Source organism: Melanerpes formicivorus, unplaced genomic scaffold, assembly GCF_026170545.1.
Source record: "Melanerpes formicivorus ecotype bairdi unplaced genomic scaffold, bMelFor1.0.p_v2 SCAF_126, whole genome shotgun sequence".
NCBI classification, from domain to species: Eukaryota; Metazoa; Chordata; class Aves; order Piciformes; family Picidae; genus Melanerpes; species Melanerpes formicivorus.
Genome location: NW_027142478.1, coordinates 44,355 through 166,250, shown reverse-complemented (window position 1 = coordinate 166,250; position 121,896 = coordinate 44,355). Strand labels below are relative to the sequence as shown.

The window sequence follows — 121,896 nt, the reverse complement described above, 5'->3', positions numbered from 1 at the left end:
GAGCTCCAGCTGAGCCAACTGAGCACTGTAATTGTTCTCATTAGCAACAATTGGTGTTAAGAAGGGCAGGAGGTGTTGGTTGCTGCTGGTGTCCCCAGTCCCTGAGAACTGCAAAGGAAAAAGAGATGATTTTGATGCTGGAAAGGCCCTCAAAGATGGGTCACGATTACCCAACAGATTTTAGGTGGATTTATGCCTCCCCTCCAGTGCAGGCTGCTCTCAGTTGTGGGTGCAGCAGTGATTGCTGAGGGATCGCTTCTGGGTGAAGCTCTTACCGCAGTCGCAACAAGTGACGGGCATCTCACCAGTGTGGGTGCGGCGGTGCCGAGTGAGACTTTGGCTCCGTCTGAAGCTCTTCCCACAGGCAGCACAGGTGAAAGGTTTCACTCCGGTGTGGGTGCGGTGGTGCTCAGTGAGAGTGCTCCTGTGTCTGAAGGCCTGGCCACACAGCACAGCTGAAAGACTTATCGCCAATGTGCACGCGACGGTGATCTATGAGGCCTGCAGCCTGGGTGAAGCTCTTGCCACAATCAACACAGCTGTACGGCTTCTCACCGCTGTGGATGAGTTGGTGCTGGATGTATAGAGTACTCCTGGTGAACGTCTTGCCGCACTCAGCACAGGGGAACAGATGCTCTCCAGTGTGGATGCGGCGATGGATGGTAAGAGTGGACCTGTGTTTGAAGCTCTTGCCGCAGTCCCTGCAGGTGAAGGCCTTCTCACTGGTGTGGGTGAGGCGGTGTTGCCTAAGATGAGAGATCACCCTGAACCGCTTGCCACAGCTGTCACAGGAGAAGGGTCTCTCTCCCGTGTGGGAGCGGCGGTGCTGGGTGAGATTGCCGCGCTGGGTGAAGCTCTGCCCACAGTCAGCACAGATGAACGGTTTCTCTACAGTGTGGGTGCGGCGGTGCCGGGTGAGATTGCCGCGCTGGGTGAAGCTCTGCCCACAGTCAGCACAGGTGAAAGGTTTCTCTCCAGTGTGGGTACGGCGGTGCTGGGTGAGATGCTCGCGCTGGGTGAAGCTCTGACCACAGTCGACACAGATGAACGGTTTCTCTCCAGTGTGGGTGCGGCGGTGCCGGGTGAGATTGCCGCGCTGGGTGAAGCTCTGGCCGCAGTCAGCATAGGTGAAAGGTTTCTCTCCAGTGTGGGTGCGGCGGTGCTTGATGTGCTCAGAGTTCCAGCGGAACCGCTTGCCACAGTCACCACAAACGAAGGGCCGGGAGCCAAGCTGCGGGCAGTGGTGCTTCACTAGCTCTGAGCTACCTGGGAAGCTCTGCCCACACTCAAGGCACTGATTCAGCTCTTTGGGTGACACTGAGGGACCTGCTCTGGCTTCATCCTCCTCCATACATTCCTCCCCCTCATCTTGGTCACTTTCATCATCATCATCATCCTCCTCCTCTTCACAGTTGTCATTCTCAGCATCATCCTCCATCTTCTCCTCTTTTTCCTCCTCATCCTCCTCTCCCTTGGGACTGCACATTGGCTTCTCCAACTTGATCTCTGGGTGCTGCTTCTCCTCCCAACTCTTGTCTGGATCCTTCTGTGAGGCCATACTGTGGGAGGGAGGAGTCACAGCTCTGCAATATGGAAGATGGAAGCACCTGAGCCCAGGACCTCAAACCCTCAGATCTTACCTGGATCATGACAGTCCCTGACTCCCAACACCTCCCAACACCCAGCTGGAGGAGAGAACGCAGAGGGGACCTCAAACCTTCAGTTTCTGCCACAGTGTGGGCACAGACTTCTAATACCTGTGCTGAGACCCCAGGTTCCTGTGATCAGTGCCCTGAAGTACCCTGGGGCTTACAAGTGGTCTTGTCCTGCTCTCCTCAAGCCTGGTGGCATTGGCGGCATGGTTCCTGGCCCAGGCCCCGTCCTTTGATCTCTCCTGGCTCAGGCAATGGAGACAGCAGCACTGACCCACAAAGACCAAACCACCTCCAACCTTCTCCCACCACCCTCCAAATCCCAACCCCAAACATCATCTCCTGCACACAACTGACCCCCACAAGCCTGGGGAGTTTCCACATTCCAACACCTGATGTGCCTCAGCCCCTGGAGTGGTGAAATGTAGTGGGCAGGAGGAGGCGGAAGAGGCTGGGAGGTGCCCTGGGACTCTGGGATGCTGGGCGCTGGGGTCCTGCTGTTGCCCCACTCTGGGTTTCTTACCTGCTGGGCTGCTCCAAGGGACAGATCTGCAAACTCTGCTTTTCCACAGCACACAGGGACAGGGATGATGGAGAGAGAGGGACACAACTCCTGCCACAGAGACGCAAAGGTCTCAGAGAGCACTGACCTGCAAGGGATGGCTCAGCACTGCCCAGGACCAGGCAGCACAGCTCAGCCTTGCTGGGGGCAGCTCCCAAGCCCAGCAGCACAGCCACAGCACACAGCCAGGGCTGATCAAGATGGGAGGTCTCAACAAGTGCAGACTCAGCTCCTTGCCCAGCACACAGTCCCCAGCACACAGCTGCAGGCCAGCACCACAACACAGCTGCCTCCACACAGCCTCTCCCAGGCCTTGCCTAAAGCTTCCTCCCACTGCCTGCCCAGTCCTCTGCTGCCTGCAGCTGCCTTTGACAGCAGATCTTGCTCTGGACCCAGCTCTCCTCCCTGGCTCTGCCCCCACCCCACACACTCTGTGCTCAGCTCTGCCCTGCACACACCTCTCTGCTGGCCACTCCCTAATTGAAGATCACAGCAGCCCTCAGGACACACACACTGGTACGGTGGCTCAGTTGGTAGCACATAAGACTCTTAATGGGAAGGTCGTGAGTTCAAGCCTGCAGTGGGCAGTAGTGTCCTCCCTACTCTAGTCGTGAGGTCTGTGGTAACAGGTTGGACTTGATGATCTTTGAGGTCCCTGCCAACCTTAGGAATACTGAAAAGGGAGCTTCATGATCTCTGCAGATGCAGCAAAGGGGGAAGGGACTTGGGCAGCTTCTCGCTAAACCTCTTCAGCCCTCACTGGGATGCTGCAGGAATCTCTGGCTCCTGCCCAAACCTCACACCTCCAGCACCCTTCACACACCTGCAGCCCAAAGAGACTCACTGGAAAGAGTTTGGCTTCCTTCTCTCCCTGACCATTTCTCTCACCTTGCTCTTTGCAGTTCTCCTGGAGCTGCCACTCCACATCTCCAAGAGAAAATGAGGTTTGATGGGAGGGCACAGTGCCCATGGGCTGCTGTTCATCTCCCAGCTGACACAGGCAGAGCTGCAGCACAATTCACTCCTTTCACCTCCTCAAATGCTGCCAGATTCTGCCATTCCCTGCACACACATTTGCCACCTGGGCCCTGCATCCTCTCCCCTTCTTGGGGGGACAAGGCCTAATTCCTGCCTGACCATTCTCAGGCCCTTCCCTCATTCCCAGCCCATCCATGGCCCTGCTGCCTTGGCTGTCCCATAGCCCTGTGTCCCTCACCTCCACTGCCACTGCAGCTGGAAGGGTGGAGTGGGAAATGCTGTGGCTGAGGAAGCTTCTAAGGAACTGGGCTGGAAGCAGCAGCACAAGAATGGAAGGGGCCTGAGACTAAAGGCTGGGATCAGCTGGAGGGCTGAAAGAACAGCACCAAGCCAAGGGGGGGTTACACATGAGGGCTGGGGAGGGACCTTGCAGCCACCTCAGGCAGCAACTGATGAGAGGAAGGGGGACAGAGAGGGAGTGAGACCTCAGGTGACTCCTGCCATGGGGGATGGCTGGGCTGTGTGGCTAGGAGCCCTGAGTGCCTGCTTGGGCTGTGCTGCATGTCGGGAGGGGACAGGGGACTGTCCTGAGCCAGGCAGGGTTTGCAGCTTTGAGCTTCAGGGGTCAGCTGTTGCCAGCACCATTGGAGGCCAGAGCCAGGCAGAGCCACACATCTGCTGAACTAAGCCCTCCCACCCCCTGCAGCCTTCACCCTCCATCTCTCCATCCATTGCTCCATCTCCACTCACTTGCTGCCCTCTAAGAGTCCCCAGGGTCCCACAGCATCACCAGGGCTGATCTACACAGCTAATAGGGTCCAACAGAAGCCCCTGGATGAAAACATGGAGGAGAATCCCTGTGGTGGGTGGAAGGCACTGGGATGTCTTACACCAGAGAGTAGAGACCTCCAGAAGGGACAGCAGAGTCCAGAGGGACACCACAAAGTGTCATCTATCTTACTTCATTCCCACAAGGCCTGCACCCATGCTCTACAAAGGAACAGCACAGGATCTCCAACCTCCTTTGCCCTTCCTCTCTGCTCCCAGGAACAGCTTCTGGGATCTCTCTCTGCAGAGGAGCTTTGAGGCCTTGGCAGTGCTGCCAACTGCGGCCTGCAGCAGCCTGGCTCACCTGGGAGCTGCCTACCAGAATCTGTAACTGCAGCTCTTGGGTATGGGGGGAGGAGGGGTAGAGAGGCATGGGGGAGGGGGAAGGCATTTGGGGCCTGGGGTTCTGGCCTGCTTTGGTGGAGCTCTGGAGGAAGCTTTGGCCTAGGGAGGTTGCTTGGCTCCCGTGGCCCAGGCACACTATGGATTGTTGTGGATTGGATGCTTTGCACTGTAGGATGCAGCTCTGAACAGCACAGCCATGGAAACTGCCCAATTCTATCCAACCCTCTGGCCACAGCTTGGCATCAACTCCTTTCACAAGGCTCAAAGAGAGCCTCTCTGCATCCTGAAACCTAAGGCAATATCCTGCAGAACAAGTTGGAGGAGCTCAAGGGGACAAGCTGCAGAGGGGGCCCAGGGCAACCTCCTGAGCTTCAACAAGAGCAAGGGCAGGGTCCTGCCCCTGGCCTGGCACAATCCTCACAATCAGGACAGCCTGGGGGAGGAGGGGATAGGAAGCAGCCCTGCAGAAAAGCACTGGGGGCTGCTGCTGGACAAGAAGCTGCACAGGAACAGACAGGGGGAGCCTGCAGCCCACAAGGCCAAGAGCAGCCTGGGCTGCACCAAAAGCAGCATGGCCACAGATGGACAGAGGCCATCCTGGCACTTGGCTCTGCTGAGACTTCACCTGCAGCACTGCAGCCAGCTCTGGAGCCCTCAGCACAGGAAGGACATGGATCTGATGGAGAGGGCCCAGAGGAGGGACACAAAAATGATCAGGGGCTTGGAGCAGCTCTGCTACCAGGACAGGCTGAGGGAGCTGGGGGTGATCAGCCTGGAGAGGAGAAGAGAAGACTCTGGGGAGCCCTAAGAGTGACCTTCTGGTACCTGAAGGGGGCTGCAAGAAGGCTGCAGAGGGACTCTTTGCAAAGCCTGCAGGGACAGCACCAGAGGCAATGGCTTCAAACTAGAGCAGAGCAGATTGAGATTGGAGGTGAGGAACAAGTTCTGCACCAGGAGGCTGCTGGAACACTGCAACAGGCTGCCCAGGGAAGGGGTTGAGGTCCCAGCCCTGCAGATGTTCAAGGTCAGGCTGGACAGGGCTCTGGGCAACCTGAGCTAGTGCAGGATGTCCCTGCTGACTGCAGAGGGGCTTGGACTGCAGCACCTTTGCAGCTCCCTGACAACCCAAACCACTCCAGGATTCTAGGAGTCCAAGGGCAGCCTCCAGGGAGAGCAGGAAGAAGATGAGGCAGAGGAGGACAAGGAAGAGGACAAGGAGGAGGAGAACCAAAATCCCTTCCTAACTCCTCCAAACCTCTGCCAAATTCCTGGAAAGCTCTTCCAGCTCTGCAGAGTTCATTCTGAAGAGAGCTGAGGGAGTTGCTAGGCTCAGGGATGTCTTGCACACTCTGCACAAATGCTCCAGAAGCTTTCCAAGTGCCCTCAAAACCAGCAGCACAGCTCTGCTGCCACACAATGCCAGGCTGCAAGGGACCCCAAGGCTCAGCTGCTCCAACCTTGCCAGCTGACACTGGCCTGGAAAGGAGCTGGCCCAGCCCCCTGCCAAGCTGAGCCTTCCAACTCTGCCCTGCAGGGCAATCCACCACTGCCCTGGGGAGAGGATTCCAATGGCTGACTGCGAGGGAAAAGCTTTTGCCTCTGCAGGGCACTGTGCCACTTCAGCTCAACTCTTGCAGCAGCTCTTTGAGATCTGCCTTTGGAGCACCACAAACTCTGAAGCACTGCAGTGCAAAGCAGCTCAGCTTCAACTTCCAACTGCCTGAACTCTCTCATTTTAAATTCAAGACAGGGGCCAAGCTCACACCCAGCCCCCAAGCTCAGGAACCAGCAACTAAGGTCAGAGTCAGCTCCCAAGCACAAGAATCCAGATCAGAAATGCAGAACCAGACCCCAGGCTCAGAGCCAGCTCCTAAGTTCACATCCAGGCCCCAAGCTCAAGAACCAGCAGCTAAGATCAGAACCATTTCCCAAGCTCAGAGCCAGCCCCTGAGCTCAAGAACCAGCAATTAAGGTCAGAACACTTCCCAAGCTGAGAGCCCCCTCCAGAGCTCACACCCAGGCCCCAAGCTCACAAGCCAGCAAATAAGGTCAGAACCACATTCCAAGCTCAAGAGCCAGCCACTAAGGTCCAGGACCTAGATCAAAAGTGCAGACTCAGCTCCCAAGCCAGCAACTAAGGTCAGAATCACTTCCCAAGCTCAAGAACCAGCCCCTGACCTCACAGACAGGCCCTGAGGTCAAGAACCAGACCCCAAGCCCACAGCCAGCAACTAAGCTCAAAACCCCTTTCCAAGCTCACACCCAGAAAATAAAATCAGAACCACTTCCCAAGCTCAAGAGCCTGCCCCTGAGCTCAGAGCCAGCAACTAAGGTCAGAATACTTCCCAAGCTCACAGCCAGCCCCTAAGCTCCAGAACCAGCCCCCCCAGCTCCAGAACCAGCGCCCAAGCAACCTAAACCAAAAGTGCAGACTCAGCTCCCAAGCTCAGAGCCAGCAACTAAGGTCAGAACCACTTCCCAACCTCAGGAACCACCCCCACGCTCCAGTACCAGAACAAAGGTCAGAACCAAGCTTCAGAGCCAGCCCCCACAAGCTCAAGAGCCAGCAAGTAAGATCAGAACCACTTCCCAAGCTCAAGAAGCAGCAACTAAGGTCAGAACAATTCCCAAGCTCACAGCCAGCCCCCAAGTTCAAGAGCCAGCCCCTAAGCTCCAGTACCAGCAACAAAGGCCAGAACCAAGCTCCAGAGCCAGCAACCAAGGTCAGAGCCATTTACAAGCTCAGGAACCAGGCCCTGACCTCAGAGACAGACCCTGAGGTCAAGAACCACACCCCAAGTCCAGAGCCAGCAACTAAGGTCAGAACCCTTTCCAAGCTCACACCCAGACCCCAAGCTCAAGAGCCAGAAAATAAAATCAGAACCACTTCCCAAGCTCAAGAACCAGCAGCTAAGATCAGAACCACTTCCAAGCTCACAGCCAGCCCCCAGGCTCAGAGCCAGTTTCACAACTTTGCTTATTTCAAGTTCCCTTCATTGCACTTCTGCTAAGTGTCCAAATTGAAACACTCAGAGAATGCTTTGGGCTGGAAGGGACCCCAAAGAGCAGACAGCTCCAACCCCCTGCCATGCCCACAGACACCTTCCACCACACCAGGCTGCTCAAGCCCTCATCCAACCTCACCCTCAGCACCTCCAGGGAGGGGGCAGCCAGCACCTCCCTGCCCAACCTGCTCCAGGCTCTCACCACCCCCACTCCAAACTATTGCCTCCCAAGCTCCACTCCAAATCTGCCCTCCTCAACCTTCAATCCACTCCCCCTCAGCCCATCACTCCCAGCCCCTCACCGAAGTCTCTCCCCAGCTCTCCGGCAGCCCCCAGCAGCTACCACAAGGCTGCTCCAACCTCTCCCCACAGCCTTCTCCTCTCCAGCCTCAACAGACACAACACTCACAGGCCACCCCCACAGGGGAACTGCCACAGCCCTCCCACCACCCCCAGGGCCTCCTACACACCCCCTCCAACAGCTCAACCTCCTGCCCCTCTTGGGGGCACCACAGCTGCACACAGCACTCCAGCTGGCAGCACACAATGCTGCCAGCACAAAAACCATTGCAGCAAAAGCCTCAAGCTGTGCTCAGCTGCCAAAACCAAAGGGACCTCAACTTGGCCACAAGAGAAAGGACCAAACTCAGCCAAGACACTGATCCAACACCCAAGGCTGCACAAAACAACCATCTGCAGAAGCTCCTCCTGCCCTGAGCCTTTCTGTGCTCAGGAGGCCTGCAGAGAAACTGAGAATCACTCTGCAACCCCCCAGGGAATCTTTGTGCCTCAAGAGCTTGCAGAGCACAGAGGCCTTGGATGCCACCACCCCCAGCACAGCCAAACCGCCCCACAGCTGACACCAGCCCCAGGCGCTCCCAAGCTCAGGCTCAGCACAGCACCCACGCCTGACACCCCCACGGCACCCAGCACACAGCCTGCCCACAGCTCCCCCCCGCGCCTGGCCCTCAGCCCAGCCGCTGCCCTTCAGCACAGCAGCCGCCCGGCACCTGCCAGCTACCACACTGCCCACAGACACACACAGCAGGTGCAGCTCCAGCACCATCCACACACACATGCAGCATAAAGAGCCTCAGCTGAAAGGGTTTTTTGTTGCCTTCTCTCCCTGCCCCTTTCTCTCTGCAGTTCTCCTGGAGCTGCCACCCCACATCCCCAAAGTGAAGATGAGGTTGGATGGGAGGGCACAGTGCCCAGGGGCTGCTGCTCATCTCCCAGCTGCCACATGCAGAGCTGCAGCACAATTCACTCCTTTGGTCCCCTGCAGTGCTGCCAGGTTCTGGCACTTCCTGCACACACAGCTTCCAGCTGGGCACTGGAGCCCTTCCCCTTTGGTGGGGGACAAGGCCTAAGTCCTGCCTGAACACCCCCAGGCCCTTCCCTCATTCCCAGCCCATCCCTGGCCCTGGAGTCTTTGCTGTCCTGTGGCCCTGGGAGGGGAAAAAATTGTGGGGGCTGAGGAAGCCTCTAAGGGACCTGGGCTGGAAGCAGGAGCACAAGAATGGAAGGGCCCCGAGGCTAAAGGCTGGGATCAGCTGGAGGGCTCAAGCCAAGGGAGAAGCTTACAGAGGAGGGGTGGGGAGGGACCCTGCAGCCCCCTCACACAGCAGCTGATGAAGGGGAGGACAGGGAGGGAGTGAGAGCTCAGGTGACTCCTGCCCTGGGGTGTGGGGTGAGGTGTAAGGAGTGGTCTGAAGAGCATCATCTGCCTCATCACTGACATCAGGAACCAGGACACAGCCAGGGAATAGCCTGGGCACAGCCAAAGCATAACCTGGGCACAGCCTGGGCACAGCCAAAGCATAACCTGGGCACTGCCTGGGCACAGCCTGGGTACAGCCAGGGCATAGCCTGGGCTCCCCCCTGAGCCTAGTGCACAGCCCAGGCACTGCCCTTTAGCACAGCAGCTGCCAGCACAAAGTCTCCAACCCCCCAGGGCTCCACTAGAGCCCCCCCCCAGAGAAGCCTCTGCTGCACCCCAGCCCCCCACGCTGCCCACGAACACTGCAGGGCACTAATGGCTCCTGCTGCAACCAGAGGGAGTCTGCAGCTGCCCCGAGCAGCGGGATGCAGCAGCACAAGGAACCCCACCGAGCCCCCACCCCAACCCCACCCGCGGCCCCGCAACCGCACAGACCCCTCCCAGAACAGCACAGACGACGCTCACCGACCCTGCACACCTCTGCCCTACCCCACAGCCCTCCCCGACCACCCCAAACCCACACAGCCGCACAGAGCTCCCCATAATCACAGCGACCCCCCCCCCTAAACCGCACAGACCCCAAGCGCCAAGCTTGCAGAGCTCCCCCGGACCTCACAGACCCACCCCCACCCCGTACCCCACCGATCTCCCCCGTATCCCACGGACCTCCAACCACATATCCGCAGAAGCCTCCCAACCACACCCCACCGATTCCCCCTAGATCCCCGCAGAGGCTCCCCCCCGCCCCAGCCCCACCGACCCCTGCCCCACAAACCCTTCCCCAACCCAAGCGACCCTCCCGACCCCTCGCAGCCCCCCAGAGAGCATTCCCTGATCCCCACCCCACCACCCCCAACTCAGCCCCAGAGACTCCCTCACCCCACCTGGACCCCGGGACAAGGGGGAAGCAGAGCAGCAGAAAGAGGAGAAGGAGGAAGAGCTCAGCGCACAGGGAGCCGCCGGCCCCGGCAGGCTGCTGGCGAGCAGAGAGCGCTGCGAGGGAGACCCCGGCCCGGCCCCTCCGGCTGCTGCGGCCACGTGGGACGGGGAGCGGAAGCAGGGAGTAGTCTGGAACGGAAGCCCCGCCCACGGCCGGGCAGCCGCAGCCAATGAGAGGCGGCGGGAGCGCGGCAGCTCCTCCCCCTGGGCGCTGCCGAGGCACAGCCAGGAGCTGCCCCTGCCGGCCGCGGCCGCCATTGTTGCTGCCCCGTGGGGAGCGGCAGCGGGGCCGGAGCGCGGGAGAAGTGCCGGAGGTGCTGGCGGGCGAGCGGCAGCTGCCGGCTGGTGAGCTGCGGCGGGGCGGGAGGGGCTGAGGGGGCCGGGGAGCGCTGAGGGCGGCGGCAGCGCAGCGGGGAAGGCTCTGGCTGCGTGGGGCTGCCGGGGGCGTGTGTGGAGTTGGGGGTCGGGAGGGGCGCGGGGGGCAGGGGGCTCCGTGGGGCTGGGGCAGGCTCGGGGAGGGTGAGGAATTGTTCTGTTTGGCTTTGGCCAGGGGCAGGGGGGGTGCCGGCGGGGCTGGGGGCCGCGGGGTTGGCTCCTGAAGCTCTTGGCTGTTTGCAGTCTGTGCTGTGCAGGATGTGCATTGGGACAGCAATGGGGGGGGGGCGGTGAGGTGTCAGAGAGCGGCCGGGAGGGACGGGGTCCAGAGTGCAACTCTCATCCCAGCCCTGCTGCCCGCACTCAGCACCAGGCGGGGCTGGCACTGGCACTGGGGGTGGAGCACAGCCCTGGGAGGAGAGGCTGAGGGAGCTCTGGGGTTGCTGAGCCTGGAGAAGAGGAGGCTCAGGGCAGACCTCATTGCTGTCTGCAACTCCCTGAAGGGAGGCTGGAGCCAGGTGGGGGTTGGTCTCTTCTCCCAGGCAAGCAGCACCAGAACAAGAGGACACAGTCTCAAGCTGTGCCAGGGGAGGTATAGGCTGGATGTTAGGAAGAAGTTCTTCATAGAGAGAGAGGTTGGCCATGGGAATGTGCTGCCCAGGGAGGTGGTGGAGTCTCCATCCCTGGAGGTGCTTAGGAAGAGCCTGGATGAGGCACTTGGTGCCATGGTTTAGTTGATCAGATGGTGCTGGGTGAGAGGTTGGACTTGATGATCTCAAAGGGCTCTTCCAACCTGGTTTATCCCCTCCTCTCCCCCCTCCTCTCCCCCCTCCTCTCCCCCCTCCTCTCCCCCCTCCTCTCCCCCCTCCTCTCCCCCCTCCTCTCCCCCCTCCTCTCCCCCCTCCTCTCCCCCCTCCTCTCCCCCCTCCTCTCCCCCCTCCTCTCCCCCCTCCTCTCCCCCCTCCTCTCCCCCCTCCTCTCCCCCCTCCTCTCCCCCCTCCTCTCCCCCCTCCTCTCCCCCCTCCTCTCCCCCCTCCTCTCCCCCCCTCCTCTCCCCCCTCCTCTCCCCCCTCCTCTCCCCCCTCCTCTCCCCCCTCCTCTCCCCCCTCCTCTCCCCCCCTCCTCTCCCCCCTCCTCTCCCCCCTCCTCTCCCCCCTCCTCTCCCCCCTCCTCTCCCCCCTCCTCTCCCCCCTCCTCTCCCCCCTCCTCTCCCCCCTCCTCTCCCCCCTCCTCTCCCCCCTCCTCTCCCCCCTCCTCTCCCCCCTCCTCTCCCCCCTCCTCTCCCCCCTCCTCTCCCCCCTCCTCTCCCCCCTCCTCTCCCCCCTCCTCTCCCCCCTCCTCTCCCCCCTCCTCTCCCCCCTCCTCTCCCCCCTCCTCTCCCCCCTCCTCTCCCCCCTCCAACCAGGAGAGCCAACAGCTGCCACCTGCCCCAGGGAGAGGTGAGGGAGCAGAGGGGAGGAGCTGGCTCTGCATTCTGCTTCCAGGGCAGCTGCAGGGATTATGGGATGGCAGAACAATTCACCATGGCCTCTGCCCACCCTCTGGCCACTGCCCAGCCCCTTGCTGCTCTCTGCCACTGCTGGAGGAATCTTCTCTCTGATCCTCAGCCCACAGCAAAATACTATTGACCAAAGGACCTCCTCAGCTCTGGCACAGTGCCAGGGTCAGGGCATGGCTGACCTGCACCTGAAAGGTCTTCTCCAGCCACAGGCACTCTCTGATTCTTACTCCTTTAGGCTGGGAAGGGCCAGGCCTGGAAAAACATCCAGCTGGCTGTCAAGAAGGTGGTGCCAGGCTCTCTGGAATGGTGTCCTGGGACAGGACAAGGGGCAATGGATCCAGGCTGGGACACAGCAAGCTCCACCTCACCATGAGGAGAAACTTCTTGGCTGGAAGGGTGCTGGAGCCCTGCAGCAGGCTGCCCAGAGAGGCCCTGCAGTGCCCCTTGCCGGAGAGCTTCCAGAGCCAGCCGGATGCGTTCCTGTGGGACCTGCCCCAGGGGATCCTGCTCTGGCAGGGGGATTGAACCTCCTCTCCAGAGCTCCTTTCCAGCCCCTACCATCCCAGCAGTCTATGATGCAATGGCCCCAAGCTGTCTGACACCAAGCTGTGTGGTGCAGCAGACAGGCTGGAGGGAAGGGATCCATCCAGAGGGACCTGGACAGGCTGGAGAGGTGGGCACAAGCCAACCTCAGGAGGTTCAACAAGAGCAAGGGCAGGGTCCTGCATCTGGGTCGAGGCAATCCCAGGCACAAATCCAGGCTGGGCAGGGACTGGCTGGAAAGCAGCCCTGAGGAGAGAGACTTGGGGGTGCTGGGGGAGGAGAAGCTCAGCAGGAGCTCTCAGTGTGCACTTGCAGCCTGCAAAGCCAATCAGCTCCTGGGCTGCAGCAGGAGAAGTGTGGCCAGCAGGGCAAGGGAGGTGATCCTCCCCCTCTGCTCAGCTCTGGGGAGACCCCACCTGGAGTCCTGCCTCCAGTTCTGGAGACCCTATTACAAGAGGGATCTGGAGGTGCTGGAAGGTGTCCAGAGAAGGGCCAGGAGGATGAGCAGAGGGCTGGAGCACCTCTCCTGTGAGAACAGACTGAAGGAGTTGGGGCTGTTCAGTCTGCAGAAGAGAAGGCTCCGAGGTGACCTCATTGTGGCCTTCCAGTATCTGAAGGGGGCTACAGGAAGGCTGGGGAGGGACTGCTCAGGATCTCAGGGAGTGATAGGACTAGGGGGAATGGAATGAAGCTGGAGGTGGGGAGATTCAGGCTGGAGGTGAGGAGGAAGTTCTTCCCCATGAGAGTGGTGAAGCCCTGGAATGGGTTGTCCAGGGAGGTGGTTGGGGCCCTGTCCCTGGAGGTGTTTAAGCCCAGGCTGGATGAGGCTCTGGCCAGGCTGATCTAGTGTGGGGTGTCCCTGCCCATGGCAGGGGGGTTGGAACTAGATGATCCTTGTGGTCCCTTCCAACCCTGACTGATTCTATGATGCTCTGACCACAGCCATGGGCTGGACCTAGTCAGTGCTGAGCAGCAGATATTTGTCTCCCTCACCTCCCTGCCAAGGCAAAGCACAGAGCTCCCAGAACCGATTCTATGGTTGCTCATGGAAACATTTGAAACCCAGGGTGGCTATAACTCAGCTGGAGTTTTAATGCTCACCTTAGTGTTTGTTAGGTGTGCTCTTGTTGGTTTGGGGTTTTTTTTCCCCTGGTCTGTATTTTCTAAGCCTTTCAATGTTCACCAGACAAACCCTGATGGTGGTGGCACTTCAGGTGATTTCTGACTGCATCTTCTGCCACATCAACAGCAAGCAATTAAAGAGTGAGCAAGGTGCAGACAACATGAAGTGGGAGTGTTGATGTGCTGCAGGGTAGGAAGCCTCTGCAGAGAGGTCTGGAGAGGTTGGGCTGCTGGGCTAAGGTCAGTTCCAGAAGGTTTCATAAGGCCAAGCACTGGCTCTTGTGCCAGCATCACAACCACCCCGTGAAGGCTGCAGGCTTGGGGCAGCGTGGCTGGAAACTGCCCAGCAGAAAAGGGCCTGGGGGTGTTGGTAGACAGCCAGCTGAGCATGAGCCAGGGTGTACCCAGGTGGTTAGGAAGACCTCCACCACCCTGGCCTGGATCAGAAGGGCTGTGAGCAGCAGGAAGTGATTGTCTCTCTGGCCCCAGCACTGGTGAGACTGCATCTCAAGTGCTGTGTTTGGTTTTGGGCATCACAGTATGAGAAAGTCACTGAGGTGCTGGAGCAGGGAGAGAGAAGGGCAGCAAAGCTGGTGAGGAGATTGGAGAGCAGGTCTGGTGAGGAGAGGCTGAGGGAGCTGGGATTGCTTATTGTGAAGAAGAGAAGGATGAGAGGAGACCTCATTGATCTCTACATGGACCTGACAGGAGATCAGAGTGAGGCCAATATTGGCCTCTTCTCCCAAGTAACCAATGACAGGACAAGAGGAAATGCCCTGAAATTGTACCAGGGGAGATTTAGGTTGGAGAGGAGGGAAAATCTCTTTGCTTCAAGAGTGCTCAGGCATTGGAGCAGGCTGCCCAGGGGGGTGGGAGAGTCACTGTCCCTGGATGTATTCAAGACATGAGTAGAGGTGGCACTCTGGGACATGGTCTGGTGGTCATGGAGATGTGGGTAGAAGGTTGGACTTGATGATCTTGGAGGTCTTTTCCAACCTTAGTGAGTCTGTCTGTGAAACCCTGTGGCAAACCAGCAGCACTCAGGGGCTGAGAACACAACTCCCATTGGGATACATCCCCAGGGCTCAAGTCTCCTCCTAAGGCAGCTCTGAACCCTCAGCTGCAGTTCAAAGGCTCTGCTTCAAGCAGGGCAATGTTCCTCCTGCCCACAGCTGCCAGCTGAATTTGGGGTTTCCCAACCCAAACTCTTCTCTGATTGGATCAACTCTGCCAGGAGCAGCAGGTTCCACAGTCCTGATGCTTCACATCTCAAACCCCCCAAACTCTATAGCTGCAGCTCAAGGGAGCTGACAGCTTTGTGCCTCTGGATTCCTGTTTCAGCACTTGGAGAACATTTTACCACTTTCCAAACTATTAGAACCTCCTAAACCTCCCTAAAGATGCTTCAAAAGCTCTGTTTGAAGACTTGAGGATTTTAAGGAGGTTTTCTTGGGCACTCAAAATGCTTTGTAAAAAATGGCTTAAAAATGATCCAAATCTCTCTGAAGATCATTCAAAGGGCCTGAAAAGAATCAAAATCTTGTAGGAAAACATCAAATATGCACAAAAATAATCAAAATGTCTTCAAAACTCACTAAAAGGGCCTGGAATGAGTAAAGATACTTCAAAAATCATTGAAAGGGCCTGGGGATAATGAAAATACCTCCAAAATCATTAGAAAATCCTAAAAATGGTCTAAATATCTCCCAAAAAAATCATTAAAAAGGCCTGAAAAGGATCAAAATGTCTTCAGTAATCATGAAAAAGGAGATTAAAATACTCAAACTATCTTCAAAAGTCATTCAAAATGCCTGAGGCTAAGCAAAGTCTCCCCAAACCCCATTAAAATCAGCCCAAAATGAGGAAAATAGCTTCAAAAGGAAGGAAAAGGGGCTGGAAATAATCCACAGAGCTTCGGGAAATGATTAAAAGTGCCAAAACGAATCCAAACCAATTCCAGAACCTCATCCCCATGGCTGCCAAGCTGCTGCAAACTGATTCTGCAGAGCTCTCAGCCAGGCTCTGGCTTCTTGCAGTCTCCAACATCCTTCAGAAATGCTGCAAAAGGCTGAAAGCTGCCGGAAAAGTCCTCAGCACCTGCTGGAAACTCTGGAAGGCGACAGAAAAACTCTTCCCGAGCCGTTCAGATCCCCTGGAGCTGCCCCAAGCCCCCTCGGGAGGCATCGAAATCTCTTTGCAAGAGTTTGGGAGAGGCTGAGAGGAGGTTTTGGGTTCCCAACCCTGCAGAGAATCCTCAGCGAAAAAAATCCTCCGCAGCTCTGCAGAGCTCCTGGAGACCTCTGCGCAACCTTTCCGAGCTGAGCCAAAGCTGCTGGGAGCTGTGCGCAGCTGCTGGGTCAGAGCTGTTGCGGAGCTGCTGTGCCCCAGCCCTGCCCCCGCAGCGCAGCTCAGCCCAGACGGCGCCGCCCTGGCTGAGAGCTGCACCTCCCGGCATGCCCCGCGCGAAGCCAGGGCCGCAGCTCCCCGCTGGGACTTGGAGGCGTGGTTGGGGTAATCCGGCGTCTGTGATTGGCTGCGGCTGCCCGGCCGTGGGCGGGGCTTCCCCTGCGGCCCCAGCCCCCGGCTGGGCTGTGCTGCAACGTGGGCGGTTCGGGGCCTCCATTGCATCGCTCTCTGCTCGCCCAGGCTGCCAGGAGGCTGCAGGGGACGGCAGTCGGCAGCTGCCTCTGCTCCGAGCTCTTCCTCCTTCCTCTTCCTGCTGCTGTGCGCCCCTTTGGCCTGGGCTGTGGGGTAGGTGTGGGCAGGCGCGGGGCAGAGTGGGGGCTGCTGGGGTGGGGATCCCTTGGGGCTTAGGGGAGCGGCTGGTGGGGTTGGCATTGGGCTGCGGTGGGGCTGAGGGCTGTGTCCTGGAGCTGGGCTTGAGGAGGGCTCGGTGAGGTGTGGGGCTGGTGTGGGTGGGGCTGTGGGGGGTGGTTGTTGGGGGCTGTGGAGTTGTGGGGGCGTGTGTGAGGTTGGGTGGGGGCTTGGGGTCGGAGGGGGGCGTGTGAGGGGCTGGTGAGGAGCCCGTGGGGCTGTGTGGGTTTGGGGGTAGGAGCTGTTGGTGGTGGGGGAGGCTGTGTGTGGGTGTGGTGGTGGGTCGGGGTGGTGAGGCTTGGAGTGGGGAGTGGTGGGGTGGTGCGAGGGGGTGGGTGCGGTTGTGGGGAGCTGTGTGTGGGGCTGGGTCGGGGTGGGTGTGTTTGGGGGTTCGTTGTGGTGCTGTGGTGCTGCCTCCCCCTGGTGGGGGCAGCTGCAGGCCCCCTTTGGCTGCTGCTGTGTTGCAGGCGGAGCCATTGGTGGGCTGCAGGGGCTGTCCCTGGCCCTGTGTGCCCAGTGTGCCCAGCTTGCCCCTTTGGCTACTTGCAGCTGGCAGTGGTGCCCTGCCCCCAGCCAAGCCCGGTGGGTGCCCAGCAGAGCCTTGGCAGCCTGGATGGGAACCTGGGGTGGTGCTGAGCTCTCTGCTGGTCATTCTCTGCCCTCTCTTTGCCTTCTCCCCTCTCTCCTCAGCTGCTCTCATCCCTGCACAAGCTGCAGGACACCTCCTTGAGCGCTGCCCTTGCTGGGGGGGTCCAAGGAAGAGTCCAGGGGGGTCCAGCAAGCTCTTGAGGCACAAAGATTCCCTTCCCTGGGGGGTTGCAGAGTGGTTCTCAGTTTCTCTGCAGGCCTCCTGAGCACAGAAAGGCTCAGGGCAGGAGGAGCTTTTGCTGTGTGGCTGCAGGCTGAGAGCTGTGCAGAGCTTTTGTCAGCTGTGCTGGCAGGAAGCATGGTCAGAAGCAGACTGCTGTGCTGCAGCTGCTCTGCCCCTAGGGAAATGCTTGCTGGCAGGCAGCCAAATAAGGCTGAGCTGTTGAGTGTCTGCTTGTGGCTGAGGAAGTGCATTGACTTGGACTGAAAGGTTTGGCTTGGGCTGGGGGCAGCCTGTTGTTGATGGTTTTGGTGGTGAGAAGTCCTGCAGCTTCCTTGGAGGAGCTTCAGCAGAAGCCAAAGCAATTCCCTTGCTGCTGTTTGCTGTGCAATGAGCTGGGGAGGGAAGGAAATGATTGCTGCAAGTGAGCAAAGCAATTGCAGTGCTCTGCAAGTCTCAGCACTGCTGTGTCCAGCAGGGCCAGGGCAGGGATTGTCCTCCTGTCCTGGGCCCTGGGGAGGCCACCCCTGGAATGCTGGGGTGAGTTTTGGGCCCCAGACTCCAAGAAGGACTTTGAGGGTCTGGAGCAGGTGCAGAGAAGGGCAAGAAAGGTGTGGAAGGGTCTGGAGAGCAGGGCTGAGAGGAGCAGGTGAGGGAGCTGTGGGTGTTTAGTGTGGAGAAGAGGAGGCTGAGGGGAGACCTCTTGGTCTCTGGAGCTGCCTGCAAGGAGGCTGCAGTGAGGTGGGGGTTGGGCTCTTGTGCCTTGTCTCAGGTGGCAGAAGGAGAGGAAGTGTCCTGAAATTGTGTCAGGGGAGGCTTAGGTTGGAGAGGAGGAGGAATGAGTTTGGTGCCAGAGTGGTCAGGGCCTGGCAGAGGCTGCCCAGGGAGGCAGTGGAGTGGCCATGGCTGGAGGTGTTGCAGCAAGGTGTGGCCATGGGGCCATGGTTTGGTGTCCCTGGTGGTGTTGGGGCTGGCAGTTGGCCTCAGTGCTGAGAGAGGTCTTTTGCAGGCCAGGCAATTGTGTGGCTGTGTGAGGAAGCTGCCCCAGAGCAAATGCATCTTAGGTGCTGGAGGTGCTGGGAAGAATGGGAAATGGGAGAGAGTCCTGTGGAGAGGGGAAAGGTTTGGGTTTTGCCTCTGGGCTCCTAGTCTGCCCTTGGAAGTGCCTGGGATTCTTGCAAGCAGTGCTGCCAGCTGGAGCCTTCTGGGGTCAGTTGGTGGTGTGCTGAGAGGGCCAAAGGGAGGAGAGGCTTGGGAAGAGAAGTGGTGAGCAGGAAGCTTGTTGGGTTGTGGGTGGCCAAGGGGTGTGGGTGTGGCTGAGAGGTGTGGAGTGCAGGAGAGCCTTCAAGGCCTTGTGGTGTTGCTGGAGCTGTGGGCTGAGGAAGTGCTGCTGCCAGGCAAGGGCTTGAAGGAGGTTGAAAGTCAAGTGGTGTGGATGGCTTGGTGTGGGGAAGTGTTTGGCTTCTTGTGGGCAAGTGAAGCTTTCCTTGTGCAGGAGGAGAGTGAGAGCCTGGGCTTTGCAATCCCTGGGGCCCTGGAGCCCTTCTGGAGTGGTTTTCTTCTGCAGAGCTTTGCAGCCCAGCTGCAGGTCTGCTGTTGCTGGAAGCTGTTGCTGGTTGTTTTGTGCAGCCTTGGGTGTTGGATCAGTGTCTTGGCTGAGTTTAGTCCTTTCTTTTGTTGCCAAGTTGAGGTCCCTTTGGTTTTGGCAGCTGAGCACAGCTTGAGGCTTCTGCTGCAATGGTTTTTGTGCTGGCAGCATTGTGTGCTGCCAGCTGGAGTGCTGTGTGCAGCTGTGGTGCCCCCAAGAGGGGCAGGAGGTTGAGCTGTTGGAGGGGGTGTTGTAGGAGGCCCTGGGGGTGGTGGGAGGGCTGTGGCAGCTCATCTGTGTGGATGATCTGTGAGAGTAGTGTCTGAGGTTGGAGAGGAGAAGGCTGTGGGGAGAGGTTGGAGCAGCCTTGTGGTAGCTGCTGGGGGCTGCAGGAGAGCTGGGGAGGGACTTTGGTGAGGGGCTGGGAGTGATGGGCTGAGGGGGACTGGATTGAAGGTTGAGGAGGGCAGATTTGGAGTGGAGCTTGGGAGGAAATAGTTTGGAGTGGGGGTGGTGAGAGCCTGGAGCAGGTTGTCCAGGGAGGTGCTGGCTGCCCCCTCCCTGGAGGTGCTGAGGGTGAGGTTGGATGAGGGCTTGAGCAGCCTGGTGTGGTGGAAGGTGTCTGTGGGCATGGCAGGGGGTTGGAGCTGTCTGATGTTTGGGGTCCCTTCCAGCCCAAAGCATTCTCTGGCTGCTTGAATTTGGACACTTAGCAGAAGTGCAATGAAGGGAACTTGAAATAAGCAAAGTTGTGAAACTGGCTCTGAGCCTGGGGGCTGGGTGTGGGCTTGGAAAGGGTTCTGACCTTAGCTGCTGGCTCTTGAGCTTGTGGGGGCTAGCTCTGGAGCTTGGTTCTGGCCTTTGTTGCTGGTTCTGGAGCATAGGGGCTGGCTCTTGAACTTGGGGGCTGGCTGTGAGCTTGGGAATTGTTCTGACCTTAGTTGCTGCTTCTTGAGCTTGGGAAGCAGTTCTGATCTTACTTGCTGGTTCTTGAGCTTGTGGGGGCTGGCTCTGGAGCTTAGTTCTGACCTTTGTTCTGGTAGTGGAGCTTGGAGGCTGGTTCCTGAGCTTGGGAAGTGGTTCTGACCTTAGTTGCTGGCTCTGAGCTTGGGAGCTGAGTCTGCACTTTTGGTTTAGGTTGCTTGGGGGCTGGTTCTGGAGCTTGGGGGCTGGCTGTGAGCTTGGGAAGTGTTCTGACCTTAGTTGCTGGCTCTGGGCTTGGGGTGTGGTTCTTGACCTCAGGGCCTGTCTCTGAGGTCAGGGGTTGGTTCTTGAGCTTGGGAAGTGGTTCTGACCTTGATTGCTGGCTCTGGAGCTTGGTTCTGGCCTTTGTTGCTGGCTCTTGAGCTTAGGGGCTGGCTCTTGAGCTTGGGGGCTGGTTGTGAGCTTAGGGGCTGGCTCTGAGCTTGTAAAGTGGTTCTGACTTTACTGGCTGGCTCTTGAGCTTGTGGGGGCTGGCTCTGGAGCTTGGCTCTGACCTTTGTTGCTGGTACTGGAGCTTGGGGGCTGGTTCCTGAGATTGGAAAGGGGTTCTGACCTTAATTGCTGGCTTGGGAGCTGTTTCTTGAGCTTGGGGTCTGGGTGTGAGCTTGGAAAGGGGTTTTGAGCTTAGTTGCTGGCTCTGGGCTTGGGGTGTGGTTCCTGACCTCAGGGTCTGTCTCTGAGGTCAGGGGCTGGTTCTTGAGCTTGGTAAGTGATTCTGACCTTAGTTGCTGGCTTGGGAGCTGAGTCTGCACTTTTGATCTAGGTCCTGACCTTAGTGGTTGGCTCTTGAGCTTGGGGGCTGGCTCTTGAGCTTGGAATGTGGTTCTGTCCTTATTTGCTTATTATTGTGGTTATTATTGTGGTTCTGACCTTATTTGGAGACTTGATGGGGTACTTGGTGCCATGGGTTACCTGTTTGGGTGGGTTGGATTGGTTGATGGGTTGGACGTGATGATCTTGAAGGTCTCTTCCAACCTGGTTTGGTTTGGTTTGCTGGCTTGTGAGCTTGGGGCCTGGGTGTGAGCTCTGGAGGTGGCTCTCAGCTTGGGAAGTGGTTCTGATCTTAGCTGCTGGTTATTGAGCTTGGGGCCTGGATGTGAACTTAGGAGCTGGCTCTGAGCCTGGGGGCTAGCTGTGCATTTCTGATCTGGATTCTTGTGCTTGGGAGCTGACTCTGACCTTAGTGGCTGGTTCTTGAGCTTGGGGGCTGGGTGTGAGCTTGGCCCCTGCCTTGAATTTAAAATGTGAGAGTTCAGGCAGTTGGAAGTTGAAGCTGAGCTGCTTTGCACTGCAGTGCTTCAGAGTTTGTGGTGCTCCAAAGGCAGATCTCAAAGAGCTGCTGCAAGAGTTGAGCTGAAGTGGCACAGTGCCCTGCAGAGGCAAAAGCTTTTCCCTGCCAGTCAGCCATTGGAATCCTCTCCCCAGGGCAGTGGTGGATTGCCCTGCAGGGCAGAGTTGGAAGGCTCAGCTTGGCAGGGGGCTGGGCCAGCTCCTTTCCAGGCCAGTGTCAGCTGGCAAGGTTGGAGCAGCTGAGCCTTGGGGTCCCTTGCAGCCTGGCATTGTGTGGCAGCAGAGCTGTGCTGCTGGTTTTGAGGGCACTTGGAAAGCTTCTGGAGCATTTGTGCAGAGTGTGCAAGACATCCCTGAGCATAGCAACTCCCTCAGCTCTCTTCAGAATGAACTCTGCAGAGCTGGAAGAGCTTTCCAGGAATTTGGCAGAGGTTTGGAGGAGTTGGGAAGGGATTTTGGTTCTCCTCCTCCTTGTCCTCTTCCTTGTCCTCCTCTGCCTCCTCTTTTTCCTGCTCTCCCTGGAGGCTGCACTTAGACTCCTAGAATCCTAGAGTGGTTTGGGTTGGCAGGGAGCTGCAAAGGTGCTGCAGTCCAAGCCCCTCTGCAGTCAGCAGGGACATCCTGCACTAGCTCAGGTTGCCCAGAGCCCTGTCCAGCCTCACCTTGCACCTCTGCAGGGCTGGGACCTCAAGCCCCTCCCTGGGCAACCTGTTGCAGAGTTCCAGCAGCCTCCTGGTGCAGAACTTGTTCCTCACCTCCAATCTCAATCTGCTCTGGTCTAGTTTGAAGCCATTGCCTCTGGTGCTGTCCCTGCAGGCTTTGCAAAGAGTCCCTCTGCAGCCTTCTTGTAGTCCCCTTCAGGCACCAGGAGGTCACTCTTAGGTCTCCCCAGAGCCTTCTCTTCTCCTTTGCAGGCTGATCACCCCCAGCTCCCTCAGCCTGTCCTGGTAGCAGAGCTGCTCCAAGCCCCTGATCATTTTTGTGTCCCTCCTCTGGACCCTCTCCATCAGGTCCATGTCCTTCCTGTGTTGAGGGCTCCAGAGCTGGCTGCAGTGCTGCAGGTGAAGTCTCAGCAGAGCAGAGCCAAGTGCCAGGATGGCCTCTGTCCATGTCTGGCCATGCTGCTTTTGGTGCAGCCCAGGCTGCCCTTGGCCTTGTGGGCTGCAGGCTCCCCCTGTCTGTTGCTGTCCAGCTTCTTGTCCAGCAGCACCCCCCAGTGCTTTTCTGCAGGGCTGCTTCCTATCCCCTCCTCCCCCAGCCTGTCCTGATTGTGAGGGCTGTCCCAGGCCAGGGGCAGGACCCTGCCCTTGCTCTTGTTGAAGCTCAGGAGGTTGCCCTGGGCCCCCTCTGCAGCTTGTCCCCTTGAGCTCCTCCACCTTGTTCTGCAGGGTATTGTTTTAAGTTTAAGGAGTTAGAGAGGCTCTCTTTGAGCCCTCTCAAAGGAGTTGATGCAAAGGTTGAAGATGGTTTGGTTTTCCTTGGTCAGTGCTGCTGCCTCTATTGTCTGAGCCAGGGGAGATCAAAGGACAGAATCTGAGCTAGGAACCTCCCTGCCAATGCCGCCAGGCTCTATGAGAGTGGGACAAGACCACTTGTAAGTCCCAAGGTACCTCAGGGCACTGATCACAGGAACCTGGGGTCTCAGTACAGGTATTAGAGGTGAGCCTACACTGTGGCAGAAACTGAATGTTTGAGGCTCCCTCTGCATTCTCTCCAGCTGGCTGCTGGGAGGTGCTGGGAGTCAGGGACTGTTATGACCCAGGGAGGATCTGAGGGTTTGAGGTCCTGGGCTCAGGTGCTTCCATCTTCCCTATTGCAGAGCTGTGGGGGCTGCTGTGTGCAGGAGAGGTGGTGGTGAGCGTGGGGTGTGGCTTGCAGCAGAGGCTGCTGTGGGGGTGTGTGGGGGAGCCCTGGGGGTTTGGAGGCTTTGTGGTGGCAGGTGCCGGGCGGCTGCTGTGCTGAAGGGCAGCGGCTGGGCTGAGGGCCAGGCGCGGGGGGGAGCTGTGGGCAGGCTGTGTGCTGGGTGCCGTGGGGGTGTCAGGCGTGGGTGCTGTGCTGAGCCTGAGCTTGGGAGCGCCTGGGGCTGGTGTCAGCTGTGGGGCGGTTTGGCTGTGCTGGGGGTGGTGGCATCCAAGGCCTCTGTGCCCCCCAGCCCCTTCCTGTGGGGCTCTGCTGTGCCCTTGTGCCAGGGGTGCCTCTGCCTGCCCTCAGGCACAGGGCTGTGTCCATCTCTCTGCAGGCCTCTCTGTGTCCCCCAGCTGGGCTCTCCTGGATGTTTGGATCCAGCTCTGCATTTCTCTTCCAATTCCAGCAGAGCCTTTTCATTTTACTTCCTTTGGGAGTCAAATTATTTCTCTTTAAGCTGAGACCCATTTACATTTGGCTCCTCCTGCCCACCCCTGGCAGTGGCTTTGGCAGTGAGCTTGGGAGGCTCTTCCTTAGTTGCATTTTTCCTATCCACCTCTGCTCTTTTGGTTGTTTTTGTCCTGTTCCTCTGCTCACTCCTGCAGGAGGAAGCTGAGCTGTCCCTGGCCTGTTTCCTGTTATTTGTCCATGGTCTTAGATAAGCACTGCCTGCCTCTGGGCACTGCCTGCCCCTGAGCAGTGCATTGGTGCTTGACAGCTTCCTTCCTGCAGGGCAAGCAGCCCTGGAGCCTCTAAACACACTGTGCAAGGTTCCTGTCTTGTCTTCTTTCAGCTCTCAGATGAGAAGCACATCAGGATCCAAGTCCTGTCCCTCAGACCTCTGGGCTTCCATACGTTCATTGAGTTCCTGTTATTGAGGCTCCTGGCCCTTGCTCCAGCCCCCGCAGCGCTGCTCCCGGCCCTCGCTCCAGCTCCTGCTTTCTGCTTTAATCCCTTGTTTTACTGGAGGTAAATCTCCAATTACTCTGAGGTCCCTGCCCATGGCACGGGTTTGGAACCAGATGATCCTTGAGGTCTCTTCCAACCCCAACAGTTCTATTATTCTAAACAGATTAACACAAACAGATCAATATCAAAACTCTTCTGAGTTGCTAAGAGTCTGTCAGAGATTTCATGAAATTTCCAGAGGTGCTGAACAATCCTGGAGGCATTTATTGACTTCTGAAGATATTTGGGGGAGTTTTGAAGACATTTGGATGATTTCTTCAGGCACATTTGAAGAGTTTTGAGACCACAAAACTCATTTAAATCTCTCCATTGATCTTGAAAGAGAGAGTCCCAAGCTTCTCTGGGTGGCTTTGGGAACTTCTAGGAGGTAGGAAGAGTTTTTAATGATTTTTAGCTGCCTTTAAGAAGCTCAGAGAGATGTTGATGATTTTTAATGCAGTTTGAAGCCTGTTGAAGCCTTTTTCTAGAGTCTTGAAGGCTAAAGCAGGGCAGGAACTCATGAAAATCTCCACCCAAGGAGTTTTCTGAGCTCTGAAGAGATTTTCTTCACTCCTGCAGAGTTTTTTTTGAGCAATGAAGAGATTCTGGAGAGGTTTCAGGCAGTTTTAAACATTTCCCAGTGTTTTTGAAGCATGAAAGGAGCTGGGAGACTCCCCAAAATCTCTTTGAAATGAGTTGGAAGAGTTCTGAACAGATTTGAATGACTCCTGAAGAGCTTTGAACAGTTTGTGAAGAGATTTGGATGATCTTGCAGGTGGTTGTGAGCATTGTGAAGCATTTTTGAAGGATGTTGAATGCTTCAAGTGATTCTTCTCTCTCCATCATATCTCCACTTCGGGGCTGAGCAACTGCAGAGTTTGCAGATCTGCTCCTTGGGACAGCCCAGCAAGTGAAGAACACAGACTGGGTCAACAGTTGGGACCACAGCCCCACAGTGACTCCTTTGGTGCCTCCCAACCTCCTCCAGAGTGTCCTACCCAGCACATTTCAGCCTTCTGGGGGCTCTGAGTGACATCAGCTGTGGTGGGAGTCTGGGGCCCCACAGGCAGGTGAGGGTTGGTTGTGTGGGTCAGTGCTGCTGCCTCTGCTGTCTGAGCCATGAGGGACTGAAGGAAAGGGCCTGGGCTGGGAACCACCCTGCCAGTGTTGCAGAGCTTGGGAACAGGGTGAGTGAGAGAGCTCCATAAGTCCCAGGGTGTCTCAGCACCCCCAGCACAGGAAGCCAGGGTCTCAGCACAGGTATTACAGATCTGACTCCCCCAGCATGGCAATAACTGGGAGTTTTTGAGAGCCTTTCTCCATTGCTTGCCCCATCCAGGTGTTGAGTATTGGGAGGTGTCAGAGGCTATCATGACCCAGGCAGGATCTCAGGGTTTGAACTCCTAGGCTCAAGTGCTTTCATGGTCCTTATATCACAGCTGTGACCTCTTCCCCCACCAGCATGGCCTCCCAGAAGGACCCAGACAAGAGTTGGGAGAAGAAGTTCTCAAAGAACAAGTTGGAGCAGAAAAATTGCAGCTCCAAGGGACAGGAGGAGAAGGGCAACATGGATGATGATGATGAGGAGGGCATCATGGAGGATGATGATGAGGAGGAGAATGATGACTATGAGGACAAGGATAATGATGAGGAGGAGGAGAATGATGACTATGAGGATGAGGATAATGATGAGGAGGAAGGTGACCAGGATGAGGAGGAGAAGGAATCTGCAGAGGAGGATGAAGCCAGAGCAGGTCCCTCTGTGCCACTCAAGCAACTGAATCAGTGCCCTGAGTGTGGGCAGAGCTTCCCACCTGGCTCAGAGCCACTGAAGCACCACTGCCCCCACCCTGGCACCCGGCCCTTTGTCCGTGGCGACTGTGGCAAGAAGTTCAGACAGAGCTCCAGCCTCATCCGACACTGCCTGACCCACACTGGCAAGAAACCTTTCACCTGTGCTGACTGCGGCCACAGCGTTAGACGACGCTCTGATCTCACAATCCACCGCCGCATCCACACCGGGGAGAAGCCGTACAGCTGTGCTGATTGCGGACAGCGCTTCAGACATAGCTCTGCCCTCACCAACCACTGCCGCACCCACAGCGGTGAGAGGCCGTACAACTGTGATGACTGCGGCAAGAGCTTCACTCGTAAGTCTTCCCTCTGGCAGCACCGCAGTGTACACAGCAAAGAGAAGGCCTTCACCTGCAGGGACTGTGGCAAGAGCTTCAGGCGCAGTTCCTCCCTCACCATCCACCGCCGCATTCACACTGGAGAGAAGTTGTTCCCCTGTGCTGAGTGCGGCAAGAGCTTCACCACCAGCACTCTCTTGATCCAGCACCAACTCATCCACAGTGGCGATAAACTGTACCGATGTGCTGACTGCGGCAAGAGATTCGGCCGCAGCTCCGCCCTAACCAGTCACCACCGCACCCACACGGGTGAGAGACCTTACAGCTGTGCTGACTGTGGCAAGAGTTTCACTCAGAAATCTTCCCTTGCCCGGCACTGCAGTGTGCACAGCACTGAGAAGGCCTTCACCTGCAAGGACTGTGGCAAGAGCTTCAAAACCACCTCCAGCCTCCACACCACCGCCTCCACACCAGAGAGAATTTGTTTCCTTGTGCTGAGTGTGGCAAGAGCTTTACCACGAGCACTGCACTCAGCCAGCATCAACTCATCCACAGCGCTGAGAAACCCTACAGCTGTGCCGACTGCGGCAAGAGCTTCACCTGCATCTACAACCTCTCCAGGCACCATCGTGTGCACACGGGGGAGAAAGCTTTCACCTGTGATGACTGCGGCCAGAGCTTCAGCAGCACTTCGTGTCTAACCAAGCATCGCCTCAGCCACACCAGTGACCAGCCCCAAGAGCAGGGGAGGTACAAATAGATCTCCCCAGGGTCTACTAGGGTAATTGTGATCCCCTGAGAAGGCTTTTCCAGCACCAAAATCACCTCTTTTCTCTCTGCATTTCTCAGAGGCTCCAGCAGGAACACACACCTCCTGCCCTTCTGAACACCAATTAGTGCTGATGAGAACAATTGCAGTGCTGAGTTGGCACAGCCATTGGAGCTGGGCTGAGCTTTGCCAGGGTTTGAATGGTTCTTCCCCCTTTCTTTGTGTCTCCTTGGGGTAAAAGCCTCTCTGTCCATTGCCCAGTTGTGTCAATAAAAATCCCAAACACACCAAATCTTGTCTGTTTGCTTTTATTTTAGATATTCCCTAGGAATGGGCCTGGAGCTGTGTGCCCAGTTCAGGGAGGTCAAAGTGAGGTTCTCAGAAGAGTCTTGAGAGTGTCTTGCTAGGGGCAGTCTCAGGGGTAACTCAGAGGGTTTTTTTCAGGGGGGTGTCAAGGGATGTTAGGTGTTTGGAGGGTGTCCTGAAGGTCAAACCCCAGAACACGCCCTAGCCCAGACAGCTGTGAAATCTGTGTGCCCCTGGCCATGTTTGGCTATGCTCCATCCTATAGGTGCAGTTTTCAGGGTTCTGTGTTACCAAAGGGAATGAATTGTCTTGGGACAGTATTTAAACCAGCCAAGGAGTTAGACAACTTGCCTTGTTCTCACCCAGACATCACCAAGAGCCAAATGCTGCCAGAGTTGCAGCTGAAGAGCCTGCACCAACAGGCAGCAACTACACCCAGGCCTCACACCTGGACCAAGACAGAAATGGGAAAAGCTCCAAGAGAACTGAATCCCAGAAGAGGCTACGGCCTGGCAACAGAGCACATGAGAGGCCCTTAGCCCTCTCTGAGCCAAAGGCAAGCTCTTAGATCAAGCAATTCATCCACAAATGATACAAATTCAGCAATCTGTGACCACCCTTCATGATTTGCAGAAATTACTGGGAACCATAAACTGGGTAAGACCCTTGCTAGGTATCAGCACAACTCTGCTAGTTCTCTTATTTGGCTTACTGAAGGGAGACCCTGACCTTTTATCTCCTCGACGCTTGACTGCAAAAGCACAACCTGCACTGAAACAAGTGGAGCTCACCATCGCCATGGGAACAAGCCCATCAGGTAGCAGAAGCAGCACCTGTCAGCATTTATGTGCTTATCTCCCAAGGTCATCCTCTAGCTCTCACAGCACAGTGGAATGAACACTGGCCACATCCTTTGCATTTTCTGGAATGGGCATTTTTACCGTTTCACCCAAAGCAAACAGTGAGCACTCAAATGGAGCTGGTTGCTGGGGTTGTGTACAAAGCCAGGCAATGGTGGGTTCAACTCTTAGGACAAGACCCTGCCACTCTGACATTGCCTTTAATGTCAGAATATCTGGACTGGTGTATGGCACACAGCCCTGAGTTGCAAATGGCCCTGATAGATTACCCAGGAAAGGTTTTGCTGCATGCTAGGCACATAGATTTTTGCAGCTACGTGGAGGGCTGCAAGGAGTGGAACCGACTTGGTTCTCTCTGACACCAGTCCCAGGAAAGACAATCTTTACTGATGGCTCATGGGAAACAGGGAAGGCAGTCACTGCCAGGCAAGAAAAGGGGAAATGTCAGGAGCTCCTAGCCTCTCAGGATGGTTCACCTCAGCTCCTGGAGTTAAAAGCTGTGGCAATGACCTTTACTAAGTGGCCTAACAAGACCATAACCATTGTCACTGACTTGCAGTGTGTTTGTAACCTTGTACAGCGGTTGGACCAGGCACTGCTGAGGGAGGTTAACAACAAATCTTTGTTTCATTTGCTAAAAGCCCTATGGCTTGTGCTGCAAAGTCAACAGAACCATTCTATGTGCTGCATGCTCATAGCCACACAGGGCTGCCAGGATTTGTGTCCAAGGGAAACACCACAGCTGATGCCCTGATGGTGCCTGCTTGTCTGCTCCTATGCCTGCTGTGGCAGCAAGCAGCTCAATCCCATGCCTTTTTTCACCAAGGGACTCACACACTGCAGAGGCAATTTGGCATATTGTTGTCTTCAGCAAGAGATATTGTGGCCTCTTGTGCAGATTGTCAACACTTCTCCTCCACCCAGCCAGCTGGTGTCAATCCCAGGGGATTACAGAGCCTACAGCTATGGCAATCTGAGTCTGGGCCTTTGAAATAAGTCCATGTCTCAGTTGACACATTCTCTGCTGGGATATGGGCTGCCCCACATGGTGGTGAAAAGGCCTGAGATGGAATTATGCACTGGAGAAAAGCTTTTCATGCCCCAGGCATTCCATAGCAAATCAGAGCTGATGTTGGCCCCGGCTATATCGCCTCTAGATCACAAGCATTTGTACACCAGTGGGGGGTGTTTCCAGCATACCCCACTGAGCCACAGGACAGGCTATAACTGAACCTGCCCATCACACTCTTAAACCTATGCTTGAAAAACAGAAAGGGGGAATGCTGGGGGAGACACCACACAGCAGGCTATGGAAAGCTGTCTATACCCTGAATAAACATCTCTCAGAGTGGTATGAAGCCTGTCACAGTAACTCATTTCTTGTCATAGCAGTCTGTGAGCAATCCTTTGGCAGAAAAGGCCCCAGTGTGGGTCTGCAATTTACAGACCCCTGATTGGGAAGGCCCCTGGGGTCTTGTGACCTGGGACCATGGCTAGGCTTGTGTTTCCACAGGTGCCAGGGTCCAGTGGGTCTCTGCTTGTTGTGTTTGGCCTACTCCAGAGCATGATCAATGGAAACAATGCCCTCAGCCCACATCAACTAACTCCATGGGATAGCAAAACATTTGGGCAGCACTGCTGCATGCAGTAAATCAAACCTGGAATTTAAATGCCTGTCAAGATTAAATTGTAGAACAACAGTAAGGTGCTTTGAGCATCAGGGCATGTGGGATGATAATTTGCTCTTTTCCCCATTAGAGCCTCAAGAATTAGATATTTCAGGGACTTTCCAAGCAAGAAGCTGTGTGTACCTGCAACATAGATCTGGAGCTGATCTAGTACTATGATCTTTAATCACACTCCCTTTGCCTTAAAGCCATGCAGGCTTAGCCTAACAGCTGAATGAGATGATCATGGAGGTATGAAGAACAAAGCTGAACACACAGCAGCCAGGGTAATCTTGCTTCAAATTGCTACAGCAAAGCACCAGCTCAGCTAAGGGAACTGGCATCTTGGGTTGCAAAACAAGACAAGGAAACATCAAAAGTGTTGCTTGAATGAGCCACTGATGAGGACAGTGTCAGCCATTCCAGGCTGCAAAATCAAGCTGCTGTTGGTTCTTTGTTATCAGCTCACAGTCAGGGCTGGGCAGAATGTGATGGTCTGTGTTGTACACACTGAAGTGATCATTCTAAACATAGACATAAGAGTATTACAAACTGGGTTGTGAATATTGCTGATTGGATTGATCCTGGTGTTGGCAGTGCCCTGTTCATTCTCATGTCTGCAAAGGGCCCTGCAGAAGAGAACGAGCCCTGGGCAAATAGGAGGAATTGTAGATAAAACAGGTGGCCATGGGCAGCTTTAACCTTGAACTAAGCAGAGCTCTGCCCTTGACTCAGGAATGTAAACAACTCCAGGAAAGAAGATCTGTGAACAACAAAGGAAGAAACAGAGAGACCTCCCCAGGGTACCAAAAGGGAGAGAGAGGTGCCTGGACACCAAGCCTAAAGCAATCACTTAAGGACAAAGGGCACATGGACACAGAAAGAAAAAGATATAAGCCATGATGTGTGTGAATCAAGTGGCCTCTGCTGAGGGCTGGTGCTTGAGCACATCTTGGTGTCATCCTTTTTCTTGGCTGCCAACACTGCACAGCCTTAGCTGTTGAGTTTTTCCAGTTCTCTGAACCACTTCTTCCTGTTGTTGGTTTGGAGAACCTTGAGTTTTCCCTTCCATCAGCTAGCCAGGAAAAGTTCTCCTCACCTTTCACTGCCTGTTTTGGAATCTCTTGGTTTTATCACAAGACATTGGTTTGGGTTTGCACTTCAGAGGCTGTGTAGACTTAATTTGTCTTCTAAAATCTGTTTATGCATTCATCCCAGCTATTGAAGGGAAAGAGCTGCAGGCATGGGACAGTGTAGGAGAGGCTGCAGTAGGGATGGCCAAGGGCTCTGGCAAGGCTGAGAGGCCCAACAGGACCAAGGTCTTTGGCTCCTTGGCTCTGGCAGTTGCCTCTGCCACCAAGGCCTGTGAGGAGAAACTTTGCTTTGAGGCTTTGAGGTTCTTCTATTGCAAGGGCAGTGGTCAGGGCTTGGCCTTTCTGCTTCACAGACCAAAGGCAAGTTTTTCTGCCCTGTACTTTGCCTTTGTCTCCCTGCAATCCTGGCCTCTAACAAGCTGCTCTAACGAGTCCCTGGGGAGCCTTTGTCAGTAACAAGCCTCAGTGAGGCCAATCAGTGCTTCAAGTTACTTTGGAGTTTTCTTCTGCCTTGGACTTCTTGAGAGGCTTCTTGGCAGTACCTTGGCAGAGTCTCCTGGCAGTACCTAAGGATGATGTAATCAGCCCCAAATACTCCATGGGGCTCATTAAATACTGCTGAACCTCTCATTATTGCCAAGGTTTCTGCAGCTAATTGGAGAGGTTTTTATTGCACAAAGCATCTGATAAAAAGTATTTTTAAAGGGACATTTCATTCCTTTTCAGCAGGAGTTGTCTCTTTGCAAGCAAACCATAGCAAAACCTGACAAGGTCCTACCCTGGTCACTGCTCATCCTCACTCCCCACTGCTACCAGCAGAGCCCAGAGCCACAGGTGAGGGGCCTTGTCAGGGGCTGGGGGTCAGGGCTTAGCCATTTGGATCAATGAAACCCCTCCAGGTTTGCTCAGCAGCAGAGGCATCTTTAGCTGCTTGTCCTGACCTGTCAGCACTGCCTCAGTTCTCTGCTCTTACCAGAGCCTGAAGATGCTTCAGTGCCTCCAGTGAAGCTTCCCTTGCATCCACTCTCTCCTTCTGCTCTAACCAAACCCTGGGGACCCTTTGCCAGTATGCTTCACTGGGACCCATTAAGAGTAGAAGAAACTTCAGAGTTTGAATCTGACTTTGACTTCTGGAGAGGTTTCATCAGCTTCCTCTCAGTCCCTCAGGTTTAGAGGGCACCAAAAGCCAACCAAGCAGGTATTAAAACACCATGGGCTGGTCCTCTGCTGCCCAATTGGGCCGCACTCCTGGGCTGGAGGGAGCTGCTGGCAAGCAGGCAGTGCTGAAGGAGATGGCTCTGGCCAGGAGCAGCTCCTCTGCACAGCAGGGCTGAGGACACTGCCAGAGGATCTCAGAGAGATGAGGAAGGCAGAGAGAGCTTTAAGGTTGCCAGGACTGGGAGGGTGACTGAGAGCTCACTGGAGAAGTCACTGCAGTCACTGACACAGTGAGGCTGTGGGTGCAGGACACTGCAGCTGTAGCTCCTGGAGGCATCTCCATCTCAGCAGCTGATGCTCAGCTGAAGGCTCCTGGAGTGTGCACACAGAAGGAGGATCAAAGCCCTTCAGTTCCATCCTGTGAGCAGCAGTGAGCAGAGCTGGGTAAGGAGAAGGCTTCACTCCCAGCCCCCTCTGCCTTCCTCTCTTCCCTTCAGCGTCTCTGCAGCACTACAGGCCTGGTCCCTGTTTCTCCACCTCTCCATGGCACTCTCATTCCCTGGGACTGGGCTGTTGGTAATTTTCTGTTCTGACACCAGAGGAATCTTCATGGCAATTCTGGGTCCCTGCTGCATTTGAAGCTGTGATGAACTCTGCCATGGGTTGGTAGTGATGGGACTGAGCTGATCCATTCCTCCTGCAGCTCAGGGACAGGGGTTATAATGAGGCTGAGAGAAGTGTGCCCTAACTTGTCATTGCCTTTCCCTCCTTGGACAGGTCTCCATGGCCAGAGGCAGCAGATGTCCAACAGCAGCTCCATCACCCACTTCCTCCTCCTGCCATTCCCAGGCACAAGGCAGCTGCAGCTCCTGCACTTCTGCCTCTTCCTGGCCATCTACCTGGCTGCCCTGCTGGGCAATGGCCTCATCATCACCACCATAGCCTGGGACCACCACCTCCACACCCCCATGTACTTCTTCCTCCTCAACCTCGCCCTCCTTGACCTGGGTGCCATCTCCACCACTGTGCCAAAATCCATGGCCAATTCCCTGTGCGACACCAGGGACATCTCCTATGCAGGATGTGTTCTCCAAATCTTCTTTTTCATGTTCCTAATTGATGCAGAGTATTTTCTCCTCACCACCATGTCCTACGATCGCTACGTTGCCATCTGCAGACCCCTGCACTATGAGACCCCCCTGGGCAGCAGAGTTTGTCTCCACCTGGCAGCAGCTGCCTGGGCCTCTGGCTTTCTCTATGCTCTGCTGCACACAGCCAATACATTTTCCCTGCCCCTATGCCAGAGCAATGTTGTGGACCAGTTCTTCTGTGAAGTCCCCCAGATCCTCAAGCTCTCCTGCTCCACATCCTACCTCAGGGAACTTTGGCTTATTGTGGCCAGTGCCTCTTTAGTCTTTGTCTGTTTTGTGTTGATTGTGGTGTCCTATGTGCAGATCTTCAGGGCAGTACTGAGGATCCCCTCTCAGCAGGGACGCCACAAAGCCTTTGCCACCTGCCTCCCTCACCTGGCTGTGGTCTCCCTGTTTATCACCACTGCCTTCTTTGCCTACCTGAAGCCCTCCACCATCTCCTCCCCATCCCTGGACCTGGTGATGTCAGTTCTGTACTCAGTGTTGCCTCCAGCAGTGAACCCTCTCATCTACAGCCTGAGGAACCAGGACCTCAAGGCTGCCCTGAGCAAACTGATCCCTGGATGCTTTCAGAAACAATAAACTCTTTGTCCTTTCCTGCAGAGCAGTTCTGATGTCACTCACAGTCTGGTTTCTCTCTTTTTGGCTGCTGCTGGTGCTGTTACCCTTGTGAGAATGTTGTTTCCCCACCAGAGTCTTCCTTCAGACCACTTCAGATTCCGTGCTGGCCTGTCTGCTGTGACCCAGAGACTGCAGACATCAGCAGCTGTGCTCCCTTGGTGTGCAACAAGCAAGGAAAACTTCTTCCCATCTAGAAGTTCATAACAGAGACAGAGGAGTCTTGTAAAACTTTATTTGAAGAAAGGGAGAGTCCACAGGACAACTCCCTGTGGGGTCTCTCATTGCTGAAGACACAGCTCCCCTTTCATCCTACATTTCTGGATGCAAATTTCCCTCTCCCTTTCCCCACCTGCTCAGGTACTCAGGATTTAGTCTTTCCTGAAAGCCCTGCCACATGTCCTCCTTCACATGAACCCTCCCTGTTTCATACATCCTATGCTCATTTAAATTAGGTTCTCCACTTCTCTGGGTGCAGAAGTTAATATTCAGTAGTCTGTTAAGCCTATGCTCTGGCCTAAAAGTTCAGCAGTTCAGGCTGTGTTCAGTGTCTGCTATCTTCGGACAGACCCCTACTGATTTACAGCAAGGTTCAAGGGGCCCCTTTGTGATTTACATACACATAGAGAAGGTGAACTGTCTGGTTCCTCCCTTTCTCTTCCAACTCCCTCTTAGCCAATTCTTCCTGTGTAAGGACACTCCCTCCTTTTGATCCCATCAGTCCCTCCTCTCCCTGCTTTAATAATTGCCTTTACAAAATTCATTCACCATTAATTAAATCCTTTCCTCTTGGCTCATTTCTGATGTTGGTCTGATTTGCAGATACGTCATACTGCTCTTTTTTATAGCCTTTTCAGGCTCACTTGATATGGCTACAACCTGCACCTGCCTGACTGCAGAATAGATAAGCCATACAAACCAGGGTATCAGACATGGTAGAAAGATTAGAGCTGCTGTTGCACAAAGAGAGAAGAATGACACTCGTTTGACCCATGGCCCACCAGGAAACCAAGATAATGTGTCCCATTCCAGTCCTTTCCAGGTATGGACTGGTCCATGAGCTATTTCCCTGCTGTTGGAGGCTATACTTATTGCTGCCTCCCCATTGGCCTCAGTCTTTAGGCACCAATCAGATGTATGAAACTTTCCACATCCACCTCCTTCCTCAGCTAATAGACAGTCTGGAGAGTCCATTTTGGTGCATTGCCTCTCACGCCTGAGTTTGGTGTTTGGCTAATAGCACAATGTACTACTACAAAGGAAAAGTACAAAATAACAACAACAATAATAATAATAATAAAAAAGCAAATTATAAAAAAGAAAGAAAAAATATTTAATATAAAAAGCAATTTAACATAATAATAATTTTAAAAAACCCAAACAAATAAACCCCATAAGGATTACTAACAAAAAATAACTATTAACAAAAAACATAAGGATTATTAGCAAAATAAAAATTTACAAAAGTTAAAAATGAAAAATAAGGACAAAATATTAAATACAAAAAAGGTTGAAAATAAAATAAAAAAGGAAAAAATAAAATAAAATAAAATTTAAATTTAAATAAAAAAGTAATTAAAAAATTAGATTATAAAATAACATTAAAAATTAATTAATACAAGATTAAAGTATGTTAAATAAAATTCAAGAAAAATGAAAAGCTATAAAAAAATCAATCAATAAAAAAGGATTTAAAAGAAAAATAAAATTATCTAAAAAATTATTAAAAATTATAGAACAAAAAATACAGATAACAACAAAAGAAAAAATATTTAAAAGGCATATTAAAAACTTTAATTATATTAAAAATTAGATTTTAAAAATTAAATAAAAATAATTAAAATTAAAAAATAAAAATTCATTTAAAATGTATTAAAAAATGAAATAAAAATATAAATAAAAAATGTAAAAAATAAATTTTTTAAAAAGGTAAAAAAATAAAACCAAAACAAAATAAAATTAAAATATTAAAAAATAGATTAAATAAATAATTAAGATATTTAAAAAATGATTAATTTTTTTAAATTGAAATAAAAATTATAGAAAATTTAAAAATAGATTAAAGAAAGCAAAAAATAAAAAATAATTAAAATAGTTTTTAAAAAATAATATAAGATCAAAAAATAATAAATTTTTAAAATTGGATTAAAAATTAAAATTAAGAAAAATATTTTAAAATAAAACACTTAAAAATTAAAATTAAAAATAAAATTTAAAAAAAATAAAAATAATAAAAACCAAAATAAAAAAAAGGTAAAAAATCTATCAAGAAAAAATCAGCAAATCAAAAGAGAGGATGTATATTTTATAGCTAAGGGGGTTTAGTGATAGCAGCAAGAAATGTCTACCCCATGCCAACTGCAATCATCGCAATGAACAACGGCAGAGGAATCAAGGCCATGAGCACACAGCATTTCCCATGCAGTCGAACATCGATCACAACAACTGCTATGGTAATCTGGGATCAAAAGCATCACTCAGAAGAATGCACCACAGCACCGTGTGAATTAGGACTGGCTGTTATGATTGTTTAATTGTTGTGTGACTAGAGAAAATGTTCCTATGGATTTCTGTGTCACCTCACCAGTTTGCCTTAGTTTTAAATAGTTAATGGGAAAGTCAAAATTAATTATAACACAACATGCATTCTCAGTTTAGGTTAAAAACAAACAAACAAAGAAAAGGCCTAGGCCATGAAGTAGCCCAGGGTAATCCAGGGATGGATCAGGACAGAGAGAAATAGAGAACTGAGAAGTGTCCTTGGTGTGCTGCACCCTCGCTCTCCCAGCCTTGCACTTCTCTCCCTGTGGCTTGGGGGTTTGTCACCTCCTGCCAGCTCAGTGCATCTGTGCTTGGATCACAGCCAACAGGGAGCTGATAGAAAACTTTGGAGGTCAAAATCTTCAGGGTCTGTGCAAGTGGCAACAGATCCCAGGATGATTTAGAATCCAAGGTTCTCCAGATCAGAGAAACAGTCAAGGATCTCCCTCTCTAAAAACAGTGACCCTAAAGCCAGAGCCTTGGAGCTCTCCTGGATCACAGCAGCTGTGTCCAGCATCTCCCCCACACAGACATCACTCAGGCACAACCTGCACCAAGGGCCAGCAGCAAGTCAGACTTCTCCAGGCTCAGTTCTTGTGCCCTAAGAATGCCAAAGCTTTGTGAGTGTTTGCCCTGAGCTCCAGGAGGAGGAAACTGAACTCCAGGGCACCCTCTGCCAGCCACCTCTCCACCTCTCTGTGTCTTTGGACAGACACCTTTGCTGTCACCAGGGGCAAGATTTCTTCATGCACTGAACCCAGCCAGCTCTGTCCCTGTGTCTGTGTGCTTGGTGCTTCTCTCCAGGCACAGCCATAGAAATAGATTTGAATTCAGGATCCCTTGCAGTCAGTCAGGGTCAGCCTTGTCCTTACCCACTCTGTCATTCAGAGGCTCTTGGATTAGAACACATTCTGCTGAATCACCTTGTAAGCCCCAGGTGGGCAGTGACACCAATGGGGAGGTTGGGGAGGGTGAGGAGCAAAGTTGTCCATTCAATGTCAGACTGAAGGACAGATGTTCTTGCAAGTGCAGATGTCCTGCTGAGACAGCCTGGGTCAGTGTCACTTGGGGAATTATCATCTCTGCTCTGAACTGAAATGGAGTAAAATATTTTATCTTTGACATAAAATAATTGAGCTTTGTGAGGTGCACTTTGAAATCCTGAAGAAGATTGCAGAGACAAAAACATCTCCTTAGGGCACTTGGGACTCATTGCAGGAACCTCAGGTACTGAGAGAAGGCTGAAGAAACTTCTCCAGAAGTCAGAAGGAAAACACAAAGTGCCTTGAAGCACTGATTGGCCCCACTGAGGGGCATTGCCAACCAAGCCTCCCAAGGGCTCCTTAGAGCAGCTCAGTGGAGGCCATGATTGCAGCAGACAAAGGGAAAGTGCAGGAGAGCAAACTCTGGGTTTGGTTTATGGAGTAGAAAGGCCAAACCCTGACCACAGTGCCTGGGCAGGCAGATCCTGTCCCTCATGTATGGAACAGGGCTCCCCAGGTGCTGTAGTGTGTGGGATTTGTGATGCTGAGGGAAGGACAAGGGGATGACAGTCCCCAGCCTTCCTGGGGGTGTTTAAGGAAGCACTAAGCCCCCGTTGGTGCCTTAGGAAGTCTTCTCACAGCCCTTGGTGGTAGATGATTGCCACAGCTAAGAAGGCAAAGCCTTGGGTTCTCTTGATGACTTCCAGCCTTGCCAGTGCCCATTGCCATCCCCACCACAAGTTGTCCTACACTGTCCCCCACACTGGATTTGGTTTCTGCAGCAGAAAGACCAAGCCCTGACCACAGAGCCTGGGCAGTCAGATGCAGAGAGGCTCAAGCTAAAGTTTTGCCTCCCTGGCCTTAGTGGGAGAGGCAAATGCCACAGACAGGAGGAGAAAGACCTCAGTCCTGTTGAGCTTTCAGCCTTGCAGGTGGTGCTACATTGCCCCATGCCTGCAGCTCTTTCCCCTCATGCCCTTGACACCCATCTTGCTTTCCTAGCAGCTCTCACCATGACATTTCTGTACCCTCCCTGCTCTGTCTCTACTCTCCATGGCCATTTCTTGAAACACAGAGCCAGGGCCTCTAGGACCACAAGGATCCCCTTTGAGTGACCTTTCTTTCTCCTCAACTCCTGTATACTCTCAAGGGCAAGAAAGGATCTGCCTGGCCTCAAACCACCTCAGAACATCTCCACTCTGGACCCTAAAATTTGCATTCTGTGGAGGTTGTCTTCCTGTCCCACAGTCACTGGAAGCTGTATCATTCCCAGATTTCAAGCATGTGCACACTGCATCTTTAGTGCCCTGAGCTTGTATTTCACCAGGTTCCAGAAGCCCCAGTCCCTCAGGCTCTCCATCCCAGTCCTTCCAGATATCCTCTGAAGCTTCTCAAGCTCTTCAAAAGTCCTTCAGAGCAGAAGTCCCAAAGCCAGACACCAAGAATCCAGATGTGGTCACAGCAGTGTTGAGTTCAGGGGAGGACAACCTCTGTGTCTGGATGGCCACACTCCTCCTACCACAGCCCAGCTGCACTTGGCCTTCTTCACTCTGCTCAGGCTCTGCTCCAGCCCAGGCCATTGGCAATGGTCCCTGCCAGAGGCCTTTCTGCCTGGGCACTGAACAGAACCTCCAGTTGCAAAGCAAAACCCAAGGCACCTCTCTGCTGCTTCCTCTCAGCTTGGCAGGCACAAGGGATGGCACAATCCCCAGCCCAGCTCTGAGCCTGCTGCTGTGCAGGAGAGCCTGAAGCACAGCTGAGCTGCCCATGGCATTGCCACCCATCTCCTCCCTTGTGTCCATGAGCTGCTCAGCCACAGGTCACCTCCTGTTCCTGCCTTTGCCAATGGTACAAAGGGACTGGACTTTGCAGTGGCCTCACACTCACCTCAGGGCCATGTGGCTCCTCCTGCCCTAGGAGCTACTCAGCCATCCCTGATGTCCCAATGCTGGCATAAGGCCTCAGCCGGTGTGTGGCCTGGCAGCTGAGCAGCCACAAGAAACCTCTGCATGGCCTTCCAAGGCAGGTCCCTGCTGCTGCCTCTCAGCTTCTCCAGCAGCCACAGCCAAGCCCTGTCCCTGCTGCTGTCCCCTCAGGCCATCAGGTGGCAGGGAGTTGACAACCCAGCTCCAAGGCTCTTCCTGCAGGGGCTACCAGGTGCTCAGGGATAGGGAGTCACACAAGTTCCTTGCCCACCACCTGCTTTCTACTGGCCTGCTGGGGCCTCTGGCAGCTGGGAGGCCAAAAGCACAGAGGCCAGGCAGGAGCCAGGGGCTGCCCTCTCAGCTGCTGCAGGAAGAAGTGACCTCCCAGACCCTTTGCTGCCCTCTTCCTGATGCTGCCCTATCAGCTGCTGAGCCAGCAGTGACCTCCCAGCCCCTGCCCAGCCTTGTGGCTGCTGCTGTGCAGGAGATCCTGAGGCACAGCTGAGCTGCCCACAGCATTGCCAACCATCTCCACCTGGTGTCTGTGAGCTGCTTGGACACAGTTCACCTCCTGCTTCTCTTCCAGGCTGCTCTGGGAGCTCCCATCCCTGTCCTGTGCCAGGGGCCAAGCAGAATCAGTCAGGGGTGGAGGAGTGCAGAGCAGAGAGGTCAGAGCTCAGGAAAGAAGTTTGAGGTTGTTCTCTGTTTTGCACTGGGAGGGGGGAAGGGATTCCACTCTGCTCCAGGATGAGTCCATGTCTGTACTGGGAGGAAATCTGGAGATCCACTTTGCACTGGGATGGTCTCCAGTCTGCAGTGGGGGATGCCATTGGATCCAGTTCCTGGGACAGGTCTTCAGTTATAATGGGATGGGATCAGGGATGCAGTTTATAATGGGTAGGGGGAGCAGTCTCTACTGGGTTGGAATCAGGATACAGTTAACACAGGGAGGGATGCAGTAGGTACTGGGAGGGGATCAGGGAATTCACTTTGCACTGGAATGGGACCCAGTGTATACTGGGATGGAATCAGATGATCCAGTTTGTGCTGGAAAGAGGCCATGTCTGTCCTGGGAGGGGACCAGGGGGTTCAGCTTGTACTGGAATGAGGCCCAGTCTGTACTGGGAGACATCAAAGAGATTCAGTTTGTACCCGGAGGGGACCCCAGTCTGAACTGGGATGGCATCAGGGTATCAGTGTACACAGAGATGTGTCCTGGTCTGTGCTGGGATGGAATCAGGGCTTCCAGGGGATAGACTTTGTACTGGGATGGGACTCAGATTGTACTGGGAGACAGCAATGGGATCTCATTTGTACTAGGAGCAGGCCACACCTGCACTGGGATCAGCATATCCAGTTTGTGATGGGATGGGTGCAACTGGGACTGGGAAGGGGCCCAAGGGATGCAAGGGAATGGAATCCAGACTGCACTGGGAGGGGATAAAGGCTTCCAATTTGTATTGGGACAAGGCCTAATGTGTACTTGGAGGGATTGAAGTGACCCTGTTTGGACTGGGACAGGGCCTAGACTGTACTGAGAGGACATGAAGGTGTGCAGTTTGTAATGGAACAGGTGTAGCTGTCACAGGGAAATGATGGGATTAAAAGTAATCAGTGTCTTTACAAAGGAATAGTTGTCTGAGGAAGGTAGGAAGAGGAAGGGGGGAACCAGACAGTTCCCCTTACCTATGTGCATAAACAACAAAGGAGCTTCTGCAAGGCACCCTTGTCTTACTCATCATGGTAAATCAGTGGGAGGCTGTCAGAACACTGAACACAGCCTAAACTCTTCAACTTTCAGACCAGAGCACAAGCTTAACAGACTGCTAACAATTTACTTCTCCACCCAGAGCCACGAAGAACCTAATTTAAATGAACATAGGATGTATGTAATGGGGGGGTTGCATGTGAGGGGGGCCATGCAGTAGGCAGTTCAGGAAAGACTGTAAAGCCTGAGCACCTGAGCCAGTGGGGAAAGGCAGAGGGAAATTTGCATCCAGGGATTCAGGATAAAAAGGGAGCTGCGACTCCCAGCAACTTGAGAGACCCCACCAGGGATTGTCCTGTGCACTCCCCCTTTATTCAAATAAAGCTTTACTAAACTCCTCTGTCTCCATTGTGAACAGGAACTTCTAAATCAAGAGAAATTTTTCTTACAGAAGGGAGCCAGGGCACACATTCTGTACTGGGATGGGACCTTGACTTCAGAGGAAGAGGTCAATATAGTCCAGCTCTTACTGGGATGAGGATGTGTACTACGAGGAGTTAAAGGGCTGAGTCTCTACAGGAAGGGGGTCAGGATCCCAAGGTGCCCAAGCTGCCAGAGCACTCAGGCTGTGCCCCAGCACAGAGGCTAATGAGAGAGGGTGGAAGGCGAGAAAGAGCAGCTGAGGATAGCCCAAGCTCTGGGGCTCCCTGGCACTGCTGCTGTGCTGGGACTCTGCCCCTCCACCTCCGCACACAGGCACTGCCCTGCAGCTCCACAGAAGCCTTGGAAGAAGGAACTCAGAGGAACAACTCCCTGCAGGGTCCTTTATTATGTTGAACATAAAGGGAGCACAGCTCCTCCTGTCTGTAGCCTCTGAGTCACAGCAGACAGGACAACAATGAACCAGAAATGGTCTGAAGAAAGACATTTGTGTGGGAGCAACATTCTCACAAGGGGAACAGCACCAGCAGCAGCCAGAACTCCAGCAGCCAGGCTGGGCCTGCACTGAGTGACATCAGAACTGCTCTGCAGGAGATGACAAAGAGTTTATTGCTTCTGAAAGCATCCAGGGATCAGTTTGCTCAGGGCAGCCTTGAGCTCCTGGTTCCTCAGGCTGTAGATGAGAGGGTTGACTGCTGGAGGCACCACTGAGTACATGACCGAAAGCACCAGATCCAGGGATGGAGAGGAGATGGAGGAGGGCTTCAGGTTTGCAAAGATGCCAGTGCTTGTAACCAGGGAGACCACAGCCAGGTGAGGCAGGCAGGTGGCAAAGGCTTTGTGGCGTCCCTGCTGAGAGGGGATCCTCAGCACTGCCCTGAAGATCTGCACATAGGACACCACAATGAACACAAAACAGACAAAGATTAAACAGACACTGACCAAAATAAGCCAAACCTCCCTGAGGTAGGATGTGGAGCAGGAGAGCTTGAGGATCTGAGGGACTTCACAGAAGAACTGGTGCAGAGCATTGCCCTGGCAGAGGGGCAGGGAAAATGTATTGGCTGTGTGCAGCAGAGCATTGAGAGCCCCACAAACCCAGACAGCTGCTGCCAGGTGGAGACAAACTCTGCTGCCCAGGAGGTTCTCATAGTGCAGGGGTCTGCAGATGGCAACATAGCGATCGTAGGACATGGTGGTGAGGAGAGAAAACTCTGCTGACATTAGGAATATGAAAAAGAAGACCTGGAGAACACATCCTGCATAGGAGATGTCCCTGGAGTCCCTCAGGGAATTGGCCATGGATTTAGGCACAGTGGTGGAGATGGTACCCAGGTCAGTGAGGGCGAGGTTGAGGAGGAAGAAGTACATGGGGGTGTGGAGGTGGTGGTCCCAGGCTATGGTGGTGATGATGAGGCCATTGCCCAGCAGGGCAGCCAGGTAGATGCCAGGAAGAGGCAGAAGTGCAGGAGCTGCAGCTGCCTTGTGCCTGGGAATGGCAGGAGGAGGAAGTGGGTGATGGAGCTGCTGTTGGCCATCTGCTGCCTCTGGCCATGGAGACCTGTCCAAGGTGGGAAAGGCAGTGAGAAGTTAGGGGACACTTCTCTCAGCCTCATTGTAACCTCCCTACCTGAGCTGCATGAGGAATGGATCAGCTCAGTCCCATCACTACCAACCAGTGATGGTTCATCGCAGTTTCAAATGCAGGGACCCAGAATTGCCATGAAGATTCCTCTGGTGTCAGAACAGAAAGTGACCAACAGCCCAGTCCCAGAGAGTAAGAGTCCCATTGTTCTGGGTTGAAATTTCCCCCCATCATTAGCTTTGCCAGAGCAGCTCAGTTAGAAGCAAATGAAGCTGTATTGACAAGCAAGAGCTACACTCTACCGTGGAATTCAATGAACAGGTACAAAACATACAGGAGTGACAATATTAGACAGGTATTTACAATCACCAAATGACATGACACCCCTCTGGTCAGAGACCAGGGAAGCTCTTTCTCTGCCCCTATCCCTTACCCTGCTATTCCAAGAGAGAATTAGGAGTGGAGAGAGAAAAAAAGCAGTGGGTTACACTTAGCCAAGGCCAGCCAAAGCAGGTGATCTCTCCTGAGCAAAGCAAAACAGCTGAGATCAGAAGAGAAGAGAGAGAATTGTTATGGTACAGCTGCTCTGATTCCAGATATTTATCCAATCAATTTGCTTAGTATAATCTTTTCTTTTCCTTTTCACACCCAAGAGTGATCTATTTATTTTGTTTCTACTTTTCTGCTCAAAATCTGTAACTAAATTTTAAAGGCATTGCCTAAAACCACCACAGCCATGGAGAGGTGGAGAAACAGGGAGCAGGCCTGCAGTGCTGCAGAGACAGTGAAGGGAAGAGAGAAAGGCAGAGGGGCTGGGGGTGAAGCCTTCTCCTTACCCAGCTCTGCTCACTGCTGCTCACAGGATGGAACTGAAGGGCTTTGGTTCTCCTTCTGTGTGCACACTCCAGGAGCCTTCAGCTGAGTGTCAGCTGCTGAGATGGAGATGCCTCCAGGAGCTACAGCTGCAGTGTCCTGCACCCACAGTCTCACTGTGTCTGTGACCGCATTGACTTCTCCTCAAGTGAGCTTTCTGCATCCTTCCAGTCCTGGCCACCTTGAAGCTCTCTCTGCCTTCCTCATCTCCATGAGATCCTCTGGCAGTGTACTCAGCCCTGCTGTGCTGTGCAGAGAAGATGCTCCTGGCCAGAGCTGTCTCCTTCAGCACTGCCTGCTTGCCAGCAGCTCCTTCCAGCCCAGGACTGTGGCCCAATTGGGCAGCAGAGGACCAGCCCATGGTGTTTTAACACCTCCTTGGTTGGCTTTTGGCACCCTCTAAACCTGAGGGACTGAGACGAAGCTGATGAAACCTCTCCAGAAGTCAAAGTCAGATACAAACTCTGAAGTTTCTTCTACTGTTAATGGGTCCCAGTGAAGCATACTGGGAAAGGGTCCCCAGGGTTTGGTTAGAGCAGAAGGAGAGAGTGGATGCAAGGGAAGCTTCACTGGAGGCACTGAAGCATCTTCAGGCTGTGGTAAGAGCAGAGAACTGAGGCAGTGCTGACAGGTCAGGACAAGCAGCTAAAGATGCCTCTGCTGCTGAGCAAACCTGGAGGGGTTTCATTGATCCAAATGGCTAAGCCCTGACCCCCAGCCCCTGACAAGGCCCCTCACCTGTGGCTCTGGGCTCTGCTGGTAGCAGTGGGGAGTGAGGATGAGCAGTGAGCAGGGTAGGACCTTGTCAGGTTTCACTATGGTTTACTTGCAAAGAGACAACTCCTGCTGAAAAGGAATGAAATGTACCTTTAAAAATCATTTTTATCAGATGCTTTGTGCAATAAAAACCTCTCCAATTAGCTGCAGAAACCTTGGCAATAATTAGAGGTTCAGCAGTATTTAATGAGCCCCATGGAGTATTTGGGGCTGATGACATCATCCTTAGCTACTGCCAGGAGACTCTGCCAAGGTACTGCCAAGAAGCCTCTCAAGAAGTCCAAGTCAGAAGAAAACTCCAAAGTAACTTGAAGCACTGATTGGCCTCACTGAGGCTTGTTACTGACAAAGGCTCCCCAGGGACTCGTTAGAGCAGCTTGTTAGAGGCCAGGATTGCAGGGAGACAAAGGCAAAGTACAGGGCAGAAAAACTTGGCTTTGGTCTAGGAAGCAGAAAGGCCAAGCCCTGACCACTGCCCTTGGACTAGTAGAGCCCAAAAGCCTCAAAGCAAAATTTCTCCTCACAGGCCTTGGTGGCAGAGGCAAGTGCCAGAGCCAAAGGGACAAAGACCTTGGTCCTGCTGGGCCTCTCAGCCTCACCAGAGCCCTTGGCCATTCTCTCCTACACTGTCCCATGCCTGCAGCTCTTTCCCTTCAGGCTGCTGACACCAATCTTGCTTCCCCACCCATCTCTCCCCCCGTCATTTCCATCCCTTCCCTGAGCTGTCTCAGCTCTCCCTGCCATTTCCTGACACCTCTGGATGGCCTCATGCATAGCAGCTCCGCCCTTTGAGGGATATTTCTTTGGCCACATCTCCACTGTGAACCTTCCAAGCTGCACTTTGTGGAGGTTTTTGTCTCTCCCCACTCCCCAGAAGAGTTCCATCCTCTCTGAAATGACTCTTCAGCCACGTGCACACTGCTGTGGCAGTGCCCTGAGCCCCCTTTCAGCAGGCTGAAGCAGCCCAGGTCCCCCAGCCTCTCCACAGGGATGTCAACCCCCATCCTGCCAGATCTCCTTTGTAGTGTCTTGTGGTGGTGAGAGAAAGTTCAGTTCTTCCCCCCCCCCCAACATGAAAAAACCATGGCTAACTCAGTCTGAGAAGCAAAAATATGAATAAGCTGGGATCAGAAATGCTCTGTTCAGCCAGAGCAGGGAGGTGACTGTCTCCTGGGACTCAGCTCTGGGGTGGCCACACCTTGAGTGCTGTGTCCAGTTTCGGGCACCTCCATCCAAGAGAGATGTGGAGGTGCTGGAGCCGGGGCAGAGGAGGGCAAGGAGCTGGGGAAGGGCCTGGAGAATAAATCTGATGAAGAGCAACTGGAGGAGCTGGGGATGGTTAGTTTGGAGAAGAGGAGGCTGAGGGGAGACCTCATGGCTCTCTACAGCTACCTAAAATGAGGTTGTGAAGAGGCTGCTGCTGGTCTCTCCTCACAGGTCATTAGTGGCAGAACAAGAGGGAATGGCCTCAAGCTAGGACTGGGTAGGTTCAGACTGGACAGTAGGAAATACATTTTCCCAGCAAGAGTGGTCAGGGAGTGGAATGTGCTGCCCAGGGAGGTGGTTGAGTCACCAACCCTGGAGGTGTTTCAAGGTGCTTTGGATGTGGTTCTGGGGGATATGGCTTAGGGGTGACCCTTGTAGAGCAGGGTGAATGGTTGGACTTGATGATCCTGAGGGTCTTCTCCAACCTGAATGTTTCTGTGATTCTGTGAAAGACTGAGAGCCCTGGGGCTGTTTAATCTGGAGAAGAGAAGCCTGAGAGGGATCTGATCAATGGTTATCAATATCAGAGGGGGGTGTCAGATGAAGGTGCCAGGTTCTTGGCAGTGGTGCCCAGTGACAGGACAAGGAGCAGTGGGTGCAAGATGGAACACAGGAGGTTCCACCTCAGCATGAGGAGACTCTCCTGTGCTGTGAGGGTGCTGGAGCCCTGGAGCAGGCTGCCAGAGAGTATGTGGAGTCTCCTTCCCTGGAGGTTTTCAGACCTGCCTGGATGTGTTCCTGTGTGTCCAGCCATGGGTGATCCTGCTGCTATAGATGACTCCAGTTAAAAGTTTCTGGTCACAATTTTATTGTCAATAAAAGACCATAAAAAGGCAAAAAAAGGCAATAAAAGCAAGCAAAGCAACCAGCTGGGCATGCAAGGATACCCCCACAGCAGCTCTACAATAGCTTTCTTCATCTTATATAGGTCCATCAGCTGCATAAACAAACTTATGCTAAATAGAAGGCGGGCATATGATAATGGGTCTCAGAATAGGTGGGCAGATCCCTGCTCATGTGCACTCTGCGTGGTAAGGGTGCTCCCGAGGGTCAAAAGATGAAGTCAATGAGTCATCCTCAAAGTTGTCCACTTTCACTCATGCTCAGTCATCCAGGCTTCTTATCTAAAGAAAACAAATCCCCAGTTCTGAATAGAACTGAGTGTTTAGCTTAATACAGCTTCTCCTCAGCCTTGGTGTCTCCAATTAGCCAAACACACTGTCTCTGTTTAAGGCTGGAAAATATGCAGCTCCCCCTTTGTCCTCAAAACTGGCTTCTGCAAGCTCCCCAATCACCCTTTAACACAAATCACAGATCACCAGTATATTCATAACAATCCCTCATTTTCTTTTTGTCACCATTGGTTTGTTTTGCAATTTCCAGATTTTTCAGAACCTCCTTAATTGGATCATAATTAGGTTCCTCTGTTCCGATCACCTTCAGATCATAACCATATGCTTGTAACTTGTTGGCATAAACAATTTTACCTAAAAGTCTAATCACTTCGAAAGAACAATGACAAAGAATTACACAGAGCAGTGTTACAATTGTTCCAAATAGTGTTACAAACAAATGTTTAAACCAAGTTATATTCGATAACCAAGGAGTTAACTGATGCCATATTTCTTCATATAACCCACAAGAAGTATCATCCAAAGAAATCTGATGTAATATTCCATTGTGATCTACAATCACTTAACATAACTACAGATTGACATAACTACAACAGCTTACATTTATGACCACACATAACAACATATGAGAAGTCCAAAGATAACCTATTTGGAGTATCACAGGATCACCAAGGTTGGAAGAGACCTCAAAGATCATCAAGTCCAACCTGTCACCACGGATCTCATGACTAGACCATGGCACCAAGTGCCACGTACAATCCCCTCCTGAACACCTCCAGGGACGGTGACTCAACCACCTCCCTGGGCAACCCGTTCCAATGATGAACGACTTGCTCAGTGAAGAACTTTCTCCTCACCTCCAGCCTGAACTTCCCCTGGCACAGCTTGAGACTGTGTCCTCTTGTTCTGGTGCTGGTTGCTAGAGAGACAAGACTGACCCCTTCCTAGCTACAACCACCTTTCAGGTAGTTGTAGAGAGCAATGAGGTCTCCCCTGAGCCTCCTCTTCTCCAGGCAAACAATCCCAGCTCCCTCAGCCTCTCCTCGTAGGGCTTGTGCTCAAGGCCTCTCCCCAGCCATGTTGCCCTTCTCTGGACACATTCAAGTGTCTCAATGTCCTTCCTAAACTGAGGGGCCCAGAACTGGACACAGGACTCAAGATGTGGCCTAAGCAGTGCTGAGTACAAGGGCACAATGACTTCCCTGCTCCTGCTGGCCACACTATTCCTAATGCAGGCCAGGATGCCATTGGCCTTCTTGGCCACCTGGGCACACTGCTGGCTCATGTTTAGGCAGCTGTCAATCAGCACCCTCAGGTCCCTCTCTGTTTGGCTGCTCTCCAGCCACTCTGACCCCAGCCTGTAGCTCTGCATGGGATTGCTGTGGCCAAAGTGCAGTAAAGTTCTCTAGTCTATCAGCAGGCACATGTGTCACATCTCAACTGGTCATTCTCTACTGGCATGTGTGTCATTGAGGCAGACAATAGGTCAAAATAACAAAACAATATTTTACCACATCCAATCAAATTCTGCCCAGCTTCTCTCCTTCGGTTACAAGGTGTTTACATTACTCCCAGAGTCAAAGACAAAACACAGCTTTTTTCCCAGTTTTATCACCCCCAGCTTGAATTAATATTGAGGGTTGCCATGACCCAGGTGAAAGACCTTGCACTTTGCTTGAGGTTCTCTTGAGCTCACTTCTCCAGCCTGTCCAGATCCTCTGGATGACACCCATCCTGTCCTTCCTTCTTATCAACCACACCACTCAGCTTTCTATCATCTACAAACTTGCTGAGTGTGCCTCAACCTCAACCTCACATACATTCTATGTATGTATTCTATGTATGTCTGTGTCATTGAGGAAGATATTGAACAGCACTGGTCCAAATATGTCTGGGACATCTCCATGGCATACAATCATAGAATCAAAGGCTAGTTTGGGTAGGAAGGGACCTTACAGGTCTTCCATTCCAAAGGCCTGCAGTGATTCAAGCAATGTTTCCCTACTCAAATCCCCAGGAGCCCCTGGCTCATCTCCACAGGACTTCAATGTGCTGCAGTGTCCCCAGCACAGCTCAGAACAAGAGCCTAGGGGCCCTCACTAGCCCTCTCTAATCATGACTTGTCACTCCACAGCTTGTCACCAGCAAGCCTCATCTTGTCCCCCTCTTCTTTCAAGTCCAGTTTAAAGGCCTGCCACTGAGCCCTGAAAGCTCCTGAGCAAAGACCCTCTGCTCCCTTGGAGAAAGATGAATCCCACCTGACCCCAGCAAGCTTGGTGCTGTGCTGCCCATTCCATTGTTAGACCCCAGAGCTGTGGCAGTGACACCAGCCCCAGAGCCATGGATTCACAGCATGGGTCTGTCTCTTTCTGCCAGTGTTACTGCCTGCAGATGAAAAGGGAGAGGAGCAAAGAACCTGTGCCCCAGACTCTCTCCCCATCTGTCTCCAGGCCCTGATGTCTCTGGATCCCTCTTGGACTATAGATTGTGGCTTCATCTCCACCCACATGGAAAAGCAGAAATGGGTAAGAGTGTGAGGGTTGGAGAATATAAATATATACAACTACGAATATCTGCTGCTCAATCTATTTACTTTTTAATAACTCCTAGGCCAGGATTCATATCAGGGGAACTGCAGCAGAAATGCTGGGGCTGGGGGCCACTCCACTCCCTTTTTGGGGTGGTTGCAGGATTACAGCGAGACATTTGTTCCCTTCTGAAGCAACAGCCCCATCACAATGCTTCACACCCTGGGAAACACATGGCTGAGCTGGCAGTGGTGGCAGGGCAGGACATCCTCATGTCCTACCCACTACAGACACCCCCCATCTTAAGGAAGCTGAGGAGCCTCTGCCCCCAAAGCACCAAATGCCCAAGATGGGGCTGAAATATGAAGACAGAGGTGACTCTGAGACACACACACCCCTCAAGACACCATCAAGACTGATGAAAATCTCACCAAAGACCTCCCTGAACTGGGCACACAGCTCCAGCATCAGGCCTAGGAAAAAAATGTCCCCAGGAATTAGACATTTTGGAGAGGAATGTCTAAAAGAAACCCAAAAGAAGAGAAGATTCTGTTGAGGTTATTAGCATTACAACTGGGCAAGGGACAAAGGAAAGGAGCATTCAGCCTGGGGAAACCCAAAGTAAAGGGTAGAAAGCATACAAATCCCAGCAATGCTCAGTCCAGCTTCAGTGGCAGTGACGGCTGTGCTGACTCATCACTGTTAATTATTCTCATCATCCCTAATTGGTGTTTAGGGGCGAGTGGGGCGTTTGTTCCTGCCAGATCCCCCAGAGTCCGAGAAAACAGGGTGCAAATGAGGTGATCTTGGTTCAATCTGCTGGAATAGGTCCCCCATGGGGGTGATGTTTACCCTGGCAGTGCTGGGGTCAGTGCTCTTCTGCGTCCCCCAGCACAGGCTGGTCACTGGCATGGATGCGCATGTGCCTGCTGAGGTTAGATCTGGAGCGGAAGCTCTTGCTGCAGGTGGTGCAAGGGAAGGGCTTCTCACCTGTGTGGACAAGGCGATGCTGCCTGAGGGAGGCCCTGTGAGTGAAACACTTGCTGCAGTCACTGCAGACGTAGGGCTTCTGGCCGGTGTGGATGCGGCGATGGCAGAGCAGCTGGGAGTGCTGGCTGAAGCTCTTGCCACAGTCGGCACAGGTGAAAGCCTTCTTGCCAGTGTGGACATCGAGGTGCCTTCTGAGGGTAGCACCATGTCTGAAGCTCTGGCCACAGGCAGTGCAGCGGTAGGGCTTCTCCCCAGTGTGGATGAGGTGGTGCTGGAGGAGGGTGGAGCTCTTAGAGAAGCTCTTGCCACAGTCAGCACAGCGGTATGGCTTTCTGCCACTGTGAGTGTGGTGGTGCTGTGTGAGGGCATGGCTGGAGCTGAAGGTCTTGCCACAGTCAGCACAGCGGTACGGTCTCTCCCCTGTGTGCATCCGGTGGTGTCGGGTGAGGTTGGAGGCCTGGCTGAAGCTCTTGTCGCAGACAGCACAGACATATGGCTTCTCCCCAGTGTGGATCCGCATGTGCCTCACCAAGTCTGAGCGCCTGGAGAAGCTCTGCTGACACTCGCTGCAGGGGTTGGAGATGACTTCAGTGGCTGCTGGCTTCTCTCTGCTGTGCAGCTTGTGACCCTCAGAGAGGTCATTGCTGAGGTTGTGGTCTGCCCTGTGGCTCAGACGCTCACTGGAGGTGCCTGGATTGCACGGCCTCTTGCTGGTGTGGCCACAGCGGTGCTGTGAGACTTGGGAGATATGGCTGAAGGTCTTATCACAGTCAGTACAAGCAAAGGGCTTCTTGCCCCTGTGGGCATTCCAGTGGGTAATGAGGGTTCTGCTCCAGCAGAAGCTCTTGCCACAGCCACCACAGCAGTAAGGTTTCTCGCCAGTGTGGACGCGGCGGTGCCGGAAGAGCTGGCAGCTCATCTTGAAGCTCTTGCCGCAGTCGCTGCAGCTGAAGGCTTTCTGGCTGGTTTGGATGTGCCAGTGAGCGATGAGCATCGAGTTCTCCTGGAAACTCTTGCTGCAGGCACAAGAGATGTGTGGGCTCTCGCTGGTGTGGACACGGCGGTGCTGGAGGAAGTTGGAGCCACGATGGAAGCTTTTGCCACAGTCGGTGCAGGCAAAGGGCTTCCTCCCAGCGTGGCCATGCCAGTGGGCAATGAGTGCCAGGCTGCGAGTGAAGCTCTTCCCGCAGCCAGCACAGATGTAAGACTTCTTCCCGGGCTGGACACAGTGGTGCTGGGTGAGGTTGGAGCTGAGCCTGAAGCTCTTGCCACAGTCACCACAGACAAAGGGCTGGGCACCACGGTGGGGGCAGCAGTGCTTCATCGGCTCTGAGCTTGTTGGGGAGCTGTGTCCACATTCAGGACACTGATTTGGCTGCTTAGATGGCACACAGGGGGGTAATGCGGCTTTGTCTTTCTCCTTCCCCTGCTCTTCCTCATCATACTCCTTCTTGTACTTGTCATCATCCTTATCTTCCTCCTCCTCTTCCTCCTCATCTTCTTCCTCTTCTTCTTCCTCCTCCTCTTCTTCTTCCTCCTCCTCTTCCTCTTCCTCCTCCTCCTCATCTTCTTCCTCCTCCTCTTTGTCTTCATCAGTTTTGTCTTCCTCCTTTTCTTCCTTGGGGCTGCACTTTAGATCCTTCAACTTTGCCAGGTGATTCTTCTCCTTCAGGCTTTTATCCAGGTTCTTCTGGGTGGTCATGGTGGAGGGGGAAGGGGAACCCCTGTGCCCTCAGTCAAGGCCCCAGGGACCAAGTGATAAGAGACAGATGGGTGGACTCTGTGTGTGTCTGGACACAGAAATAGCCTTTGACACCCAACACTTGCATGGGTGTGGGGGGTCAGACACTGAGTTCCTATGCTGAAGCCCCTGGTAGCTATTTAGTGGGGGTCATCTACCTTGTTCCTGAGCCCAGCAGCAGTGGCAGGTCATTTCCTGGCCCAGTCCCTGCCTTCTGATCTCCCCCACCTCAGATAAAGGAGGTGGTGGTGCTGACCCAGAAGCCCAACCCTCCCAACCCCCTCCCACCAACCCAACTCTATTCTGATGAGAGCAGGGGAGTTCTGTTCAACTGGGCAGATCTGCAAGCCCTTCCCAAAGGAGCAGGGGTGATGGAGAAAGAATGACAGGGCCCCACCCAGACAGAAGCAAAGGGCTCAGACAAAAGGACTGATCTACATGGGGTGGCTTTGCACTGCCCACAGTCCTACAGGAGAGACAGGCCTTACTGCAGGCAGCTTCAAAGACCAGCAGCACAGGCACAGCAGACAGGCAGTGCTCCTGAAGTTGGGACGGATGTCTTCAGTAGAGATGCAGCTCCTTCTCAAGCAGATAACCTCCAGTAGACATCTGCAGGGCAGGCCCATGAGAGAGGGGACTCCAGGCAGCTTCTCCCAGGCCTTGACTGCAGTTTCATCCTGATGGGAGATTAGAACATGCTTTACAAGATGAAACTTTCAGGGGTAAGAGGAGGAAGCTTAAAAGGACACACCCAAGGTTTCGTCAGAAGGAAAAGGGTTAACAAAGGTTCCAGATTTCACAGCCAGGGGTGGGGAGTGGGAGGTGGTATCACACCTGGGTAAGCACTCCTTATTCCCAAAAGGTAACAGGAGCATGGAGATAAAGGAATGGTAAATTTCTAGCTTCACATGTAAAGTTAGGAGTGAAGAAATGACTGCCTGACTTTGCATACCAAGCAGTAACAGAGTCACACAATGTTAGGGGCTGGAAGGGACCTCAAAAGACCGTCCAGTTGAACCCCCCTGCAGAGCAGGATCATCTATAGCAGATCACATAGGAACTCATCCAGGCAGGTCTCCAATATCTCCAGAGAGGGAGACTCCACAACCCCCCTGGGCACCCTGTTCCAGGGTTCTGTCACCCTCACAGTGAAATTTTTTTCCTCCTGTTTCCATGGAACTTCCTCTGCCTCAACTGCCACCCACTGCCCCTTGTGCTGTCCTTGGGCATCACCCAGCAGAGCCTGGCTCCAGCCTCTGGGCACTCACCCTTTACATATTTATAAACATCAATGAGCTCACCCCTTGGTCTCCTCCTCTCCAAGCTGAAGAGTCCCAGCTCCCTCAATCTCGCCTTCTAAGGAAGATCTTCCACTCCCTTAATCATTTCTGTGGCTCTGTGCTGGACTCTCTCAAGCAGTTCCCTGAGGTCCTTCTTGAACTGAGGGGCTGTAACAGGAAAGGGTTAACTGAAGTTTGATTACAAGTATCCAGCTGCCTGGGGATGTCTGGGAATCATTGGTGTTTGATTAGAAGCTCCCAGCTGCAGGATAAGAGTAAGGAATAACATGTACCTCCAGGTTCCTCTGCTTACAAACTATGCAGGGATAGGAAGAATGAATGTGTTGGCAGCTGGAAACAGGAAAAGCAACTCCACAAAAGCAGCCTCAACAGAAGCCAGAGCTGAGACAGCAGCCCAGCTCCAGCCTCCACAGCTGCTTCAGTTCCTGCTCCACTCACTGCTGCCCCTCTTCCAGCTTCAGCTCCAGCTTAACCACCTCCACTCAGCAAGGGAGTGGCTCCTCCCTCACCTCCCTGTTGAGGGAATCACATCACAGCCACAGATCCTCTCTCCAGCAAGGGGACAGGAAATGACAAAGCTCCATGGACACTTTAATTGCTTCAGTGTCACACTGTAGACAGACCCATCACTGGTCAGGGGGTGGAAACTACAAGTACCAATACTGGGCTCAGAGCAAACACTGCACCACACTGCTTTTGCAGTACACTCTGGTTAGAGTATGGTTGTATGCCTTACATGCTTGTGTCCTGCTCATACAGTGCATGTGGTACATGTAACTCACTGTGCTTGTGTGAGACAACCTAACCCACATGGGATAAATCTTAACAGGGGGAATTTATGCCTGAGGTCTTTCTTTGCCCAAAGTCAAGGGGGTGGAATGTGGCAAAGGCTGCATTAGGACATTGAGACTCTTGAACGTGTCCAGAGAAGGGCAACGAGGCTGGGGAGGGGTCCGGAGCACAGCCCTGTGAGGAGAGGCTGAAGGAGCTGGGAGTGTTTGGCCTGGAGAAGAGGAGGCTCAGGGCAGGGGGGTTGGAGCTAGATGATCCTTGTGGTCCTTTCCATCCCTCACTGATTCTGATTCTCTCTCTCTTTTCAGTGCTCACACATTGAACATCCATTTGGGTTCTGTTTAAAGTCCCTGCACTTCAGCCCATGTGGCATTGTCACCTGTGGGTTGTAAAGCAGCACCCCAGGTAATGCTCTGAGCCATAATTGGTGAGTGAAAATTGGTTCAAGCCTCTTTGAAAGGTTTGTTGAATTGTTTGTGCCTGACACCCAGCCTCACCAGCTGCATTCAGCTGCCAGGTGTCTTGTTGAGTCGCTCCCTAGTGGACAAAGGGCAGACTGCACTCCAGTCCTCTCACTGAAAAGCTCTTTTAGTTTTCTAATTTGGTTCCAAATCTCAAACTGCAGCACTTTATGGAATTATAGCCATGACCACACACTAGAAACTGCATGTGGATATGGAGTGTTGAAAGGTTGATAATGTTAATAGTAATAAGTAATTAATATTATTAATACTTCATATTTGATAATTCATCCCAATAACCATGACATGCAGTCAGCTTTGGCCTGGGAAATAGTGTCCTGGACTAAACCAGCCTCATTATCATGCTACAAAGCACAGCTCCTAGCTGGGAGACCCCTGCCCAGAATAAACCACCCACCCCCTGTACACACACAGGGAACTGAACAGCAGCTGGAGCGTGAATGGAAGCCAGCAAGAGACTGACCAATGGAGCCTCAGCAGGTGTTGTCATCAGGCATAGCTCATGCCCTGCACTGGATCAGCATCCACCAGGAATTTCAGCTGTGTGTTGTCTTTGTGGCAATGCCCTCAGCACCCCAGCTTGTGCAGCTCTGTACTCTAGCAATGGCTGCTTGCTAGTGCCAAACCCAGCCTGCAGGAGTTTGATTCCTGATGTCGCTGACAGGATGACATCAGGAGCTGCACAGGGCCTGCTCCTGCCCCCCCCAACCACTCAGGCTCCTGATAAACCCTAAATCACTGCACAAAAAAGATGCTTGCCCCAGATGGACCACTGACATGGCCACCTGTGATGTCACAAAATGCTGCAGAAGCCAGCCCCAGGCTGCCACAACACCGACTCAGGCAGAGCCAGGAAGGATGCTGCAAGGAAGGGCAAATGTCACCTGAATGCCTCTGGCCTCTCAAAAAGTCACCCAACTGGGACAAACATGCCAGGGGCTGCTCCTGCTCTAACACCAGCTCAGGCCCCTGAGGCACCCTACACTGCTGCCCACAGATGCTGCTCGCCCCTAACCTCCCACTGAAGCAGCCATGTTTGACATCACAAAATGCTGCAGCTGCCAGGTGCAGGCTCTTGCTGGATCAGGTCAGGCTGAATGAACTGGGATGGCACAGGCATGGCAATGTCAGCTCTAATCAGAGCCCCTGAGCTTTCCCAAAGGAAATGTGCAAACATATGGACTGACTCCATGTAAGCCTTTGGGGTGGCACATGGAGCCATGTGGGAAGAACCAGGACTGCTGTCAACTCAAGGAACAGGTATTAAACATGGGGAAGAGATATTGAGGCTGCTGGCAGCAGGGCAAAAGCCAAGCAAGGCAGCCACAGTGCACTGCAAAGCACACCAGAAGGGGAACACCAGTCAAGAAAGAGGCAATGGACTGGCAAACAGCTCAAAGAGTGGCCAGGGAGGGGAGGAAGGTGGCAGAGTTTGATCCCAATGGTAAACTCTCAATTGAGCAGCAGAAATGAATCAAAGACCTCTTAGGGACTAGGGTAGGAAAAGGCTGGGCCAGGACACCGGATGGGAAGTTAATCACACCTACAAACCTGTGGGCTTCTGTTCAGGTGCAACAGGCAAAGGCTCATTGGGGAGTGGAAGCCCTGTGTGGAAACTTTGTTCAGGAGTGTCTAGCACGAGAATTATCCACCCCAGGAGAGCTGGTAAGCAACTGTGAGAGGAGTGCCTGAAAGCTAGCCCCAGGGTAAGGAGAGGAGTTAGGCTGGCACAGATTAGCAAAGGAAATGATCCAGGACAACAAATGGATGTCACTGAGCTCCCAAGAAAGGGGGATCCAGGTACCTGTTGGTACTCACTGACAACTCGCCTGGCTGGCAGGAAGCATTTCCCTGTGGCACAAACAAAGCTCCAGAGGTTACTAAAACAGTGTTACAAGAGGCAATGCCTTGCTCTGGGGCACCTGCTGCTGTTTCCTCAGACATAGGACCTCATTTTGTGGCCAAGGTGCTACAAGTAAGTAAAACCTTAGGGATGGATTGGCAACTCCACAGCCCCTATAATCCACATTCCAGTGGGCAAATGGAGAAAATGAACCATTTAATCAAAACCCAGACAGTCAAAACTGGGCAGGAAGCAAACCTCCCTTAGCCACAAGCATCACCAAGAGCCCTGCTGAGAATTCAAACCAAGCAAAGGACAGAGGAGAGGGTTGAGCCCATTTGAAATCCTGTTTGCAAGGCCTCATGCAGTAGGAGCTATGGACCCCTCTGAACCAGGGCCATTCAGAGGCAATGTTGAACAAGGAAGTTCAGCAGATTGATAAGAGCCTGAGCATTGTTACCAACCAGGTGGCTGCAACCCAGGTGAGAGGGTTAGACAGACCAGGCCCTGATGTGGAACCCAGAGACTATGTCCATGTCAGATCTCTTTCAGAGACCCCTCTGCAGCCCAAGGGGACAGGACCATATCAGGTGTTGCTGACAGCCTTCACAGCCATTGAAACCAAGGAACCAGCTGCCTGGATCCACCACACCCCAGGCAAGAAGGCTTCAGTGGGAGAATGGAAACTCCAATCCCAGGGCCCCCTGCAGCTCAAGCTGCATCGATAGTTGTGGCCTGTTTGTTGGTGAACACTGCTGAGGGATGGGAAGAAAATAGGTACTGAAATGTTAGTCAAGAACTGGCTTTGCAAACTAATCTTCCTAACTGCTGGAGATGCACCCAGCTGCCCCCAGGCCAGATGAGGACCCTGCTATTTGGGGAAGATTCAAGGAATTGGATTTGGCAGCCACCAGTCTGGGTGACTACATCTGATAGTTGTTTCCAACATTGTCAGCATGGGAACTCCTCCTCTCCAACCTAAGCCTATCCTGGCAAAATTTCAGGGCAACTTCTCTCCTTCTAGCACCTCAAACCAGGCAGAAGAGCCCAACCCCCACCTCACTGCAGCCCCCTTGCAGGGAGCTCTAGACTTGCAGAGCACTGCAATTGCTTTGCTGACTTGCAGAAATCATTTCCTTCCCTTCCCATCTCATTGCACAGCAATGGGCAGCTACCACTAGCCCCAGGCGCTCCTAAGCTCAGGCTCAGCACAGCACCCATGCCTGACACCCCCCACGGCACCCAGCACACAGCCTGCCCACAGCTCCCCCCCGTGCCTGGCCCTCAGCCCAGCCGCTGCCCTTCAGCACAGCAGCCGCCCGGCACCTGCCACCACAAAGCCTCCAAACCCCCAGGGCTCCCCCCACACACCCCCACAGCAGCCTCTGCTGCAAGCCACACCCCACGCTCACCACCACCTCTCCTGCACACAGCAGCCCCCACAGCGCCGCTGCCACCTCAGCTCTGCTGCCAGCCCAGCCCCCAGCACAGGGACACAGGGACACAGGGCCAGGGACAGCCCCTGCAGCCCACCAATGGCTCCGCCTGCAACACAGCAGCAGCCAAAGGGGGCCTGCAGCTGCCCCCACCAGGGGGAGGCAGCAGCACAGCGCCACAAGGAACCCCCAAACACACCCACCCCGACCCCACCCCAAACACGCACCCACAACCCCACACACCCCTCCCACAACCCCATACCCACCCACCCCCAACACCTCTGCCCTACCCCCCCACACACCCCCACAGACACACACACCCCCACAGCTCCCCACACACACCCCCAACACCACACACCCCCACAGCTCCCCACACACTGCCCACACACACAGCTCCCCACAACCGCACCCACCCCCTCGCACCACCCCACCACTCCCCACTCCAAGCCTCACCACCCCGACCCACACCACACCCACACACAGCCTCCCTCACCGCCAACAACTCCTACCCCCCAAACCCACACAGCCCCACGGGCTCCTCACCAGCCCCTCACACGCCCCCTCTCGGACCCCAAGCCCCCACCCAACCTCACACACGCCCCCACAACTCCACAGCCCCCAACAACCACCCCCCACAGCCCCACCCACACCAGCCCCACACCTCACCGAGCCCTCCTCAAGCCCAGCTCCACGACACAGCCCTCAGCCCCAGGGCAGCCCAATGCCAACCCCACGAGCCGCTCCCCCAAGCCCCAAGGGATCCCCACCCCAGCAGCCCCCCACTCTGCCCCGCGCCTGCCCACACCTACCCCACAGCCCAGGCCAAAGGGGCGCACAGCAGCAGGAAGAGGAAGGACGAAGAGCTCGGAGCAGAGGCAGCTGCCGACTGCCGTCCCCTGCAGCCTCCTGGCAGCCTGGGCGAGCAGAGAGCGATGCAATGGAGGCCCCGAACCGCCCACGTTGCAGCCCAGCCCAGGCGGGGGCTGGGGCCGCAGAGGAAGCCCCGCCCACGGCCGGGCAGCCGCAGCCAATGAGAGGCGGCGGGAGCGCGGCAGCTCCTCCCCCTGGGCGCTGCCGAGGCACAGCCAGGAGCTGCCCCTGCCGGCCGCGGCCGCCATCGTTGCTGCCCCGTGGGGAGCGGCAGCGGGGCCGGAGCGCGGGAGAAGTGCCGGAGGTGCTGGCGGGCGAGCGGCAGCTGCCGGCTGGTGAGCTGCGGCGGGGCGGGAGGGGCTGAGGGGGCCGGGGAGCGCTGAGGGCGGCGGCAGCGCAGCGGGGAAGGCTCTGGCTGCGTGGGGCTGCCGGGGGCGTGTGTGGAGTTGGGGGTCGGGAGGGGCGCGGGGGGCAGGGGGCTCCGTGGGGCTGCGGCAGGGTCGGGGAGTGTGAGGAATTGTTCTGTTTGGCTTTGGCCAGGGGCAGGGGGGTGCCGGCGGGGCTGGGGGCCGCGGGGTTGGCTCCTGAAGCTCTTGGCTGTTTGCAGTCTGTGCTGTGCAGGATGTGCATTGGGACAGCAATGGGGGGGGGGCGGTGAGGTGTCAGAGAGCGGCCGGGAGGGACGGGGTCCAGAGTGCAACTCTCATCCCAGCCCTGCTGCCCGCACTCAGCACCAGGCGGGGCTGGCACTGGCACTGGGGGTGGAGCACAGCCCTGGGAGGAGAGGCTGAGGGAGCTCTGGGGTTGCTGAGCCTGGAGAAGAGGAGGCTCAGGGGAGACCTCATTGCTGTCTGCAACTCCCTGAAGGGAGGCTGTAGCCAGGTGGGGGTTGGTCTCTTCTCCCAGGCAAGCAGCACCAGAACAAGAGGACACAGTCTCAAGCTGTGCCAGGGGAGGTTTAGGCTGGATGTTAGGAAGAAGTTCTTCATAGAGAGAGAGATTGGCCATGGGAATGTGCTGCCCAGGGAGGTGGTGGAGTCCCCATCCCTGGAGGTGCTTAGGAAGAGCCTGGATGAGGCACTTGGTGCCATGGTTTAGTTGATCAGATGGTGTTGGGTGAGAGGTTGGACTTGATGATCTCAAAGGGCTCTTCCAACCTGGTTTATGGTCTCCCCCTCCCCTCCCCCTCCCCTCCCCCTCCCCCTCCCCCTCCCCTCCCCCTCCCCTCCCCCTCCCCTCCCCCTCCCCTCCCCCCTCCCCTCCCCCTCCCCTCCCCCTCCCCTCCCCCTCCCCTCCCCCTCCCCTCCCCCTCCCCTCCCCCTCCCCTCCCCCTCCCCTCCCCCTCCCCTCCTCCTCCAACCAGGAGAGCCAACAGCTGCCACCTGCCCCAGGGAGAGGTAAGGGAGCAGAGGGGAGGAGCTGGCTCTGCATTCTGCTTCCAGGGCAGCTGCAGGGATTATGGGATGGCAGAACAATTCACCATGTCCTGTGACCACCCTCTGGCCACTGCCCAGCCCCTTGCTGCTCTCTGGCACTGCTGGAGGAATCATCTCTCTGGTCCTCAGCCCACAGCAAAATACTATTGACCAAAGGACCTCCTCAGCTCTGGCACAGTGCCAGGGTCAGGGCATGGCTGACCTGCACCTGAAAGGTCTTCTCCAGCCACAGGCACTCTGTGATTCTTATTCCTTTAGGCTGGGAAGGGCCAGGCCTGGAAAAACATCCAGGTGGCTGTCAAGAAGGTGGTGCCAGGCTCTCTGTAATGGTGTCCTGGGACAGGACAAGGAGTAATGGATGCAAGGTGGGACACAGCAAGCTCCACCTCACCATGGGGAGAAACATCTTAGCTGGAAGGGTGCTGGAGCCCTGCAGCAGGCTGCCCAGAGAGGCCCTGCAGTGCCCCTTGCCGGAGAGCTTCCAGAGCCATCCGGATGCGTTCCTGTGGGACCTGCCCCAGGGGATCCTGCTCTGGCAGGGGGATTGAACCTCCTCTCCAGAGCTCCTTTCCAGCCCCTACCATCCCAGCAGTCTATGATGCAATGACCCCAAGCTGTCTGACACCAAGCTGTGTGGTGCAGCAGACAGCTGGAGGGAAGGGATCCATCCAGAGGGACCTGGACAGGCTGGAGAGGTGGGCACAAGACAACCTCAGAAGGTTCAATGAGACCAAGGGCAGGGTCCTGCATCTGGGTCGAGGCAATCCCAGGCACAAATCCAGGCTGGGCAGTGACTGGCTGGAAAGCAGCCCTGAGGAGAGAGCCTTGGGGGTGCTGGGGGAGGAGAAGCTCACCAGGAGCTCTCAGTGTGCACTTGCAGCCCGCAAAGCCAATCAGCTCCTGGGCTGCCTCAGGAGAAGTGTGGCCAGCAGGGCAAGGGGGTGATCCTCCCCCTCTGCTCAGCTCTGGTGAGACCCCACCTGGAGTACTGTGTCCAGTTCTGGAGCCCCTATTCCAAGAGGGATGTGGAGGTGCTGGAAGGTGTCCAGAGAAGGGCCACGAGGAGGAGCAGAGGGCTGGAGCTCCTCTCCTATGAGGACAGACTGAAGGAGTTGGGGCTGTTCAGTCTGCAGAAGAGAAGGCTCTGAGGTGACCTCATTGTGGCCTTCCAGTATCTGAAGGGGGCCTACAGGAAGGCTGGGGAGGGACTGCTCAGGATCTCAGGTAGTGATAGGACTAGGGGGAATGGAATGAAGCTGGAGGTGGGGAGATTGAGGCTGGAGGTGAGGAGGAAGTTCTTCCCCATGAGAGTGGTGAAGCCCTGGAATGGGTTGTCCAGGGACGTGGTTGAGGCCCTGTCCCTGGAGGTGTTTAAGCCCAGGCTGGCTGCGGCTCTGACCAGCCTGATCCAGTGTGGGGTGTCCCTGCCCATGGCAGGGGGGCTGGAACTAGATGATCCTTGTGGTCCCTTCCAACCCTGACTGATACTATGATACTATGATGCAATGACCACAGCCATGGGCTGGACCTAGTCAGTGCTGAGCAGCAGATATTTGTCTCCCTCACCTCCCTGCCAAGGCAAAGCACAGAGCTCCCAGAACCGATTCTATGATTGCTCATGGAAACATTTGAAACCCAGGGTGGCTATAACTCAGCTGGAGTTTTAATGCTCATCTTAGTGTTTGTTAGGTGTGTTCTTGTTGGTTTGGGTTTTTTCCCCCCTGGTCTGTATTTTCTAAGCCTTTCAATGTTCACCAGACAAACCCTGATGGTGGTGGCACTTCAGGTGATTTCTGACTGCATCTTCTGCCACATAAACAGCAAGATATTAAAGAGTGAGCAAGGTGCAGACAACATGAAGTGGGAGTGTTGATCTGCTGCAGGGTAGGAAGACTCTGCAGAGAGGTCTGGAGAGGTTGGGCTGCTGGGCTAAGGTCAGTTCCAGAAGGTTTAATAAGGCCAAGCACTGGCTCTTGTGCTAGCATCACAACAACCCCGTGAAGGCTGCAGGCTTGGGGCAGCGTGGCTGGAAACTGCCCAGCAGAAAAGGGCCTGGGGGTGTTGGTAGACAGCCAGCTGAGCATGAGCCAGTGTGTACCCAGGTTGTTAGGAAGACCTCCATCATCCTGGCCTGGATCAGAAGGGCTGTGACCAGCAGGAAGTGATTGTCTCTCTGGCCCCAGCACTGGTGAGACTGCATCTCAAGTGCTGTGTTTGGCTTTGGGCATCACAGTATGAGAAAGTCACTGAGGTGCTGGAGCAGGTGCAGAGAAGGGCAAGAAAGGTGTGGAAGGGTCTGGAGAGCAGGGCTGGTGAGGAGCAGGTGAGGGAGCTGTGGGTGTTTAGTGTGGAGAAGAGGAGGCTGAGGGGAGACCTCTTGGCCTCTGGAGCTGCCTGCAAGGAGGCTGCAGTGAGGTGGGGGTTGGGCTCTTGTGCCTAGTCTCAGATGGTAGAAGGAGAGAACTGGCTTGAAATTGTGGCAAGGGAGGCTTAGGTTGGAGAGGAGGAGGAATGAGTTTGGTGCCAGAGTGGTCAGGGCCTGGCAGAGGCTGCCCAGGGAGGCAGTGGAGTGGCCATGGCTGGAGGTGTTGCAGCAAGGTGTGGCCATGGGGCCATGGTTTGGTGTCCCTGGTGGTGTTGGGGCTGGCAGTTGGCCTCAGTGCTGAGAGAGGTCTTTTGCAGGCCAGGCAATTGTGTGGCTGTGTGAGGAAGCTGCCCCAGAGCAAATGCCTCTTAGGTGCTGGAGGTGCTGGGAAGAATGGGAAATGGGAGAGAGTCCTGTGGAGAGGGGAAAGGTTTGGGTTTTGCCTCTGGGCTCATAGTCTGCCCTTGGAAGTGCCTGGGATTCTTGCAAGCAGTGCTGTCAGCTGGAGCCCTTTGGGGTCAGTTGGTGGTGTGCTGAGAGGGCCCAAGGGAGGTGAGGCTTGGGAAGAGAAGTGGTGAGCAGGAAGCTTGTTGGGTTGTGGGTGGCCAAGGGGTGTGGGTGTGGCTGAGAGGTGTGGAGTGCAGGAGAGCCTTCAAGGCCTTGTGGTGTTGCTGGAGCTGTGGGCTGAGGAAGTGCTGCTGCCAGGCAAGGGCTTGAAGGAGGTTGAAAGTCAAGTGGTGTGGATGGCTTGGTGTGGGGCAGTGTTTGGCTTCTTGTGGGCAAGTGAAGCTTTCCTTGTGCAGGAGGAGAGTGAGAGCCTGGGCTTTGCAATCCGTGGGGCCCTGGAGCCCTTCTGGAGTGGTTTTCTTCTGCAGAGCTTTGCAGTCCAGCTGCAGGTCTGCTGTTGCTGGAAGCTGTTGCTGGTTGTTTTATACAGCCTTGGGTGTTGGATCAGTGTCTTGGCTGAGTTTGGTCCTTTCTCTTGTGGCCAAGTTGAGGTCCCTTTGGTTTTGGCAGCTGAGCACAGGTTGAGGCTTTTGCTGCAATGGTTTTTGTGCTGGCAGCATTGTGTGCTGCCAGCTGGAGTGCTGTGTGCAGCTGTGGTGCCCCCAAGAGGGGCAGGAAGTTGAGCTTGGGAGCTGGGTCTTGAACTTGGGTGTGGGTCTGGGTTTGGGGGCTGGGTGTGATGTTGGCTGATGATTCTTGAGCTTGGGAGCTGAGTCTGCCCTTTTTATTTGAGTGTGAGCTCGGGGTCTGCTTGTTAAGCTCGAGAAGTGGTTCTGGCCTTAGTTGCTGGTTCTTGGGCTTGGGGGCTGGCTCTGGGCTAGGGAAGTGGTTCTGGGCTCTGCTGCTGCCTTTTAAGCTTGGGGGCAGGCTCTGACCTTGGGAATGAGTTCTGACCTTAGTTGCTGGCTCTGAGCCTGGGAGCTGAGTCTGCACTTTTGATTTGAGTGTGAGCTTGTGGGCTTCTGGCCTTAGTTGCTGGTTCTTGAGCTAGGGGTACTGGTGCTGGGCTTGGGAAGTGGTTCTGGACTTAGGGTCTGGGTCTGATCTTGGGTGCTAGTTCTTGAGCTTGGGAAGTGGTTCTGACCTTAGTGGCTGGCTCTGATCTCAGGGGTGAGGCTCTGGGCTCAGGAGCTGATTCTTGACTTCAGGGGCTGGCTCTGATCTCAGGGGCTGGTTCCTGAGCTTGGGAAGTGGTTCTGACCTTAGCTGCTGGTTCTTGAGCTCAGGGGTGGGTCTGAGCTTGGAGGCTGGTTGTTGAGTTTGTGAAGTAGTTCTCGCCTTAATTGCTGGCTCTGGGCTCAGGGGTCAGGCTATGGGCTTGGGGGGCTGCCTCTGAGCTTGGGAGCTCGTTCTTGAGCTTGGGAAATTGTTCTGATCTTAGTTGATGGTTCTAGAGCTTAAGGTCTGGCTCTGAGCTTGGGAAGAGGTTCTGAGCTAGCTGCTGGTTCTGGGCTTGGGGACTAGGTCTGAGGTTGGGGGCTGGCTGTTGAGCTTGGGAAGTGGTTCTGGGCTTGGGGCTTGGTTCTTGAGCTTGGGACATGGTTCTGACCTTAGTTGCTGGCTCAAGGTTGGCTCTGAGGTCAGGAAGTGGTTCTGGGCTCAGTGTCTGGGTCTGAGCTCAGGAGCTTGTTCTTGAGTTCAGGGGCTGGCACTGAGCTTGGGGACTGTTTTTTTGAGCTTGGGAAGTGGTTCTGACCTTAGTTGCTGGCTCTAGAACTCAGGGGCTAGTTCTGAGCTTGGGAAGTAGTTCTGACCTTAGGTGCTGGTTCTCAAGCTTGGGGGCTGGCACTGAGCTCAGGGGCTGGCTGTCAAGCTTGGGAAGTGGAGCTGAGCTTAGTTGCTGGCTCTGAGCCCAGGAGCTGAGTCTGCACATTAGATTTAAGTGTGAGCTTGGGGGCTGGTGGGCTGGTTCTTGATCTTGAGAAGTTGTTCTGACCTTAGTGGCTGGCTCTTGAGCTTGAGGGCTGGCTCTTGAGCTGGGAAGTGGTTCTGACCTTAGTTGCTGGCTCTTGAGGTTGCAGACTGGTGCTGGGCTTGAAGGCTGGTTCTGAGCTTGGGAAGTGGTTCTTGAGCTAAGGAAATTGGTTCTGACCTTACTTGCTGGTTTTGGGTTCAGGGGTCAGGCTCTGGGCTTGGGGGTTGGTTCTTGAGCTTGGGAAGTAGTTCTAACTTTGCTTGCTGGTTCTAGAGCTTGGGGTCTGGGTCTGAGCTCAGGAGCTTGTTCCCTGAGCTCAGGGCTGCTTCTTGGGCTTGGGGGCTGGCTCTGGGCTCAGGGGATGGTTTTTAATCTCTGGGGCTGCCACTGAGCTTGGAGATTGGTTCTGGAGCTTGGGAAGTGGTTGTGACCTTAGTTGCTGGCGCTGAGCTTGGGAGCTGGCTTTGAACTTGGGAAGGGTCTCTGACCTTAATTGTTGGTTCTCAAGCTGAGGGGCTGGTGCTGAGCTTGGGGTCTGGTTGTTGAGCTTGGGAAGTGGTTCTGAGCTTAGTTCCTCACTCTGAGCCCAGGAGCTGAGTCTGCACGTTAGATTTGAGTGTGAGCTTGGGGGCTGGCACTGAGCTTTGGGCTTGGTACTTGAGCTTGGGAAGTGGTTCTGATGTTCGCTGCTGGTTCTCGAGCTCAGGGGCTGGTGCTGGGCTCAGGGTCTGGCTCTGGGCTCGGGGTCTACTTCTTGAGCTCGGGGGTCAGGCTCTGGGCTTGGGAACTGGTTCTAGAGCTTAGGGGATGGCTCTGAGGTGCAAGAGTTGAGCTGAAGTGGCACAGTGCCCTGCAGAGGCAAAAGCTTTTCCCTGCCAGTCATCCATTGGAATCATCTCCCCAGGGCAGTGGTGGATTCCCCTGCAGGGCAGAGTTGGAAGGCTCAGCTTGGCAGGGGGCTGGGCCAGCTCCTTTCCAGTCCAGTGTCAGCTGGCAAGATTGGAGCAGCTGAGCCTTGGGGTCCCTTGCAGCCTGGCATTGTGTGGCAGCAGAGCTGTGCTGCTGGTTTTGAGGGCACTTGGAAAGCTTCTGGAGCATTTGTGCAGAGTGTGCAAGACATTCCTGAGCCTAGCAACTCCCTCAGCTCTCTTCAGAATGAACTCTGCAGAGCTGGAAGAGCTTTCCAGGAATTTGGCAGAGGTTTGGAGGAGTTGGGAAGGGATTTTGGTTCCTCTCCTCCTTATCCTCTTCCTTGTCCTCCTCTGCCTCATCTTCTTCCTGCTCTCCCTGGAGGCTGCCCTTAGACTCCTAGAATGCTAGAGTGTTTTGGGTTGGGAGGGAGCTGCAAAGGTGCTGCAGTCCAAGCCCCTCTGCAGTCAGCAGGGACATCCTGCACTAGCTCAGGTTGCCCAGAGCCCTGTCCAGCCTCACCTTGAACCTCTGCAGGGCTGGGACCTCAACTCCCTCCCTGGGCAACCTGTTGCAGTGTTCCAGCAGCCTCCTGGTGCAGAACTTGTTCCTCACCTCCAATCTCAATCTGCTCTGCTCTAGTTTGCAAAGCCTGCAGGGACAGGACCAGAGGCAATGGCTTCAAAGATTCCCTCTGCAGCCTTCTTGTAGTTCTCTTGAGGTACCAGAAGGTAACTCCTAGGTCTCCACAGAGTCTTCTCCTCTCCAGGCTGATCACCCCCAGCTCCCTCAGCCTGTCCTGGTAGCAGAGCTGCTCCAAGCCCCTGATCATTTTTGTGTCCCTCCTCTGGACCCTCTCCATCAGGTCCATGTCCTTCCTGTGTTGAGGGCTCCAGAGCTGGCTGCAGTGCTGCAGGTGAAGTCTCAGCAGAGCAGAGCCAAGTGCCAGGATGGCCTCTGTCCATCTGTGGCCCTGCTGCTTTTGGTGCAGCCCAGGCTGCCCTTGGCCTTGTGGGCTGCAGGCTCCCTCTGTCTGTTCCTGTCCAGCTTCTTGTCCAGCAGCAGCCCCCAGTGCTTTTCTGCAGGGCTGCTTCCTATCCCCTCCTCCCCCAGCCTGTCCTGATTGTGAGGATTGTGCCAGGCCAGGGGCAGGACCCTGCCCTTGCTCTTGTTGAAGCTCAGGAGGTTGCCCTGGGCCCCCTCTGCAGCTTGTCCCCTTGAGCTCCTCCACCTTGTTCTGCAGGGTATTGTCTTAGGTTTCAGGAGGCAGAGAGGCTCTTTTTGAGCCTTGTGAAAGAAGTTGATGCCAAGCTGCAATGAGAGGGTTGGATAGAATTGGGCAGTTTCCATGGCTGTGCTGTTCAGAGCTGCATCCTACAGTGCAAAGCATCAAATCCACAACAATCCATAGTGCGCCTGGGCCACGGGAGCCAAGCAACCTCCCTAGGCCAAAGCTTCCTCCAGAGCTCCACCAAAGCAGGCCAGAACCCCAGGCCCCAAATGCCTTCCCCCTCCCCCATGCCTCTCTGCCCCTCCTGCCTCCATACCCAAGATATGCAGTTGCAGATTCTGGTAGGCAGCTCCCAGGTGAGCCAGGCTGCTGCAGGCCGCAGTTGGCAGCACTGCCAAGGCCTCAAAGCTCCTCTGCAGAGAGAGATCCCAGAAGCTGTTCCTGGGAGCAGAGAGGAAGGGCAAAGGAGGTTGGAGATCCTGTGCTGTTCCTTTGTAGAGAGTGAGGGCAGGCCTTGTGGGAATGAACTGAGCTAGATGACACTTTGTGGTGTAGCTCTGGACGCTGCTGTCCCTTCCGGAGGTCTCTACTCTTTGGTGTAAAACATTGGAGTGATTTCCACCCACCAGAGGGATGCTCCTCCATGTTCTCATGCAGGGGCTACTGTTGGGCCCTGCTGGCTGATCAGCCCTGGTGACATTGTAGGACCATGGGGACTCTGAGAGGGGAGCAAGTGAGTGGAGATGGAGCAATGGATGGAGAGATGGAGGGTGAAGGCTGCAGGGGGTGGGAGGGCTTAGTTCAGCAGCTGTGTGGCTCTGCCTGCCTCCTACCTCCAATGGTGCTGGCAGCAGCTGACCCCAGAAGCTCAAAGTCCCAAACCCTGCCTGGCTCAGGACAGTCCCCTGACCCCTCCTGACATCCAGCACAGCCCAAGCAGGCACTCAGGGCTCCTAGCCACACAGCCCAGCCATCTCCCATGGCAGGAGTCACCTGAGGTCTCACTCCCTCTCTGTCCCCCTTGCTCTCATCAGTTGCTGCCTGAGGTGTCTGAGGGTCCCTCCCCAGCCCTCATCTGTAACCCCCCCTTGGCTTGGTGCTGTTCTTTCAGGCCTCCAGCTGATCCCAGCCTTTAGTCTCAGGCCCCTTCCATTCTTGTGCTGCTGCTTCCATCCCAGTTCCTTAGATGCTTCCTCAGCCACAGCATTTCCCACTCCACCCTTCCAGCTGCAGTGGCAGTGGAGGTGGGGGACACAGGACCATGGGATAGCCAAGGTAGTAGGGACATGGATGAGCTGGGAATGAGGGAAAGGCCTGAGAATGGTCAGGCAGGAATTAGGCCTTGTCCCCCCAAAAAGGGGATAGGATCCAGGGCCCAGGTGGCAAATGTGTGTGCAGGAAATGGCAGAATCTGGCAGCATTTTAGGAGGTGAAAGGAGTGAATTGTGCTGCAGCTCTGCATGTGTCAGCTGGGAGATGAACAGCAGCCCATGGGCACTGTGCCCTCCCATCCAACCTCATTTTCTCTTGGGGCTGTGGAGTGGCAGCTCCAGGGAACTGCAAAGAGACAGCTGAGAGAAATGGTCAGGGAGAGAAGGAAGCCAAACCCTTTCCAGTGAGTCTCTTTGGGCTGCAGGTGTGTGAAGGGTGCTGGAGGTGTGAGGTTTGGGCAGGAGCCAGAGACTCCTCCAGCATCACAGTGAGGGCTGAAGAGATTTATCAAGAAGCTGCCCAAGTCCCTTCCCCCTTTGCTGCATCTGCAGAGATCATGAAGCTCCCTTTGTGTGTGTCCTGAGGGCTGCTGTGATCTTCTGTTGGGGAGTGGGCAGCAGAGAGGAGTGGGCAGCAGAGAGGTGTGTGCAGGTCAAAGGTGAGCACAGAGTGTGTGGGGTGGGGGCAGGACCTGGGAGGAGAGCTGTGGCCAGAGCAAGATCTGCTGGCAAAGGCAGGTGCAGGCAGCAGAGGTCTGGGCAGGCAGTGGGAGGAAGCTTTAGGCAAGGCCTGGGAGAGGCTGTGTGGAGGCAGCTGTGTTGTGGTGCTGGCCTGCAGCTGTGTGCTGGGCTTGGGAGCTGAGCCTGCACTTAGTCTCATAGTATCATAGTATCAGTCAGGGTTGGAAGGGACCACAAGGATCATCTAGTTCCAACCCCCCTGCCATGGGCAGGGACACCCCACACTAGATCAGCCTGGCCAGAGCCTCATTCAGCCTGGGCTTAAACACCTCCAGGAATGGGGCCTCAACCACCTCCCTGGAGAACCCATTTCAGGGCTTCACCACTCTCATGGTGAAGAACCTCCTCCTCACATCCGGACTCAACCTTGTTGAGGTCTCCCATCTTGATCAGCCCTGGCTGTGTGCTGTGGCTGTGCTGCTGGGCTTGGGAGCTGCCCCCAGCAAGGCTGAGCTGTGCTGCCTGGTCCTGGGCAGTGCTGAACCATCCTTTGCAGATCAGTGCTCTCCCCTGAGCCCTTTGCTTCTCTCTGTCAGGGGCTGAGTGGTCTCTCCATCATCCCTGCCCCTGTGTGCTGTGGAAGAGCAGAATTTGCAGTCCTGCCCCTTGGAGCAGCCCAAGAGGTAAGAAACCCAGAGTGGGTTAACAGCAGGACCTCAGCCCCAAGGGCAGCTCCCAGCCTCCACCTCCTCCTGTGCAGCATATTTCACCTCTCCAGGAGCTCTGAGGCCCATCAGGTGTTGTGGGAGTTGAGGAATGCTCCAGGCTGCTGGGAGTGTGTTGTGAGCAGGAGGTGATGTTTGGGGGTTGGGATCTGGAGGGTGGTGGGAGAAGGTTGGAGGTGGTTTGTTCTTCCTTGGTCAGTGCTGCTGCCTCCATTGTCTGAGCCAGGGGAGATCAAAGGACAGGGCCTGGTCCAGGAACCACCCTGCCAATGCCACCAGGCTCGAGCAGAGTAGGACAAGACCATGTGTAAGTCCCAGGGTACCTCAGGGCACTGATCACAGGAACCTGGGGTCTCAGCACAGGTATTAGAGGTCTGTGCCCACACTGTGGCAGAAACTGAAGGTTTGAGGTCCCCTCTGCATTCTCTTCTCTAGCTGGGTGTTGGGAGTCAGGGACTGTCATGACCCAGGCAGGATCTGAGGGTTTGAGGTCCTGGGCTCAGGTGCTTCCATCTTCCCTATTGCAGAGCTGTGACCCCTTCCTGCCACAGCATGGCCTCACAGAAGGACCCAGACAAGAGCTGGGAGGAGAAGCAGCACCCAGAGATCAAGTTGGAGAAGCCAATGTGCAGTCCCAAATTAGAGGAGGATGGGGAGGAAAAAGAGGAGAAGATGGAGGATGATGCTGAGAATGACAGCTATGAAGAGGAGGATAATGAGGATGATGAAGGTGAGCAGGATGAGGGGGAGGAATGTATGGAGGAGGATGAAGCCAGAGCAGGTCCCTCAGTGTCACCCAAAGAGCTGAATCAGTGCTCCGAGTGTGGGCAGAGCTTCCCAGGTAGGTCAGAGCTAGTGAAGCACCTCTGCCCACAACCTGGCTCCCGGCCCTTCGTTTGTGGTGACTGTGGCAAGAGGTTCCGCTGGAACTCTGAGCTCATCCGGCACCGCCGCACCCACACTGGAGAGAAACCCTTCACCTGTGCTGACTGCGGCCGGAGCGTCACCCGGCGCGGCCATCTCACCCAGCACCGCCGCACCCACACTGGAGAGAAACCTTTCATCTGTGTAGACTGCGGTCAGAGCTTCACCCAGCGCGGCGCTCTCACCCGGCACCACCACACCCACACTGGAGAGAAACCTTTCACCTGTGCTGACTGCGGTCAGCGCTTTACCCTGCGCGGCCAATTCACCCAGCACTGCCTCACTCACACTGGAGAGAAGCCCTTCTCTTGTGACAGCTGTGGCAAGCGCTTCAGACAGCTCTCTCATCTTAGGCAACACCACCTCACCCACACCAGTGAGAAGGCCTTTACCTGCAGGGACTGCGGCAAGAGCTTCAAACACAGCTCCACTCTCACCATCCATCGCCGCATCCACACTGGAGAGCATCTGTTCCCCTGTGCTGAGTGTGGCAAGTGTTTCACCACGAGTACTCGATACATCTGGCACCAACTCATCCATAATGGTGAGAAGCCGTACAGCTGTACTGACTGCGGCAAGAGCTTCACCAACAAGCGAGCTCTCACAGAGCACCGTGGTGTGCACACTGGCGAGAAGTTGTTCAGCTGTGCTGCGTGCAGTCAGGCCTTCAGCCGTAGGGACACTCTCATTTGCCACCACCGCACCCACACCGGTGAGAAACCTTTCACCTGTGCTAACTGTGGGAAGAGCTTCGGCCAGAGGAGCACTCTCATTGCTCACCACCGCACCCACACTGGTGAGAATCCTTTCACTTGTGCTGATTGTGGTAAGAGCTTTAGCGAGAAGCGATCCCTCAACCATCACCGCTGCACCCACACCAGAGAGCAGCCTGCACTGGAGGGGAGGCATAAATCCACCTAGAATCTGTGGGGTAATCATGACCCTTCTGAGAGGGCCTGTCCAGCACCAAAATCATCCCTTTTACCTCTGCACTTCTCAGGGACTGGGGACACCAGCAGCAACAAACACCTCCTGCCCTTCTGAACACAAATTGTTGCTAATGAGAACAATTACAGTGCTGAGTCGGCACAGCTGGAGCTCCCAGTGGCGATCAGCAGGGCTTTGCCAGGGTCTGTCTGGTTCTTCCCTTATGCTTTGTGTCTCCCTGGGGTAAGAAATCCTCTGTCCATTGACCAATTGTCTCAATAAAACCCAAAAGTTACCCAAATCCTGTCTGTTTGCTTTTATTTCAGATATCCCTGCCTCACTGCCCAAATTTTGGGGGCATTTGCTCCCAAGGGATGGGGTGGAGCTGTGTGCCCAGTTCAAGGAGGGGAAAATGAGGCTGTCAGAGGAGTCTTGAGGGGCATCTCAGAGGCATTCTTCAGGGGCTTTCAGGTGATCTTAGGTGTTTGGGATTTGGATGGTCCTAGGACTGACTTTTAGAATCTTTGGAGGGTGTAGGGGGAATCTCATGGAGATCTTTGGAAGAACTCTGAAAGCTTCTGTTGGCTTTCCACTCTGGGGCTGGAACGGGTTGAAGAGCTGAGAAGAGGTTAAGCTGCCTGTTCCTCCCCAAAACAGAAGGGAGGGAAAAATAACACACACAGGAACAAAAAAAACCCTCTGGGTTGAGATAAGGACTTGAGATAAGCTCAAAAGAGTTGAATCCAAATGAGATCCCATAATGCACACTGACCTGAGGCTGTTTGCAGAAAGAAGCACAGCAGTGAGCAGCAGCAGCCAGGAGTTAAACCCCTTCAGCCCTCCCCCTCAGCAAAGAGCCAGCACCTGAGAGCCAGAACCCAACAGCAGCAACCAGAACAGGAAGCCTCCCATGTTGCCATCTGAACTTCAAGCCCTGTAGTACTTTGCTCCAGCCAGCACTGTCTCTGTGAAGGTGGCATGAGGCAGGATAGTGTGAAGTAATGGCAGCAAATTTCCAGCTTAACCTTTGATATTGCCAAGCCCTCATTCTGTGCCACCTGCACCATGCCCAGCAGCAATCAGCAGCACACCTCAGGCACTGTCCATTCTCACTCCACAGGAGATCGCTTTGCAGTACACAGAGGGCTGCTCACTGCAGGTGCTCTGCAGCTCCACTCTGTTCCAGCACAGTCTGGATCAGTCGATGCCCAGTCCAAATGCTGGGGCTGTGTTTCCAGTTCTGGGGCAATCTGAGTCCAGTGACTCCTTCTATGCCTCCAAGTGAAAGCAACCTGTGGCTTGCATCCCAGTACTCAGCTTCCAACACATCCAGGTGTGGGGATCCTCCTGTCACACCAGAAACACAGATGGGTTCCACCCCTCATAGCTGGATGGTGTCAGAGCACCCTGGGCACCTGTATCTACTAAAGCTTTATCCTCTCATGGCTTCAACTTGCCAGGCCATTGGTTCTGTGTGGTTCAACAAATCAATTTGTCTCTCCCTTCCATCTGTTTGGAGGCCGAGGCCCTCTAAGTGCCAGGTGCTGCTCATTGGCCACAACAACCCCATGCAGTGCTACAGGCTGTGGTCAGAGTAGCTGGAGAGCAGCCAGACAGAAAGCATCCTTGGTGGTACTGGTTGATAGTAGGCTGAACATGAGCCAGCAGTGCACCCAGGCAGCCAAGAAGGCCAATGGCATCCTGGCCTTTATCAGGAATAGTGTGGCCAGCAGGAGCAGGGAGGTCATTCTGCCCATGTTCACTGCACTGGTTAGGCCACACCTTGAGTACTGTGTCCAGTCCTGGGCCCCTCAGTTTAGGAAGAATGTTGACTTGCTGGAAAGTGTCCAGAGAAGGACAGCAAAGCTGGTGAGGGGTTTGGAGTACAGGTCCTATGAGGAGAGGCTGGGAGTTCTGATTTTGCTTTGCCTGGAGAAGAGGAGACTCAGAGGAGACCTTATTGCTCTCTACAACTACCTGTAGGGAGGTTGTAAACAGGAGGAGGTTGGTCTCTTCTCTCAGGTAACCAGCACCAGAACAAGAGGACACAGTCTCAAGCTGCACCAGGGGAGCCTTAAACTGGATATTAGGAAGAAGTTCTTCATGGAGAGAGTGATTGCCCATTGGAATGTGCTGCCTGGGGAGGTGGTGGAGTTGCCATCATTGGGGGTGTTTAGGAGGAGACTTGATAGGTTGCTTGGTGCCATGGCTTAGTTGATTATATTGTGTTGGATGATGGGTTGGATGTGATGATCTTGAAGGTCTCTTCCAACCTGGTTTATTCTATTCTATTCTAAGTGGACAGAACAAAGGGGATGGTGTCTGAGGAAAAAGAAGTGCAGGGAATAAAAGGGTTGGTGCCTGAGCAAAAAGAAGGGCAGAGGAAAAAAGGGTTGGTGCCTGAGAATAAAGAAGCGCAGGAAGCACTAGAAAAAAAAGATTTGGTGCCCAAGAATAAAGCCCAGAGAATAAAAGTGGTGGTGCCTGAGATAAAAGAAGTCCAGAGGAAAAAAGGGATGGTGCCCGAGAGAAAAGGGGAGCAGAGAAGAAAACGGTCTGTGGCAGAGAAGAAAGGAGTGCACAGAATAACAGAGTTGGTGCCTGAGAAAAAGTAAGCACAGGGAATAATTGGGTTGGTGCCCCCAAAAAAAAAGAAGTGCAGGGAAAAATAGGGTTGGTGTCTGAAAATAAAGAAGAGCAGAAGAAAAATGTCTTGGTGCCCAAGAGATAGAAAGTGAAGAGAAAAAAAGGTTGATGCCTGAAAAAAAAGAAATGAAGAAAATAAATGTTCAGTGCCCGAGAAGAAAGAAGTGCAGAGAATAAAAGTGTTGGTGACCGAGAAAAGAGAAGTGCAGGGAATAAAAGTGTGAGTGCCCGAGGGAAAAGGATAGAGAATAAAATAGTTGGGGCCCAAGAAGTAAGAAGTACAGAGAAAAAAAGGGATGGTGCATAAGAAAAAAGAAGTACAGAGAAAAATGTGTTGGTGCCGAAAGAAAACAAGAGGAGAGAATAAAATTGCTTGTGCCCAAGAAATAAGAAGCACAGAGCAAAAAAAGGTCTGTGCACAAAAATAAGACTCTCAGAGAGAAAAAGGGTTGGTGCCTGAGAAAAAGCAGCACAGGAAAAAAGGGTTAGTGCCTGATAACAAAGAAGCATAGAGAAAAAAAGGGTTGGTGTCCAAGAAAAAAGAAGTGCAGAGAATTATAGGGCCAGTGCCCAAGAAAAGAGAAGTGCAGGGAAAAAAAGGCTTGGTGTCCAAGAAAAAAGAAGTGCAGAGAAAAAAAGCATTGCTGCATGAGAAAAAAGAAGTACAGAGGAAAAAAATGATTGGTGCCCGAGGAAAAAGGAGCAGAGAATAAAATAGTTTGTGCCTGACAAATAAGAAGCACAGAGAAAAAAAGAGCTGGTGGCCGAGAAAAAAGAAGCACAGGGAAAAATAGGGTTGGTGCCCTAGGAAAAAGAAGTGCAGAGAAAAATGTGATGGTACCTGAAAGAAACCAAGGGCAGAGAACAATATTGTTGGTGCCCAAGAAATAAGAAGCGCAGGGAATAAAAGTGTTGGTGCCCAAGGAAAAAGAAGTGCGGAGAAAAAAATTGTTTGTGCCCAAGAGATAAAAAGTGAAGAGAAACAAAGGGTTGGTGCCCGAGTGAGAAGTGCAGAGGAAAAAAGAGTTGGTGCCTGAGGAAACAGAAGTAGAGAGGAAGAAACGGTTGGTGCCCGAGGGAAAAGAAGGGCAGAGGACAAAAGGTTTGGTGCCCAAGAAAAAAGAAGGGCAGAGAAAAAAGTGTTGCTGCCTGAGAAGAAAGAAGTGCAGGGAATAAAAGGGCTGGTGCCTGAGAGAAAAGAAGCCCAGAGAAGAAAAATGGTTGGTACACAAAGGAAAAAAAAGCTCAGAGAAAAAAAGTGTTGGTGTCTGAGAGAAAAGAGGAGCAGAGTAGAAAAGGGTCTGTGCCCAAGAAAAAAGAAGTGCAGAGAAGAAAAGGGTTGGTGACCGAGAGAAAAGAAGCATAGAGATAAAAATGATTGGTGGCCAAGAAAAAAGAAGCACAGAGGAGAAAAGGCTGGTGCCCAAGGGAAAAGAAGTGCAGAGGGAAAAAAGGTTGGTGCTGGAGCAAAAAGAAGATCAGAGGAACAAAGGGTTGGTGCCTGAGAACAAAGCAGCACAGAAGATAAAGGTTGGTACCCAGAAGAAAAGAAGCACAGAGTAAAACCAGGGTGGTTCCCAAAAAAAAAAACAAGATCAGAGAGACAAAGGGTTGGTGTCTGAGGAAAAAGAAGGCCAGAAGAAAGAAGGGCTGGTGCCCAAGAAAAAGAAGCATAGAGAAAAAAGTGTTGGTGCCTGAGAAAAAAGAAGTGCAGGGAATAAAAGGGTAGGTGCCCAGAAAAAAGAAGTGCAGAGGGAAAAAGGGTTGGTGGCTGAGCAAAAAGAAAGAATAAAAACAATGGGTGCCTGAGAAAAAAAGAAGTGCAGGGAATAAAGGGGGTAGTGCTGGAGAAAAAGGAGGCACAGAGAAAAAAGGGTTGCTGCCTGAGAAAAAAGATAGTAGAGGAAAAAATGTTTGGTGTGTGAGAAAAAAGAAGCACAGAGAACAAAACGGTTGGTGCCCGAGAAAATAGAAGCACAGGGAATAAAAGGGTTGGTGAACGAGAAAAAGGGAGAGCAGAGAGTAAAAGGGCTGGTGCCTGAGAGAAAAGAAGTGCAGAGAGCAAAATGGTGCCTGAGAATAAAGAATTACAGAGAAAAATGTGTTGGTGCTGAAAGAAAACAAGAGCAGAGAATAAAAGGGTTGGTGCCTGAGGAAAAAGACTTGCAGGAAAAAGAGATGGTTGATGCCCAAGAGAAAAAAGCACATAGGAAAAATGGGTTGGTGCCCAAGAAAAAAGAAGTGCAGAGGGAAAAAAGGGTTGGTTGTGGGAAGAGGGCTGGTTTTGGGTAGCTTGAGAAGACTATAGGGAAGATTTGCCTTTGCTCGAATTAGAGAGAGCTGTGTTTTGTCTTTGACTCTGAGAGAAGCTGGGCAGCCTTTGGTGGGATGTGTTAAAACATTGTTTTGTTGTTTTGACCTACTGTCTGCCTGTGGTGGGCTATGCCCATCCTGGAAAAAAAAATGCAGGGGGAGGGCTTGTGAGAGTTTTTCTGCCCTCCCTGGGGGGTGTGTTTCCTCCTCTGGGAAACTGACGAAGTCTGTTCCACTTCCCCCCTCCTTGTCCAGCAGGGGTATGTCGTGGGTTTGAGAGGAAGGCCCAGCCTTCTCCCCCCACAAAGAGGAAAAAGAAATAAAAACCACAGCTAGCCACAGCCAGAGAAGCAAAAAGGGAAATGCTATATTTACAAGCAATTTTTAGGGAATGCAGGATGCATGTACACAATTTACAGTATTTACAATATATACACAGACATACACAGCAAAGTAAAACAACAATAATACAGGAATGAAATTCCTCCCCCCTCTGGAGAAGGGTTCCCCCCCTGTACCCCCTTCTCTCCCCTTTTTCCCCAAAGAGGGTTAGAAAGAGAGAAAAAGAGCAGTTGTTAATTAAAGCAGTTATAAATTAAAGCAAAGTGTTAGCAGGCCGCACGCTGATCTGTCCAAGGTCAGGCTGGCAGAGAGCCTAGAGGCGGACGAGCTGCAAAGAGGGAGGAGGGAAGAGCGAACTGAGGAAAATCTCAGCTACACTCAAAACTTAAAGTTGCATTCTACCAATCTAGCAATGAGATTCATTTAGACCTGTCTTTTGTTTACAAAACATTCAGCCACAGTGCCCCAGTACTGTCCTCTTCTTAAAGGCACAGCCTCAAATGGTCACAGGGTATAAGAGGGAGGATAATTGCAGACATTGCTCTCATAGAATAGAGTAGAATAGAATAGAATAGAATAGAATAGAATAGAATAGAATAGAATAGAATAGAATAGAATAGAACAGACCAGGGTGGAGGAGAACTTCAAGATCATCGAGTCCAACCTATTATCCAACACCACCTAATCAACTAAACCATGGCACCAAGCACCCCATCAAGTCTCCTCCTGAGCACCTCCAGTGATGGTGACCCCACCACCTCCTCGGGCAGCCCATTCCATTCCCCATTATTGAGGAAAATCTGTTAGTTCAAAGCCCATGCTAAGGGAAGAAAAAAAAGAATTAGCTTCTTATCTCATTAGTTGAAAGTCAGCCAAGCACAGAGAGAGAAGCAGTCTAAGGCTGTGACTGGAATCTCAGGAATAATGTGATTTACTGTATTCTGATTGTCCCCTGGTACTCCGCTCTGGTGAGGCCACAGCTCAAGTGTTGTGTCCAGTTTTGGGCACCACAATCCAAGAGAGATGTGGAGATGCTGGAGCCAGTGCAGAGGAGGGCAAGGAAGCTGGGGAAGGGCCTGGAGAATAAATTCTGATGAAGAGTGACTGATGGAGGCTGAGGGAAGACCTCGTGGCTCTCTACAGGTGCCTGAAAGGACATTGTGGAGAGACGCTGATGTTGGTCTCTTCTCACAGGTAATCAGCAACAGAAAAAGAGGGAACAGCCTCAAGCTGCAACAGGGGAGGCTTGGACTGGACAGTATGAAATATTTTTTGTCACTGGAAGAGTGGTCAGGGAGGGGAATGTGCTGCCCAGGGAGGTGGTGGAGTCCCCAACCCTGGATGTATTTAAAAGTGGTTTGGATGTGGTGCTTGGAGATACGATTCATGAGTGACCCTTGCAGAGTAGGGTTCTGGGTTGGACTTGGTGATCCTGAGAGTCTTTTGCAACCTGAATGTTTCTGTGAGTCTGTGACACTTCTGCCAATTTCTAAAGTTGTTAGTGATTCTATTTGCTGTTTTCAGCCAGTAGTTTACTGTCCCTGTGCTGGTAGATGGCATCTTACATATGCTTCACTTGCTGAAACTTCATCTTCTGTTCACTCGGCTGGGATTGCTCTTGGAGGGGTTTGCACTTCAGAGGCTGTGTAGACTTAATTTGTCTTCTAAAGTCTGTTTGGGCATTCATCCCAGATATTGAAGAGACAGAGCTGCAGGCATGGGACAGTGTAGGACAGGCTGCAGTAGGGATGGCCAAGGGCTCTGGCAAGGCTGAGAGGCCCAACAGGACCAAGGCCTTTGTCCCCTTGGCTCTGGCACTTGCCTCTGCCACCAAGGCCTGTGAGGAGAAACTTGGCTTTGAGGCTTTCAGGTTCTTCTATTGCAAGGTCAGTGGTCAGGGCTTGGCCTTTCTGCTTCCTAGACCAAAGGCAAGTTTTTCTGCCCTGTGCTTTGACTTTGTCTCCCTGCAATCCTGGCTTCTAACAAGCTGCTCTAACGAGTCCCTGGGGAGTCTTTGTCAGTAACAAGCCTCAGTGAGGCCAATCAGTGCTTCAAGGTACTTTGGAGTTTTCTTCTGACTTGGACTTCTTGAGAGGCTTCCTGGCAGTAGCTTGGCAGAGTCTCCTGGCAGTACCTAAGGATGATATCATCAGCCCCAAATACTCCATGGGGCTTATTAAATAATGCTGAACCTCTCATTATTGCCAAGGTTTCTGCAGCTAATTGGAGAGGTTTTTATTGCACAGTTATCTGATAGAAATTACTTTTAAAGGTACATTTCATTCCTTTTCAGCAGGAGTTGTCTCTTTGCAAGCAAACCACAGCAAAACCTGTCAATGTCCTACCCTGCTCACTGCTCACCCTCACTCCCCACTGCCCCCAGCAGAGCCCAGAGCCACAGGTGTGGGACAGCATATACCTTGCCAGGGGGTGGGGGTCAAGGCTTGGCCCTTTGGATCAAGGAATCCCCTCCAGGTTTGCAGCAGAGCCACCTTGAGCTGCTTGTCATGACCTGCCAGCACTGCCTCAGTTCTCTGCTCTCACCACAGCCTGGAGATGCTTCAGTGCCTCCAATGATGCTTCTCTTGCATCCACTATGTCCTGCTCTAAGCAGACCCTGGGACCCTTTCCCAGTATGCTTCACTGGGACCTATTAAAAGCAGAAGAAACTTCAGAGTTTGAAGATGATTTTGACTTCTGGAGAGGTTTCATCAGCTTCTCAGTCTCTGAGGTTCATGGAATTGACACCAAAGCCACCAGAGGGCTCCTTTAAAATACCTGGGGTGTCCTTTTGTGCTGAGCCATGCCGGGCTCCTCGGCTGGAAGGTGTTGCTGGCAAGCAGGCAGTGCTGCAGAGAGACAGCTCAGGTCAGGAGCTGCTCCTCTGCACAGCACAGCAGGGCTGGGGACACAGCCAGAGGATCTCAGGGAGATGAGGAAGGCAGAGAGAACTTCAAGGTGGCCAGGACTGGGAGGGTGACTGAGAGCTCACTGGAGGAGAAGTCACTGCAGTCACTGACACAGTGAGGCTGTGGGTGCAGGACACTGCAGCTGTAGCTCCTGGAGGCATCTCCATCTCGGCAGCTGATGCTCAGCTGAAGGCTCCTGGAATGTGCACACAGAAGGAGGACCAAAGCCCTTCACTTCCATCCTGTGAGCAGCAGTGAGCAGAGGTGGGTAAGGAGAAGGCTTCACCCCCAGCCCCTCTATGCCTTTAAAATTTAGTTACAGATTTTGACCAGAAAAGTAGAAACAAAATAAATAGATCACTCTTGGGTGTAAAAAGGAAAAGAAAAGATTATTCTAAACAAATTCATTGGATAAATATCTGGAATCAGAGGAGCTGTACCACAACAATTCTCTCTCTTCTCTTCTGATCTCAGCTGTTTTGCTTAGCCCTGGAGAGATCACCTGCTTTGGCTGGCCTTGAATAAGTCTAACCCACTGTTGGGTTTTTTTCTCTCCACTCCTCCTTTCTCACTTGGAGTAGGGGAGTAGAGGTTAGGGGCAGTGGAACAGCTTCCTTGGTTTCTGACCAGGGGGGTCTTGTGTTGTTTCTTGATTGTAAATACCTGTCTCATATTGTCACTCTTGGATGCTTTGTACCTGTTCATTGCATTCCATTGCAGAGTGTAGCTCTTGCTTGTCAATACAGCTTCATTTGCTTCTGACTGAGCTGCTCTGGCAAAGCTAATGCTGGGGGGAAATTTCAACCTACCACAATGGGACTCTTGTTCTCTGGGATTGGGCTGTTGTTCACTTTCTGTTCTGACACCAGTGGAATATTCATGGCAATTCTGGGTCCCTGGTGCATTTGAAGCTGTGATAAACTCTGCCATGGGTTGGTAGTGATGGGTAATGAGCTGATCCATTCCTCATGCAGCAAAGGGAGGGAGGTTACAATGAGGCTGAGAGAAGTGTGCCCTAACTTGTCACTGCCTTTCCCTCCTTGGACAGGTCTCCGTAGCCAGAGGCAGCAGATGGCCAACAGCAGCTCCATCACCCACTTCCTCCTCCTGCCATTCCCAGGCACAAGGCAGCTGCAGCTCCTGCACTTCTGCCTCTTCCTGGCCATCTACTTGGCTGCCTTGCTGGGCAATGGCCTCATCATCACCACCATAGCCTGGGACCACCACCTCCACACCCCCATGTACTTCTTCCTCCTCAACCTCGCCCTCCTTGACCTGGGTGCCATCTGCACGACTGTGCCAAAATCCATGGCCAATTCCCTGTGGGACACCAGGGACATCTCCTATGCAGGATGTGCTGTACCAGTCTTCTTTGTATTTTTCTTGCTGACTGCAGAGGTTTCTCTCCTCACCACCATGTCCTATGATCGCTATGTTGCCATCTGCAGACCCCTGCACTATGAGACCCTCCTGGGCAGCAGAGTTTGTGCCCACCTGGCAGCAGCTGCCTGGGCCTGTGGCTTTCTCTATGCTCTGCTGCACACAGCCAATACATTTTCCCTGCCTCTCTGCAAGGGCAATGCTGTGAACGAGTTCTTCTGTGAAATCCCCCGGATCCTCAAGCTCTCCTGCTCCACATCCTACCTCAGGGAACTTTGGCTTATTGTGGCCAGTGTCTGTTTAGTCTTTGTCTGTTTTGTGTTGATTGTGGTGTCCTATGTGCAGATCTTCAGGGCAGTGCTGAGGATCCCCTCTCAGCAGGGACGCCACAAAGCCTTTGCCACCTGCCTCCCTCACCTGGCTGTGGTCTCCCTGTTTCTCAGCACTGGCTTCTTTGCCTACCTGAAGCCCTCCTCCATCTCCTCCCCATCCCTGGACCTGGTGGTGTCAGTTCTGTACTCAGTGGTGCCTCCAGCAGTGAACCCTCTCATCTACAGCCTGAGGAACCAGGAGCTCAAGGCTGCCCTGAGCAAACTGATCACTGGATGCTTTCAGAAGCGATAAACTCTTCTGCAGAGCAGCTCTGATGTCATTCAGTGCAGGCCCAGCCTGGCTGCTGGAGTTCTGGCTGCTGCTGGTGCTGTTCCCCTTGTGAGAATGTTGTTCCCACACAAATGTCTTTTTTCAGACTATTTCTACTTCAGTGTTGTCCTGTCTTCTGTGACCCAGAGGCTGCAGACATGAGAAGCTTTTCTCCCTGTGTGTTCAACACAATAAAGGACCCTGCAGGGAGTTGTTTCTGAGTCCCTTCCTCCAAGGCTTCTGTGGAGCTGCAGGGCAGTGCCTGTGTGCAGAGGTGGAGGGGCAGAGTCCCAGCACAGCAGCAGTGCCAGGGAGCCCCAGAGCTTGGGCTGTCCTCAGCTGCTCTTTCTTCCCTTCCACCCTCTCCTGCTGAGCCTCTGTGCTGGGGCAATGCTTGAGTGCTCTGGCAGCTTGGGCACTGTGCTGCTGTGTGGCAGTGCTGGGACTGCAGGCAGGGAGAGTCCAGGGCTGCTTGTTGGATAGAGCTGTGCTCCAGAGCAGCACTGTCATCAGAACAGGAGGTCTCCTCATGCCTTCATACCCCAACCCCCTCCCATTACCAACTGCACCTACTCCAAACTGGATACCCTGACCCCCTTCCAGTATAGAGTCAGCCCAAATATTAGTCCTTTAACCCCTCCCAGTACAGATGTGGTCTCATCCCTGTAAAAGCTACCTCTTCCTCTGTAGTCTTGTCCCATCCCAGCACAGAATGTATCCCTTGGCTTCCTTCCCAGTACTGAATGCATCCATTCCAGTACAAACTGCACACCCTCATGCCCTCCCAGTACAGTCTGGGCCCTGCCTCAGTCCAAACAGGATCCCCTTAATCCCTCCAAATACACATTAGGCCTTGTCCCAATAAAAACTCCATCCTCTGCCTTCCAGTACAGCCTGGACCCCTCACACTCTAATCAGGCCCCATCAACCCTGCTCCTCCCCTGAATCCAGTCCTGTGCTCTAACCCATATGCAGTGCACTCTTCCCTCAACACACCCATCCCAACTCAGCCTCTCCCACACCTACCTCTGACCCTGACTTTGTAATCTTTGTTCACCCTGATCCAGGCCCTTACCCTTGGCATTGAGGCCTTGCCCTTTACCCCAACCCTCAACAGATCCCCAGCCCAAGCTGTGCAACTCAGAGCTGGTTCTCCCCTCAGCCCTATGTAGCACCCTCAGCAGGACACCAAAGCCTCTCTTCAGCCTTGGCCTGAGCCACAGACTTGAAGGACAGATCTGAGCCCTCAGCCCCAATATTGACACCTCAGCCCCAGTCCTCCATCCTCTGCTCTAATTCCTCACCTGCATCCCCCCACCCACTCTTGAGGGATTCTGCTTGGCCTGTGGCACAGGGCAGGGGATGGGAACTCTCAGAGCAGCCTCATGGACTTGGAAGAAGAGCAGGAAGTGAACTGTGGCTGAGCAGCTGATGGACACCAGGAGCAGATGGGTGGCAATGCCATGGGCAGCTCATCTGTGCCTCAGGATCTCCTGCACAGCAGCAGACACAAGGCTGGGCAGGGGCTGAGAGGTCACTGCTGGCTCTGCAGCTGAGAGGGCAGCAGCAGGGAGAGGGCAGGAACGGGACTGGGAGGTCACTTCTTGCTGCAGCAACTGAGAGGGCAGCCCCTGACTCCTGGCTGGGCTCTGTGCTTTTGGCCTCCCAGCTGCCAGAGTCCCCAACAGGCCAGCAGAAGGCATGTGGTGGGTAAGGGACTTATGTGACTCCCTGTCCCTAAGCACCTGGTGGCCCCTGCAGGAAGAGCCTTGGAGGTGGGTTGTCAACTCCCTGCCACCTGATGGCCTGAGGGGACAGCAGCAGGGACAGGGCTTGGCTGTGGCTGCTGGAGAAGCTGCAAGGCAGCAGCAGGGACCTGCCTTGGAAGCCCATGCAGAGGTTTCTTGTGGCTGTTCAGCTGCCAGGCCAGAAGCAGGCTGAGGCCTTGTGCCAGCATTGGGACATCAGGGATGGCTGAGAAGCTCCTAGGACAGGAGGAGCCACATGGCTATGAGGTGAGTTTGAGGTCACTGCAAACTCCAATCCCTTTGTGTCATTGGCCAGCAGCAGTCCCAGGGCTGGGCTGGGGACTGTGCCATCCCTTGTGCCTGCCAAGCTGAGAGAAAGCAGCAGGGAGGTGCCCTGGCTGTTGCTTTACAGCTGGAGGTTCTGCTTTGTCCCCAGGCAGAAAGACTTCTGGCAGGGACCATTCCCCATGGCCTGGGATGGAGCAGAGGCTGAGCAGAGTGATGAAGGCCAAGTGTAGCTGGGCTGTGGCAGGAGGAGTGTGGTCATCCAGACACAGGAGTTGTCATCCCCTGCACTCAGCACCCCTGGGGCCACATCTGGATTCTTGGTGTCCAGCTTTGAGACTTCTGCTCTGAAGGAGTTTTGAAGAGCCTGAGAAGCTTCAGAAGATATCTGCAAGGACTGGGGTGGAGAGCCTGAGGGACTGGGGCTTCTGTAACATGGTGAAGTCCAAGCTCAGGGCACTACAGATGCAGTGTGCACATGCTTGAAATCTGGGGATGATGCAGCTTCTGGTAGTTGTGAGAAGGGAAGAAAACCTCTATAGAGTGCAAATTTTAAGGTTCAGAGTAGAGATGAGGAGAAAGAAAAGTCACTCAAAGGGGATGCTTATAGTCCAAGAGGCCCTGGCTCTGTGTTTCAAGAAATGGCCATGGAGAGTAGAGACAGAGCAGGGAGGGTACAGAAATGTCATGGTAAGAGCTGCTAGGAACACAAGATGGGTGTCAAGAGCATGAAGGGAAAGAGCTGCAGGCATAGGGCAGTGTAGCACCACCTGCAAGGATGAAACCTCAACAGGACTGAGGTCTTTCTCCTCCTGTCTGTGGCATTTGCCTCTCCCACCAAGGCCAGGGAGATGAAACTTTAGCTTGAGCCACTCTGCATCTGACTGCCCAGGCTCTGTGGTCAGGGCTTGGCCTTTCTGCTGCAGAAACCAAACCCAGGTGTGGGAAATTGTAGGACAACCTGTGGTGGGGATGGCAATGGACATTGGCAAGGCTGGAAGTCATCAGGAGAACCCAAGGCTGCAATTGATGGCTACAGGCTCTTCAGGAGAGACAGGCAAGGAAGAAGGGGTGGAGGGGTGGCCCTGTACATCAGGGAGGCACTAGATGCCATTGAGACAGAGATTAGGGACGATCGGGTTGAGTGCCTGTGGGTAAGAATTAGAGGGAAGGCCAACAGGGCTGACATCCTGGTTGGAGCCTGTTATAGACCACCCAACCAGGAGGAGGATGTTGATGAGTCATTCTATAGGCAGCTTAAGGCTGTCTCAAGATCGCCTGACCTTGTTCTCATGGGTGACTTCAACTTGCCTGATATCTGCTGGGATCTTAACATAGCAGAGAAGTGGCAATCTAGGAGGTTCTTAGAATGCATGGAGGACAGCTTCTTATCCCAGGTGCTGTGAGAGCCTACCAGGGGCAAGGCTATGCTTGACCTCCTCTTCACCAATAGGGAAGGGTTGGTGGGTGATGTGGTGGTCGGAGGGTGCTTAGGGGCCAGTGACCACGAGATAATTGAATTCTCATTATTTGGTCAAGCTAAGAGGGGTAGCAAGAAGACCTCCACTCTGGATTTCCAGAGGGTGGACTTCAGGCTACTCAAGGAACTAATTCAGAGGGTTCCTTGGGATAAAGCCCTTAAAAACAAAGGGGTCCAGGAGAGCTGGACCTACTTCAATGAAGAATTGTTGAAGGCTCAGGGACAGGCTGTGCCAATGTGCCAGAAGATGAGCCGCCGGGGCAGACGGCCAGCCTGGATGGTTCATGAACTTTTAATGGAACTGAGGGAAAAAAAGAGGGTGTATCACCTTTGGAAGCGAGGGGAGGCAACCCACAGAATGTTTAAGGATGTTGCTAGGTCTTGTAGGAAGAGAATTAGGGAGGCAAAAGCACACTTGGAGCTTAAACTGGCCTCTACTGTGAAGGACAACAAAAAGTCCTTCTATAAATACATTAATAGTAAGAGGAAGGGGAAGGAAAACCTCCACTCCTTGGTGGATACGGAGGGGAACATTGTAACCAAGGATAAGGAAAAGGCAGAGATACTTAACACCTTCGTTGCCTCAATTTTTACTAGAAGGGCAGAACGTCTTCCTGACAGCTGGCCTGCAGAGCTGGCAGAAGGAGCCAGGGAGCTGCACAGTTTCCCTATGTTCCATGAGGAGGTGGTTGGAACTCTCCTTAGCAGCTTGGATCCCCACAAGTCCATGGGACCAGATGGGATTCATCCTAGGGTGCTGAGAGAGCTGGCAGATGAGCTGGCCAAGCCACTCTCCATAATTTTCCAGCAGTCGTGGCTCACTGGAGGACTGGAAGCTGGCCAACGTGGTGCCCATCCATAAGAAGGGCCGGTTGGATGAGCCAGGGAATTACAGGCCTGTCAGCCTGACCTCAGTGCCAGGCAAGATCATGGAACAGGTCATCCTGAGTTCAATAACACAACACTTACAGGATGGCCAAGGGATCAGGCCTAGCCAGCATGGATTTAGGAAGGGCAGGTCCTGCCTGACCAACCTGATCTCCTTCTATGATCAGGTGACCCGCCTGGTGGATGTGGGGAGGCCTGTTGATGTAGTCTACCTGGACCTCAGCAAGGCCTTTGACACCGTCCCCCATAGCAAACTGCTGGCCAAGCTGTCAGCCCATGGCTTGGACGGGAGCACACTGCGATAGGTTAGGAACTGGCTGGATGGCCGAGCCCAGAGAGTGGTGGTGAATGGTGCCACATCCAGCTGGCAGCCAGTCACTAGTGGTGTGCCCCAAGGATCAGTGCTGGGCCCTGTGCTCTTTAACATCTTTATTGATGATCTGGATGAGGGCATTGAGTCCATCATCAGTAAATTTGCTGACGACACCAAGCTGGGGGCAAGAGTTGATCTGCTGGAGGGTAGAGAGGCTCTGCAGAGAGACCTCGACAGGCTGGACAGATGAGCAGAGTCCAAGGGCAGGAGATTTAACACATCCAAGTGCCGGGTTCTGCACATTGGCCACAACAACCCCATGCAGTGCTACAGGCTGGGGTCAGAGTGGCTGGAGAGCAGCCAGGCAGAGAGGGACCTGGGGGTGCTGGTTGATGGTAGGCTTAACATGAGCCTGCAGGGTGCCCAGGCAGCCAAGAGGGCCAATGGCATCCTGGCCTGCATCAGGAACGGTGTGGCCAGCAGGAGCAGGGAGGTCATTCTGCCCCTGTACACTGCACTGGTTAGGCCACACCTCGAGTACTGTGTCCAGTTCTGGGCCCCTCAGTTTAGGAAGGATGTTGACTTGCTGGAACGAGTCCAGAGAAGAGCAACAAAGTTGGTGAGGGGTTTGGAACACAAGCCCTATGAGGAGAGGCTGAGGGAGCTGGGGCTGCTTAGCCTGGAGAAGAGGAGACTCAGGGGTGACCTTATCACTCTCTACAACTACCTGAAGGGAGGTTGTAGACAGGCTGATGATGGTCTCTTCTCCCAGGCACCCAGTACCAGAACAAGAGGACACAGTCTCAGGCTGCACCAGGGGAGGTTCAGGTTGGATGTTAGGAAGAAGTTCTATACAGAAAGAGAGATTGCGCTATGGAATGGGTTGCCTGGGGAGGTGGTGGAGTCGCCGTCATTGAAGGTGTTCAGAAGGAGACTTGATGGGGTGCTTGGTGCCATGGGTTAGCTGTTTGGGTGGGTTGGATTGGTTGATGGGTTGGACACGATGATCTTGAAGGTCTCTTCCAACCTGGTTTGGTTTATTCTAATAAAGGTTTTATTCTAATAATGGTTTATTCTCTGGAGAAATGGTTCAGCATTCTACCTGTGCCTGAGTGTGTCCAAAGTGCCAATGGATCACACTTCACAGTGAGCACAGTGCAAGACTGGGTGCAAGGAGAATGAATTAAAGGAATGTTCCCTACCCCATATTATCCTCTGGCTAATGGTGTAGCTGAACAGACCAATGGTCTTAGTAAAAGACATGCTGATAGCTCAAGGCACAGCTGGGCTCACAGTTGGCAGAAGCAGTTTTTACTGTCAGCAACTGATGAGGAATATATGGAAGCCCCAAAATTCAATCATTTAGTCCCATGGAACTAGTGATGGCTACTGCCCATGGACCTGATGGACAGAGGAGTGAATCCCTACCACAGATATAGACAGCCCAACCTGTACTAGTGAAGATACTGTGCCTTGGCATTGTGCACATGATATTGGCAAAACCCAGAGGCTTCAATGCCTGGGAAGCCTTGGATGGGATTGGGATTGGGCAGGAACAGCAATGGAGAGGTTGAGGAGAGTGAGGAGCAAAGTTGTCCATTCAATGTCAGACCTGAAAGACAGATTTCCCTGCAGGTGCAGATGTCCTGGTGAGATAGCCTGGGTCAGTGTCACTTGGTGAATTATCATCTCTGCTCTGAACTGAAAGCTAACAGAATATTCTACCTCTGATATGAAATAAATAATAAAGGAGCTTTGTGAGGAGCACTTTGAAATGCTGAAGAAAACTGCAAAGACACAAATAGTTCTTAGGACACTTGGGGATCATTGCCTGAACCTCACACACTGAGAGGAGACTGAAGGAATCTGCTCAAGAAGTCAGAAGAAAAACAAAGAGTGCCTTGAAGTATTAATTGGCCTCACTGAGGGCCGTTAGCAACAAAGCCTCCCAGGGGTGGTTAGAGAAGCTCAATGGAGGCCATGATTGAAGGCAGACAAAGGCAAAGTGCAGCTGAACAAACCCTGGCCTTGGTTTAGGAAAGAGAAAGGCCAAGCTCTGACCCTCAGGTCTTGGAAAGGCAGATCCTGAGAGCCTCCAACTAAAACTTCCTCTCAGCAGCCATGGTGGCAGAAGCTGCTGCCAGAAGGAAGAGGATCAAGACCTTGTCCCTGTTGAGCCTTTCAGCCCTGCCAGAGCCCTTGGCCATCCCTCCTGCAGGCTGTGCTACCCTGTCCCATGCCTGCAGTTCTTTCCCTTCAGGCTGTTGACATCCATCTGTCTTCCCCAGGCAGCTCTCCCCCTGACATTTCCACACCTTCACTCAGGGCTCTCCACTCTTCCTGCCTGTTCCTTGACACACAAAGGATCCCCAGATTCTTTCTGGGTCACCTCTTGCACCACAGCTCTACACTTTGAGTGACATTTTTTTGTCCTGACCTCCACTCTGAACCTTTAAGTTGCACTTTCTGAAGGCTTCCTTCTGTGTCCACAACAAAGAAAAGTTCCATTGCCTGACACCCCCCTTCAAGCAGGTGCACATTACCCCTGAGCCTTCACTTCACCAGGCTAAAGATGCTTGGCAGCTTCAGGTTCTCTATAGAGTCTCCAAACTCCATCCAGGCAGATTTCCTGTAGAGCTTCTGCAGTACCTCTCCATTCCTCCAGACTAAGGAACTCCCCAGCCAGACACCAATATTGCAGATGTGGTCCCAGCAGTGCTGAGTGCATGGGGAGGACAACCTCTGTGTCTGGGTGGCCACACTCCTGCTACCACAGCCCAGCTGCACTTGGCCGCCTTCGCTCTGCTCAGGCTCTGCTCCATCCCAGGCCATTGGCAATGGTCCCTGCCAGAGTCCTCTCTGCCTGGGCACAGAGCAGAACCTCCAGCTGCAAAGCAATAATCAAGGCACCTCCCTGCTGCTGCCTCTCAGTTTAGCAGTCCCCAGCCCAGCCCTGGGCCTGCTGCTGGCCAATGATACACAAGGGTTGGATTTTACAGTGACTTCACATTCACCTCCTGGCCATGTGCCTCCTCCTGTCCTAGTTGCTCCTCAGCCATCCCTGATGTCCCAATGCTGGCCCAAGGCCTCAGCCTGCTTCTGGCCTGGCAGCTGAGCAGGCACAAGAAACCTCTGCAGGGCCTTCCAAGGCAGGTCCCTGCTGCTGCCTCTCAGCTTCTCCAGCAGCCACAGCCAAGCCCTGTCCCTGCTGCTATCCCCTCAGGCCCTCAGGTGGCAGGAAGATGACAACCCACCTCCAAGGCTCTTCCTGCAGGGGCCACCAGGTGCTTAGGGACAGGGAGTCACATAAGTCCCTTGCCCACCACATGACTTCTCTTGCCTGCTGGGGCCTCTGGCAGCTGGGAGGCTAAAAGCGCAGAGGCCATGCAGGAGTCAGGGGCTGCCCTCTCAGCTGCTGCAGCAAGAAGTGACATCCCAGTCCCTTTGCTGCCCTCTCCCTGCTGCTGCCCTATCAGCTGCTGAGCCAGCAGTGACCTCCCAGCCCCTTCCCAGCCTTGTGGCTGCTGCTGTGTAGGAGATCCTGAGGCACAGCTGAGCTGCCAACGGTATTGTTACCCATCTGCTCCTGGTGTTTGTGAGCTGTTCAGCCACAGACCACCTCCTGCTCACGAGGCTGCTCTGAGAGCTCCCAGCCCCTGCCCTGTGCCAGGGGCCAAGCAGAATCCCTCAAGAGTGGGAGGGGATGCAGGTGAGGAGTCAGAGCAGAGGCTGGAGGACTGGGGCTGAGGTGTCAATATTGGGGCTGAGGGCTCAGATCTGTCCTTCAAGTCTGTGGCTCAGGCCAAGGCTGAGGAGAGGCTTTGGTGTCCTGCTGAGTGTGCTACATAGGGCTGAGGGGAGAACCAGCTCTGAGTTGCACAGCTTGGGCTGGGGATCTGTTGAGGGTTGGGGTAAAGGGCAAGGCCTCAATGCCAAGGGTAAGGGCCTGGACCAGTGTGAACAATGATTACAAAGTCAGGGTCAGGGGTAGGTGTGGGAGAGGCTGAGGTGGGAGGGGTGAGTTGAGGGATGAGTTCACTGCCTGTGGGTTAGAGCACAGGACTGGTTTCAGGGGAGGAGCAGGGATGCTGGGGACTGATTAGAGTGTGAGGGGTCCAGGCTGTACTGGGAGGCAATCAGAGGATGGAGTTTTTATTGGGACAAGGCCTAATGTGTATTTGGATGGATTAAAGGGATCCTGTTTGGACTCGGGGCAGGGCCCAGACTGTACTGGGAGGGCATGAGGGTGTGCAGTTTGTACTGAAATGGATACATTCAGTACTGGGAAGGGAGCCAGGGGATACATTATGTGCTGGGATGGGACAAGAGCATAGAGGAAGAAGACAATATGAGGTAGCGTTTACAGGGATGAGACCACATCTGTACTGGGAGGGGATAAAGGACTAATATTTGGGCTAAGTCTATAGTGGAAGGGGGTCAGGGTATCCAGTTTGGACTCTGAGTAGGTGCAGTTGGTAATGGGAGGGGCTTGGGGTATGAAGGCATGAGGAGACCTCCTGTTCTGATGACAGTGCTGCTCTGGAGCACAGCTCTATCCAACAAGCAGCCCTGGACTCTCCCTGGCTACAGTCCCAGCACTGCCACACAGCAGCAGCACAGTGCCCAAGCTGCCAGAGCACTCAGGGCTTGCCCCAGCACAGCGGCTCAGCAGGAGAGGCTGGAAGGGAAGAAAGAGCAACTGAGGACAGCCCAAGCTCTGGGGCTCCCTGGCACTGCTGCTGTGCTGGGACTCTGCTCCTCCACCTCTGCACACAGGCACTGCCCTGTAGCTCCACAGAAGCCTTGGAGGAAGGGACTCAGAGAAACAACTCCTTGCAGTGTCCTTTCTTGTGTTGATCACACAGGGAGCACAGCTCCTCATGTCTGCAGCCCCTGGGTCACACCAGACAGGACAACACTGAAGCAGAAATGGTATGAAGAAAGACATTTATGTGGGAACAACATTCTCACAAGGGAAACAGCACCAGCAGCAGCCAGAACACGAGCAGCCAGGCTGGGCTTGCACTGAGTGACATCAGAACTGCTCTGCTGGGGAAGACAGAGCGTTTATTGCTTCTGAAAGCATCCAGGGATCAATTTACTCAGGGCAGCTTTCAGCTCCTGGTTCCTCAGGCTGTAGATGAGAGGGTTCACTGCTGGAGGCACCACTGAGTACACAACTGAGACCCCCAGGTCCAGGGATGGGGAGGAGAAGGAGGAGGGCTTCAGATAGGCAAAGAAGCCAGTGCTGATAAACAGGGAGACCACAGCCAGGTGAGGGAGGCAGGTGGCAAAGGCTTTGTGGCGTCCCTGCTGAGAGGGGATCCTCAGCACTGCCCTGAAGATCTGCACATAGGACACCACAATCAACACAAAACAGACAAAGACTAAGGAGACACCAATGACAATTACCCAAATTTCCCTGAGGTAGGATGTGGAGCAGGAGAGCTTGAGGATCTGGGGCACTTCACAGAAGAACTGCGCCACAGTATTGCCCTGGCAGAGGGGCAGGGAAAATGTATTGGCTGTGTACAGCAGAGCATTGAGAGCCCCACAGGCCCATGCAGCTGCTGCCATGTGGAGACAAACTCTGCTGCCCAGGAGGGTCTCATAGTGCAGGGGTCTGCAGATGGCAATGTAGCGATCGTAAGACATGGTGGTGAGGAGAAAATACTCTGCTGACATTAGGAAGATGAAAAAGAAGAACTGGAGAACACATCCTGTGTAGGAGATATCCCTGATGTCCCTCAGGGAATTGTCCATGGATTTGGGGACAGTGGTGGAGATGGCACCCAGGTCAAGGAGGGCAAGGTTGAGGAGGAAGAAGTACATGGGGGTGTGGAGGTGGTGGTCCCAGGCTATGGTGGTGATGATGAGGCTATTGCCCAGCAGGGCAGCCAGGTAGATGGCCAGGAAGAGGCAGAAGTGCAGGAGCTGCAGCTGCCTTGTGCCTGAGAATGGCAGGAGGAGGAAGTGGGTGATGGAGCTGCTGTTGGCCATCTGCTGCCTCTGGCCATGGAGACCTGTCCAAGAAGGGAAAGGCAGTGACAAGTCAGAGCGCACTTCTCTGAGAGCAATGATTGCAGTGCTCATAGAACACCTCCCCGCTGAGCTTCAGGAGGAATGGATCAGCTCATTACCCATCACTACCAACTAATTTCAGAGTTCATCAGAGCTTCAAGTGCAGCAGGGACCCAGAATTGCCATGAAGATTCCTCTGGAGTCAGAACAGAAAGTGACCAAGAGCCCAATCCCAGGAAACAAGAGTCCCAGGGAACAGGAGTCCCATGGCGAGGTGGAGAAATAGGGAACAGCTCTGCAGTACTACAGAGACAGTGAAGGGAAGAGAGAAAAGCAGAGGAGCTGGGGATGAAGCCTTCTCCTTACCCAGCTCTGATCACTGCTGCTCACAGGGTGGAAGTGAAGGGCTTTGGTCCTCCTTCTGTGTGCACACTCCAGGAGACTTCAGCTGAGCATCAGCTGCTGAGATGGAGATGCCTCCAGGAGCTACAGCTGTAGTGTCCTGCACCCACAGCCTCATTGTGTCAGTGACTGCAGTGACTTCTCCTCCAGTGAGCTCTCAGTCACCCTCCCAGTCCTGGCGACCTTGAAGCTCTCTCTGCCTTCCTCATCTCTCTGAGATCCTCTGGCAGTGTCCTCAGCCCTGCTGTTCAGAGGAGCTGCTCCTGGCCAGAGCTGTCTCCTTCAGCACTGCCTGCTTGTCAGCAGCTCCCTCCAGCCCAGGAGTGCGGCCCAATTGGGCAGCAGAGGACCAGCCCATGGTGTTTTAATACCTGCTTGGTTGGCTTTTGGTGCCCTCTAAACCTGAGGGACTGAGAGGAAGCTGATGAAACCTCTGCAGAAGTCAAAGTCAGATTCAAACTCTGTAGTTTCTTCTACTCTTAATGGGTCCCAGTGGAGCATACTGGGAAGGTGTCCCCAGGGTCTGGTTAGAGCAGAAGGAGAGAGTGGATGAAAGGAGGCACTGAAGCATCACCAGGCTGTGGTGAGAGCAGAGAACTGAGGCAGTGCTGACAGGTCAGGACAAGCAGCTTCAAGGTGGCTCTACAGCTGAGGAAACCTGGAGGGAATTCCTTGATCCAAAGGGCCAAGCCCTGACCCCCAGCCCCTGGCAAGGCAGATCCTGTCCCTCACCTGTGGTTCTGAGCTAAGCTGGTTGCAGTGGGGAGTGAGGGTGAGCAGTGAGCAGGGTAGGACCTTGTCAGGTTTTGCTGTGGTTTGCTGCCGAAAAGTAACAAAATGTACCTTTAAAAATATCCTTTACCAGATGCTTTTTGCAATTAAAAACCTCTCCAATTAGCTGCAGAAACCTTGGCAATAATTAGAGGTTCAGCAGTATTTAATGAGCCCCATGGAGTATTTGGGGCTGATTACATCATCCTGAGGTACTGCCAGGAGACTCTGCCAAGGTACTGCCAAGAAGCTTCTCAAGAAGTCCAAGTCAGAAGAAAACTCCAAAGTATCTTGAAGCACTGATTGGCCTCACTGAGGCTTGTTACTGACAAAGGCTCCCCAGGGACTCATTAGAGCAGCTTGTTAGAGGCCAGGATTGCAGGGAGACAAAGTCAAAGTACAAGGGAGAAAAACTTGCCTTTGGTCTAGGAAGCAGAAAGGCCAAGCCCTGAGCACTGCCCTTGGAATAGAAGAACCTGAAAGCCTCAAAGCCAAGTTTCTCCTCACAGGCCTTGGTGGCAGAGGCAACTGCCAGAGCCAAGGGGACAAAGATCTTGGTCCTGTTAGGCCTCTCAGCTTGACAGAACCCTTGGCCTTCCCTACTGCAGCCTGTCCTACACTGTCCCATGCCTGCTGCTCTTTCCCTTCAATAGCTGGGATGAATGCACAAAGAGATTTCAGAAGACAAATTAAGTCTACACAGCCTCTGAAGTGCAAACCCCTCCAAGAACAACCCTAGCAGAGTGAACAGAAGATGAAGTTTCAGCAAGTGAGGCATATGTAAGATGCCATCTACCAGCACAGGGACAATAAACTACTGGCTGAAAACAGCAAATAGAATCACTAACAGTCTTAGAAGCTGGTAGAAGTGTCACAGACTCACAGAAACATTCAGGTTGCAAAAGACTCTCAGGATCACCAAGTCCAACCCAGAACCCTACTCTGCAAGGGTCACTCATGAATCGTATCTCCAAGCATCGCATCCAAACCACCTTTAAATACATCCAGGGTTGGGGACTCCCCCACCTCCCTGGGCAGCACATTCCAGTCCCTGACCACTCTTTCAGTGACAAAAAATATTTCATACTGTCCAGTCCAAGCCTCCCCTGTTGCAGCTTGAGGCTGTTCCCTCTTGTTCTGTTGCTAATTACCTGTAAGAAGGGATCAACATCAACGTTTCTTCATGATGTCCTTTCAGGCACCTATAGAGAGTCACAAGATGTTCCCTCAGCCTTCATCAGTCACTCTTCATCAGAATTTATTCTCCAGGCCGTTCCCCAGCTTCCCTGCCCTCCTCTGCACTGGCTCCAGCATCTCCACATCTCTCTTGGATTGTGGTGCCCAAAACTGGACACAACACTTGAGCTGTGGCCTCACCAGAGTGGAGTACCAGGGGACAATCAGAATACAGTAGATCGCATTACTCCTGAGATTCCAGTCACAGCCTTAGACTACTATCCAGCAAGGATGCTTGAAATCAGGATGACACAGGGGTATCAGGCAATACCTTACAGCCAATATATATCTGCACATTGGCCACAGCAACCCCATGCAGTGCCAGAGGCTGGGGTCTGAGTGGCTGGAGAGTGGCCAGGCAGAGAGGGACCTGGGGGTACTCGGGTACTGCTTCTCAGTCTCTGAGATTCATGGACTCGGCACCAAAGCCACTGGGCTGATCCTCTGCTGCTGAGCCATGCCAGGCTCCTGGGCTGGAGGGAGCAGCTGGCAAGCAGGCAGCGCTGCAGGAGACAGCTCTGGCCAGGAGCAGCTCCTCTGCACAGCACAGCAGGGCTGAGGACACTGCCAGAGGATCTCAGGAAGATGAGGAATGCAGAGAGAGCTTCAAGTCTGTCTGGACTGGGAGGGTGGCTGAGAGCTCACTGGAGGAGAAGTCACTGCAGTCACTGACACAGTGAGGCCAATCAGTCTTAGACTACTATCCAGCAAGGATGTTTTAAACCAGGATGACACAGGGGTACCAGGCAATGCCTAACAGCCAATATGTGACCGGTTTAGGCTACACAGATCGGTAGGTCAGTGAGAATGAAACTTTAAATTTTAGCTTTAGTTTAGTTTGAGTCTCAGTCTGCTTTTCTCAGTCAGTCTGTCTGTTTCAGTCACAGAATCACAGTATCAGCAAGGTTGGAAGGGACCTCAAAGATCATCAAGTCCAACCTATCACCCAAGACCTCATGACTAGACCATGGCACCGAGTGCCACATCCAATCCCCTCTTGAACACATCCAGGGATGGTGACTCCATCTGCCTGGACAACTGCTTCTCTCTCTGTGCTTGGCTGACCTTCAGCTAATGAGATAAGAAATTAATTATTTTGTTTTCTTCCCTTAGCATGGGCTTTGAACTAACAGAATTTCCCCAATAATTCCTTTCTCTCTCTCTAACCCTTTATGGGAAAAAAAAGAGGAAAGGGGAAAAGGAGTTTCTGGAGGGACCCTCCTCGATGGAGGTTTTCCTGTGTCACATTCTTTGCTGTATACCTTTGTTTATACTGTAAATACTGTATATTGTGTATATATTCATCACATTTCATTCTGCCTGTCAACATAGCTCTTTTCCATCTGCTCCTCCGACTGACTCAGCCATGGTTTTTGTGTATGTGGGAGAACTGAACTTTCTTGCACCACCACCCAATATATATCTGCACATTGGCCACAACAACCCCATGCAGTGCTACAGGCTGGGGTCAGAGTGGCTGGAGAGCAGCCAGGCAGAGAGGGACCTGGGGGTGCTGGTTGATGGTAGGCTTAACATGAGCCTGCAGGGTGCCCAGGCGGCCAAGAGGGCCAATGGCATCCAGGCCTGCATCAGGAACGGTGTGGCCAGCAGGAGCAGGGAGGTCATTCTGCCCCTGTACACTGCACTGGTTAGGCCGCACCTTGAGTCCTGTGTCCAGTTCTGGGCCCTTCAGTTTAGGAAGGATTTTGACTTGCTGGAGCGTGTCCAGTGAAGGGCAATAAAGTTGGTGAGGGGTCTGGAGCACAGCCCTATGAGAAGACTGAGGGAGCTGGGGTTGCTTAGCCTGGAGAAGAGGAGACTCAGGGGTGATCTTGTTGCTGTCTACAACTACCTTAAGGCAGGTTGTAGACAGGCAGAGTTTGGTCTCTTCTCCCAGACAGCCAGTACCAGAACAAGAGGACACAGTCTTAGGCTGCACCAGGGGAGGTTTAGGCTGGATGTTAGGAGGAAGTTCTACACAGAGAGAGTGATTGCCCATTGGAATTGGCTGCCCGAGGAGGTGGTGGGGTCACCATCACTGGAGGTGTTCAGGAGGAGAATTAATAGGGTTCTTGGTTGCATGGTTTAGTTGATTAGGTGGTGTTGTGTGGTGGGGTCGAAGGGTAAGGCCAAGAAGCCTCCTCCCTTCCCCCTTGTAAGGTAAAGGGAAAGAAAATTGAAGGGAAAGGAAAAAAAAACTCACAAGCTGAATTAGCAAAGCAGTGGAGCTATATATTTACAAAGCAATGTAGGGTATGCAGGGGAATATATACAGATTTACAATATCTACAATATATACAAAGATATACAATAAAGTAACACAGAAATGAGAGTAACCCCCCTTGCCGAGGGGTTCCCCACCTCTGCTCTCCCCTCTCTCCCCCCCCTTTCCCCAGAATGGGATAGAAAGAGAAAGAAAAGAGAGGAAAAAAAGTTAGAAGCAGTTTGTGTTAATTGGAAAGGAGTTAATACAGGCCTGGTATCTGGACTTCAAGGCCGAGGCCTTGGCAGAAAGCCCAGTACAGAGACAGAGCTGCACTGTGGAGGAGCGGAAGCAAGACTGAAGATAAAGTACTGGAAAAACCCAGTATACCCTCCTGCTGTCCCAGTTCAGAAGGTGCTTCCTCCCACTTCACCAATGAAATTAGTTTAGATTATTCCTTCCGTTTACCAACTTCCGTCCACCATATTCCCTTTCTTAAGGGGGCAACGTCAACCAGTCACAGTCCACCCCTTCTAAACAATTTCATTGGCTGTTCATACTGTCCATCCAATCCAAAACGATATTTACAGTTCGTGAGTAAAGTTCATAGTCCATTCCGGCTATGCTCAGATGTAGATGATTCAAAAGTCCAAGAAAATCAGAAAATGAGAAAAATGGAAAACAGTTCATTTCTTCGCTGACAAAGTGAAGAAAAGGGAAACAGGGATTCTCAGGGTCTCTTACTTGACTCAGGGCTCTCAGGGATCTCAGGGTTCGTGCACCGTAGATTCCTCGTTGATTCTTCCTTTGGACGCGATGTAGCTGTACAACAGTTTAAAATTAACCTCTTTCAGCTAAAGTTAAATTTCTTTGTGGAATACACTGAATTTCACCATTCTCTTGCATTACTCAATAAGTGTGACCCAGACCTTCAGCTGAAACCACCCCTCGGATAGGTTTAGCCTCTCCTGAGGGTGAAAATACCCAAACAGTTTTACCTAACAGATTCTTTTCTCTAACAACAGGAACTCTATCACCTTCCACTTTCCGTAGCAGATCTGAATGTGCAGGTCCAGCTCGGTTCACTGAACGTCTACTATTTACCAGCCAGGTTGCTTGTGCTAAATGTTTTTCCCAGTTTTTCAAAGATCCACCCCCCATGGCTTTAAGAGTGGTCTTCAACAAACCGTTGTAGCGTTCAATCTTCCCTGAAGCTGGTGCATAGTAGGGAATGTGGAATATCCACTCAATACCGTGCTCTTTGGCCCAGGTCTTTATAAGGTTGTTCTTGAAATGAGTTCCGTTGTCTGACTCAATCCTCTCTGGAGTTCCGTGTCTCCACAGGATTTGTCTCTCCAGACCAAGAATGGTGTTGCATGCAGTTGCATGTGGAACTGGATAAGTTTCCAACCATCCAGTGTTTGCCTCTACCATAGTAAGCACGTATTGCTTACCAGAACGAGAACGTGGTAGAGTGATGTAGTCAATCTGCCAAGCTTCACCATACTTGTACTTGGACCATCTGTCACCATACCACAAGGGCTTAAGTCGTTTTGCCTGCTTGATAGCAGCACAAATGTCACAGTCATGGATGACTTGTGTGATAGCATCCATGGAAATGTCTATGGATCTGTCACGCGCCCATTGGTATGTTGCATCTCTGCCTTGATGTCCTGACGAATCGTAAGCCCACCGAGCTAAGAACATCTCACCTCGGTGTTTCCAGTCGAGATCAAGACTAGAGTCCATGTCTACTTGAGAAACTCTTGCAGCTAGATCTGCCTGATGGTTGTGTTGCTGTTCCTCAGAAGCTTTGCTCTTAGGAATGTGAGCATCGATGTGTCTCACTTTCACTGGAATTCTCTCGATTCGATCAGCAATGTCCTGCCACAGGTCGGCTGCCCAAATGGGTTTTCCTTTCCTCTGCCAACCACTCTTCTTCCAGTTCTTTAGCCAACCCCATAGAGCATTGGCTACCATCCATGAGTCGGTGTAGAGATAAAGCTTTGGCCATCTCTCACGTTCAGCTACGTCGAGAGCTAGCTGGACAGCTTTTACCTCTGCGAACTGACTGGATTCTCCTTCTCCATCCTTCGCCTCTGCAACTCAGCGTGTTGGACTTCACACTGCAGACTTCCACCTTCGCTTGTTTCCAACAAGACGACAGGAACCGTCTGTGAACAAAGCATATTTCTTTTCATCATCACAAAGGTCATTGTAAGGAGGAGCTTCCTCAGCACGAGTCACTTTCTCCTCTGGAGGTTTAGCACAGTTGATGCCTTCAGGCCAACTTGAGATCACCTCCACTAGACCAGGTCTTTCAAGATTTCCCATTCGAGCTCTCTGTGTTATCAGAGCCATCCACTTGGACCAGGTTGAGTCTGTGGCATGATGTGGTGTGGATCCTTTGCCTTTGAACATCCAATTCAAAACTGGTAATCTGGGAGCTAAGAGAAGTTGTGATTCAGTTCCAATCACTTCAGAAGATGCTTTTACTCCTTCATAGGCAGCTAGAATTTCTTTCTCTGTTGGAGTATAGTTAGCCTCTGAACCTCTGTAACCTCGACTCCAGAAACCAAGAGGTCGTCCACGTGTCTCACCTGGAGCTTTTTGCCACAAGCACCAGGTTGGACCATTGTCACTTGCAGCCGTGTACAAAATGTTCTTAATGTCTGGACCATCTCGTACAGGTCCCAGACCCATTGCTTGAATCACCTCTTGCTTTATCTGGTCAAAGGCTGCTTGTTGTTCAGGTCCCCAGTGGAAATGGTTTCTCTTTCGAGTCACATCATACAGAGGTTTCACAATCTGACTGTATCCAGGAATGTGCAGTCTCCAAAATCCCACTATCCCTATGAAACGTAGGGTCTCTTGCTTGTTTGTGGGACTTGCCATGGTAGAGACTGTATTTACCACATCCACTGGAATGTGTCGGCGTCCATCCTGCCACCGCACTCCCAGAAATTGAATCTCTGTGGTAGGTCCTTTCACCTTGTCTCGCTTGATGGCAAAACCTGCATTCAGAAGAATGTCAATGATTTTGTTACCTTTCTCGAAGACTTCCTCAGCAGTTTTACCCCAGACGATGATATCATCGATGAACTGGATGTGTTCTGGAGCACCGCCTTTCTCCAGAGCATCGTGGATCACTGCATGACAGATGCTTGAGCTGTGGATCCAGCCCATTGGCAGTCTGTTGAAAGTGTACTGGATTCCTCTCCAGGTGAAAGCAAACTGAGGCCTGCATTCCTCTGCTATGGGAATAGAGAAAAATGCATTAGCAATGTCTATGGTAGCATACCATTTGGCCTCTTTGGATTCCAGCTCATACTGTAGTTCCATCATGTCTGGTACTGCTGCACTCATAGGTGGTGTCACTTCATTTAGGGCTCGGTAGTCTACTGTCAGACGCCAGTCTCCATTCTGCTTCCGCACAGGCCACACTGGACTGTTGAAAGGTGAATGAGTTTTGCTGACGACTTTCTGACTCTCCAACTGACGAATCAGATTCTGAATGGGCAACAAAGAGTCACGGTTGGTTCTGTATTGTCTGTGATGCACAGTCTGAGAAGCAACTGGCAATTTAATGTCCTGTATCTTATGTTGTCCCACAACTGCAGATTCATCGGAAAGTTCAGGTCTGGTGGACAGCTTCAATTTTTGTCCATCAATTTCTATTGAAGCTACTCCAAAAGCCCATTTGTAACCTCTAGGGTCTTTGAAACGCCCTTCTCTCAGAAAATCAATTCCCAAAATACAAGGTGCGTCAGGTCCGGTCACAACTGTATGCTTCCTCCATTGTTTACCAGTTAAACTTATGTTAACCTCTACCTTACTTAACTCTTGAGATCCACCAGTGACTCCCAGAATAGTTATAGACTCTGATCCCTGATAATTTGATGGTATTATGGTGCACTGAGCTCCTGTGTCAACCAAGGCCCTGTACTTCCGAAATTGTGAAGTGCCAGGCCACTGGATGTACACATCCCAATAGATTCTGTTATCTCTGTTATCCCTCTCCTCCCCCTGGCGGGAGGCAGGGCACCCCTAGTTATGGGGAACATGCGCACATGTGCATTGCACATATTGTGCAGGGTTATAACTTTGCATGTTATAACTGGAGCCACTGTTGGAGCCATAAGAGTCGTTCTGGGGAACTGTGGAAGTAACAGCTACCCTTCTGGTATTGCTACCTTGGGTTCTGCCACTTTGCAATTCCCTCAGTCTCCTGAAAAGATTAGAAGTTGGTTGGCCATCCCAGCGGTTCATGTTCTCACCAAACTGATCACGCAGAGTTATCCAAATAGTTCTACGTGATTGCCTTGGTGGTCTGTTTTGGAACAACCTGTTTTGGAATGTCCTGTTTTGGAATGTCCTCCTTGGAGGACATGTATTCCTCACAGATGAGACTTGTACCCACCTGGAGGAAGAATTGAAATTATCCCTTTGTGCCAATTGGGATATGGAATTTCTAAATTCATCTTTTAACTCTCTCATGCAATTCTCAATCTTTCCAGACAGAGTTTCAATGGCTGAAACCAAAGAACCACGTGTCATGCTATCCTCCAATTGTCTCATTTGATCACTGAATTGGCCAACCGTGGGAGAAGCTCCACCATAACTTCTTGACACAATTCTGCTTGCCAGAATGTTTGCATAATTAGAAGGAGCAAGTTTGATGATCTTTTTAGCAAGACCAATACCCACAGGAATGTCATCAAGATTCAGAGTTTCATGTTCACCATAGAGTAGCTCTCTAACAGCAAATTCTCTCAAGCGCTTAATTCCCTCATCTATGGTAGTCCAGGGTTTAGGATTCCATGGAAGATCATCTCGGGAAGGGTATCTCAGGGCAACCGCCATTAAAAGGCGTATCCACAGATTAACCTTACCGAGAGCTTCGCCTAGATGTCTATCTATTCCATTGTCCCTTGAGAGAGTTCCTAACTGAGCTGCTGACTTGTCTCCAGCTGTTAGAGCTGAAGCACCTGTATCATAACACCTACTAAGCCAAGCTAGAACTGGCTCCTTATCTGCCCTGGTGAAATCTTTACGGACATAACGCAATTCCTCCCGTGGAGAAGAACACTCCATAATATCATCTTGGTCTTCATCTCCCTGAATTCTTTGCCCATATAATCCTGCTGTCATTCTCCTAAGGATCTCTTTAAGCTGAGAACCACTTTTGCCAGCTGCTTTCCTAACTTCATCTCTATCCTGCTTTGATCTCACTAGGTTAGCTAGATCTTTAAAACAAACCTTCTCTTCCTCCTGAGCAGGATCTTTTAGAGTAGAGGGCCCCTCACCAGGATCAGTCTCCTCCTCTTCTTCTCCATCTTTGGCCTTTCCACCTCTAGTCTTTAAAGGAGCTACCTTAACTGGAGCTGTGTTTGAATTTACAGCCACCTTAATGGAAGCTGACAGGTCCTGAGATAAATCAGCTGCTGGGGCAGTGACTTCCGGTCCCACCGAGGGTGTGGGCGGAAGTGACGTTGCTCCATTACTGGCCGACGGAGAAGAAGAAGAAGGAGAAGGAGTGGGAGAAGGAGTAGGCGCCATGTTGATACCAGCCGATGCCCTTGGCTGCTTGCCAGAATCAGCAAAGTCATTTAGAGCTGCCTTACCAATTAACTTTTTAGCCTTCTTTTTAACTGACATGGATTCTCCACAGTCCTCGTCACTAGATGACTCTGGGACTGATCAAGAGCCACGGCGTTTTCTTTTTGATCTAGTTTTAATAACAAAACACGCCCTGGACACCTTTCTCTCTCGCCGCAAAGAGACCAGCAGATACACGTTAATTATCACTGAAAGCAGGATTATACACATCAAATAAATCACCTTTGGATCCCAGGCATCACCTAAAGTTACTGTCTCCTCAGGCGGAATCTTAAAACCCTTTATCTCAATTGGGAGAGTGGTAGAGGTAACATTCCTGTATCTCACTGGCCATAAGATATTAATACATTTTCCATACCATAATTTAACTTTATACATAACCCACATATAAATTGTCCGCACCAAATATTTACCCAGGTAATCCAAAATCAAACCCAAACAATACCTGTAAACCAGAGCCCCAAAAATTGAAAAGAATAATCGCTCCACAAAACACAATACCTTCATGTTTGCTAATTCAGCTAGAAAACACTAAATCAATCAAATAATAAATTAAACTAATTATCTGCCCCACGTTGGGCGCCAATAAAAAAATGTGGTGGGTGGAAGGGTAAGGCCAAGAAGCCTCCTCCCTTCCCCCTTGTAAGGTAAAAGGGAAAAAAAAATTGAAGGGAAAGGAAAAAAAAACTCACAAGCTGAATTAGCAAAGCACTGAAGCTATGTTTACAAAGCAATGTAGGGTATACAGGGGAATATTTACAAATTTACAATATCTACAATATATACAAAGATATACAACAGAGTAACACAGAAATGAGAGTAACCCACCTCGGCAGAGAGGGGGTTCCCCACCTCCACTTTCCCCTCTCTACCCCTTTCCCCAGATTAGGTCAGAAGAGAGAGAGAGTGAAAGAAAGAAGTTAAAAGCAGTTTTGTGTTAATTGGAAAAGCAGTTAATACAAGCCAGTATCTGGACTTCAAGGCCGAGGACTTGGCAGAAAGCGCAGCACAGAGATAGCTGCAGAGCTGCTGCACCGTGGAAAGGCAGAGACAAGACTGACATAAAAGTCCTGGAAATGTCCAGTTCACTCCCAGTTCCGAAGGTGCTTCCTCCCACTTCACCAATGAAATTAGTTTAGATTATTCCTTCCGTTTATCAACTTCCGTCCACCATATTCCCTTTCTTAAGGGGGCAACGTCAACCGGCCACACCATCTGATCTAACTTCTGGAGGCAGTCAAAATGAGTATTTGAATTCTTCCCTATCTTATTCCTGTGCTGAGATACAGGCTGCTCCAACCTGCTGTTAAATGCTTGATTTCGAGAGTGATCGAAACTAATGAAAACATTGTTGGGGTAAAACCTAAAGGGAAAGGATTAGCACCAAATTGCATTTGCCATCTGATCTCACTTCTAGAGGCAGTGAAAATGATCCGTAGAATTCTTCCCTACCTTATTCCTGTGCTGAGATACAGGCTGCTCCAACCTGCTGTAAAATGCTTGATTTCGAGAGTGATCGAAACAAATGAAAACATTGTTGGGGTAAAAACTAATGGAAAGGCCTAGCACCAAATTGCATTGGCCATCTGATCTAACTTCTGGAGGCAGTCAAAATGAGTATTTGAATTCTTCCCTACATTATTCCTCTGCTGAGACACAGGGTGCTCCAACCTGCTGTAAAATGCTTGATTTCGAGAGTGATCGAAACTAATGAAAACATTGTTGGGGTAAAACCTAAAGGAAAAGGCCTAGCACCAAATACCATTTGCCATCTGATCTAACTTCTGGAGGCAGTCAAAATGAGTATTTGAATTCTTCCCTACCGTATTCATCTGCTGAGGTACAGGCTGCTCCAACCTGTTGTAAAATGCTTGATTTCGAGAGTGATCGAAACTAATGAAAACATTGTTGGGATAAACCCTAAAGGGAAAGTCCTAGCACCAAATTGCATTGGCCATCTGATCTAACTTCTGGAGGCAGTCAAATTGATCCTTCGTATTCTTCCCTACCTTATTCCTCTGCTGAGATACAGGGTGCTCCAACCTGCTGTTAAATGCTTGATTTCGAGAGTGATCGAAACAAATGAAAACATTGTTGGGGTAAAACCTAAAGGGAAAGGCCTAGCACCAAATTGCATTGGCCATCTGATCTAACTTCTGGAGGCAGTCAAAATGAGTATTTGAATTCTTCCCTACCTCTTTCCTGTGCTGAGATACAGGCTGCTCCAACCTGCTGTAAAATGCTTGATTTCAAGAGTGATGGAAACTAATGAAAACATTGTTGGGGTAAAACCAAAAGGGAAAGGCCTAGCACCAAATACAATTTGCCATCTGATCTAACTTCTGGAGGCAGTCAAAATGAGTATTTGAATTCTTCCCTACCTCTTTCCCGTGCAGAGATACAGGGTGCTCCAACCTGCTGTAAAATGCTTGATTTCGAGAGTGATCGAAACAAATGAAAACATTGTTGGGGTAAAACCTAAAGGGAAAGGACTAGCAGCAAATTGCATTGGCCATCTGATCTAACTTCTGGAGGCAGTCAAAATGACTATTTGAATTCTTCCCTACCTTATTCCTGTGCTGAGATACAGGCTGCTCCAACCTGCTGTAAAATGCTTGATTTCGAGAGTGATCGAAACTAATGAAAACATTGTTGGGGTAAAACCTAAAGGAAAAGGCCTAGCACCAAATACCATTTGCCATCTGATCTAACTTCTGGAGGCAGTCAAAATGATCCTAAGAATTCTTCCCTACCTTATTCCTCTGCTGAGATACAGGGTGCTCCAACCTGCTGTAAAATGCTTGATTTCGAGAGTGATCGAAACTAATGAAAACATTGTTGGGGTAAAACCTAAAGGGAAAGGCCTAGCACCAAATTGCATTGGCCATCTGATCTAACTTCTGGAGGCAGTCAAAATGAGTATTTGAATTCTTCCCTATCTCTTTCCTGTGCTGAGATACAGGCTGCTCCAACCTGCTGTAAAATGCTTGATTTCAAGAGTGATGGAAACTAATGAAAACATTGTTGGGGTAAAACCAAAAGGGAAAGGCCTAGCACCAAATTGCATTGGCCATCTGATCTAACTTCTGGAGGCAGTCAAATTGATCCTTCGTATTCTTCCCTACCTTATTCCTCTGCTGAGATACAGGGTGCTCCAACCTGCTGTTAAATGCTTGATTTCGAGAGTGATCGAAACAAATGAAAACATTGTTGGGGTAAAACCTAAAGGGAAAGGCCTAGCACCAAATTGCATTGGCCATCTGATCTAACTTCTGGAGGCAGTCAAAATGAGTATTTGAATTCTTCCCTACCTCTTTCCTGTGCTGAGATACAGGCTGCTCCAACCTGCTGTAAAATGCTTGATTTCAAGAGTGATGGAAACTAATGAAAACATTGTTGGGGTAAAACCAAAAGGGAAAGGCCTAGCACCAAATACAATTTGCCATCTGATCTAACTTCTGGAGGCAGTCAAAATGAGTATTTGAATTCTTCCCTACCTCTTTCCCGTGCAGAGATACAGGGTGCTCCAACCTGCTGTAAAATGCTTGATTTCGAGAGTGATCGAAACAAATGAAAACATTGTTGGGGTAAAACCTAAAGGGAAAGGACTAGCAGCAAATTGCATTGGCCATCTGATCTAACTTCTGGAGGCAGTCAAAATGACTATTTGAATTCTTCCCTACCTTATTCCTGTGCTGAGATACAGGCTGCTCCAACCTGCTGTAAAATGCTTGATTTCGAGAGTGATCGAAACTAATGAAAACATTGTTGGGGTAAAACCTAAAGGAAAAGGCCTAGCACCAAATACCATTTGCCATCTGATCTAACTTCTGGAGGCAGTCAAAATGATCCTAAGAATTCTTCCCTACCTTATTCCTCTGCTGAGATACAGGGTGCTCCAACCTGCTGTAAAATGCTTGATTTCGAGAGTGATCGAAACTAATGAAAACATTGTTGGGGTAAAACCTAAAGGGAAAGGCCTAGCACCAAATTGCATTGGCCATCTGATCTAACTTCTGGAGGCAGTCAAAATGAGTATTTGAATTCTTCCCTATCTCTTTCCTGTGCTGAGATACAGGCTGCTCCAACCTGCTGTAAAATGCTTGATTTCAAGAGTGATGGAAACTAATGAAAACATTGTTGGGGTAAAACCAAAAGGGAAAGGCCTAGCACCAAATTGCATTGGCCATCTGATCTAACTTCTGGAGGCAGTCAAAATGAGTATTTGAATTCTTCCCTACCGTATTCGTCTGCTGAGGTACAGGGTGCTCCAACCTGTTGTAAAATGCTTGATTTCGAGAGTGAGCGAAACTAATGAAAACATTGTTGGGGTAAAATCTAAAGGGAAAGGCCTAGCACCAAATTGCATTGTCCATCTGATCTAACATCTGGAGGCAGTCAAAATAATCCTTAGAATTCTTCCCTTCCTTATTCCTGTGGAGAGATGCAGGCTGCTCCAACCTGCTGTATAATGCTTGATTTTGAGAGTGAGCGAAACTAATGAAAACATTATTGGGGTAAAACCTAAAGGGAAAAGCCTAGCACCAAATTGCATGGGCCATCTGATCTACCTTCTGGAGGCAGTCAAAATGAGTATTTGAATTCTTCCCTACCTTATTCCTCTGCTGAGATACAGTGTCCTCCATCCTGCTGTAAAATGCTTGATTTCGAGATTGATCGAAACTAAGGAAAACATTGTTGGGGTTAAACCTAAAGGGAAAGGCCTAGCACCAAATTGCATGGGCCATCTGATCTACCTTCTGGAGGCAGTCAAAATGAGTATTTGAATTCTTCGCTACCTTGTTTCTCTTCTGAGATACAGTGTCCTCCATCCTGCTGTAAAATGCTTGATTTCGAGAGTGAGCGAAACTAATGAAAACATTGTTGGGGTAAAACCTAAAGGGAAAGGCCTAGAACCAAATTGCATTGGCCATCTGATCTAACTTCTGGAGGCACTCAAAATGAGTATTTGAATTCTTACCTACCTTATTCCTCTGCTGAGATACAGTGTCCTCCATCCCGATGTAAAATGCTTGATTTCGAGATTGATCGAAACTAAGGAAAACATTGTTGGGGTGAAACCTAAAGGGAAAGGCCTAGCACCAAATTGCATTGGCCATCTGATCTAACTTCTGGAGGCAGTCAAAATGAGTATTTGAATTCTTCGCTACCTTATTCCTGTGCTGAGATACAGTGTCCTCCATACTGCTGTTAAATGCTTGATTTCGAGAGTGAGCTAAACACATGAAAACATTGTTGGGGTAAAACCTAAAGGGAAAAACCTAGCACAAAATTGCATTGGCCATCTGATCTAACTTCTGGAGGCAGTCAAAATGAGTATTTGAATTCTTCCCTACCTCTTTCCTCAGCTGTGATACAGGGTGCTGCAACCTGCTGTAAAATGCTTGATTTCGAGAGTGATCGAAACTAATGAAAACATTGTTGGGGTAAAACCTAAAGGAAAAGTTCTAGCACCAAATTGCATTGGCCATCTGATCTAACTTCTGGAGGCAGTCAAAACGATCCATAGAATTCTTCCCTACCTTATTCCTGTGCTGAGATACAGGCTGCTCCAACCTGCTGTAAAATGCTTGATTTCGAGAGTGAGCGAAACTAATGAAAACATTGTTGGGGTAAAACCTAAAGGGAAAGACCTAGCACCAAATACAATTTGCCATCTGATCTAACTTCTGGAGGCAGTCAAAATGAGTATTTGAATTCTTCCCTACCTTATTCCTGTGCTGAGATACAGGCTGCTCCAACCTGCTGTAAAATGCTAGATTTCGAGAGTGATCGAAACTAATGAAAACATTGTTGGGGAAAAACGTAAAGGGAAAGACCTGGCACCAAATACATTTTGCCATCTGATCTAACTTCTGGAGGCAGTCAAAATGATCCTTAGAATTCTTCCCTACCTTATTCCTGTGCTGAGATACAGGCTGCTCCAACCTGCTGTAAAATGCTTGATTTCGAGAGCGAGCGAAACTAATGAAAACATTGTTGGGGTAAAACGTAAAGTGAAAGACCTAACACCAAATACATTTTGCCATCTGATCTAACTTCTGGAGGCAGTCAAAATGATCCTTAGAATTCTTCCCTACCTTATTCCTGTGCTGAGATACAGGCTGCTCCAACCTGCTGTAAAATGCTTGATTTCGAGAGTGAGCGAAACTAATGAAAACATTCTTGGGGTAAAACCTAAAGGGAAAGACCTAGCACCAAATACAATTTGCCATCTGATCTAACTTCTGGAGGCAGTCAAAATGAGTATTTGAATTCTTCCCTACCTTATTCCTGTGCTGAGATACAGGCTGCTCCAACCTGCTGTAAAATGCTTGATTTCGAGAGTGAGCGAAACTAATGAAAACATTGTTGGGGTGAAACCTAAAGGGAAAGGCCTAGCACCAAATTGCATTGGCCATCTGATCTAACTTCTGGAGGCAGTCAAAATGAGTATTTGAATTCTTCCCTACCTTATTCCTGTGCTGAGATACAGGCTGCTCCAACCTGCTGTAAAATGCTTGATTTCGAGAGTGAGCGAAACTAATGAAAACATTGTTGGGGTAAAACCTAAAGGGAAAGGCCTAGCACCAAATTGCATTGGCCATCTGATCTAACTTCTGGAGGCAGTCAAAATGAGTATTTGAATTCTTCCCTACCTTATTCCTGTGCTGAGATACAGGCTGCTCCAACCTGCTGTAAAATGCTTGATTTCGAGAGTGAGCGAAACTAATGAAAACATTGTTGGGGTGAAACCTAAAGGGAAAGGCCTAGCACCAAATTGCATTGGCCATCTGATCTAACTTCTGGAGGCAGTCAAAATGAGTATTTGAATTCTTCCCTACCTTATTCCTGTGCTGAGATACAGGCTGCTCCAACCTGCTGTAAAATGCTTGATTTCGAGAGTGAGCGAAACTAATGAAAACATTGTTGGGGTAAAACCTAAAGGGAAAGGCCTAGCACCAAATTGCATTGGCCATCTGATCTAACTTCTGGAGGCAGTCAAAATGAGTATTTGAATTCTTCCCTACCTTATTCCTGTGCTGAGATACAGGCTGCTCCAACCTGCTGTAAAATGCTTGATTTCGAGAGTGAGCGAAACTAATGAAAACATTGTTGGGGTAAAACCTAAAGGGAAAGTTCTAGCACCAAATTGCATTGGCCATCTGATCTAACTTCTGGAGGCAGTCAAAATGATCCTTAGAATTCTTCCCTACCTTATTCCTGTGCTGAGATACAGGGTGCTGCAACCTGCTGTAAAATGCTTGATTTCGAGAGTGATCGAAACTAATGAAAACATTGTTGGGGTAAAACCTAAAGGGAAAGTTCTAGCACCAAATTGCATTGGCCATCTGATCTAACTTCTGGAGGCAGTCAAAATGATCCTTAGAATTCTTCCCTACCTTATTCCTGTGCTGAGATACAGGCTGCTCCAACCTGCTGTAAAATGCTTGATTTCGAGAGTGAGCGAAACTAATGAAAACATTGTTGGGGTAAAACCTAAAGGGAAAGACCTAGCACCAAATCCAATTTGCCATCTGATCTAACTTCTGGAGGCAGTCAAAATGAGTATTTGAATTCTTCCCTACCTTATTCCAGTGCTGAGATACAGGCTGCTCCAACCTGCTGTAAAATGCTTGATTTCGAGAGTGAGCGAAACTAATGAAAACATTGTTCGGGTAGAACCTAAAGGGAAAGGCCTAGCACCAAATTCCATTGGCCATCTGATCTAACTTCTGGAGGCAGTCAAAATGATCCTTAGAATTCATCCCTACCTTATTCCTGTGCTGAGATACAGGCTGCTCCAACCTGCTGTAAAATGCTTGATTTCGAGAGTGATCGAAACTAATGAAAACATTGTTGGGGTAAAACGTAAAGGGAAAGACCTGGCACCAAATACATTTTGCCATCTGATCTAACTTCTGGAGGCAGTCAAAATGATCCTTAGAATTCTTCCCTACCTTATTCCTGTGCTGAGATACAGGCTGCTCCAACCTGCTGTAAAATGCTTGATTTCGAGAGCTAGCGAAACTAATGAAAACATTGTTGGGGTAAAACGTAAAGGGAAAGACCTGGCACCAAATACATTTTGCCATCTGATCTAACTTCTGGAGGCAGTCAAAATGAGTATTTGAATTCTTCCCTACCTTATTCCTGTGCTGAGATACAGGCTGCTCCAACCTGCTGTAAAATGCTTGATTTCGAGAGTGAGCGAAACTAATGAAAACATTGTTGGGGTGAAACCTAAAGGGAAAGGCCTAGCACCAAATCCAATTTGCCATCTGATCTAACTTCTGGAGGCACTCAAAATGAGTATTTGAATTCTTCCCTACCTTATTCCTCTGCTGAGATACAGTGTCCTCCATCCCGATGTAAAATGCTTGATTTCGAGATTGATCGAAACTAAGGAAAACATTGTTGGGGTGAAACCTAAAGGGAAAGGCCTAGCACCAAATACAATTTGCCATCTGATCTAACTTCTGGAGGCAGTCAAAATGAGTATTTGAATTCTTCCCTACCTTATTCCAGTGCTGAGATACAGGCTGCTCCAACCTGCTGTAAAATGCTTGATTTCGAGAGTGAGCGAAACTAATGAAAACATTGTTGGGGTAAAACCTAAAGGGAAAGACCTAGCACCAAATACAATTTGCCATCTGATCTAACTTCTGGAGGCAGTCAAAATGAGTATTTGAATTCTTCCCTACCTTATTCCTGTGCTGAGATACAGGCTGCTCCAACCTGCTGTAAAATGCTTGATTTCGAGTGATCGAAACTAATGAAAACATTGTTGGGGTAAAACGTAAAGTGAAAGACCTGGCACCAAATACATTTTGCCATCTGATCTAACTTCTGGAGGCAGTCAAAATGATCCTTAGAATTCTTCCCTACCTTATTCCTGTGCTGAGATACAGGCTGCTCCAACCTGCTGTAAAATGCTTGATTTTGAGAGTGAGCGAAACTAGTGAAAACATTCCTGGGGTAAAACATAAAGGGAAAGACCTAGCACCAAATACAATTTGCCATCTGATCTAACTTCTGGAGGCAGTCAAAATGAGTATTTGAATTCTTCCCTACCTTATTCCTGTGCTGAGATACAGGCTGCTCCAACCTGCTGTAAAATGCTTGATTTCGAGAGTGAGCGAAACTAATGAAAACATTGTTGGGGTGAAACCTAAAGGGAAAGGCCTAGCACCAAATTGCATTGGCCATCTGATCTAACTTCTGGAGGCAGTCAAAATGAGTATTTGAATTCTTCCCTACCTTATTCCTGTGCTGAGATACAGGCTGCTCCAACCTGCTGTAAAATGCTTGATTTCGAGAGTGAGCGAAACTAATGAAAACATTGTTGGGGTAAAACCTAAAGGGAAAGGCCTAGCACCAAATTGCATTGGCCATCTGATCTAACTTCTGGAGGCAGTCAAAATGAGTATTTGAATTCTTCCCTACCTTATTCCTGTGCTGAGATACAGGCTGCTCCAACCTGCTGTAAAATGCTTGATTTCGAGAGTGAGCGAAACTAATGAAAACATTGTTGGGGTAAAACCTAAAGGGAAAGTTCTAGCACCAAATTGCATTGGCCATCTGATCTAACTTCTGGAGGCAGTCAAAATGATCCTTAGAATTCTTCCCTACCTTATTCCTGTGCTGAGATACAGGCTGCTCCAACCTGCTGTAAAATGCTTGATTTCGAGAGTGAGCGAAACTAATGAAAACATTGTTGGGGTAAAACCTAAAGGGAAAGACCTAGCACCAAATACAATTTGCCATCTGATCTAACTTCTGGAGGCAGTCAAAATGATCCTTAGAATTCTTCCCTACCTTATTCCTGTGCTGAGATACAGGCTGCTCCAACCTGCTGTAAAATGCTTGATTTCGAGAGTGATCGAAACTTATGAAAACATTGTTGAGGTAAAACCTAAAGGGAAAGGCCTAGAACCAAATTGCATTGGCCATCTGATCTAACTTCTGGAGGCAGTCAAAATGAGTATTTGAATTCTTCCCTACCTTATTCCTGTGCTGAGATACAGGCTGCTCCAACCTGCTGTAAAATGCTTGATTTCGAGAGTGAGCGAAACTAATGAAAACATTGTTGGGGTAAAACGTAAAGGGAAAGACCTGGCACCAAATACATTTTGCCATCTGATCTAACTTCTGGAGGCAGTCAAAATGATCCTTAGAATTCTTCCCTACCTTATTCCTGTGCTGAGATACAGGCTGCTCCAACCTGCTGTAAAATGCTTGATTTCGAGAGCTAGCGAAACTAATGAAAACATTGTTGGGGTAAAACGTAAAGGGAAAGACCTGGCACCAAATCCAATTTGCCATCTGATCTAACTTCTGGAGGCAGTCAAAATGAGTATTTGAATTCTTCCCTACCTTATTCCTGTGCTGAGATACAGGCTGCTCCAACCTGCTGTAAAATGCTTGATTTCGAGAGTGAGCGAAACTAATGAAAACATTGTTGGGGTAAAACCTAAAGGGACAGTTCTAGCACCAAATTGCATTGGCCATCTGATCTAACTTCTGGAGGCAGTCAAAATGATCCTTAGAATTCTTCCCTACCTTATTCCTGTGCTGAGATACAGGCTGCTCCAACCTGCTGTAAAATGCTTGATTTCGAGAGTGAGCGAAACTAATGAAAACATTGTTGGGGTAAAACCTAAAGGGAAAGACCTAGCACCAAATACAATTTGCCATCTGATCTAACTTCTGGAGGCAGTCAAAATGATCCTTAGAATTCTTCCCTACCTTATTCCTGTGCTGAGATACAGGCTGCTCCAACCTGCTGTAAAATGCTTGATTTCGAGAGTGATCGAAACTAATGAAAACATTGCTGGGGTAAAAGCTAAAGGGAAAGGCCTAGCAGCAAATTGCATTGGCCATCTGATCTAACTTCTGGAGGCAGTCAAAATGAGTATTTGAATTCTTCCCTACCTTATTCCTGTGCTGAAATACAGGCTGCTCCAACCTGCTGTAAAATGCTTGATTTCGAGAGTGAGCGAAACTAATGAAAACATTGTTGAGGTAAAACCTAAAGGGAAAGGCCTAGAACCAAATTGCATTGGCCATCTGATCTAACTTCTGGAGGCAGTCAAAATGAGTATTTGAATTCTTCCCTACCTTATTCCTGTGCTGAGATACAGGCTGCTCCAACCTGCTGTAAAATGCTTGATTTCGAGAGTGAGCGAAACTAATGAAAACATTGTTGGCGAAAAATCTAAAGGGAAAGGCCTAGCACCAAATTACATTGGCCATCTGATCTAACTTCTGGAGGCAGTCAAAATGAGTATTTGAATTCTTCCCTACCTTATTCCTGTGCTGAGATACAGGCTGCTCCAACCTGCTGTAAAATGCTTGATTTCGAGAGTGAGCGAAACTAATGAAAACATTGTTGGGGTAAAACCTAAAGGGAATCACCTAGCACCAAATTCCATTGGCCATCTGATCTAACTTCTGGAGGCAGTCAAAATGATCCTTAGAATTCTTCCCTACCTTATTCCTGTGCTGAGATACAGGCTGCTCCAACCTGCTGTAAAATGCTTGATTTCGAGAGTGAGCGAAACTAATGAAAACATTGTTGAGGTAAAACCTAAAGGGAAAGACCTAGCACCAAATACAATTTGCCATCTGATCTAACTTCTGGAGGCAGTCAAAATGATCCTTAGAATTCTTCCCTACCTTATTCCTGTGCTGAGATACAGGCTGCTCCAACCTGCTGTAAAATGCTTGATTTCGAGAGTGATCAAAACTAATGAAAACATTGTTGGCGAAAAACCTAAAGGGAAAGGCCTAGCACCAAATACAATTTGCCATCTGATCTAACTTCTGGAGGCAGTCAAAATGAGTATTTGAATTCTTCCCTACCTTATTCCTGTGCTGAGATACAGGCTGCTCCAACCTGCTGTAAAATGCTTGATTTCGAGAGTGAGCGAAACTAATGAAAACATTGTTGGGGTAAAACCTAAAGGGAAAGGGCTAGCTCCAAATTTCATTGGCCATCTGATCTAACTTCTGGAGGCAGTCAAAAAATCCTTAGAATTCTTCCCTACCTTATTCCTGTGCTGAGATACAGGCTGCTCCAACCTGCTGTAAAATGCTTCATTTCGAGAGTGAGCGAAACTAATGAAAACATTGTTGGGGTAAAACCTAAAGGGAAAGGCCTAGCACCAAATAAAATTTGCCATCTGATCTAACTTCTGGAGGCAGTCAAAATGATCCTTAGAATTCTTCCCTACCTTATTCCTGTGCTGAGATACAGGCTGCTCCAACCTGCTGTAAAATGCTTGATTTCGAGAGTGAGCGAAACTAATGAAAACATTGTTGGGGTAAAACCTAAAGGGAAAGACCTAGCACCAAATACAATTTGCCATCTGATCTAACTTCTGGAGGCAGTCAAAATGAGTATTTGAATTCTTCCCTACCTTATTCCTCTGCTGAGATACAGGCTGCTCCAACCTGCTGTAAAATGCTTGATTTCGAGAGTGAGCGAAACTAATGAAAACATTGTTGGGGTAAAACCTAAAGGGAAAGACCTAGCACCAAATACAATTTGCCATCTGATCTAACTTCTGGAGGCAGTCAAAATGAGTATTTGAATTCTTCCCTACCTTATTCCTGTGCTGAGATACAGGCTGCTCCAACCTGCTGTAAAATGCTTGATTTCGAGAGTGAGCGAAACTAATGAAAACATTGTTGGGGTAAAACCTAAAGGGAAAGGGCTAGCTCCAAATTTCATTGGCCATCTGATCTAACTTCTGGAGGCAGTCAAAATGATCCTTAGAATTCTTCCCTACCTTATTCCTGTGCTGAGATACAGGCTGCTCCAACCTGCTGTAAAATGCTTCATTTCGAGAGTGAGCGAAACTAATGAAAACATTGTTGGGGTAAAACCTAAAGGGAAAGGCCTAGCACCAAATACAATTTGCCATCTGATCTAACTTCTGGAGGCAGTCAAAATGATCCTTAGAATTCTTCCCTACCTTATTCCTGTGCTGAGATACAGGCTGCTCCAACCTGCTGTAAAATGCTTGATTTCGAGAGTGAGCGAAACTAATGAAAACATTGTTGGGGTAAAACCTAAAGGGAAAGACCTAGCACCAAATACAATTTGCCATCTGATCTAACTTCTGGAGGCAGTCAAAATGAGTATTTGAATTCTTCCCTACCTTATTCCTGTGCTGAGATACAGGCTGCTCCAACCTGCTGTAAAATGCTAGATTTCGAGAGTGATCGAAACTAATGAAAACATTGTTGGGGTAAAACCTAAAGGGAAAGGCATAGCACCAAATTGCATTGGCCATCTGATCTAACTTCTGGAGGCAGTCAAAATGAGTATTTGAATTCTTCCCTACCTTATTCCTGTGCTGAGATACAGGCTGCTCCAGCCTGCTGTAAAATGCTTGATTTCGAGAGTGATCGAAACTAATGAAAACATTGTTGGGGTAAAACCTAAAGGGAAAGACCTGGCACCAAATACAACTTGCCATCTGATCTAACTTCTGGAGGCAGTCAAAATGATCCTTAGAATTCTTCCCTACCTTATTCCTGTGCTGAGATACAGGCTGCTCCAACCTGCTGTAAAATGCTTGATTTCGAGAGTGAGCGAAACTAATGAAAACATTGTTGAGGTAAAACCTAAAGGGAAAGACCTAGAACCAAATTGCATTGGCCATCTGATCTAACTTCTGGAGGCAGTCAAACTGATCCTTAGAATTCTTCCCTACCTTATTCCTGTGCTGAGATACAGGCTGCTCCAACCTGCTGTAAAATGCTTGATTTCGAGAGTGAGCGAAACTAATGAAAACATTGTTGGGGTAAAACCTAAAGGGAAAGACCTAGCACCAAATCCAATTTGCCATCTGATCTAACTTCTGGAGGCAGTCAAAATGATCCTTAGAATTCTTCACTACCTTATTCCTGTGCTGAGATACAGGCTGCTCCAACCTGCTGTAAAATGCTTGATTTCGAGAGTGATCGAAACTAATGAAAACATTGTTGGGGTAAAACCTAAAGGGAAAGGCCTAGCACCAAATTGCATTGGCCATCTGATCTAACTTCTGGAGGCAGTCAAAATGAGTATTTGAATTCTTACCTACCTTATTCCTGTGCTGAGATACAGGCTGCTCCAACCTGCTGTAAAATGCTTGATTTCGAGAGTGAGCGAAACTAATGAAAACATTGTTGGGGTAAAACCTAAAGGGAAAGGGCTAGCTCCAAATTTCATTGGCCATCTGATCTAACTTCTGGAGGCAGTCAAAAAATCCTCAGAATTCTTCCCTACCTTATTCCTGTGCTGAGATACAGGCTGCTCCAACCTGCTGTAAAATGCTTGATTTCGAGAGTGAGCGAAACTAATGAAAACATTGTTGGGGTAAAACCTAAAGGGAAAGGCCTAGCACCAAATACAATTTGCCATCTGATCTAACTTCTGGAGGCAGTCAAAATGAGTATTTGAATTCTTCCCTACCTTATTCCTGTGCTGAGATACAGGCTGCTCCAACCTGCTGTAAAATGCTTGATTTCGAGAGTGATCGAAACTAATGAAAACATTGTTGGGGTAAAACCTAAAGGGAAAGACCTGACACCAAATACAACTTGCCATCTGATCTAACTTCTGGAGGCAGTCAAAATGATCCTTAGAATTCTTCCCTACCTTATTCCTGTGCTGAGATACAGGCTGCTCCAACCTGCTGTAAAATGCTTGATTTCGAGAGTGATCGAAACTAATGAAAACATTGTTGGGGTAAAACCTAAAGGGAAAGGGCTAGCTCCAAATTTCATTGGCCATCTGATCTAACTTCTGGAGGCAGTCAAAATGAGTATTTGAATTCTTCCCTACCTTATTCCTGTGCTGAGATACAGGCTGCTCCAACCTGCTGTAAAATGCTTGATTTCGAGAGTGAGCGAAACTAATGAAAACATTGTTGGGGTAAAACCTAAAGGGAAAGGCCTAGCACCAAATTGCATTGGCCATCTGATCTAACTTCTGGAGGCTTTCAAAATGATCCTTAGAATTCTTCCCTACCTTATTCCTGTGCTGAGATACAGGCTGCTCCAACCTGCTGTAAAATGCTTGATTTCGAGAGTGAGCAAAACTAATGAAAACATTGTTGGGGTAAAACCTAAAGGGAAAGACCTAGCACCAAATACAATTTGCCATCTGATCTAACTTCTGGAGGCAGTCAAAATGATCCTTACAATTCTTCCCTACCTTATTCCTGTGCTGAGATACAGGCTGCTCCAACCTGCTGTAAAATGCTTGATTTCGAGAGTGATCGAAACTAATGAAAACATTGTTGGGGTAAAACCTAAAGGGAAAGACCTAGCACCAAATCCAATTTGCCATCTGATCTAACTTCTGGAGGCAGTCAAAATGATCCTTAGAATTCTTCCCTACCTTATTCCTGTGCTGAGATACAGGCTGCTCCAACCTGCTGTAAAATGCTTGATTTCGAGAGTGATCGAAACTAATGAAAACATTGTTGGGGTAAAACCTAAAGGGAAAGGCCTAGCACCAAATTGCATTGGCCATCTGATCTAACTTCTGGAGGCAGTCAAAATGAGTATTTGAATTCTTCCCTACCTTATTCCTGTGCTGAGATACAGGCTGCTCCAACCTGCCGTAAAATGCTTGATTTCGAGAGTGAGCGAAACTAATGAAAACATTGTTGGGGTAAAACCTAAAGGGAAAGGCCTAGCACCAAATTGCATTGGCCATCTGATCTAACTTCTGGAGGCAGTCAAAATGAGTATTTGAATTCTTCCCTACCTTATTCCTGTGCTGAGATACAGGCTGCTCCAACCTGCTGTAAAATGCTTGATTTCGAGAGTGAGCGAAACTAATGAAAACATTGTTGGGGTAAAACCTAAAGGGAAAGACCTGGCACCAAATACAACTTGCCATCTGATCTAACTTCTGGAGGCAGTCAAAATGATCCTTAGAATTCTTCCCTACCTTATTCCTGTGCTGAGATACAGGCTGCTCCAACCTGCTGTAAAATGCTTGATTTTGAGAGTGAGCGAAACTAATGAAAACATTGCTGGGGTAAAACCTAAAGGGAAAGGCCTAGCACCAAATTGCATTGGCCATCTGATCTAACTTATGGAGGCAGTCAAAATGATCCTTAGAATTCTTCCCTACCTTATTCCTGTGCTGAGATACAGGCAGCTCCAACCTGTTGTAAAATGCTTGATTTCGAGAGTGAGCGAAACTAATGAAAACATTGTTGGGGTAAAACCTAAAGGAAAAGACCTAGCACCAAATACAATTTGCCATCTGATCTAACTTCTGGAGGCAGTCAAAATGAGTATTTGAATTCTTCCCTACCTTATTCCTGTGCTGAGATACAGGCTGCTCCAACCTGCTGTAAAATGCTTGATTTCGAGAGTGATCGAAACTAATGAAAACATTGTTGGGGAAAAAACCTAAAGGGAAAGGCCTAGCACCAAATTGCATTGGCCATCTGATCTAACTTCTGGAGGCAGTCAAAATGAGTATTTGAATTCTTCCCTACCTTATTCCTGTGCTGAGATACAGGCTGCTCCAACCTGCTGTAAAATGCTTGATTTCGAGAGTGATCGAAACTAATGAAAACATTGTTGGGGTAAAACCTAAAGGGAAAGACCTGACACCAAATACAACTTGCCATCTGATCTAACTTCTGGAGGCAGTCAAAATGATCCTTAGAATTCTTCCCTACCTTATTCCTGTGCTGAGATACAGGCTGCTCCAACCTGCTGTAAAATGCTTGATTTCGAGAGTGAGCGAAACTAATGAAAACATTGTTGGGGTAAAACCTAAAGGGAAAGACCTAGCACCAAATACAATTTGCCATCTGATCTAACTTCTGGAGGCAGTCAAAATGAGTATTTGAATTCTTCCCTACCTTATTCCTGTGCTGAGATACAGGCTGCTCCAACCTGCTGTAAAATGCTTGATTTCGAGAGTGACCGAAACTAATGAAAACATTGTTGGGGTAAAACCTAAAGGGAAAGGGCTAGCTCCAAATTTCATTGGCCATCTGATCTAACTTCTGGAGGCAGTCAAAATGATCCTTAGAATTCTTCCCTACCTTATTCCTGTGCTGAGATACAGGCTGCTCCAACCTGCTGTAAAATGCTTGATTTCGAGAGTGAGCGAAACTAATGAAAACATTGTTGGGGTAAAACCTAAAGGGAAAGACCTAGCACCATATACAATTTGCCATCTGATCTAACTTCTGGAGGCAGTCAAAATGAGTATTTGAATTCTTCCCTACCTTATTCCTGTGCTGAGATACAGGCTGCTCCAACCTGCTGTAAAATGCTTGATTTCGAGAGTGAGCGAAACTAATGAAAACATTGTTGGGGTAAAACCTAAAGGGAAAGGCCTAGCAGCAAATTGCATTGGCCATCTGATCTAACTTCTGGAGGCAGTCAAAATGATCCTTAGAATTCTTCCCTACCTTATTCCTGTGCTGAGATACAGGCTGCTCCAACCTGCTGTAAAATGCTTGATTTCGAGAGTGAGCGAAACTAATGAAAACATTGTTGGGGTAAAACCTAAAGGGAAAGACCTAGCACCAAATACAATTTGCCATCTGATCTAACTTCTGGAGGCAGTCAAAATGAGTATTTGAATTCTTCCCTACCTTATTCCTGTGCTGAGATACAGGCTGCTCCAACCTGCTGTAAAATGCTTGATTTCGAGAGTGATCAAAACTAATGAAAACATTGTTGGCGAAAAACCTAAAGGGAAAGGCCTAGCACCAAATACAATTTGCCATCTGATCTAACTTCTGGAGGCAGTCAAAATGAGTATTTGAATTCTTCCCTACCTTATTCCTGTGCTGAGATACAGGGTGCTCCAAACTGCTGTAAAATGCTTGATTTCGAGAGTGAGCGAAACTAATGAAAACATTGTTGAGGTAAAACCTAAAGGGAAAGACCTAGAACCAAATTGCATTGGCCATCTGATCTAACTTCTGGAGGCAGTCAAACTGATCCTTAGAATTCTTCCCTACCTTATTCCTGTGCTGAGATACAGGCTGCTCCAACCTGCTGTAAAATGCTTGATTTCGAGAGTGATCGAAACTAATGAAAACATTGTTGGGGTAAAACCTAAAGGGAAAGACCTAGCACCAAATCCAATTTGCCATCTGATCTAACTTCTGGAGGCAGTCAAAATGATCCTTAGAATTCTTCCCTACCTTATTCCTGTGCTGAGATACAGGCTGCTCCAACCTGCTGTAAAATGCTTGATTTCGAGAGTGATCGAAACTAATGAAAACATTGCTGGGGTAAAACCTAAAGGGAAAGGCCTAGCACCAAATTGCATTGGCCATCTGATCTAACTTCTGGAGGCAGTCAAAATGAGTATTTGAATTCTTCCCTACCTTATTCCTGTGCTGAGATACAGGCTGCTCCAACCTGCTGTAAAATGCTTGATTTCGAGAGTGAGCGAAACTAATGAAAACATTGTTGGGGTAAAACCTAAAGGGAAAGGGCTAGCTCCAAATTTCATTGGCCATCTGATCTAACTTCTGGAGGCAGTCAAAAAATCCTCAGAATTCTTCCCTACCTTATTCCTGTGCTGAGATACAGGCTGCTCCAACCTGCTGTAAAATGCTTGATTTCGAGAGTGAGCGAAACTAATGAAAACATTGTTGGGGTAAAACCTAAAGGGAAAGGGCTAGCTCCAAATTTCATTGGCCATCTGATCTAACTTCTGGAGGCAGTCAAAATGATCCTTAGAATTCTTCCCTACCTTATTCCTGTGCTGAGATACAGGCTGCTCCAACCTGCTGTAAAATGCTTGATTTCGAGAGTGAGCGAAACTAATGAAAACATTGTTGGGGTAAAACCTAAAGGGAAGGGCCTAGCACCAAATTGCATTGGCCATCTGATCTAACTTCTGGAGGCATTCAAAATGATCCTTAGAATTCTTCCCTACCTTATTCCTGTGCTGAGATACAGGCTGCTCCAACCTGCTGTAAAATGCTTGATTTCGAG

General features: G+C 51.4%; 4 protein-coding genes and 2 pseudogenes across 4 annotated transcripts; 2 read left to right on the top strand and 4 right to left on the bottom strand.

The window, feature by feature from the left end:
• Positions 1 to 219: 219 nt before the first annotated feature.
• Positions 220 to 1,438, bottom strand: LOC137456500 (zinc finger protein 135-like; annotated as a pseudogene).
• A 14,811-nt stretch (positions 1,439 to 16,249) lies between these two features.
• On the top strand, positions 16,250 to 71,921 carry LOC137456487 (zinc finger protein 850-like). The gene is given in 4 exon segments (XM_068167954.1): positions 16,250 to 16,321; positions 25,369 to 26,489; positions 26,492 to 26,777; positions 70,751 to 71,921. Coding segments are annotated over 3 exon segments (2,358 nt in total). The 5' UTR covers positions 16,250 to 16,321; position 25,369; the 3' UTR covers positions 71,703 to 71,921.
• LOC137456489 (olfactory receptor 14J1-like) lies at positions 32,694 to 33,596 on the top strand (the record flags this gene model as incomplete). Its single annotated transcript, XM_068167956.1, has 1 exon — positions 32,694 to 33,596. A coding segment is annotated over exon 1 (903 nt), but the record flags the coding sequence as incomplete, so codon positions are not given.
• Positions 34,255 to 42,798, bottom strand: LOC137456490 (olfactory receptor 14J1-like; annotated as a pseudogene).
• Positions 49,919 to 52,114, bottom strand: LOC137456486 (zinc finger protein 271-like). The gene is made up of 2 exons (XM_068167953.1): positions 50,700 to 52,114; positions 49,919 to 50,531 (listed from the first exon to the last, which is right to left on the bottom strand). The coding sequence occupies exons 1-2, from the start codon at positions 52,112 to 52,114 to the stop codon at positions 50,291 to 50,293; spliced, it is 1,656 nt and encodes a 551-aa protein (XP_068024054.1). The 3' UTR covers positions 49,919 to 50,290.
• A 19,800-nt stretch (positions 71,922 to 91,721) lies between the features above and the next one.
• Positions 91,722 to 92,654, bottom strand: LOC137456499 (olfactory receptor 14A16-like). Its single transcript, XM_068167964.1, has one exon. The coding sequence runs from the start codon at positions 92,652 to 92,654 to the stop codon at positions 91,722 to 91,724; it is 933 nt and encodes a 310-aa protein (XP_068024065.1).
• Between the last annotated feature and the right edge of the window lie 29,242 nt (positions 92,655 to 121,896).

Coding starts and splice junctions, on each gene's coding strand:
- LOC137456486 (XM_068167953.1), bottom strand. CDS start 52,114: ATGACCACCCAGAAGAACCTGGATAAAAGCCTGAAGGAGAAGAATCAC. Junction 50,532..50,699: donor GGCAAGAGCTTCTCTAAGAG/CTCCACCCTCCT, acceptor CTTCAGCCAGCA/CTCCCAGCTGCTCTGCCATC.
- LOC137456499 (XM_068167964.1), bottom strand. CDS start 92,654: ATGGCCAACAGCAGCTCCATCACCCACTTCCTCCTCCTGCCATTCTCA.